Source organism: Columba livia, chromosome 4 (genome assembly GCF_036013475.1).
Source record: "Columba livia isolate bColLiv1 breed racing homer chromosome 4, bColLiv1.pat.W.v2, whole genome shotgun sequence".
Classification (NCBI taxonomy): domain Eukaryota; kingdom Metazoa; phylum Chordata; class Aves; order Columbiformes; family Columbidae; genus Columba; species Columba livia.
In genome coordinates this window covers 64,260,943-64,405,121 of record NC_088605.1, presented here as the reverse complement: position 1 = coordinate 64,405,121, position 144,179 = coordinate 64,260,943, and the positions used below count along the sequence as shown (strand labels likewise).

The window sequence follows — 144,179 nt, the reverse complement described above, 5'->3', positions numbered from 1 at the left end:
CTCATCACGGCCCTGCCTTTTCCTCTTCCTAAACTGTTAGACCAACACAAACAGGAAAACTCCCTATGGGTCTGGCTGCCCACCAGCCCTCTGAGGCTGCAGTCCCACAGCAAAGGCCTGGCCCTGCCTTGGTTTGGCCAGGCTTCAACTACACCTGGACCCATGCAGGCTTTTAGCGTTATGCACAACTTGCTATTCTCCTCTGGGATTATCTGCACCAGCAGCTGCTAAAATCTTTACTTACCTGATTAAGGTGACTTCTGACTGCTTTGTATTGGCAGGGCTGGGGTGAAGCCATGGAAATGAGGCCAGCTATGGAACATGTGTTTGTATGTGTTTTGAAAACAAATACCAGAACAGTCTGAAAAAAAAAAAGGAATATTCTCCTCTGATCTAATCCTGACTTCTCCCCAGAAATTTGTCACAAGCAGTTTTGCGAAGGAGAAGTACAACTACTAATAGTTAAGAAGCATCAGAGACCACTGGTATTTGGTTATTTTTGAGGTACAGGTGACACTACAGAGCCTCTCAAAAAGGGTTAAAAATATTTCACGTATGTTTGCAGTACGTTTGTTCATTCATGCAAAAGAAATAGTCATTATTTGTGTTCTTCTGTATTGCCATTAAGAAAAAAGATATAACAATAGCAAGTCAAGCGATGTAACACATTACCAGTTTCCACCAGGAAGCCCACAGCTGGATTAATTTTCCAGTATGAAACATGAAAGATTACAGATCACCACCAGAAGTTTCTCAAACAGCTTTTTTCCAAAAAGTTCAAATAATTACACTGTGACATGATGTTTCTTTATCAGATGGTAGGCATTTGTAATGACCTTGTGCTTGTTAACGCTTCAAATATATAGCCACATAAGGTTTGTACATATTTTTCCTAAAATACTCCTACAACTTAAACGTGAAGAATGAAAAAGGAGATACCAAGAGAAACAAAAGTGTAGACTATAAAATTGTAACAGGAGTTTGAATGTATATTTCCATCAATTTATATTAAACAGTGAAGCTGTCAAAGGGGAAGACTTCATATCAAAGGTCATGCTTTATTTCAGTTCTTTTTTTCCCCTCATGCTTTCAATAAATCGCTTAGCTGTAGAAAAATAAAAAGTGGCTGTGTTAATGTAACAGCCATATGTTATACTGTTAAAGAGGTTAGCCCAGCTTTCACAGATTCCTGAGTTCAGCTACAGCTTGCTTGCATCTGGTCTTTGTCTAGATTTATTAATAGCATGGCAAGAAATCTAAATTATGCAGGAGTGTCACAGAGATCATGCAGCATACATTCACTCCATAGTGAAGTACAATATTCAGGAGTTTAAACATTTTAATGGGCTTCTTTAAGATAGAACTGGACAACACACCAGAAAATACATTTGAGAACATTCCTTCTTCGAGAGGCTGATGAATTAGATGATCTAACCAGTATTTTCCAGTTATATTTTCCACGATCCATTTCATTTTCTGTTATCTCATTGTTCCAGCTCAGGATCCAGCACTAGTCAGAGATCGTCTCTAAGCAGCCCAGAGGTTTGGAGTGCTGACTCCTGGTGGCTCAAAGAACTATTTGGGAAATGTACAGAATCCATCTCTTTGCTTCCTTCCCCACCACTGCAGCGGCACAGCTCAAGCAGTGCTGAGCTGCAGGCCCTGCACAAGTGTTCCTCCATTTAAGCACGGCCCAGCCCACACACAACTGCTGCTAAGTGAGACACAAAGATTTCCAACCTTCTTTTCCTTTTCTCTCCAGGGCTCACAAGCACTGGAGAGGACATTTCCCTTCCCATCCCTTAGGACATTTTCTGCAGCAACAGACAAATGAGGGCTAGCAGCACAGTCCATGATATGCAATGTGGCTGCAGAGATGCCTCAGCTTCAGTTGCTTGAGGACTCTTTCACTCCCTCCACACATACACACTCCCACCTTAGGAGAGACTCTCTCCTTGGTCCTCCGAAGATCAGCTGCCCTGTTAATGGAAACCACGATTAAAAACATTCTTGGTGAACCACAACAGATGCTTAATCAGGCCAGCAGGCTACACTTAGAAACCCCATGTCATGTCCAAAGCTCTGTTCCACACACGGGACTTAACAGCTATGTCCTTCATAGTCTGCTGAAAAGTAGCCTCAGGCATGATCCTTGTGACTGCACGCTTCCTACCCACACTTTCCTACCTACCTGGTTATAGCTCAGGCTTAAAGCATTAAAACTGCACTTAAAAAAAGGCAAGCTTAGGATACCTGCTGATACTGTAACAATTCACCCAGACCTGATGATCAAGAGACTTGGATCCATTTTGTCTTCATAATGCTCAGCCTGCGCCCAGAGCTGGAAGCACACAGATAAGGAAAAAGCAAGTAATTCTTGCATTTAAGAATGGGCTTGGACTTGTATTTCACACTGGGAAAGACATTTTTCATTCCTCCCAACAAGAGAAGCTCACAGACACTTGTATCAAAAGCTTCATCACAGCTTTGCATTACATCAACTTAGCAGCATCAAGTCACACATACAAAGGCAAAGCCCTCACACCAAAGTGAAGGAGAAAACAAACCTCCTACAAGCAGCCCATTTCCCAGCTTGTATGAAGCAGAGGTGGCTTATAAGTAAGGGTTCCTATTTTCTTCTCATCATTTTTGGTGCCTCAGCCAAGATGCCCAGAAAGTAATTAAACCACAAGTATTAATAAAAAAAAGGAGAGGTGAGAGTTTTCAGATTCAGAAATCTACATCATGAAAGCTCCATCAGAAAAACAGGCAGAGATAGTTAGACATAAAACAGTTTTGGCAGAGAACAGAATTGCCTGGTGAACGGATCCACTGGCCAACAGAAAATCCTTTCAGATCTAGCGGTAGTATTATTATTATCAAAATTACACGTGGGAACTTGTACTGCAGCACCATACCTCTAACATCTTTTCTGTGGCTGGATGAGAACTGTATTAAAAATTTTGCCCCAATGATTTCCACAACCATACATATAAACTCTTCATAAGAAAAAAATAATCTCTTAGCCTCTGCTAGGTAATTTGCTTTTGCGTCATCATGGAACAGCCATGAAAATGCTACTCAGGCAGTGTCCGATATTATATTACTGTTTTTCTCCATGTACACTTTACATAGCGCTTGTACATAGGTAAAAATCAAGATTAAACAATCTGGATTTCACATTACTTCAAGAGCAAAAAAGCCAATATTTTCCAAAGTGTGGGCACAGGAGGGATGCTTTTATGGGAGAAGGAAGTAGCAGAGCTGTAGGACAGCTGTAGGACAGGAATGAGCACAATGTGGGATGGCAGAGCAAGGATCCAAGGCCAAACAGCAGAGACCCTTAAGTACCAAAAAAACACCTGAGTTGGCACACATCATAGTTTTCATCTGCAAAGTACCTACAACAGTTCTGTGCCAATATCCTGTGTTCATCCTGATATATTTACTGTACACATCATTTTCAAATAAGCTTCAGTTGGAAAACACCATGAAAATCATGAAAAGCCAGCCAAACCCTTGTGTCTGATTTTCTCCTCTAATTCCCAATGGCCACCCTGTTTTCATTCCTGATGATTGCTTCACACTCGTCAGAACTGCAACAGGTACAAATGTAATAAATCAACGCTGAGTGTCAGTTGTCAGTCAGAGGATCAGTCTGCAGCAAGGATCAGAGTCTGCCAGAACCAGATGGGAGTTGTTCTGTACTTTGGATACCAGCTGCACACAATATTAGGGCTGATCAACTTACAAGCTGATCAAACTGAAGATTGTGTAGTTCTGGAAGAATTTAGTCTTTTCTGTTTACAGGGGTCCATGTTCTACCACGTGATCTTCCAATAACAAAAGCAAACTGTGGCTGCATAATTTCCTTTACATGCAGGGATCATTAAAATAAGTAACTTTAAAAAAAAAAAAAAAAAAAATCTTAACAAAACAGGGAAAAAAAAATATAAGGTGGTATTCTGTCCCCTCCCCAAAATTCTGTCTTCAAAATTTATTAATGTCACTAATTTAAATGAAAATGCAATCCTGGAAATATTTTTATTATAGAGTTTTGAAGCGAAACATGACAAAAAAGTTGATGCTTCATCATCATGAGAATTCACCTAAAAACAAAGATGTTACCTTGATGCAAAGCTAATGTGGAAAAACCAGCAACGACCTCTTAATCTTACACACCTTGCTCAGAAGAGAGAAGATGGCAAGCTAAAGACATGTCAAAAGATGGGAATAACGACAAAAACATTTCCACAACTGGAGACTCTTATCCTACTCTTTTATTTTATGAGTAGAAGAGAGATGGGTCCCTATTTCAAGTGCCATAACCTCCTAAAGGAGGAAAAAGCCAGAAATCTCAGATAAATCAGGCTTGTAATTCTTTCAGTACGAAGGTTTCAGTGCACAGGCAATGGGCACAATGTCTGGAGCCACAATCAGCAGCAAGAAAGCAGTTTAGAAAAGAAGACATATATATGCAGCATTTGCCAATAATAGGTTATTGTGGCTCTGTCTCACAGGTGATGAGGTATGACACTGTAGGATTTCTGCAAATGAAGTCTATTTTTCAATAATAGTATCGTCTCAAGTTCACGATGAAAAAGAGCAAAGATCTAAATAAAATACATAAATGCATAATTCAATCCACCTCCATTTAGAGTAAATTCCTTACACATATAGCTAATGAAAGCTGTTGTAAGAAGATCATAGAAAAAATATCAGTGACGAGCCACACATGCCATAAGTGCATCAAAGCATAGTCTGTTAGCTTCCTGGGTGCATCTCTAATGTATTTGTTGTAATAGCAAATATTCATCGATTTTGTTACCTGAATCAAAAAGCATATGCTTTGGGCCAGGAAAAAATCTCCAGATGACATCCCAAAAAGTATTTCCAGGCAGATGGCATGAACTTATCCATGAATCTGGCTCTTTGACCCAGCATTACTGCCAGATGCTTGTCCAGTTTCTTATAGTGTCATTTCCAAGAAGTCATCCCTGGACAATACAGGGATGTTCAAACTTGAAAAGTGCTCTCAAGAAGACCAGAAGGAAAATAATTAACTACTTAGAAATATCAAATAAAACTAATAAACTTATTTAAAAAAAAATCATGGTAGCCACGTACAGATTTTCCTGAATGCCCGCACTCAGACACTGCACATTTAACTAGTATAATTAAAATCTGGCATTTTCCACCTCAGCATGGAACAGGCTTATAGTCCCAGTTCCTAGAAACTATTAAATCTAGAGAATTTAGGAATACATTTCGAATTATATAACCCCATTAGCATTATTGGAAAACAGCCTTTAACCACCACTGATGCACTCCACAGCAACAATGACCACCACCAAAAAAAGATCTGGAATTAGATGACAGCACCACATAGGAGCTATTGATTTTCTTCCTCATACCAAACAGCTAAAGACTGACCGATCTTTTGTATTTCTTTGACTTTTTTTTTTTTTCCTTTTCTGTCACTCTCTCTTCTTTCTAAGAGACAACTTTCTCTATTGTGAAGTTTTCCAATGTTGCTTTCCAGGATGACTACCCGCAGTTATGCCCAGATGCTGTTTCAATGGCAAACAAATTAACATAGAGTATGGTACTTCTGTGAAGCATATTAATAGTCATTGTTGGAGCGTTTGTCTGTTCTGGTTCCCTCTGATATTTAACAACATCCTGTCTTTCCCAAGACTTATATGACTAAGAAATAGCAACAATCCTTTCCTGCCATCCTAGAAAAACTCAGAATACTTTTGGGATGCTAGATCCTTGCCCTTAACTAAACATGAAATTTTGTTATGCCTATTTTAAGGGCCCTGACTGAGATAGCAAACAAGATGTGTCTTGCTCCAAAATCCATAGAGCAGTGCCTAAGCCCTCCAGAAAAAGCCTGGCTGCAAACTAAGCGGAGACTGACATGATGCATCTCTGCTGGGAAATCACACCCCTCAGGCCTGCCCTCATCAGACTATCAGCTGCTGAACAGCTTCCAGCCTTATTTGAAAGAACAGCCCAATCCCACCATTGCTTTGTAGCTTAAATAGCTGTGCAGGCAGCAAAATAATCACTCAAATCTATCTCTTCTTGCACAAAGCTGGTATTTTGATTTCATGTTCTTGACTACTTGAAACATCCTCGCTACTAAGCTATGGCAACAGGAAGATGGGCAGAGCATCCAGGGGGCTTGAATCGCTGTCTCGGTCACAGTATAATGCCTTTCCTCGTTTGATATAGCCCCTTGACTTCAGTTGTTTGCTCCTTGTCCAAGTTCATGTCAAAATCTAATGTGTGTGTATATATAGCATTATATCCTCTTAGCAACTTTTTCCTCTTGGCTCTTTCCCATATATATCTTAGGGGAAGCAAGCTTTCTGGCAGCATTTTTCTGAGGCAAGCAGTACCACTGTTATTTGAGTGTCTCAGTGCTTTGTTCATCCTGCAGTCAGTTATACTGTCAGCATCCTTGTGATATCTCCCTTTGCAGGTGAAACAGAACTAAGGCACCAAGGGCACAGAGGGTGAAATTTCTAAGAAGGAATTAGATACCAAAATCCTCTAAGATTTCAATCCATTCTGCTCCTTTGAAGAACATACTTGAATAGATTTACAACAAGATACAGTGCAAAAGTGGGAATTAAACTATGAGTCCAGTTTCCCCCTAGTGATATTAATATAAGACCCTCACATCCCAATTGCCTGGAGAGTACTATAAATAATAAAAATATGGAAAACTTTCAGTCACATTAGAAGATAGGGCTCTCAGAGCAAGCTATGTATAAAATCACATTTTAACACCTGAGGTGTTTTCTTCTCAGAGACCCCAGTGACAGAAAGGTGTCTGAATCAAGAATTATTTTACCTATACTTGAAAAACCCAGACAGCACTCTGCCCCTTTAGCCAAAACATACTGGAAGGGTGTGTTAAAGAGAACATGAGTGTCAATGAATGCAAGTAAATAAACTTTTAACAGCTCTAACTTACCAAGAGACTATTTCAAAATACTCCTACTGAGACTTAACAACTGTCCCCTAAACACTGAATTTACCTCCTGCTGTTACTCATTACTAAACACATTTATCCATCCAGGGTGTTTGGTAGAGCAAATTAAGGATACCTGAGAAGATTTATTCCCAAGCACTAAATTGCATACATACTCAAGAACCACAATCTTAAGTTTTCTATTTGCACTGGACTCCACAGCACTAATTTAACTTATTTCCCTCCAAGACTTTCATCCCTCCCATCTTGTGTTTAAATATTTTTGCCCTGAATTCTGACACTTATTTTATTAAGCAAGCACAAAGGAGCCTACTCATTTAATGGTTCCACGAACAAAACCGCACATAACTTCGCAGACTGAAGCTATTGCAATTTGGGGTGGAGGGGGAAAGTTAAAAAAAGGCAGATGGCAAATAATATAAATTGACAATGTACACTTGCTGAATCAGAGCTTCTCTAGTTTACTGTTCCTGGACTTGTTTCCAAACCCATTTAGAAAGGCCAACATAAGTAACATCACCATTTTCATAAACAGAAGAAATATGAAACACCAAGACAAACAAATAGACAAAATTAAATAGTTACCAGACCTATTGATGACACTTTACAGCAAAGACTGAAGATGCGCAAACAAATAGCTTTTAAGAACAAAGTCAATGGAGCCACAGATTAAAAAGAAGCCCAGATCAAAATAGAGTCAAACTTGAAGTAGGACCACAGGAAGTCTTCATTTTATTCTCTTCCTTTGCTCAAAACTGGCCAATATCTCAAGCGAACAGTCAGTCACATTAATTTCTCCCCAATAGGGTCTACCCAGACCACATTCAAATATCAGGCCTCCTCTAAATTTAGACCTTATTCCAAGCAAATTCAGATCTCCCCTTTTCCCATGGAAAAAAGTTGAAGCTAAGTTACTCAGAGCAAATTATTATAAGCAACATTCTTTAACATCAGAAAGAATACCTATGCTCTGAAATGTCTGTGTTTTCCAACCACTGACATTTTTCACATTTTAAAAATCTGCAGTAATATTTTTTCATGTCAGTATAGTCTGTGAGCTCTTGACTCCAGCTACACAGAACGTGGACAAAAAAGGGCACTCATCTGGCAGGACATCTGAGCCTGGGAATAGAGACAGGGTTAAATGAAGTAGGTCTGCCCAAGGCAAAGCGACTCATGCTTATGTTCTTCTCCCCATGCTGCTGCAGTTCTATAAATCCCACCAGTGAAGTACAAGGAGTTTAACAGAGAATTCAGGAGACCTTTTTTGATTTGATTTTGATGTGTTTGGACAGTTTGTATAAAGGTTGTTCTTGCTCAATTGGTTTGTTTTCTCTGCTTCGAAAGCCTTCTTTGAAAGCATTACTCTAGTCCTTCTGTAGCAATTCTCAGGCTTTTGAATCAGAGAAGGCAATATCAATTGTTCAAACTATTCAAGCCTTACAGGTATCAGGCCTGCATTTACATGAACAACCAATTAGTCATCACTGTTCTATTAAACACACCATTGAGATCAGGAGAGTTATTCTGGACTTACATCAGTATAACTGCATAGATAAAATACAGTGAACACACTCCTCTTCCAGAAAGAGCCATTTTACTGAAATTTCTTTTATAAATATTTATTAAAAAAACTTATCTCTGTAAGCAGCTATGCTGGCTGTCCATTGACAAGTGCTAAAGATTAATTATTAAGTTAAGTTAAATTAAGTTAATTATTAATTAAAGATTAATTATTAAGTTATTAATTATTAAGTTATTAATTAAGAATATTAGATATTTACTTGTACTAAAATATTTTGCTGGTGGGAATTTCAGAAGCCTGATGTCAATTTACCTTACATGTTTATGCTACTATTTGGTCTCTGATATAGTTTATTACCAACGATAAATGTTTGTAGGATAGAGCTTTTTGTATAGTAACAAATTACAGTTCTTCTGGTTGTTTACACTGGAAGGTCAAGACTGAATCCTCTGTTTGGAAAAAGAGACATACTAGTGACGACTGTGTTCCTGAAGTACCTACATTTTTTGGCAGTCCATTCATATCTTGGGAGGTAATTCCCAGCAAACACGGCATTCAGTAATCCCTACACCTCCTCCACCAATACATTGAAAAATATCCTCTTCAACAAAAAAAAAAAAAAAAAAGCCCAAATGAGTCAGTGATGATACATATACAAATACAGCAAAAGACAGAATTGAATCACGGGAAAAAAACAGACATACCAGTAACATCGGCCTAGAGCCAAAAAAACAAATATATCCAAACACTGAGGACCTCAACTTCTTGTCCTATGACTCGTGTCATTGAGTCAATCTCACGCAATCCAAATTAAGCACACAGACTAGCCCAAAACTAATAGTTTTGAAAGAAAAATATCTGTGATGATTATAAATTTTCTATTTTCTACTTTGAATTTACTAATAGACAAAATAACTTGTTTTCTTATGGAAAAAAAAATAGCTTCAATACCAAAGATTTATGTTTAATTTCAGCCTTTACTCACCATGACAAACAAATCAACCACTTCATTCACCAAAAACTGACTTTACATGTCCCCTAGAATTCCTCTTGCCTTTTACTGAATGTCTTTTAATTCAGACACAGGTGACTAGAAATGTACATGGTATTGCACTAGGAGCAGTATTGCATGTCAGGACACATATTTAGGGGGTTAAAATTACTCTGTATTTTTACTGGAAATACCATGCTTCATAAGTTAGAATGCTGTTTACCCTTTCCATAACCTTATTTCATAAATGACTTAGAACTTTCAGAAATAGTCTCTACATCCATTAGATGCAATTTGTATTACTGAGTAGTTACATTTATACAGTCCTGAAATTACATTTGGCCCTTTGAAGGCAACTGCGAGGCTGATGCAGCCCCCAGTGAAAATGAGTTTGACATCCCTGCTCTAAAGAGTCCAGCTGTCAAGACCATCTAGGTCTTTCTACATGGTATTTTTTTCTTCCATTTTAAACCTCTCCAAGTTTTTTAAAAAGTATGCCCCAAAACTGACCGTGGGAACAGCTCTAACAATTAATTTCCCTCCAAATCTGCACTTCCTTTCACAAAGCCCAGTATTTGCCAGTTTATTATCTGTCCTTCCAAATATGCAAGATCTAGAATACTGTCTATAAACCCACAAGAAGCCAGAAAGGCTGCTCAGAATCAGCTTTTGAAGGGAGGTGGGAAAGTATAGCAATGCCTGCTACTGTAAGCAGAGAAATATTCAAATAATTATTTTTTACTTTCTTTAGGGTAGACATAGGGTAGATGATGATATACAGGAACTCTTTCAATTTGTGAGATCTATGAAAAATTCTGGGAACCTAGACCCAACACTTGATCTACCTCAGATTTCTTTCACCACCCTGGGTAAAAAAGGGTACAGCACTCACTTCTCTGCATTTTGCCTCTATCTCTATTTCAACAACAACTTGTTAATGAAGTCTTCACTAGTTGCTATCCTCTCATTAAGCTATGTTAACTTTCTTGCTAGGATCTGAGACAATATTTCCACATATGCATTTTTAACCATACTCTGGTCAATCTCTATTCCATTAGCTCCTCATACTTGTTCTGTTTTATCCTCTTGATACCCTATACTTGCATGGCTAAACAATATTTTGTAACTGATTTCACTTTCCTTCTCAAGATCTGACACAGGCTAGCTCTGGTAATTCCTTCCCTTGCAGGCAGTCATAGGGTTTGAAGAACTTTCTGAGTCTTCTAACACAGCAGGTTTATACCATTCCCATTAATAAATCTAGCCAGCACCCAAGACTTTGCTTTTCTAAACTCATTAATCCCTTTGTTAACTTCTTGTGGAGTCTTGAGTTACTGTTTCTAATACCTTTATTGAAATGTTTATTCACCAATCCCAACAGTGGTGTTCTCCCCTGAAGTACTTGCTATTAACTTTTATGTCTCCAAGCTCTTCAAGCAGTTGAGAAGACTTTAGGAAAAGAAGCCTTTCTTTTACTTGAACTAATTACTCTTGTGTTTCAGTGAATCCTTACACTGAAATCAAACTGAATCACCTCTGAATGACTTAGAACGAAGTTATCTTCCATGATCAGCTCTCCCATGCTGTCCTCTCTACTTAATATAATCAACTGTAACTTTTGACTCAGTGACTATCTGTTGAAAGACTGTTTAAATCTTGGCTTTGAAATTAGCACTGATACGTTTTGTGGAGATGCAGAAACCTGGGGGACAGCAATGTCTCTTGATTAAATGTAACTATGAAACACACTTTTTTCTCTTCAAAATTCTTTCACTGCTGCTTAGTAGGCATCCAGAGGTCAGGCTGGAAATGCTGATGCTTCAAGGCCAGAATACTTTTGATTTCATCTATAGAAGAGCAGGAACTGGGAAGCTATATGAAATGTATGCTTTTCATGTTTAAAGGCTGCAGCATGTTTCTCAAAATATTTAAACAAGCAGGGAAATAAATCTCTGAGATGGAAAGCTAATAAACATTCACATATGCATTTTGCTCATCTCTGAATGTGGTGGTAGTTTAGTTATTCCCTTATTTATGCAGTGGGACAAAGATCAGGAAAGATCATCAGTGAAAATTATTTGGCTGTCTGCTAACTTTCTTTACTCCTGGTTGTTTAACATTTATTTTTAAAGTTAAAACAAGTGGTTCTTTTCTGCTTGGTAGGAAAGTAGGATGACAGATTGTGGGAAGGAAAGTGTGAGCTGTATGGAAAGAGAACAAGAGCATGAAAAGGAGGGTGATTGATCCAACAAACCTGTTAAAAGCAAGCGGAGAGGAGAAAACAAAAAATGCCCTTTCCTAACCCACCTCACCACATCACAGTAGTGAAGTCTTTTGTAGGAACTTAATTCTCAGGAAGTATTACAAGAGCGGTAACTCTCCCACCACAGGAGAAAATAATTAATTTATAAAAATATTTAATATTAATGCAACAGCAAAGATTAACCCAGAAGCAGAAAATTAGCCTTGTTTCCTGAAGCTAAGTATAAGAATACTACAGGAATCAAAGCAAGAGTCTCAGCACATGCCATACCAGAACAAAAAGTAATATACCTGGCACTTTCATCACCAACACTCAAAGAGAAGGCATACAACTCCTGCTGAAAAATAACTACAGCAAATGTTATACATCTCAGATAATCACCACACTGAACTAAAAATAAAAATATGGGGCAACCTTTTGAGAAAAGTATTTATTAAACAGTTTCAGTCTTTGTCTGTTCATCACTGATTTTTATCTTAATTTCTTACCAGAGAAGATTTGAAATGCCAGGTTATGAAGCAATAATTCCTTTTGGGTTTGAAAAGCATCTCTTTATCGCTTTCTATTTTACCCAATCGTCTAAACTCCCTGCTGCCTTCAACTTTGTCAAAGACTGGAGAAATTTAAATCTTTTTACATCTAAAACGCCAGTAAAATGACACAATAGCAGTGAAATTATACCTGTAGCAACCATGGAGTGGTTATAGACAAAGAGGAAGGAGAAGGAATGAAAAATGAAAAGTCCAGGATCCTGAGACACCATGTGAGAAATGAGATGAACATAACTGGTACCAGCTGTGAGGTCAGTCATCCAGTGAAAATTTCAAGAAAATTCTGCGGTAGGCTGGGAGTCAGCCTTCTGGAAACAGAGGAAGAAGTTACCTGGGTGCAGCTAGTGTAAGATACAGGCAAGGCAAGAGGACAGTTTGAGATCTTGCAGTTCTGTTGGAGTAAGAAAGCCAAAATTAAGACGACTGCATGACAGGTCAAGACCACAGCTTCCAAATTACCTTGGACAAGATGTCTTCAGACAAAACATCTGATATGAATAAGCCAAAACAGTCAATGGGTCAATGATGCTTTACCAAAGAGGAGAGGCTAACACTGTTGCCACAGTTGATATGACAGACATATTTATTCTCTCCCTTTGCAGTTTGGTTTCATCATAAACAACACACAGTTTCTTATCAGCCTTTAAAATTTAATAGAGCCAGACATTTATAAGCTTAAAGGTCAGGACAGGAAGCTGTTCTTTTATTTTACTCAACTATTTCTGCAGTGCTATTGAGTTCACCTCACACAAAGACAGGTGCCTGTGACACTTCCATCCTTGCATATGACATTCTCTCCCTACCAAGGCTAATATAATGAAAGAAGAATATGCTTACTTAGCAAATAAATTGCAGTACTTTCTTCCTCTGCAACTAAAAATAAATAGACTTTAAAATGCACTTTTTCCCCACTTGAAGTTCCTGATTTCTTGCCTGCATTTACTGCACAGTGCTTAAAAATGACTGGCACAATTTTTAGATTAGATACTCAGTACCTACATGTGCTAAGCCAAATCCCATCCTGACTTAAACCCCAGGCAATCTTAAATGAAAAAAATACACCTAATCTCTTTAAAATTGCTCCAAGACATACTTTGCTATAAGGTTAGCAGCCCTTGCCCCAAACCCCAAAGTATACTATACCATAACTGTGAAAATGTTTGCCTGGCATGGCCCCAGAAATAAGTGACACCATTTTCTGTTTCTCCCCCACATCAGTCTAAATACTTCCTTCAGAGATTATTTGCTCCCACCCATTGAACACCACTATCTGATACCACATTTTCTATTTTACTGTTCTGTAACTTTCATCTGATCTGAAAAGATATGAGGTGAAACGTTTGCTACTAAAAAGTTTCACTTAGAGTAAAATCATATGTTTCCCCTCGTTGCTCATATTCATGTATGCTGCATTAAAACTGAGTCCCATAAGTCTTCATTATCCGGGCATTTAATCATATGGAAAATGTGGTAATTTAATTAAAACAAGCAACGTAGGTTAGATATCCCAAGGGATACAGACTGAGGAAAAATGATCTAATTAATTGAGTTTCCATTTTGAAAATGTATTAATATTAGACCACAAGACCACAGGAAAAAAAAAAAAATGCTGCTCATTTGCAAAGCAGTAATCCAACGCCGAGACAATTTCAGCTTCGGAAGCCAAAACTTACACTGCTCTGTCTCGTGTCTGCAATGAGTGTTTGTCAGAACATAAGGCAACCAGCAATTCCAACAATCACTTGGTGTACTGTGGTAAAGCCTGGATTTTTTTTTTCTTTCTTCACATGAGACAAGGAACGTACAAAGTGTTATTATTTTAAACATCACTACTAAAGATGGCACTTGTCAGACATTCATGAAAGGCTTTCAGTCTTCGTTACTGTTGAATGCAATAGTTAATTCTTCCCAAAAATTATGTCATGTACCTGGCACTACACCTCAAAATGATTTATTAGCCTGGTATTTGGAGGAAGAGCAGATTCGTACACACAGACAGTTGCCGTTCTCTCAAACCCATGAAACACCCACTAAGCCAACCTTTTGTTTTTACGTATTATTAAATAGTTGCTTTTCCCTGACTGAATAGTCTTTTCCTTTCCCTCCCTCTCACAAATCCCACAAACCACAACCCTAATTCCAAGTCGTTTATTAATATAATTTGTCCAAAACACCCTTCAGGAAAACTTCCACCAAATATCAGCATCCTAGAGGGCCTCAGAGGTGTATATTAAGGACAATTAGGTTTCTTTCCCAGATTTTATATAATAAAAGCAGTTACTACTTGAGCTGTTGACACCTACTTATGGCACTTACGTAGAAATACTTTCTTCCACATTCTGCATTTCTTTTTCAGTAGGCCTGACCCTACATTCTCCCTCTGTGAAACTCCCACAAAACTAGCAAAAGATACAAACCCAGGTAATACGAAATGCGAGTTCAGTAAGTGTTGCATTTCTCTATACATGATACAAAAGACAGTAAAGTATAGGCATACTACTCAGCTGGCTTATGTCTGCATAGTTTCAGTGACATTCCCATAAGTTTATATGCGGTGTTGTAAAATACATCAACATACTATATACAAAAATACTCAGCTTCCCACACATTTTCTATAAACATTAAGCAATATTTCATCCTAGTTTTAAATGTATTTCCAATACTTTGTATCCCTTCCTTTCAAGCATGTTGGCACTTTACAATCTCTTTAGCTTCCACAGAATTTCCAAAGAAGATGACAAGTATCAACTAAAAAAAAGATTTCACAGTAAGTTTTGCATTTTAAAAAAAGCATTATATTACTTTTTTCCCCAGTTCTACTCTCCCCTTCTTTCATAGCTTAAGCTATGGACATCTCAATTTGCTGAGAAAATATATATAATTCAACTCTACCTTTCAGCCGTTGTAAGAAAGACTGACGTGTCGAGCATCAGGAGCTTTGCTGGAGTCCTGGCACAGCCCTCACAAGTAGCTCAAAATGTCTGAACAGCCACAGGTGGAAAGAGTTACAGATGCTCGTCAAGACTGCACACCTGAAGCTTGTCAGGTAGTTGGTTTTAAGGCACTCCTTTAGCATTAACTTAAACTGAATAAAAAAGAAACTGAACATTTCTAGAACTCATTTGCACTTAGTGCTTTCCTTTTAACAATCTGCATATCCTTTATATAAGCTACATAGTGCTGTAGTTTTAGGAACTTTCACAACAACACAATCAAGAGAGAACAGCTAACAGGCAATGAACATATACAAGCAACATCAAACTTACAGATATTTAGCATATCTAACACCGAAAAAAAATTCTAAAAGGCATTTTTTCCCCTCGTTGCTTTTCTTGGGGGGCGGGGGGAAGCTGCTTTTGTTATTTGTTATGCTTTGCTGTGTGAAAAGCTAAACCAAAACAGCACTTCACACTTAATTCTATTGAAGTGAAAGCGCTTTGTAGAATTATGCTACTTGCAGAAAAACCCGTAACTCAAGCCCTCATACACTGCACTCTGAGTTTAGCACCAGGAGCCTATTTGCAGTTATATATGTCTATTTTTTCAGACCATTTCTCATCAGACATATGGCACTAGACAAATGTGTTTTGCCTACCAGTAATCTTTTTCTTTAATTTAAGGTAGGATGAATAACTTTGGCAAGTATTCAGTCTAACAAGATAGCAAATTTCCATCAGCTGTCCACAAGAGTGGAATTCACCTGACCTGGTAGTCACAGCTTAGAAGAGCATTACCTGGTATAAATGACCATCTAACACAGGCTAACACTTATCTACACTGGTGCAGAATTTTGCAAAGTTTCTGAACTATGTAAGTCCTTCTGTACTTCCCTCTTACTTCTTAATTTTATACCTATTACTTCTGGTTTAGGATTTTTTTTTTTCATCTATAGGTCTTCAGAATTTATGTAATGGAAAATGATACCCCAGGCTCCCCGATATACTGCAAAATTCCCAACTAAGTGATCATCACCACAGAGCTGTTACTCTTCACTGACAACTCATAGTCAGTTCAGCTTGATTTGCTTTGAAAGGTATGCTAAGCTTGTTGCATGTTCATCTGGAACAATTTTTAAGCTAACAAGCACAGATAAATTCTCATTTTTTCATCAAGAATACATGTTTTGCCTGAGGCAAACTTCTACTCAGTAGTCAGCCAGGGGAATGCCATAGACCATAAAAGTGCTACATCCTGAAAACTACTTATGCTCAATAGCGTTGAAGAGGCAGCTAAATAGTATTATAAATGACAATACATCATTTAAAGCATCCCATTTTCTAAACGTTACCAAACACTATTAACCTCATTTCTCAACAGGTATATTTTAATCTTCTAAAGAGTAGATATTGCAATTACCGTGTTAAAACTGTACACCCCACCCCCCGTTTCAGAAGAGGATTTTGTAAGGACAGCATCTGTGGAAGAAAACCATCCAGCTTTATCTTTTGAGAAAGACTGCCATTGTCATTAATTGCTCATGCTCCAGTGAGCTTTCTGCATGAAGCTGCAGACAGATGAAAAGGCAGCAGCTAACCAAGTGGATTCATACAACAAAGAGAAAATACAGCAACCCACTATTTAACTGCACTGTAAAACAATAACAGAAGATCATTTGTAAGTAATCTCTCCAACATTTGCATTTTTTATTTACTTTCAGCCATTCTTCTCGGCACTTCAGCAGTCACATCACAAATCTGTGTAACACTAAACTGCAATTACCATACAACTGGGGAAGGAAAAAACAATTCAGAGATGGCCCATGGTGATTTACAGGCCAAGTTCAAAATATTTCACATGAGGATGGCTAATGAAAGTTGAAAGTTTTCAAAAGAAATAAAACCAGATTTTCTTAATGTTTGAGAGGATACATGATATCAGCTGTTCAGAATTCTTCTTTTTAAATTGCTGATTTCTACAGTGAGCAGAATACACTCCCTTACACTATTCAGACTACCTATAGGCTGTCTTTCCAAGCAGTAGGGAAGCAGAAGTTTTTTTCACTCTCCAGTGCTGGCAAAATGAAAGCTGCTGGCAGCATGGCCCTCTTTTCCCAGCTGTCAGGAAAAAAAAAGAAAGATAAAATAAACAAGAAAGGAAAGGGTAACATATGGCGTAATACAGGGGCAGAGACCGATCACAAGGTTATGAAAACATGGAAGTTATGATGCAGCAGCCAATTATATTCAGAAATGCAGGATATTTTTTGAAAATATATATTTTCAGGGGAATAAATTAAGTGTACAGTAAAGAAATTTTTATAGAAAAAAAATGACATGTTGTGACACAAAAATAGCAATTAGAAGTAAATAAACGAATAGGCAGAAGCTCCCTCCCTCCCTTCCTTCTCTATGTTGCACACACATCATGTCTTCTTCGATTCCTTTCCTTTCTGGAAAGAGACATTTGTCCCAGAGGTCGTCTCCTCCAAGGCTAGGGCTGCACTGGCAGGTTCCTGCCCTGGGCTCTGCAGCGTTGGAGGAGCTGCTGCAAACTCTGCTCTGATTCCACCAGCGCGCAGCAGCTGAGGATCTGCCCCACGCCTCCTGTCTCTCCCATCCCTCCCTGTGCCCCTGCAGACCTTTGCTGAGTTCTCCCTCGCATCAACACAGAACACACAGCGTCTATATAGAAGAGGAGGAAATCTGCACCCTAAACACAGAGACACTGTTTATATACTGTTCAATCACTTAAATGACTACTGGCATTGGGCTCTGCTGAGCATTCCTTTCATTCTTCCACATGAATTTTTCAGTAACATGGACTGGGCATATTGCATTTAAAGCCATTTTATCAAATAATCTCATGTATGCCTTCCAGTCCTGAGAGTCTTGTAGTCATTATTATTGAAGCACTTTTAAAATTTCATGTCTGTCATAGGAAATTTTTTTCTTGGAATGGGGTAATTTGTTTTGTTTAGAATCAAGCTGTTTTGCAACAGAATGCATGGATTTAATAAACATTGTAAAGTTACAGGTTGTAATAAAATTACAATATGCTTTCATGTAACTAATGTAGTCTTAAGATGCAATTCAAATGTATTCTTAAGATGCAAATTAATTTTCAATAAGCAAAAAAGCTTTGCCTCAGAACATTAGGCCAAAGTTAAAATTTCCATTGAACAATTTTCAAAACTCTGCATCACTGGAGAGTTTTTGCTGATGTCCAGCAGGTTGCTTAGGATTTGAAGTGATCTATCTTCAGAGTAATAGCGCCAATTCAGGTATTGTGCATCTACCTTTATCTGATTATTACCCATCTCGATAAATTTCCTTTTACTGCAATAAAAAAGTAATCAACCCCTTGCAATATTCTTCATCACTGAAAGCTTTCGTACAAAAGAGCATCCAGGCATGAGTTAAAACTCTGGAAAACATAGACATGATACCATTACAAGGGGAGGGAAGTGAGTTACCTTCAGACCCTCTAAGAATAGTATTTCAAATGTAACTGGTGGAATTAAAAAGGCATAACTGAGAACCAAAATCTTATCTGTAACTCTGAAAATCAGTCCTAAAGGGATCAGCTTAGAATGCTTGATAGGGAAGATGAGCACATATACATGTGCATGTACGCAGTGTACATCACTGCCTTTTCTCTATATTCACTCATGTTTTCCAGTAGTTTTAGACTCCCACCGAGGTTTTCTGTTACCGATTTATGCTGAGAGGTGGATGTAAACAAACTCAGCTATTACTGAGCTCTAACAGAGTAAATTAAAAGTACTTACTCTCACTATTAAATAAACAATAGTTATTCTTTAGTACGGAATAGTCTAAACTCAGCTGTTTACACATAGCAACAACACTGGGGAAAGAACATGAAGCTTAAATACAGCACTAAGTGAATCCCCAATGAAATGTGTTTTCTTCACTGAAACTGAGGAAATCTGAGTGAAATAAAGATAAAATGACAATGACCTGGAAGGTCCATTCTGAATACCAACCAAGTCTTACTGTTGGTTTTACTTTAGACAATAAGCCCACACCATCTTGTTAGGAGCAATTAGGAATCATCCCAAAAGGAGAGATAACAGTACTTGCTAATGTTTGAGAAGGTTTTAGTCCTGCTGTGACATCCTCAGAGAGGTTTTCTCTGCTCTCCTGAGCAGGCAAAAGAGCTCATGTTCTCCAAAAGACATGCAGAACACCAGGTTCAGAGACTGAAGTACTACTAGAGTTCCTTGAACAACTTTTCTGAACAAAGCAGTAGACCATGGAGAGCTTAAAATAAAATCAGAATTAGTAAAATGAGAAGTAATAAAGATAATAAGCTACCACTCTAATTTACTATACTGTATTACCTAAGCTTGCTAAGAAAGAAAAAAATATGACCCAATGGCAGAGAAGAGAAAAATTGTTGTCCAAAATCAGTGCTGACCTACATCTTTAACTGGCCTGTGAACCACAGGGAACTAATGTGGGGTGGGGATCAACATAAAAACTGGCTGCCTCTGGCTACATGCTTTTCCATAAGTTGGCTTCATCTCTTCTAGAACAGTTGAGATATGGCCTGGAAAGCAAAGGCAACCACATTTCACTTTTCAAAGCAGGAGCCATCAAGAGGAACAAATAGCAGCCGAGCATGCGAAAGCTCTAGGTACGAAGTCCCTCATCACCTTTGTTTTAGCTTAATCCACTGCATACCTTTATTATCTGAACAAATACTGTGAGAAATCAACAGTGAAGACTAAATATTTTTCATGTGTTATCATATAAGAATATTTACACAAAACTCTCCCTGTAGAAAGGAACAAACAGGCTTCCGAAATTACTTGGAGACTGGAAATAATACATCATATTCCTGCCCATGAATGTCACAATTTTATAAAGTGATTATGTGGACTGACACATATGCAGCTCTTCATGTGTCCCTGGTATTTACTGAATTAAATTAAAACAGGTGGGTTCCTAGTCTTAGTGTATTCAGTCACAGTCCCCATGATCTGCAGAATTACCTCCAAACACTGATAAACTTTTACAAATAGTTGTACAGTAAAGTCAGATGGCTCAGGTAACTGAAATAAATACCTTTTAAAAAACAAACTTCAGTTGACTAAAAGATTTTGTGGTAAGTCTGCTTTGATTCTCCCAAGTCCAGCAAGGCCAGCCCCCTTGTTCTCAAGTCTAATGGACTATTTACCAACAATCATGTACCAATTCACCAATGACTATCACATTTGATGAGGAAGTAATCTATAAATACAAAAATTTGAGCTTAGTTGAGATTCAATAAATTATTTTTGTGCTGAATAGGTGTTCTGATAGTTAATCAGATAAGAACAGGAAACCTTGCACAAACACAGATTCAAGGAATATTCTCTTTACTTATCCCTTTTTCCTTGCCACAAGTATAGTATCATCATACAAATACCTGGTGATCTGCAGATGTGTATATATATATGTTTTTTTTGTTTTTTTTTTTTTTTGTTTTTTTTTTTTTTAAGAAGCTAATGTTTCCCTGATGGTAGATTCTTTCCCGGTAAGAAAAATCACTAACTGGTAATTTTGTCCCAAATTTACAGCTGGCATTTACTAAGAAAGCCAAGACAGCTTAAGCAGGTAAGAAAGAAAAAATTAGTCTTTTATAATAAACACATCTTGTAAAAGGAAGCACACATATAACTGAGCTAGTCAGTTTGGTGAAGTGCAGTGCCATCAGCAAAACCCACTGTATTTCACACATTTACCTGCTTCATTCCTGTGCTGTCATTAACTATTGTATCTCCCTGTTCAGAAAAGCTAAGAAGGTGTCAGCCTCTCTGAAGTCCTCTGAGTGCAGAGCATAGCACATTTTACTGAACAATTCAAAATGTTTGTGCTTTATGGGCTGTATATCATTTATAAGAGTGAAAATTTTTCATATAGGACCAACAGGAAAAAGTCTCAAAAAATTCAGCTGGCCCTGCAACAGAGTACTATTTTGCAGCTATGAGAGCTAGATTTTTAAAATAATTAAGAACTGTGTTTTTGAGGGTAGACATACAACAGTAAAAGTAATAAAAAAAAAAACACAACAACCCAGGAATTATGGAAACACGGTAGAGAGATCTCTCTTGACTTCTCTATATTTGTCTCTTACTCCTATTACCCTTCATCTGCTGTACCACTCTAATACTGACTTTTTGATGTCAGGGACATGAATTCCTTTATTACAGTTGCACAAGTTCTATATTTTACACTTGCTGTAACAACTCCCTCTGGCAGTTCTTATCAAACTATACAGCTGATAATATCAAATTGCTTTCCTCAGTGCTTTATGCTTCTAATACCGAGACACCACTTTCTACTCCAGAGTCTATCTACTCAGCTGGTACATAATATTGAAACATGTATAATCTCATACCTTCAGTATCATTCATTCCAAATCTGTAGAGCAAGACAAAGAGAAGACAGGTGAGCAATTCCCAAAGGTGACAAAGGAAACATAGACCTCGAAAAAGATTCTCTTAAAACCTACCCAAGTGACTGCAAATTTATGTCCACTATTTGACATGCTTTAAAAGCACTCAAAGATGTTCCTGAAGGCCAGGAGGAAAACACAAGCATTCTGAAAACCCAGACTGTTAGTGCATGGAGAGGGGGAGATTTGCAAAACAGAAGCTTTTGTAAAAAAATCTCACCATGACAGTCATTCAAAGACAAATAGCAAGGGGAGAGCATTACCCAGACACACATCTCAGTTACATATCAGATACTCTATATACTTAATTACTTACAGGACTGAAGGGCCCAAAACAGATAAGCAATTTATGCAACAATGGCAAAAAATATAGAAATTGTTTTTAATGCAAGACACACAATTTTGCATTATCTATTTTAGAGATGTGTTTATTCTAGTTATATTGGAAACCTATCTATTTTATTAAATTAAAAAAAAAAAAAAAGAAAAAAAAAAAAGGAAGGAGACAACGTGGTTCAGCTAGGTCTGCATACAGCAAATATATACAACCTGCACATATAGCATTCTTCCATAAGAACAATTTTCCAGTTAGCTCTTGAATACTGCATTCCTCCTACTGTTCATTATCTCTCCTATAAGGAGTTGTAGAACTTTTGACTCCAGATTTCTGCAAAATAAATTTGTGTGCCTCTCTAGCATATGGTACAAAGCCCAAAACACCTTCATTTTTCAGCAGAGGGGAAAAAAAAATGACTACTGCTTGCAAGTAGTTTAACACTTCATTTTATCTTGCACATCTGAAACAGATCACACTTCTGATTCAGAGAGGAATGAACACATTTGTGCTGATGCTCTTCTATCAGACAAGGCTGCACCTGGAATATGTTTGATGACCTCCAATACTGCCATGATCATTAACAGAAGAATGAAAAAGGTCAGTATTAAATAATAACATACATATGTGCACAGCCACAGATATCATTTTAATAATGATGCAATCAATGTGTATATATATGCAAATTAATGAAGATATTTTGCATGAAATCAAACATTTTGGGGCTGAAGGATGGGTTTATGGCTACTGGGATTTTCTTTTTATGTTATTTATTGGTCACTAAATTTTACACTTCCTTTCATCTGATTATTCCAAAGGAGAGAGACAGCAAAATTCCCCCTACAGGAAATCAAATAGGTCTCCTGATAATGAGTTATTATTTTATGTATGCTACATGTAGAGTTTCACATTTACTGTTTGTGGGTCTTGCATCTTTTCATCCTGTCTCACTTTCTGAAATTGATCTCTTTACAAAAAAATTTGCACATTAAAAATCATTACAAGTGTCAAGTTAAAAACAAATAAAAAAACTAACTGTAAAAATGTTTGTTTGCCTATATCATTCAAAATCACACCCTATAAGGTTTCATTCTACCAAGTCCGCCCAACACCGACTCTGAAGAAAACAGCACTAAAAAATTTCCTAATACTCAGTGCTTACACTGTTCTGAATGAAGAGTCATTATATCTTTTCTGTTCATAGATGTCACAATTGTCCATATTAGGATACTCTAATGAAGCCTATCATTAGCATGCTGAGCCACTTCAGTAGCTTAGCACTTCTTTTTGTTTTCATTTTGTTATTTGGCATGTAATTTGCATTTCTATAAACCTCTAGGAGCTGAGCCTGCTGGGCTAGCAAGTCTCTGCTCAGCTCCCGGGGCAAACTCTGGTGGATACTGCAGTTCAGACTGTCACCTTTCAGATTAGACACTCCAAACATTTAAATTATTCACATACATGAAAAGTAATACAAGGAAAAAAAGCATATCTTTGAATTTTAGTAGTAATGATAACAGCTTTTCAATACTAGTTTAGTAGTCTGTGGGGGAATATGATGCTCACTGACTAAAGTCCTTCATTATGAATTCCTTAAAAGTGTTCACCTTTCTGTTGATTCATACCAAATGAGCCTCACAGGAGTGCTTTTATATATTTTATGTGACCATTTCAGTGGTGACAGACTAGTGCTATAGAGGGAAAAATGACAAAATCTCTTATTTTACATTAGTTATAATATTCCAAAAGCTGTTAAAAAGTGTTTGCTTTGTGGTAACAAAAGCATGGCTGATCATGATTTTTTGTTCTGCTTTGGGATTTCTGCATGTGACATGCGCCGCCTTCAGTCCCTCACACGTACCCATGCCCTACACCTCAGCATACAGAAGCACCTCTGGACAAAGCAAAGCGATGGACACTACCCTTCCATTCAGGCCAGACAAATTCAGACCATTTCTGGAACTCACCTAAAGGAGTGACACCTGAATCTTATGGGCTGTTTGGCTTAATTTGTCCTCTCCTGGCTAAAAACAGCATTGTGTTCTAGTATTTGCTTTATTTTATGCTTAGGCATCTTGTGTGTCTCACATCTTCAGTACTTCTTTCTTCAGTCATATATACATATAAAAAAACCAACCACCTTTAAGCCATTTATTTTTAAAAGTACGTTCTTCCCACAGAAGAACACAGAATCACAACTCAAATCTTTTTTTGCCATTTTGAAGTAGACAACTGTCCTTTAAATAGAATTAGGCAAAGAATAGCTGGCAGATGAAAGACTGCTATCAGATATTTCATACAAAAGTTTCTAAAAGATTTATCAGAATTGCTTGACTTGCTCGTAATTTGTCAAGCAAGCAGAGTATGTAAGCTAGAACAGAAAAAAACCCACACCTTTTCTAAGTAGCTCTAGATGCTTTTGTGAGGACAGTACAATACAAAATACAAAATTAAAAATACAAAACATAGTATAATGAGAACCAGCACTACCACTCTTACTAGTCCAGTGGTGGTAGCAACCAAAAATAGCGTAGACAAATGATGAAATTGTCAACTAACCAGTTCAGAACGTATCTAAAAAAGACAATGTTTAATGCATGGTTTACTGCAGAACCCTTTCTAAACTTTAACCTCCTCAGCTGCTGTCATCGATTCAGCGTGACTGTGGAAATGTAGCAGGTTTTAAGAAACATCAAGACCAAACAATGGCACTGATATTTTTAGAGATGCAACCACTTTTCTTCTGAAATCATTTGAATGACAGCTTTGAGTTCATGTCAATTTATACAACTATAAATGCATCTAAGATTTAGTCCTATTAATCTAAGTAGAAAGAATGTCCAAACATATCCCTTGAACTGCCAGCTGGGCTTGTTTAACTTGTATTTTCTTAAAAGATGCTGAACAAACTGAAATGACACTTGAAGGAGAGTGTGCTCTTGATTCTAGATTTAAAATCCAAGAAGAGCAAGCTAAGAATATGTTAAAGCAAACATGTTTATGAACTAGTTGAAAATGTAAGCTAAAGATGTGCCTATGAGACTGCATATGAAATCCTGCACATGTTGCCTATTTAAGGATTAGCATAGATGATGGATAGAAGATGGCATACGTGGAAATTAAAGCAAATTTGATTTAAAACAGATGTCTAGAAGGCTTCTCCCTACCCCTTTATTTCAAAAAAATGTATAATGAGACCAACCAGCACATCACTCAGGTAAAAACAATGGGGCCATTCAAAACAAACAGCAACAAGAGATGGAACTGAGTATGAAAAGTTAATAGATTTTACTGGGAGACATCTCTGTTTTCCAACTGATGACACATAAATATGTATAAACACACACACTTATATACACAGAGAAAACCTTGTGCATTATTGTGAAAGCTGTTCAGAACAAAAAAAAAAAAAAGCAAAATTGTAAGTACTAGAGGGCTAGAGTAGAAAAAGAATAGCAAAATTTTAAGTACTAAAAGGCTAGAGTACCAAGTATCACAAATAAAACACAACTTGGAAAGCATCATCTTCAGCTCTTTCCATATGTTCTAAAATCCATTTTGAAATTTTCAAGTTATTTGGAATCACATTTTCTCAATGCTAGGACAAGTGATCAGGACAGACTCAGAAAGTGCTCAGTTGTGAAGTGTAATTCAGTCCTTGGCCAAAATAATTTGGTTTTAATTGATTCTGTTAAAGTAATTAAGACATCTTACTCTCAAATGGCTTATATGCTTCATCTCTGAAAACTCTATTTATCCAAAACTGCTTTTTGCTTCTCTGTTGGAAAGGTAACATATTGAAAAGTTAGAGGACAAGTATGTGTCCCTATGCAGAAAAACAAATCATATCCACTAAATTCTTGCAAGTACACATGGAAAATTGCAGAACTATGTGACAACGTGAATTTTATTATGTACCTTTGACCAGCATTTTGTTTGCCCACTAATTCAGCTATTGGGATTACTTTTAATTTTCCAGCTCCTGAAGTAACACTGAACTGTAACCATTTGGTTCTTATATCAGCTTCTGAAATTATTCTTCAGTCTCCTCTCGCTTCTGGAGTTTCCATTAGGATAGCACCTGTCTATGATCCAGAGAGAAACAGTTGTTCTAGCCAGCACTGATTTCTTGTCAAGGTTGTTATGTTTTATGGCTCATTATTATTTATATGACTGTCGCTCCAAAAGCCAGATAAGTGTATCATTCTACTGGATGCTATATTGGTATATTTTAAAAAAGTTTATAAATCAGAAGTAATTATAGGTAAATATTTCTGTAAGTATTGCAGGGGTCAGCCACCTCCACCAATTATCTATTCACACCCACATTAATGACGTGAGCCTCATGTTTTGCTGTGAACTGGATCCTCACGGGATGCTATTAGAAAGCTGCTTCTGAGGAGGGAGCTGCAGACACTGCAACACCATCCGCGCTATTCTGTAACACAGTGTGCGTTGATTCAAATAGAGACAGAACATTTCTGCAGAACTGCATCTGAAGGGGAGAAGAAGTTTTCTCTTTCTGGAGTAGCTGGGATAGGAGTAGTCTAGTTCAACTACCTTCAACTATCTTGGAGTACTGATTACCAGACATGTAAATGATTAACATGAGCAGTGAAGACCCTCAGTCGTCAATGGTCCATGAGAACGAGGTGCTGCCGGGCTGCTGAAGGCCAAGAGAGTCACAGAAGTCAACCTCAGGCAGTTTTCATTCTACTTCCTAGTTTAGTTACAAATCACAGTATTGACATTGTTATGAGGAAAAAAGCAGTCATACGGTGTAATGTGAAAAACAGACAAACAAACAAACAGACAATTATACTTGATGCACAGGAAAAATTTCATACTTTAAAAAATTTGTGTGAACTCAAATCTTTATTTTAAGTCAACTTAAAAACCAAACCATAGCACAGGGAGCTCTGAATGTTCCTGGATGGTAGCTTTTCAGTAACAAAAGTATATTTACAAATGGCTACAACAGTAAGAGCATGCAACACAATCCAAACACCATTTTATTATAAACTAATTTTTCACAAAAAGGTCAGTTTAGGAGGCTTAAACCCTGAGGAGTATCCTCACAATTGCAAGTAATTGCCATGCCAAAATTCTAAGCATAATCTTAAACCTACAGAATGAAGTACAGGAGGAAAAAAAAACCTCCAAACACCATTAATAATCTAATTTGGAATCAGAATACGGATCAGAAGTGCAGCTGAAATGTTATTTGGCCACCTCTAGACAAAAAGTGATTAACAAGGAGAGGAGGTGGGAGGAAAGTGACACAGAAAAGCAACCAGAAGCCTAACAGTGCTGCACGACTTAAACCTTCCCAAAGCCTCCTAGAACCCATGGAACATTCATGCCCAAATCTCCAAATATGTACTAAAATCTCAGAGTCCAGCATGACTCTAATTGATATGTATCACATTTACAGCACCCAAAGTGCTTGGCAAAAACAAAAGCAGATTTACTATCTAAATTAAATATGAGCACGGTTACATTGAAGTAAAGCAAGGGCAAAGAAAGGACAGGAAAAGCTGGCAATTAAAGCAGTGCAAGGAAAGTTTCCTATTCCGGCAAATACAGACAAGACAGGCTCACAACTCTTTTGATCTTTAAACCACTATTTAAAAGGAAATGCTGAATTACAAGTGTATTAAGTGTCTGAGTCTCTAATTTTACATGGAACTAGTCCATAAGAAAAGATATGCATCAAAGTAGCGCAGAAGTTCTCAGGGGAGAACTACAGAGTGAAATGTAACTGTGCAATGTTTCCATTTATTGAATTTACACGTTAAAAACCTATTTGTTCTAACTAAGAACTGATTTGTACTAGAGCTGTTATACATGCCAAAAATGCACTATATATATATACACATATATATATATATATATATATATATATATATATACACACACCCCTTTACAATAGGGATAAAATGGGGTTTACCAGAGAGAGCAACAAGCAGAAAAAACCATCTGGCTTTCCAATTCCATGCTTAGCCTGCAAGACTGGTTTGGCAAAACCAAGGGTTCTTTTCACAAATAAATTAGGCTTTATCTAGAAGTCATTAAATGCAGTTCTACAATGCAAATTATCCAGAGTTACTGCTACCAGTGGAACAAGAAATGCATTTTGAGACAGCTCAAAGCATTGTGTGTATTTCATTGACTTATTTCTGTACTGGCAGAAGCAGACACTTTGACTATTCCAATGTTTAATGCTGCCAAAAGGACAGATCATAGCTTGCCATAAGACTGGCCCAAAAAAGCAGAAAGCACTGTCTAACTGAGGACTCCATCTCACCATCGCTTGAGATAAATCATTATATCTCTTGCAAGGAAGGAGAGAGGAGAGGAGAAGCGGAGAGGAAAAGCGGAGAGGAAAAGCGGAGAGGAAAAGCGGAGAGGAAAAGCGGAGAGGAAAAGCGGAGAGGAAAAGCGGAGAGGAAAAGCGGAGAGGAAAAGCGGAGAGGAAAAGCGGAGAGGAAAAGCGGAGAGGAAAAGCGGAGAGGAAAAGCGGAGAGGAAAAGCGGAGAGGAAAAGCGGAGAGGAAAAGCGGAGAGGAAAAGCGGAGAGGAAAAGCGGAGAGGAAAAGCGGAGAGGAAAAGCGGAGAGGAAAAGCGGAGAGGAAAAGCGGAGAGGAAAAGCGGAGAGGAAAAGCGGAGAGGAAAAGCGGAGAGGAAAAGCGGAGAGGAAAAGCGGAGAGGAAAAGCGGAGAGGAAAAGCGGAGAGGAAAAGCGGAGAGGAAAAGCGGAGAGGAAAAGCGGAGAGGAAAAGCGGAGAGGAAAAGCGGAGAGGAAAAGCGGAGAGGAAAAGCGGAGAGGAAAAGCGGAGAGGAAAAGCGGAGAGGAAAAGCGGAGAGGAAAAGCGGAGAGGAAAAGCGGAGAGGAAAAGCGGAGAGGAAAAGCGGAGAGGAAAAGCGGAGAGGAAAAGCGGAGAGGAAAAGCGGAGAGGAAAAGCGGAGAGGAAAAGCGGAGAGGAAAAGCGGAGAGGAAAAGCGGAGAGGAAAAGCGGAGAGGAAAAGCGGAGAGGAAAAGCGGAGAGGAAAAGCGGAGAGAAGCAGGCGTCATGACATTGCAATACTCCTGCTTAGGTAGTCAAAGGTTGGATGGATCCCTGATTTCTGTAGAATCTTATCACTTAGCATGAAGGACAGAATCTGAGATACTTTTGTGACATCTGAAATTGCAGTTTCTCTCCTGGGGGGCTTGGAGACAATTCAAACTACACTTGGCAAGGCTGCAAACTGACCATTTACTCTACAATAGAGTTGCTGGAAACGTCCACGAATTAATGGATAAGCCCCTCTGCAAGTTCACTGCAACTTGAAGTGTTTCAGTCAAACTTGTGCTCATTACTGCAGGCTAGAGATTTCAGTTCAGGTTTAAACAGATTTTAAGTTCCAACCAAGCAGAAGTCTAAGCAATTACACTGAACTGCTCTGGAGTTTAGCCAACATGGCACAGAAGGTTACACTGCAAGACGCCCCCATTACCGTGTGACATTAGCCAAGGTGCCATCTGCCGCTCCAAGTACAAGTGAAGGCTCTGTCAGAGCCAAAGGCTGCCAGCACATCTCACACCTCATTTACCTGACAACCATCAGATGGAACAGAACAGCTACAAAACCAGCAGTAAGCACGTACTACAGCAGGCACACAATTTAACCACTTGGCAAAGATCTTCAAAACTAGTAGAAATAGAGGGAATACCATGCAAGCTCTGAACTAGAACCTTATCATCATTCAGTAGTTAGAAAGAGCAGAGAACCTGAACACAGACACCATTTGCCCTATTTTTGTAACAGAGAGACATAAACAAAATGTCAAACAATAAGAGAGGAAACTGGATATTTGTGTCTCAGCTGCCAGAAGAAAGCAAGAAAGCTTAACTTTCAGCTCCATCTTACAGAGGAAGTCCCCTGAAGGATAAAAGAACCACTGAACAAAGTGAGATGCTGAACCTAGCCAGCCCCGTTTTGTCACTCTCATCCTTGCAGCTCACAGAAAAGCAGGAACTTGGTGCCAGCCCTTGGCACGGTGACCGGGATCAAGCGCAAAGGAGTCAGGCAGGCTAAGGACAAAAGCAGGAGCCTTGAAAGGCAGCAGCCAGCTCTGCAGAAATAAAGCAGCTGGCAGGAGAGGGTGATGGGGAAGAAGCTTGTGTCTGTCTGCTGAGCTGAATGGCAACAGCCTCATCATACACTGCAAAAGATAAGGAGAGGGATAGTTGTACACAAAGAAAACACTCCTATTACTGCTTTTGACAGCCCTATTAATTCAAAGAAGCACTCCCAACAAGACATCTATTCAACTTTCACTCCATGTGTTCCATCTAATGGGAGCCATATTATGTTTCAAACTGAGGGTAATTACCTCTTGAAATTTTTGTGTACAAGGCGAGTAAAGGCTTTAATTTTCCGCAGGTGTCTTGGACGCATTCCTTACAAATGCTTTGACCTAAAACGAAGGGCACATTCCTGTTTTACAGGGCTGTTCTCAAATTAGGACAGTTTATATTCGCAGGCCAAGTTGAAGCCATTTATCCCATCCATTGAATAGAGACACGTATAGCATACTCTATCATCACCACAACATAAACAATAACTGCTCCAGGAAATGAATTAAAACCAAAAGTCTTCTCTTGCTAGTTACTAGAATTCTGTAAATATCAACAGCTCAGAATTTCACAGCACAAGAACAGGAGGCTGCTTCCTCATCTCATAATATGAGGCATTCTTGCACAATTTCCTGAAAGTTTCAGCTCATCATGAATTACTGAAAGGTTTTTTAAAACAAGTATGTTGCATTCTTGCACATTTCTCATTTTACTAATTACATACTGAAAAGCCCATTTGTATGAAAAATATACTTTTTTTTATGCTTTATTGAAAGACAGCGATGTTTTTATGTTTCAGCCCACCTGAAGCTACATTATTTCAAACATATGTAGCATCATCAATCAGATTGGCATCAACTTAGCCAGCAACACTACAAACTGCATCAGCTCCTTAATGTACTAACTTTCACATGAATCAGGACAGCAAAACCTTAACATCCTTCTTCTTTTGTTTGTTTTTGTTGGTTTGGGGTTTTGTAAACAATAATAGAGTAAGTCCTAAAAATGATACAAAACTCACAAAAATACTGTCCTTACGAAAATACTTTATTGCATGTTTTGCTATCTTAAAGTCCTATTTTCAGAGTATAAATTACTAATCAGAATTTAAGTTTCAATATGACATACAGCCAAGTTTTATGTGGCAGAAGACTACTAGAATATTTCTTACGTATTTTGTATGATGACTAATTTTTATTAGTTTTTGAAATGAGAGCTGCTGCTAAGCCATTCAAGAAGCTAATTGATATATTCTCAGTTCTTGAATTAGGTAAAAAAAAAAAAAAAATCACCCAAAGAACCACAAAAAACCACAAATGAAAGCATGGTTTGGAAGCACAACACAAGTTCCCTATCACCAACACTGTTTCTGGGTACAGAGTGAACAAAGCCCAGTCCCCGCAATGCTAAGCTATACTTTCCCTAGGTAGCAACTCCCTGTTTCAACACAACTGCTAGGAAGTCAGGTTTTAAATAGCCTTTCTTCAGATGCCTCTAGAAAAACAGAGCAGATAAACTACTTGAGGAGCATCATGAGTTGTACAGAAACGCCCTCAGTTGGCAGGACAAACACCAATAAGAATAAAAGAAACCAAACTTTAGCACAATTCATTAGAAATTAGGAGCTACTCCACAGACCTGTTTGGTCCTACTAATTCAGTGTTTTGCACAGTGATTTTCCCCTTGATTATAAATGTCAAGGAGTGCATCATCTCAAAGTGATGCAGATACTGCTATATATCAAGTAATAGACACAGATATAAGAAAAAAGCTGTACAAAATGGAGACACTCATGAAGGTATGTCAATTTCAAGAATATGACACTTCTCTCAGTAACATATAGCTCCTAACAAAATATTTATATTCTTCATGGATAATAGTAAAGTACAGGAAAGATGCTGTAAACCCATAGGTTCAGACTATGCACCTCGAACTCTCAGAAAAAAGTTTCCATGTGAATTAACTGTACGTGCTGCCACTCAAGCTGCCGGGGTCCAAGCTGTGGAGGGCAGAGAATCGTAAAGGATTATCCAGCGAAGGAAGCAAGTCCAGAGCTACAGCTATGGGAAAAGAGATGTACCATGCAGCAAAACAGATTCCAATATGTCTCTTTCCTCATTACATGAGGAATGAACAAACCTTTCCAGTCTTTTCCTTTTCCATTCACAAGTGGCCTGTTACTCAAGACATTTCAAAAAGGCTTCTGGTGCAAACCACAGCTGCTTTTCCACAAGCAAGCTGATCATCTTCAAGCAATTCACTATGCTGAAATCAAATTTCAATTACTTCTGTTGGAGCTACTCATTACACTACAAACACATGCCCAGAACAGGGCAGGAAGACGAGGGATCTCAACTGTTTTCTTCCATATGCAATTCTCGCTTTTATTGAAATATTTCCACTTGCACTATACTTCGACTCAAAAATATTCAAAAAGCTTCAGCTTTGACAATCCTCCATGTTCTGATGAAGAAAAAAAAACACACACACACACAATTTTATTGTTCCCTGCAATTTTCTGAAGTAATGGATTCTTTTACTGAAGGATATAACATAAGGAACATCTCCTTCAGCAAGTCATAGCTTTATTACAGATTAGGAAAATATCCAGAAGGACTTGGAGCCAGTTTGTTCACTCTCCACAGGTGCATTTTGCAGGTTTGCCTGAATTTGGCTTATGATTTAACCAAGGAGAATCCCCTCTAAAACATACTCAGGCACTTCTTCCTAGAGTGTTAAATACTTTCCTGCAAAACCAACTTTCCAGCTTAGTTGCTCTAAATGTTGGACTTCCATTTTCCTCACTCTTGTACAAGTGATTGAATTGATTTTGCTCAAGCCTTCCAAAAAAAAAAAAAAAAAAGTATAGAACAACTCATCTGCAAAGCTGAATGTTTCACAAGCCATCTGCAAATAGGGCTTTATAAGTGGAACCATTTTGTTACCTTAGCCATGTAGCAAGAGCCACGATATAACATTCAGAAGGAAGAATTACAGCTGTAAAAAATGTTCACAATGAAGTAATAAACTATACAATGTGCCCCTTTTGAATTTCTTTACAAATACAAAACTTTTCATAAAAGGTTAGCTAAGATTCACACATCTTTAGAAGGAATATGGGCCAGTTTATGAAACCGACATAATACCCCATGAAACGCTGCTTTTTCTTTTTTTCTTTCCCCACTGAACCTGAACTCAGAATAAAAATCATGGGGTGCAGACCCATGTGGATTGAAAGCAAAATTGTTGCACATGAAGCCTTGAGAACAAAACACACCATGTTTTGCACAGCTCGTTAGGATGACATTATTAGAACTGGGACCACTTAGGAAAATACATCTAGAAGCCAAGAACATTCTTAAACAGGGGATGGGAATATATGCAGTTTGCCTGCAAGCCTTAAACAAGCTTAATTAAAAGTTTCAGAAATGTTAAATAATGTTAATTTGTTGCTCTGGCAAACCGCCCGCTACAGCTCTGCAGACTCTATAAATGAGAGTCTGCAGCAACATTACTGAAACCCCTTCCTGAGCTTGTTAGACTATTCAAGCCTCCTGTGGTTGTGGATTTCTGACTTTTAAAAAACCCATAAAGTAAAGTTGTAGACAGAGGCAGTGCTATCTCAGGTTTGAAAGGAAGTAAGGCCCAGAGACTTCTTCCTGACAGTGTTTCTGATACAAGGCTTTTCAAGAAACAAAGCATCCTGCCTCTCTACAGCAGGATCAAATCCAGATGGCATTTATAAAAAGTACAAAAAATCCTACATGATATGGATGTCTATTCAAGAATTATTTTCAATTTAATACATACAACAGGACAAGAGGGCATACATGAATATTATAAGAAAAAATCTGATTTGAAGCAGATGTCAGGAAGCCCTGTTGTATGTAAAAAAAAAAAAAAAAAAAAAATGAATACTTGCAAAAGCCTAAGAAGCAGATTTCTGTAAGTACAAACACTAGACCCATTCACAAACAATTCAATAGCATATTGGTGTGCAGTCTGGCCAAACAGTCAAAGACTGACACATACTTTAGCTATATTTGGTGCAGCAGTACAGTGTGTTTAAGGGTACACTAAACTGGATCTCATACCTATGACCAGCTATGGATAATGACCATTTCAAGTATTTCCTTTATTAGCAGCTGTGGATAGATTTCTAGTTCTAGGATCATATTTGCTACTTGCATTCACTTAACTACAGGTGTGAATGCAGTTTAAGTTAGAGGGTACCCTAGACCACTGATTTACTACAATTGCTATACATCCATCTGTTGCCTTTCTCTTCCACTTTATCTTCTTAACTATACACACACCTGTAAGCTGCTAAAGTACATTGGAATAAGCTCTAGAAACCTAAAAGAAGGTCCTCTATTGGGCATATGGAGGGAAAGAATAAAAAAAAGTTTAAAAATAAAAAAGGTATGTTATTGCAAATTCAAAAAAAAAAAAAAAAAAAAGAAAAATAACACAAAATCTGGACCATTAAAAAGAGCTTTAACACCTAAACCTCAGCCCTCTTTACAGGAAGAATGAATTGAATTTTTTTTTCTAAATCTAGAGACAAGTACTTAGATCAGATTTATCCTATTTCAGATGAAAGAGATAAGCAAAGATTTAGAAATTTAAGAGAACTAATAAGGAAAAAGGCATACAGTGAATTCTTGTCAAATCTACATCCAGTAGACCCATACACATCAACAACATTTATAGTCACAAATTGCAACTGTAAGAATTTTTATTTTCCATGCTCTGGCTCAGATGTTTTTTAAACTGTATTGGTAGCACACTCTTCCATAAGGCACAGTTCCTTAGCAAACCTATAGAAGAACCAAGGGCCATAGTTCTCATTTAATGGCCTCAGTAAGATTTCTCCTGGGGATGAATTTGGCCCAATCAATGACCTCAAAGCAACACTGCAAACAATTGAACTGAGTGGCAACAGTTTTTCACAGCATTGCCACATGTAATGTCAGCTTCAAAGTTTCTGGGAAAGTTTCTTTTTGCACACAAAGCAAAAAATTAACAAGGAATTCTCAGGCCCTCCATAAAATTAATCTTTCATATGTTTATAATTGAAAGAATTTCCAACAATCAAGCTATAACCGAAAGTCACCCGGAACAACTTACTTCTCATCTTTTTTTCATTAATATTCTCCTTTCACACCAGAAACAATTATCTGAGTTCTCAGAATCTCAAAGACTTTATGATTCTGAGATTATGAGAAATGAATTAGGATTTTAGAGCCTGTAAAGATTAGCAATTGAATACTTGAACCTTCTTGCAATTAGCACAGCAGATCACTGACATTTAACCAGGTTCACCTGCAGCAGTTCATTTATAGTTTGAAGGAAAACTGGAATGAGACCATAATGCGCTACATGTTACTTGTTCACCCCAGAAAATGGAAAATACTAGGCATGTCACAGAGGCAGACATCCAAAAAGGCCTTTTAAAAAGAAAGTCAAAGTAATCTTGACAACACACTTAATTTCTCTGTGAAACACAAATTCTTAAACTACAGATCAGCAAAGAAATATTTGGCATTTGCTGGATTTGGATCTCTGCACTTTAACGTGCCTATATATCTTTCAAATTGAGACACAAAATTGCATAGCATTTTATACATCAATACTGTACTTGTACTTTGACTGAGACATCCCCGTCTTTCAGATCTGTCCCACTCCATTCCACTTGTCCTAAGAAAGCACAGAATAACTAATATTTGGGAAGAACAAACCATCTTGCAGTCATGCAGGTCCAAGTTATTCACATTTCTTTGGACAGTGATCTCTCTAGGAATTGCATCTTAAGTAAGAGCATAAGGAAAGCCTCTGGCACTTCATAACTGCTTAACATAAAAACCCCATACACTACCTATGTGTAGTACATACTACAGCAATGCATTTCACATCAGAAAGCTGAACCATCACTGTAAACAGTTAAAAGCAATCTGCACAACCAAAATAAATGTTTTTGTCAGAATAGTATCAGGCTTAGTGCCATACATCATGCTTAGTACATGGGAAAGGAAAGCCACCACCATCATAGTGGATTTTCCAGGTGCCATTTGAGTGAGCGTGACTGTCCTGTCACTTGTCTACACTCCTGCAGGCAAATATGTAGGTCAGGGCACTGAATACCTTGACTAGTAAAGACCACAGGAGAAGGTCAACACAATTTGCAAGCAAAAGCACATTGCATTTATTTATTTGTTGCCTTTTAGCAGATTTTGCTGGTTATGTTGAATCTATTAATATAGACAAGCACTGGTATGGAGCATTTTCTGTGCAAGAAAAAAGCTAAAGACTCTTCTATAAGGAAAGCATACAGCTTTGGGGTGAAAAGAGTAAATGACAATAAAAATCCTAAGTGCATGGAAATAGTAAATGATAATTCATTGTGCACTGTCTCTTCTGATACAAGAACTGGGAGTAAGAACAAAAGAAGTCAGATTCAAAACAGACAAAAGGAGGGGGCAGTGGTTTGGTTTGGGGTCTGGGGTTTGTTTTGGTTTGGTTTTGTGGGTGTTTTATTTTCATTCAAGATGTATTAGACACTTGCATTTCTTGCTAAAGGATGTTAGAAATTTACAGGGACCCTTGGAGACACCATATATGTTAATGGATTGCATGTGTATTTTAGGTTATTAAATACACCAACACTGCAACTGGCAAAGGAAGACCCCTGTCCTGAACTGACTTCCAAAATTATACAGCTCAATTACTATACTGTTTCCCAAAATACTCAAGCTTTCTAGCTTTAAACTTATCCAGAAAATAACACTACGACATGTCTGCTTTAAAATGTTAAGTTTGGTACTATCCATACTGTATCAGATATAAACTACTCAAATTTTCTTGGTACTATTTTTCCTCAGTATCAGCTGGGGAGAGAGGCGGGGAAGTCAATCATTAAAGAAACCAGAATTTTCTGACTTCCTGCCACTCTGATCTACACTAAAAATTTTGGTTAATACTGTAATATTCAATGTTTCCAGACTCAGAAAAAGTTCAAGAAGGTTTATGACTGTTAACAGTTAGTTGCCAGTGTTGCTTGCAGAAGCCTACAATGTAGCAGGTAAAACACACAAAACACCCAGAATTTCATAGTCAAGTGTATTCCACAGCAGGTGTCAAACCATCCACTGCATACTGTATGACTGTCATAACTCCCTGACAGGCATATACTTGTCACCTTTTGAAAGCAGGTGGACTTTAACAGAAGCATAAAATAGAGAGAACAGAAAACTGAGTATGTCATAGAGACTTTCATGACCAACATCTTATGTAATGATTTAAGATAAGGTTTCTGTTCAACATTTCAGAGTCTCTGCAGCTACCGCAGGAAGGGCTCCCAACCGGGTTTCACAGAACATCCACTGTTACTGGCACCGCTCAGTACCAGGACAGTCAAGGCAGTGATAAATAAGGTGGGGAACCTCGCTCCTTAACTGACAACATTACAAATGCAGTATTTCATTCTGGCAACGTTAGTATTTTCCACTGCTCTTACTGCTTTATTCATGGTTTCTGTAACAACCCTACACTTCTCCATATGCCAACCCAACAAGCAGGGGACCTGGGCTTGCTGCAGAAGCAAAGTGGGTGGAGCTCATCACTCCACCAGCTGGCCAGCTCCAGCAAGAGAGGAGCCTGTGCCTGTGCCGCTCCAATTTAAACAGTTCTGAGTCCCTCAGCTTGTAGGTCTCTATTTACAGTCACTTCCCAGGGTAGAACACAGGGTCCTGGACCCCAACAATCTATAGAGTGCATTTTTTACAGGCCACCACAACCTCCAGCTAGATTTCTTGTCCATGGTTTTCTCTATCAGATACCAGGAAGGTGGTGAGTCAGCCAGAGGGACGTGCTCAGGAAACCTAAATGGTTGCATGAGCTTGAAAACCACTACCAGAGTCTCTAATGTAGATGTTGCCTCTAACTATGTAGTTGTAGAATGTGTGTGAGGGGATTTTGCTCAGTGGTGGTTTGTTGGGTTTAGTTTTGTTTTTCTTCCCCTTCCTCAAAACACCACCACTCCTTAATGCCACTTAAACTAAACCAAAGCCATGCTTTAGGGATCTTAAGTAAAACTTAGTTCTTTATTCAGTCATATGATCTTGTGGTTCTTATCTAATATCAGATTTTGTTTCAGGCACATATAGAGGTAAAATAAAAATAACATTACCTGAGATTTCCTCACCTATTATTCTGTTTTTCCACTACCTGTACTCTCCACTGTGTTTGCAGTTTGAAGCATAATTTAAGTGTAACTTTGGTCAAGCAACAAAATTAGGTTTTGGTCTATTTTAGGCCATAATCTCTATGTTCTGGCTTTTGCTCAGGTTACAAACTAAATCCTGTGGGTAAGCTAAAGAAGGCCTATCCTGAGTTATAAGTTATGTGGTAAGAATCCTGTAACTCCATGTGAGACCCATCGGAAATATGCCTGATCTGTTAACCTAATGTGCTTAAAACCATCCTTTGGTCTGTCTTCAATTACCTGTATGTCAAGATCAGTGCTTTCTTGTCAATGACTCACCATTGTATTTCTCACTCTCTAATACCATGTGGTTTTAGTTTCATCCTATATTTGTCTTCATGTACATTTTTTTTCCTTTTTCTATACACACCTCTTTCTCCTTCACACTTTGCCTTCAGAAGCAAAACCATTTCTCAACAATACTGTGGTGCTATTGAATGAAGGGTTAGATTTCAGTGCGATGACATGAACGGGAGTTCTATGTGTGCCAGGGTTTTTCCAGATAAAAATGTAAACAAAATAAATAGAAAAATGCATCTTGTATGACAACAAGGAAACTTGGCCAAGATTTGAAGACAGTAACCAGAGTACATTCAAGTAAGGAAGAGGCAAAGCTGAGTAACTGTAATATACAGAATCACTGAATGTAGTAAAACAGAGAATATTAATAGCTTCAACAAGAGTGATGTGTCACTTCCAGCTACTGGACTTCTGATCTACACAAATAGTATGAAGAACATCCCTACAGGTAAAGGCATCTGCATGTAGTCTGAGATTTCAAGATCGAAAAGAAACTCTTTCTCTTTGCTTCATAAAGAAGCAAAGAAATATAGCACTGAGCTCCGTATGGAAACCATTTTTTTTTCAGCAAAACTGAAAAAAATTAGTTATCTTAAATCCAGCTCACAACATGCACAGAACTTACTAAGAATAAGTAACAACTTGTTATTACACACTGGTTAGAACTCACAGGCGTTCTTCGGAAGTGGATACCATCAATCCATTTTAACATCCAGACTGGGGTAGACAGAGGCATCACTTTCTGGTACGGATCTAGGATCATCTGATCTCCTTCAGAACAACAGCTTACACATCTTCATCTTTTGTTAGATAGGGAAGCTGACAAAGAACTCATTTTTCCACTTTAAGAAATGGCAATATGGAAACACGGTGAAGTAACTGAGTAGCTCCAGACTTTAAGTAGTTTCTGAGGGAGCCTCACACCCAATGACCAGGAGCAACCAGGAACACCACGGAGCTAGAGTCACCATGGGATGCAGCTACTGCATTCCCAGATCAGCTGTCTCAGTGCTGACCACTAATTCAGAATCTCCCCTTTATAGAAATGTTTCAAAATCTCCATGAACACCACATCCAGAATTTTGTTCACCTCTGACGCTAGGTTCAAGTTCACTAAAGCCCAACCCATGCCTGCTCTTCAGACACATCCAGGCTTCTACAAGAGTATCAATCACCCTGACACCAAACTGAAAACTGTCATGATTGTACTCCTTGGAAAATTTAGATTTATGACTTGGAGTCCTTGAGACAATATACGTCCCTGGCCTCCTGTGCTTTCATGACTTGTAAGCCACCCTCACCATGAAGACTGTAGCTAGCTAATTTACATCCTCAATACAAAATCAGATTATTTGTAAATTAAGTTATGTTATGTTGTGTATATGAAATGTTATGCTAGTCACACCTTTCTTTCCTTACTTCCTAGCTATTTTTCTCATACACATGATTCCACATGCATAAGAAGGACTCAAAACCCTACCCAGGTTTCAGTGTCCCAAGTAAATTGCTAAAGTCTACTTTCTCATGAACAATTCTGAAATGCTAGGTTGTCAAATCCAGTATGGTAAACATAGTTATCGGCACAAAGTTTCATTCAAGCTAGAATAATATGGCAGAGCCTGGACTTACGTTTCTGACATGTAAATAAAATATAGTTCAAGTTTGTTTGGTTGTTTTTTTCCCTTTTAAAGTCTTCTCCCAGGAATTTACTGTGCCCTTGAACACTTAAAGAGAACTGTAAGTAATGAAATATTACGTAGTTCCTACATGAGTAAAAATAAGGTAGATGTCACAGCAAAATGTAAACACATACAAAAAAAATATATTTAGTTAAACAACCCTTTCCTTATAAACACAGTAATAAACACATAGGCACTCTCATACACTTAGAGAAAAAATTGCTACTGGGGTCAGTTAATTATGAGTTTGAAAATAACTGTGTATTTCCAAATGTCAATCAAAAGTTTAAAACTGCAGCCAATGACATTATTTGCCTCTTAATGCAACAGACAACATGTCTGCGGTTTCTGTACAACCGGCAGGGCATCCTGGCATCCTAGTGAGAGATTCCTACGGAAGGAGAGGAGTTGAAGGAACACAGCTGTTGTCACAGGGGAAAAGTCACTGACTGAGATTTCAGTGCTCTTTTGTTTCATGCTGTACTTCTGAATGGAAATCACACACACTTAAAGCAGACCAAAGCATTCACTCTCAAACCACTATCACTGTCACTTCCAAAAGCCACATGTCTTGGGAAATCCAGAGGGCTAAAATAATATTAGATTGCACCTTTGTTCTAATCAAAAGCATCAGTAGTAGCTGAAGCCATAGCAGCTTATGAATGAGAAGTCTGAATTCGATGCCAAAAGCAGTTATTAGAGATGAAAAAACTGTTTACTTGAATTTGAAAATATAGTGTGATGAAATTTTTGTCTCTGTATAATGTGCTATAGTTGACTACTCCCACATAATGCTCAAGCCTGTTGGTGAATGAAAATAATAAGTAAACTGCAAAATAGATCAAAATTCTTATTGAGATAATACTTATATTTGGAATCCTAACAATCTAAAATATTTGAGGAATAGAGGGGAAACACACACAAAAAGGATAAGTCAGGGAAAATCATTATCTTAGTCTTATTACTGTTCATTTGAAACAAAATCTGTATGTAAGCTTTTCCATGGCTCAGTTTTTCCTGCAAAATGGAAAAGTAATTCCCTTTCACTCAAAATGAGATCTACTTTTGTATTGCGTTTGTATGTGTGATGGAATAATCAGTGTTTCAAGAGGAGACGCAGCAAGAAATAACCTATGAAGTATATCTCTATGTATGACTCTGAGAAAAGGTACTTCGATAATTTTGTGGTGAATGAGGCATGGACTCTTGATAAGGTGTGATGAGAGACATTTATTACAAACTCAGGCTTGCATTTATACTTGCTATGATGCTTGCTCAAGCATTCGCTGATTTGCTAAGTTACTCATTACATAAGCGAAATATTTTGCGTTCCCACCAAAGTTACTACCATAAAAGGATTTATTGGTCTATCACAACTTACTCCTCTGTCTTTGATGTATCAATCCTTTATCAATCCATCTGTCTTTGATATATCAAGTAGCATACAGTCCTTGCTCCTTCTATTTTTCCACCAACGCTTGTTCTCACGCTGTCAACTCCTGTCGTTTCTCACAGGCCCGATGTCAGAATACTGCCACATCTTTTGGTCTCACTTCCATGCAAACTTCACATTACATAATACAGGCTTTTCAAAGGTGGAGTTCTCCATCTATTTCTTCCATCAGGGAAGACCTATATATTAGTACTTCAAACAGAGGTGGCAGCCATTAATCTTGTTAGCAATCAAATTTGTCACAAATGTACTTTGCCCCCAGTTTCTGCACTAAAGGGCAACAATGTATCTTCCCAGAAACAACAATCTTCATGACCTTGAAAGGTATATGGTACGAAAGATACATAATGTAAAAATATTTACAACTGCTGAACAAGAGGCCTTCTAAACTTCAAAACCAAGAGAGCAGTTTTTAGCATGCTCAAGTTCCAAGTAGCCCCTACAGTATTTGCTCTTCTGAGTTTTGAGTTGCAGGCATTTCAGGGCTGAACTCAGGTCAGAGACCTGCAACAGAAGACCTAATCATGCTACATAGTCATTGCACTGAGCAGTGTAAATCTATTTGAAAAGGCATACGTGATTAATTAAAATGCTTTACACATTCTTCAAAAAACTGTAACAGTAAAAAACATATGTTTAGAAGCAATAGTTTTAAGACTGTAAGGAAGCTTTCCAGCAGATATAGATGCTTTGAAAGACCAATTTTTTGCTCTTTCACAAGCTTCCAAGAATTTACTCCCTTTGTATTGATAAGCTTTCATCTGTTGGGGCCATGACGGATTTGTCCCCATGGAAAGCCTAAACTCACCACCTTCATCTCTAACAGAACTTGGGAAAGCACAAAGCCTTGACTGAATTTCATGTACGGAAATTATTACAAACACAAACCACAACAAAGTTTCAATGGATCATCTAAAGACAGATTTTCACACTTTTGTGTGAAATGAGGAGAAGGTTATGCAATCTAAGATTGGATATCAGGAAAAAATCCTTCACAGAAAGAGTTGTCAGGCACTGAAACAGGCTGCCCATGGAAGTGGAGGAGTCACCATCCCTGAAGGTACTTAAAAGGCATTTAGATTAAGTTCTTAGGGATATGGTTTAGTGCTAGAGTTAGGTTACGGTTGAACTCAATGCTCTTGAGGGTCTCTTCCAACTGAAATGATTCTACGTCACAAGTAACAAATAAAATATGGCATAGCATGCACTAGCTTCATAAGACACTGATGGTGCTCAAGCCAAATTTCAGAGCATCTTCTGAGCTTAGTAAGTTTGGAGCCTGAGCAGAAACAGTCACAATATTTCAGCCAATTACAAAAACTAGTTTTATGGAATTTAACCACTGTCACCAAGGTAAAGTCAATTGTAGCAGCTTTATGGTGTAAAAGGCTTTCCAAATTATGTACAACAATTTCTCACATAAATGCCAGACTTCTCCACCTTTACATCTAAATTGTTTTGTGTTTTTTCAGTTTGGTTGGTTGGTCTTTCAGGTCAATGACCCTAAAATAGTACAGATACCTTATTTTGCAGCATAATATAAAAGACTGTGTTATGATTTAATAAAAACAGTATTAAGAATTAGCCTAGCCAGATTTTATAATGGATTTCACATCACAATACTAGTATCCTCAAGATCACAGTATTTCAGCTCCAGGCAACATTGAAATCTGCAACAGATTCATCTCTGAATCATATTCCTCCTTGCTCTAACACCCAAATCCTGAACACTATATAGAATTCTTCTTAAACACCGCAAAAAATTATCCAACTCAAGACAACTGGTTCCAAAACAAGCTCCGGTTGCTCACTGCATAAAAATCATAAGGCTTGCTGGCAAAGTTACTGGACAGGAAGGCAGAAAGATCAGACTGCCTTCTTAGAGTGGCCCTTAATGGGCAACAAAGTTTCATGAAGCTCACCACCTAGGTGTTGTGCTAATAGTGGTGCTTCCTCCCCTTCAGAGAGGTTGTGAAATCCATAGTTGACACAGTCTGAAGAAGTTAACTATTTTTTACAATCATGAGTTCTTCTGAAGCAGCATCCTCACCAGGGTAGCAAGCATCAGGTTTAACGTATCAGCAGCCATCTGATCCAACCAAGATAATGTTCATAGCGCCATTTGCTACAAATTTCTGTCATAGTACAGAGTTGGAGCACAGTCATCCATGATGGAGCAGAAATCCAGAAGAACTCTCTGAATGGTGAATCTCTACAATACATAAGAAAATTTTTAAAAGTGAATATCCACTGTAACCAACAAACAGAAACCATGGACTAGCTTTGTAGTAGGAGGCTTTAAGTGTACACAGAATACTTATGAAGAACAGTCTAAGATTTTACAGCCAACATTGAAACCTGCAGCAAATGTCCTCTTCCTCCATTTCAGGCTGGGACTATTTACATTATTTTTATTCTGCAATGCAGCAGGCTAGGAATGTCATGAATTCCAATGCCTACTCAGCTACTCAATCAATTCCTATAACATAGATGGTGCCAGATTTTTCTTGGAAGTACCAAAGCAAAAGGTTGAGTGGCAACATACACAACCTGCAGAAGGAAAGAGTTCCTCGCAATAAGGATGACCAAACACTGGAGTAAGCTGCCTAGAAAGGCTGTGGGTACTCCATCCTTCAAAACTTTCAAAACTCAATTGAACAAGGCCCTGAACTGATTGGTTTCACTTTGAGCAGGGCGGTTGGAGTACAGGACTTCCAGGCATTCCTTAGAAACCTAAATTACTCAATGGCTGTTATATATAAGCACTTAATACAACTCATTCGACAGGTAGAGACTTCAAAAGTCATATTAACACTGCCATATTAATTGACAGGTTCCAACCTCAGTGTAAGTGAAGCACTAGTATTTTGAACTTCTTATAATTATTTAAACAAAGCAGCTATCATTGATCAGTGCATTAAGAGTGAAACTGTTTGAGCTGTAGAAACCACAGAAAATGTTCCAGTATGTACCCATTACTGAACTTCAGTACATACCACACCTCCTAGCTTAGCCGTTAAATGTGAATCTATTTTAAATTTAACTCAATACAAGAAATTGTCAGAACACGCCTTCCTAACATAGCAAAACGAAATAGAAAAGCCAAAACCCAGGCTGCTCTTCTGTTACCTTCTCAAATGGAATAGCATCCTTTTGTGAAATGCGAGTAAAACAATGTATGAGGGATATACATTCCATTGTTTTCCTAACAGCACACAGAAAGTGAAACAATTTACATTAAATAAAGTTTCCTTTCCAAGAACACCGCAACAGCTATCCTGGGCTTCACTAATTTCACTGTCCCTTTACAAGTAACATTAGCATGCTTTTGGGACAGAGGCTGTGGCACACATACCAAAGAAAAAACAAAGCTGATGCAGGAAGGATGGATGCAACAAGTGGGGCCTGACGAACTGTGCAATCTGCTCTCTGGAACATAATTTTGTAGCCACTGCAATCTAGCACTGCTTTGAGGAGACATGAACCTAAGCTATAAAAGTTTTAACATGATGTCTTTAAAAGAGACAAATCAAACCTTTACTCTTGAGAAAAGGCCTTTCTGCCAAGCTTGGATGTCGCTTCCCCAAGTTCAAGGGTTAAAATGAATGATTTTAAAATCCCATGTAATCCTACACTGTACCTAGAGATTTTTCCTGAGACATTTCAAGATTTGAAAAGGCATTGAAAGTCGACATGATAAAGATCACAAAAAAAAAATGTTTAACACTAATTTTCTTCCTTGTTCCTCATCACCATTGATTTCCTTTAGTAAAAGGACTATACAGTGATTTAAAGAAACTTTACGGATAACAGACTGCCTTCTCTGAGTGCAAGAGGAGTAATAGGAATACTCCATCCCACAGAACAGAGAACAAGGCAGTTTGGCTACAGTATGTCCCTGCCTCACTCCAGCTAACACATAACATAATCGGGTCTGTTGAATTTCCTACACTTTCAAGTCAAAGACAGAAAATAGTAAACTCCTATTTTTCTTCAAGAAGCAAAAGAATTATATTAACTTGTATTTTGAGTTTTCTTACTGTGCCCGTGAACAAAAAAAATCTCAAAATGGTAGCAAGGAAGAGAGTGAGCTACCCCTCAGCCTACACCAAGGGCTGGGGAAGGACTGGGGTTCCCTGGGCTCCACATTTTTGGTCCCCTACCCTGAGAGCTCCCAGCCTGGCTGCTCAGACGCCTCAGCTCCAACAGCTCTGGCTGCTCCTCCCTGCTTGCTTCCAGGTCCCATTAGCTAGTCATGCCTCCTTTTATCACAAGGGAGTTCTGCAAATGCTGGGCTGTGGCTCTGCCTGTGTGTGAGGCTTTCCAGCTGCTCATCACAAAGGCCATAGCCAGGGCAGCTATAACGGCTGAAATGCAATTTAGAGTATTCTCAATCTGCCAGATATCAAGCTCCTAGTGACCAGTGAGGGCGATCACCCTGTCACTTATTTTAAGAGTCTGTCTTTCATTTCATTCATTACTGACAAAAGGGAAAGCTCAAAGACAGAAATAAGACTTTGCAGAAGAGTGTTAACCAATGTTGATTTGGAAAAAAAAAAAAAAAAAAAAAAGGTTCTCCTTTTGCATTGTCTACACTGACCACACTGAATTGCACACCTGAAATAAAAATCAGGGATGAAACTCCACATTTGAGACTTTGGCTGCTAACACAGGATATTACACCAGGTGCTTGTAACTCGGTACTAGAATACAAGGCAAGGAGAAAATTTCTGAAAAGGCTCGTTACTGTAAACAGCAAAGGCTTGCTACATGGGCATTACTGCAAAGGCTTGGCAAGTACTGTGTTCAAGGCAGGTCTCTGAAAGAGAGCAGCAAGCCAGCTCCTTCAGGAAGGGTGTAGAGGTTCCTGGGTAAAGACTGTTCCAAAACTCCTTGGAAAACTGCACCCAAGTCCTGCTGCCCGTAAGCAGGGGGAGGCTCAGTCCCGAGGCTCAGTCCCAGACGGCTGGTTGGTAGGGGGCTCCGAACTGCCGCAGATGGGTAACGGGATTCAAAGGCATGTAGGTGAACTGGAAATGACACTGGGGTCCTTTTCAATGCTGGGAAGAACCTGGGGAGAGGTGTCAAGGGGAATTATTTTTTTTGCCATAAATAACGGGGAAGGAAGCTCCTTTAGACACTGCTACTTAAACTCCTCAGCTGTCAGCCTGCCCAGGGTGCAGCAAACAACAGTGTCTGAGTACAGTATGGCCAGGAGGCAGCGATCAGACCAAAACAAACTAAAACACACATTCACTTTGCAGATTTTTTTCTTTTCCCTTCAACCTAAACAGAACATGAACAGGAATTTTCCTTGAAATCAAATGAAAACTCAACTGGAATTTAGTCACAAGTAGATCTGAAACAGGAGGCATACCTTGACCAGAGATCATGTCTCACAGGAGTGGATCAGTCAGAACAACTTCCTCAGAGCTGCTCACACCTTCACACCGGTTTGAAGTATGAATCCTCTATGTTTTCACAGTATAATCACAAGGAATGGTTGACCATTGCAATAACCGAAACAACAAAAGACATGCATTCATTTAAAAATAAATAGTTTCACTTTCCAGGGGGGAAATGGAGAAAATACTTTAGTAGGAACAGTAAGGTTAATTATAACTCTCATAAAGGTAGTTGGAACTGTCAAAGGCTTTAGTGCAATCCACACAGAGTCTTTAGCTGCTCACGCCTGACTGCCAGATGTATGGCAGCAAGAAAGTGGAAGAGATCATAAAAGTAATTCTACCACAACTTCTAAAACCAAAGCACTAAAAGTTATTTTCTTTCTAAGAAATTAGAAGGAAAAATGCAGGCTGGCTGCTGCAGAAGCAAGAAAACACAGTATTATCTTTACTCATTTTTATAGTGCATCCAGTTGTGGTAGTAGCAAATTAACGTTGTTTTCCAAAAGGCATTCGCAACTGTAGTATCTCTTGGGACAGGAAAAGTTTTGTATACGCCTATAACATGCTAGCTACTACTTCAGTTGAGAAAACAAAGATCTGGTTGAAATTAGCTTATGTTTCTCTGTGGCCACAATGGCCTCTGAACATAGAAATATTTGAATATTTCCAAACTCTGTTGCCAAATGTTGAAAAGTCTGCTTGATTGTTCTCAAAATAATAATGAACTACATTAGCAGCATTTGAAATGTGAAATATGTATTAGAGTTGAGCGTTTTGAGAATTTACAACTTTTTAGTTGATGTTAAAAATCAACTTTGAGAGACAAGACTACCTAGAGACAAGACAAAACATAGTACAAAGATACCACTTGATATTGAACAGTATTTAACAAATGTATCAGCCCTTCTTTCTCATCTGCCAGAACAGTTTCAGAAACACAAAATATTTCATGATGTCATCTCTGAGTGCACAGATTCTGCACTGCACAGGATCATTATCACTATACCTTCATTCACATTAATTAAAATTACGCTTCAACTACTAAAAGTTACTCCAACACATTAGAGAAGGATTGAAAAGTATAAGCTTTAAAATAATTGAATATGTTGTACTGGAGAGGAACTGAGTATTCCTTCTATTCCTTTCACAGTGTGTACAGAAGTATCTTTAATACAAACATTTTAATCTTGTTTACTATAAAATGCCTTCACTGAAAAAGAAGCCACCAAAACAAATCAACAAAATTGACACAAAATACAACTTATAAACACAGTATGATAAAGCAGAAAATAAGCATGTTTTTTTCACTGTAGATATTAAACCTGAAGAATCTAAATAATTTTTTTTTACCCAAACTACACCTTCACCCAATCACCTGATTTCATCTTCCTCTCCCCAGCCTTCTTTTTTTTTTTTTTTAGGAAATAAACTGTTATGGAAGGACTAAAATTCATCAAAAGACTGCAGTTTGGTTTTATGAGGAAAGGTTCATCAGCACTTCCTCTTCCATGAGATAACAACTTAGGAGTTTTGAATTAGAAAATACATGACAGTTCTCTCTTCTAACACCAATTCTCTCAATTTTCCTTCTTTTGTGTTTGGTTTGTTCTGTTGTTTATTGGTTTGGTTTGGGGTTTTTTGTTGTTTTGGGGTTTTTGTTTGTTGGTTTGTTTGGGGGGGGGTTGTTTGTTTGGGACTTGGTGGAGTTTTTGCTTTGTTTTTTGTTTTGTTTGCTGTTTTTTTGTTTGTTTTTGTGTTTGGGGGCTTTTGTTTGGTTGGCTGTTGTTGTGGAAATATTCCTTTCCTTGTCCAAGCATATTCTGGATAGATTACAGAGCCTGAAAAGAGTCTGGCTCAGTTTCAAACTACAGGTAGCCTCACAAGTGCATGTTCAGCTGTGAAAAACGATGCATTGAAGTGTTGCAGTTGATTAATGAGCTTTAGCTATGATTAAATTGATGTTTGTAATATTTTCATTGCATACTCTAAGGAAGTTAAAATGTACAATTAAAAGTGCACTACATCATGTAAGGTTCCTTTAATGCAGATCTTAAAATAAAAAACTGCTGCTTATTTTTCTGATGCGTATCTTTATGATTATTTAACAGAGATGATCAGAAGTTTGAAAGAGAGACATGGACAACACCCCTGATGTTCATATGTGTATTCTTTAACCAGATGTTGTGGTAGAAATGGCAGCTACAGAATAGAGTGTGAACTAAAATCAACACAATCAAATGTCATGATAGCAAGGTAAGACTGTGTGCAACCAATAATAAGCACATTGGTGCTAAAGGGGTTAGTGTATAAACAGCCAACACAGCTCTATTGCCAAGTACCAGTTTCACAAGTTCTGCCAAATTTGAGCCAAGAGCTCCAAGGCAAGAGCAGAGACCTGACTAATGCGCCTAAATCTCCACCATTTTTCATAGAAACTAGGATATGACGAAGTAGAAAAGGAGAAGGAGAATGGCACATGCAATCTTCCCTTGTCCCACGGGAAGCTGAGGCACGAGCATCGTAACTCTAGGTCACATAGTGACTGCCACAGCACTAGATTCAGCCAAACATGTACACACAAGAGAAAAAGTCATAAGGATTTTATTTTCAGCCTAATATAATTTCAGTCTAATCTAATTCAGTATTCTTGAATGCTTCTTTTTCTTGTATACTTGATGCCTGAATCCTCCCTGTTTATCTTTTATACCACAGCCACCATCTCCAGGCAGTACAGGAAGTGATGGTTACCAGCATCAGCTGTTCTCTCTCTGTCTATAGTGTCACAGCAAGGACTGAAACCAGCGCCTTAAGTCCCTCTTCATTATAAAACACACTGAAACTAATTTAGTTTATATGATGCAGGTCACTGCAAAGTAGACAGACTTAATGAAGTTGTATTTGAGCAAATGATCTACAGATTAGGAGAATAATCATGCTACCAATGCATGTGTGAAACATATTTTCAGTACAGTTAAGTGATTTCATGTTCTACATTTCTTTGATTAGCATTTATTCATGATTTTTTTTGGTACTGTTTCAAAGACTGTTATTCTTGCGCCCCACCACTTAGATGTCGTTCAAGATTATTAACTGTTGTGACGAAATCATAGAATCATAGAATAGTTTGGGTTGGAAGAGACCTTCAGAGGTCATCTAGTCCAACCCCTGCCATAAGCAGGGACATCTTCAACTAGATCAGGTTGCTCGGAGCCCTGTCCAGCCTGGCCTTCAATGCCTCCAGGGACAGGGCATCTACTGCCTCTCTGGGCAACCTGGGCCAGCGTTTCACCACCCTCATCGTAAAAAAATTCTTCCTTCTATCCAGTCGGAATCTCCCCTCCTTTAGTTTTAAACCATTACCCCTTGTCGTATTGCAACTGCTAAAAAGTTTGTCCCCATCTTGCCTATAGGTCCTTTTAAGTACTGAAAGGCTGCAATAGGTCTACCCAGAGCTTTCTCTAGTCTGAAAAATACCCATCAGCTTTATGTTATCAGTCAAGTGATCTATACTATGAGTTACCAACATACTGAGAGTAAACTCAATGAGATGTAATCATTCTTCTCTGCTAACTATATTCATTAATCTTCATTCATATCTTTGCACTTTCACAGGGAGGGATGTGTGAGGAAATACAACTCAGGATATAGTCAAGAAAGTAGACTACTGAAGCAACCTACAGAGTATGTATTGTTATGTTTTACACAGTCATTTGACTTCAAAAATAACCTGAAATTAAAGCCTGGAAATAAGCAAAAAGAGTTACAGCTACTACATGTATGCTTCACTTAGTATGACCCTATGTAAGTCATATCTGCATTCAGTTTTAACATCACCTACTTGCATCTGCATTAAATCTCAACTTTAAAAAAAATGCACAGGGAAAGTCTTCAAAAAGCAGATGTTCTAAATTCTGGTTGATGAGAATCTCAAGAGATTCAGGTTGGGACAACATCTTTGAGTTTGCACTTCTTTCCACATGGAATGTGCTCACTTTCCTCTACCTTATTTCTCATAAGGATCCCTAGCTCCCTCCTATTTTGAACTGCTATTTGAGGGCCCAAGACTGCCTCTCTATTACCTCTCAGTAAACTCAGACACTTTGTCAATTGATCTTACACCTTCATCCATTTAGTATTTCCAAGTTCAGACACATCGAACATCCCAAACAGGTAGCATTCAGTATTCACCTAGAAGTTTGTTCTAATGCAGATGTCTAATGAATTCCGTATCAAAATCCCCTATTAAAACTGTAATGCACAGACTAGTTCCTTGCAAAATATCATCCAAATAAACCAAAAATAAAATATAAAACAACAACCCACACCACACACAACCTCATTTCATTTGTGCTTAGGAATGAACCTGCCTTGAAAGGCAGATTGATTCAATGACTTAATAACTGCCTTTTGTAATTTTTATGACTGATCTCCCAAATGTCTGGTTTATGTTCCAAGGGGTGGAGTAGAAAACAAGCCTGTAGTGTATTGTATCATGTATATATGAGGGTAAACACTGAAGTGGATTAAATGAATTCGTAAGACCTGAATCATAGTCAGTTTAGGAAGTCTTTCTTTCTTACAAGCAGGCTGTTTATTTAGAATACTTTTTCATGCAAAGACATGACATGGTTTCTAAGGAAGTTTACAACTGAGGGCAACTGAGAAAACACAATAAATCTGTTTGCTACTCGTCAATGTTTCTGAACAGTGGGAGGAGACAGTTATGTCGTATGGGAAACATACAATAGTACACAGAGGGGGAGATGTCACACCGCCTGAAACGCGTATCAGCCTGATCTTCTCTAGTCTGACTACATGGCTGCTAAGTAACAAAGTTACAGAAATTGGGAGACACACCTCAAAGCCACAGAACCTAAAATGGGGGGTTCCTCATCTAGATCTCCTACTCTTTATAGCTGTAAGAGAGCAAAGTCACCAACTATTATATAATTAGCTATGTTAGATGCATGGTTAATGGAACTCAAATGAGGCAGAATAGACCTTTCTGTAACATCCCAACATGCCCCATTGCTAAGGGACTCAGATTTCCTCAACTCATTCTGAAATTCTAACATTTTTAACTCCTCAGTGTCAGTAGATATCAGAGGTATCCCCTCTCACCATCCACTGTCAAAAGAGATTATGCTCTGGGATTCTGAAATATAGATCTGCCAGAGGCAATCCATACATTCAGCATCTCCAGGTTTACCCTACTGCAGCTAATATCTAGAAATGGGGCTGCTCAGTGAGGCACTCCTGCCCTTTCCTTCTGTTTCAGTTTCTTCCCTAGGTAATTCCTGGCCACCACCAGCAAAGCCTTGATGCTTCATCAATTCCTAAATTCTGCCTCGATATTTAAAAGACCCATTCATTTGTCCTGTTTGAACAGAGATCATTTTTCCTTCTATTAGCCCAATCTTTTATCCAGAATACACTCAGCAACACATCTTCAACCAGCTGAACGAGCTTCATGCCTACAGGATACAAGACTTCACACAGCTGTTTTGGAGAATGAAGGCAAGCAACAGAAGAGGAAAAGTGAATTATTCCACTTAGGTGAACAAGGGGAATTTACATCCACAAAACTATTCAGCTAAGCTGACATTTCAGTATAATGAAAACTTAAAAGCTCAGATATTAGTTTTGGGCTGGTCTGTTTGCATGGTCAAAAATAATGCAGCGCTCCAAAGAGTTTACAGTTTAATAAAGCAAGTAAAGTGTTCATGGCTAGCAACACAAACAATTTGACATATTCAGACTTAGATGCCCAGACCCTGAAATTACACTTCTCAGGAGAACTTGAAATGTTGTGCATATATTATTGAACTGTTATAAAGGCAGGGAAAGCATTGTGGAAGTACTTACTAATTTACAGAATGGTCACAGGAAGAAAATCACACTCTAGTGTACAATTACTGATGATAAAAGCCCTTGATCACATCAGTGAACACATTAAGAGCCACAGTACCTTACCCTACTCAAGAAATCTCTCATTATCTTTCTCAAATAGGAATGATTTTAATTGAATTGCAGCTTATGATTGATTTAAAATAAGAGACCTAGTAAAGGTTAAGCATGTTATAATAGGATCATGCATTAATTCTACAGCAGCTTAATTTGCTGCTTAGCTTTCTGCTCATTTTGTTTTAATAGAAGCAACTGGATTGAGCAGAACCTTCTAATGAGGGAGACAGCAGCATCAGCTCTCTCCCGAGCCAGCGCAGTACCACAGCTAAAGCTGCTCAGGCTGAGGCTGAGGATCCTCCAAGCCTGTCTCAGACGTTACTGTCACAGCTATACTTTATTACATCTGCCAGGTCAATAATAAAATGTCTCAGAGTTAAGCTTTGGTTTTTTTTGAGAAGGTGTTCTGTTGTTTTGGAGGTATTTTTCTAAATCTTCATAAATCCTCAAAAACCCTTAAATAGGGTTAAATGGGAAATCAAGCAGTTACTAAAGATAAATCTTATCTTATTTGTATAATCCTGGTTTAGGTTAAGAAACAAAAAAGGCTGCTGGTGGATTTTGTTTCCCAGAGCATCTGTCACAACAGACCTATGGGATCTTACGCTTTGCTAACCAAACTAATTCCAGGCAAAGTTACATTTATGAGACTTTTTGCCTTGCTTTACTTTTTTTTTTTTTTTTAGTTAGTTCTGGTTCTGGACTTTATTGATTTTTGGTTTTTTTAACTATACATTTAAGTAGTGGATGGAAGAGCATTTAGTTGAATTAGGTCACCTGGTCTGAGCAAAAGCAGCCAGCCAAAAAGAAACAATTCCTACACAAACCCCATGTATAGCAATGCAAACACTAGACTTGCACCTTTTGGGCTACATTTCATGACATTCTGGCTACTGTAACATCTTACATACAAATAAAAAACACCATTTTACTAAAACTCCTTTGTTCTTGGCCTATGACTACATACTTGAGTCACGTGTTGACCAATACCTTCAGCTACTTCTATTTCATGCTACTTTGAGGTCTGATCTTTTATGGAAACTGCTGTTAATTATATGGTAGACCAATGCAATTAGAGCAGTTCAACTGGAATTTCACCAGAAATTCACAGAAGGAAACAGGCTGTTTACAGTTAATGAGGTACTTTATACAAAAATAACAAAACCTGAGAGATAACCTCCTGTATTTTTAAAAGTATCTTCTAAAGCATAACTTTGGTTTATTAATTTATTTTTTCCTTACATACCACACAATGTTATGTGGTTGAACATAGTGAATACAGACTTGAATAAATTAGTTCAAGTCAAGTACCGTGGGCTCCTTTTTTCTACTCATTTCCTTAAGCAATCTGAAGGCCTCAAGAGTTACTGCAGCCCAAGCCAAGAGCAAAACCAAAGGAAACAAGGCTCTGTAATGAACTTAAATGTACAACCTCGGCACCACCTAGTGCTTGCTGTAACAAGGAGTCTAAGTACCATAACAAGAATTGCCCCCAGTCACCTTAGTTCTGTTTAACATGTACCATGTAGACTGGCAGCACAGCTTTCCAAAACATCTCTCTGAGCACAGAAGATTAAAACTTCTTGTTTTATTAGATGGTAATAAATGTTTTCCCCTACTCCAAAAAAACAGAAATAAAACTGTTAAGTAACTGAAGGAAACAAATGAGCTAGTGTTTGTTTAAACTAATTTCCTTAGATCTTCTGATAGAAAACAAACTTTTTTTGCAAGTAACGAAAACAGGAGACATCATCTTGGACAGGCTTGTGATGCATATCAAATTGCAACAGGAACTCAAAGAATAGATTTCCAAATTTAACAAAGTACCATGTATTTTGGTGACCTGTCAATTTCCTCAAAAAGAAATGAATGTGCAGCCTCTCTCTGGAAGAAGATTCATAGACAACGTGACCCTAGAACTTGAGTCTGGTATGAGAATAACATTTTTACATTTCCATCTCAGAAAAGATCCTCATGCGCAGAGTCCCAAGATCAGGGATTTTTTTCTGACGGAAATATATTTAAAATCTAGAAAATATTAAGAACTATAATCTTGAACCATACTATAACTAATAACATGCAGAAGTGATTCTTAGTTTTATTTTTCCAGGAAAACTATATTTTAAAATATAAGATGCTTTCAGCTTTGAGTCACTGTATGCAAATTCACTGCTTCTAGCATACACCTCTGAGGCATTTCTGTTACTTTGGGATTTCTAATTATCTATTTTTCAATTTACTACTCATGAAGAATGTGGAACAAACTATCAAGGGAAGCAATGGAGGCATCCCTGAATGTGCTTCACATCAAGCCTGGATTCCATTTGGCTAGATATAAGTTCCTAAACACAAAATATAAATACCAAGTGAAGGTTAATTGTTTTGGAAGAACAGGACTCACAGAACGTCAACCTTTGCCTTGAACTTTATTCATTTGATTTCATATAACACAGTACCCGGTCTTCAGGTGAAAACAACACTCTGCTACTATTCCTCTGCATGGTTTTCCAAGTTATCAAACAGAAGGAATATTAAGGTATTTTGATATCTCTCAACTTGTTTTAGTCATCAGTGTAAGGGATCTGAGGCACAGTAATGTAGTTAACCTACAAACCAGAATACAAGGCAAGCAGAGTATGGATGTAGTGTTTAACTCTGATTAGAAAAACTGAATTCAGCTGTAGTTTTGCCCCAAATGAGAATTTAAACTCCAGAATTCAGAAATTCTGCTTCATTTCTCAAACTTGTTCCATCTCAATTTTTCATGCTTTGTTTCATTTTCCCAAAATAAAAATGGTATAGAAAAATTTGAGGGTGTTTTCAGCTTTTAAGCCTGACTGCTGCTAAACATATCCAAATGTTAACAGATATAAAACTGCAAGTGTCAAAAATGGAAGGGACAATAGTCAGATCTCTGCCAGGGGAGGTTTAGGTTGGACATTAGGAAAACACTCTTATCTAGAGGGGTTGTCATATGCAGGAACAGGAGCTGGACTCGATGATCCTTGTGGGTCCCTTCCAACTCAAGACATTCTATGATTTATACCATAATAGCCACATTCTTTCAAACTGTAAGATATGACAGCTGGTGATACCAATACAGTGTTTGCTTTCTTCATGATCCAGTCTCCTGGAAAGGTTGCTTAAGGGAAAAAGAAAATTGTGTGTTCCCTTGAAGTCGAAGAAGACAGCAATGAAATATCAGGCTTAAGAGCCAATAGAAGAACACAGCCTAGTCCATAAAAATCTAGTGAAAATGTTCAATTGATTTATAATGACTACTTTGAAAAAAACTCTGAATTTGCAATTCAAAACAGAAACATTGCTGTGGCACAAGGAACAAGCAGCAGCAACAGGGCTGCAAGACGATGAGTGGTCATTGTTTATTTTATGCAGTTCAATCTCTCTGCCCCACATTGTGACTGAAAAACTGATTTTTTTAAATTAGTCAGTCTTTATGAATAAAGAACACTTCTAAAATACTTGCCTTTTATCTTTATAAGATTTACCTAAATGACTTGTAAATGTGAGCCACAATTTTGTAATGCCACTATGTTCTTCACAACTCTTTTGTTCTGCTTCATTCATTTTTAGATAATTATAATAACAACAAAGTGACCTAGTAACATTTCCAGCTGAAAGTCTGGAAAGAAGGAGGAATCTTCTCAAATTACTTTAGAGAGGGGTCATAGTAAAAGGAAACACACATTCCTTATAAAAGCATGCCATGTATTTTCCCACTGTATTTAAAGAGAGCACCAACCAACACAGACCCACATAAAACAATTTAATTTGATACAAGTTCAGACAAGTTTAGTGCATCTACAGGAAAAGATCTCTGCAGTCTGAGATGACAGAACTGATAGAGCAGAGTTAACCTAGCCACATTTATTTGATGACAGACCTTGCTAATTAGGATCATATTAGGCCACCAGTTGGCCAACACGTCAGTTACAACTCTCATCTCGGTTTATTAACACCATATTTTAATACTAAATCAAGTTAACTTTCAGTGAGAGCCAAACATCTGTGTGTACATTCCTTCTGAGGAGCACTCTCTCCCCGTGCTGGCAGCAATTCTTCTCTCTAACCTTTTCGACAGACAATTCTCAGAGAATGTGAGAGCTGCAAGACCCCTTAGCATCAGTCCCAACCCAGGAAAGAAGGTTAAGGCCACGAGTGGTATCAATAACCTTATCTGCTAGAATTGCAGACACCCACTTTCACATTTTAAAAAGGGCCTGAGAAGGAGAGGCTTCTGTCCAGGTGGCTGCAAACCTTACATCAACGGCTGGCTCACAGATAGTAGCAAGTCTCAGGCAATTTCTGAAAGTTATTAATTTCTTAATACTCTATAAACAGAACCTAATTTGAGGCTTTCTAAATGCAAAATCCCTGATTCATGTCTACTCAACTGTTTCTTAAATTAAAAGTCTGCAAAACATTTCATAGTGGAACAGGCAAAAATAAAACAATGCATTAAACTGGAGTATCCAATTCCATTGCCCCACCAACTAAATTATATTCCAATACTATTTAGATGGATTAGATGAGTACAGTATGAGAAACATGTACAAATAAGAGATCTTTAATCATACTGAAAGGCCTGCAAAAGAGAAGGGAGAAGAGAAAAAGAGAGCCCAGGCCTGCAGATACTCATGTTGTGCTTAACAGCACTCAACCCTGAACAGCCCACTGGATTACATGCTGCATGCAGAGAGGACCGTGCAGAGAACCAGCTGTGCGTTCTCTGCCAGACACCAGATGTTTAAGAGCCAGGGGGCTCCAGAGGCAGTTCCAGCGCTTGTGCCACCCCCTGCCACACAGACATTGAGCAAAGGAGCTGCTTGTAGGTTCTATATGAGCTCCAGAACTAGGGTGATTTATCTCTTGGGATATCCAACTGAAATTACAAACTGTGGCGTACCATCAACAAAACTTGTGTAAAATTCAATAGGGAAACTCAAAAGCTACTAAGGCATTTAAACACAATTCCTATTAAGTTAGGACTCAAAGAAGGAGTCATATGTACCTAGTACTGCTGGAAATCTGAATCACTGCTAATACTCAAGCTTCTAAAATATATATACATCTCACACACCAGAAGGGAGTTCTGTCAGTGTCTGAGTACATTTCATCCTCCATTTGACACAGAACAGCAAAGTTACTTTTTTCATTAAGGAACACAAAAAATTACCCATCCTTCTGATTCATCACAGCCCAGTGCACTGCACGCAACTGCTGCTTTGTTTTCATAATTGGATAATCTTTACTCCATTTTGTGATAGGATGGTTTTAATGCAAATGTTTTCATTGTGTGTCAGGTTAGTGACTGGACTAATCTATAACATTATCACAGTCGCACAAAATAGGGTAAACAGAAACAAAACTTAGCACAGGACACCTGATGCCTTTGCTATTCAAATCAGTAAAATCTACACAAGTGAACTTCAATTTGCTGGATTCAATCCAAAATTCCACAGGCAAGCTAACTTCCCGTTGATTTCAGTCATGAAGAGCTACAGCTTAAGGTAGGCCTGCTCTTCTTGATTAGTCAGACAGATTTAAAAGAGTTTAATTACCTTAGATTAATCAAACACTGGGGTCTGGCTGAAGGCTAATAAATCCTAATTTAAAAAGATTATCTCCAAATATCTATTAAAGCCTAATCTAAGTTATCTTTTGGCAAAAGAAGCTAATTTGTCAGTAAAAGCAGTTTTAAATAATGGGATCAGAAACAATTTGTCAGCAACATATTTTTTTAAGAAAAATCTTCGTACAAAGTTAAATCTTCATTATCAAGTGGTCTAAGGATAAAATAAAACCCACCAGGCACGTAGTCTAATATGATTTAAACAACACTTGAAGATTCCAAACAAATTACTCAATTCAAAAAGGTTTCCAAACTCTCAAGCCTGCCACCAGCTTCAGTGAGACTAGATTAACAAACATTTACATATCTTTTATAAAACCTTAGTCAAAATATTTAAGAATTCAGAGTTGGTGAAAAACCTCAAGGTAAAATATATATATACACATATATTGTAAATTCCAGATATATATAAACCCATATTTATAGTCATATGTATATTCCAGCCATAGTGTTAGAAAACCATTAGAGTTTAGCTTAGCACAAAATAACTGTGTGCTTGTTCCCTGACATTTTCAGTGCTATCAATGGAACTGCAGAGCTTTCTTCCATCTAGAAAAGGATGAGCCTCCTCTACTCCCTTGAAAACGAAAACATCTGTTTTCTCAAGACATCTGCTAAAGAAGGAAGGAGAGCAGGATGTAAACTGCTTAGTCAAATAGTTTAAAGATAATGAAGAAATAATTAATTACAAGGAAAAAAAAAAAAAAAGTATGAGATTAAGATCTGCATGTAATTAGCTGTACTCAAAATACCAAAGTGTTATGCTCAGAAAAAGATAATTACGAAGTTCTTTAGAGCTCCTGATGATTCTCACTAACACAATGATAAAGGGTGCTGCAATCTGCTCCAAATGTTTACTAGGCGGGGATCTGTGGAGCTGGGCTCCCTGCTTCTAGCCAGGCATATGCTGGAACAGTATGTCTTCATGCTGTGCCCACATCCCATTAGACTTGGCAGAGCAATAACCTATGGATTATGAGGTCTGCGCTCAAAGACAGTTTTACCAGCACAGCTTGACTTGCTCCAAATACAACAGCATGAAAATATGTTATATTTTGGGGCACTTGTGGAAATTTCGTTGATGAAGAATATGTTGGATCTGATCCTTCACAAGCTAGTAATTTATTGTAGGGCTATGGAAGTCAAAGAAACATGCAGTTTACATTTATTTAACAAGGAAGAGGAGAGATTACATACAGTTACTGTTCTTCCAGCACAGGGTGTTTGACACACAGACCAAGACTGAAAAATAAAAAGACACATTAAGAATACAAACATCTTTTTCTGACAGATTTAATGGTAATCTAATTGCTTTTATTAGTTCACTTCATACTGCTATCCATGATGGATCAAAAAATTTCTTTTAACCCACTGGTTTTAAAAATTGCCACTTCTTCACACCTTCATATCTTCTAACCTTATAAATAAAAGCTCTTTGCTGTCTTACTAGCTTCCAGCAGGAGTGCAAAAGTGACCTGAAACACTCCTGCTAGGAATGGGAAACTACAGAATGGTGCCGTCTTTTTGGTGCTGGAGACAAATGCCGGTTCCAGAGCATCTCCAGTGGCTGATGGCAGAAATGAGCCATTTCACAGCCCTGTCATGCAGGTGCAGTCAGGACAAGGCAGGACTGGACTGGCAGCTTCCACCATTCTTAAACTGCCCAACTGGACACTCCAGAACACACCTCTACCCCAAAGCCAGACACCTCCTTCTAAAGGCAAAGTTATTTCTTTCTTTCCAGCAGCGATTATTTTTTTCTTTTTCTTTTTTTTTTTTTTTTTTTTTTTTTTTTTTGCAAAAAAAGGCAGCAGAGACTACTATTTTCCACTTCACATGACAAACCTTGCCAAGACCAATGCTATGCACAGCAGTTGGTGATCTGGGAGGGCAAGAGGGAACTCAATCACCTCTTCTTACTCCTACTCTTTTTTTTATGTTTTTTATTTTTAACTACTGCAACATATTCTGGTACCCTGAAGGAAGGTACACTCTCTATTCATCTACTTTGGCAGGCCAAAAGAAATCAGCTTGCAGGTAGCACTAGGCTTACAGTCTGCCAGTTGGACCACTCAGATACAGGCTATTCTCCTACTGTACATTTAGAGGATATTGCCAGGTGAGATCATAAAATTCCTCAGTTTCCCTTCGATGTTTGTTTTTCATTAAAGATAGTCGGATTTTTTTTTCCAATGGAAAAAGGTGATTTGTAGAAACAAATTTCTATAGGAACTTACACAGTCAAAAATCTTTCAATGAAAACCAGATACAGAAGACTAGTTAGCCCACCCACAGGCAAGGTCCCAAGGGGGCAGTCCTCCTGGCAGACATCCTGAGCTCAGATCTGCAAAGAAAAAATAAGTTGGAAACATGAAAATTTCCACAATATGGATGTTCAAGTTCCCACACTGATTCCATGTTAATTGGCTGGTTTAAACAACCAAGTACCTAAGATGTAGGCTCATCCTCTCAGGAAATTAATCAAAACCAATAGTCAACAGCAGTCCTCATTACTTATCAGGATATATTTGGCCATTAGCTAAACTGAATGCAGGAGGAAATATTCTAACATCACAATAAAAAAGAAGGGAGTAGTAGAGAAGTGCTTATTCTTCAAGAAAAGGATGGGAGAAAAGCTTGTATCTACTTTTAACAGGGACTGGAGAAGCTGCACATGGTTTACATGGTTCTCTTTTGAGCTCAAGCCTGTTGGGAAAAAAGACTCAACAATGTGAAATTTAAAGTTCACAGAACCAGCTTACCTATCACAATACACAAAATTAAAATTGATGGAACTGCCACTTAATGCTGGCATCAACCCTCGAGGCATTGATTATTTTTCCTGCAAGTTTTACACAGCCACTTCCAATGCAATTGTTAAAAGAATCTCCCTTCAGCTAGCAGTGAACACAAACATAACCTAGACACAAAGGTCAAAGATTATTACTCTATACAAACAACAACAGCAGGCCATAACCATCCCCTCTTTTTAAATTAAAAGCTGAGATTTTAATATAATCAGAACTTCATGTGATAGAACTTAGAATTTTTTCATGCTCAAAGACACGGGACAAGAATGCTTCCAAACCAAAGATAATTAAGCAAGCCCACAGCTGCTAATTCAAAGTAGTTTTTGAAAACAGTTATTTTATACATTTTCCCCCTGAATGTCTGTTCCATGAAAGACTAAAACTGAGAAAACTGCTCTCTATGTCTCTTTCTTCATTGGCAGCTAACATATGTATGACATCCATGTGTACATACATGCTTATCTTTCCAGTGACAGCTGCAAAAGTGTTCGTCTTGGCTAGACAAGTCCCCTGTATGGACTCGAGCAGTGCTCTTCTGCGTAAATAGATGAGATTGAAAACTAAAGCCATGCTCATTTTAGGCAGAAATTCACCAGGTACTATGAATAGCCATGTTGAGTGTATTAATTTCAGCTACCCCGGGATTTCCAGCTGAAAGCACCTTCAACGGGGATCCAGCCAAGAGAAAGACGAGAAGGTTGCTCCTCCATAGGAAGCTGGGTAGGATGCCTCAGGAAGGCAATCCCTTGAGCAGTACACAGTCAGGGGGATTGCTAAGTTTTGATTCAAATGTTGTTGACTTTTTTGTTCTAATTGGGATTGCTTTGTTTTCCTTTTGTTTAGTCAAACTGTCCCCCTTATGACAATAAATCTTTGTTTGCCCAATCTGGAAAGTAAAGACCTGGATGCAGATGGATTTTAAAATTTCCATCCCTCCTGCAGTATAGCCACAGACATTTTAAAAAAGCGTGCCCTCTGAAAAATATCACTACCTTCAAACCCACATAGAACCACAGACCTACTTAGACCTACATAGGATAGAAAATTGATAGTTTTCTTAAACAGCAACAATAGCAGACAAATGAGTACAATTCTTTCATTTTGACACAATTTCACATTAACAGAACAAAATATTTTTGTAGTACAAATGTCACAGTACTCTGAAGTAACTTGAAAACCAGTTTGGACTTGATAGGTTTTAAGTGTAAGCAGCTATTTAGGAGAAAGTCACCAAATTTAAAAACTCCACCATTTAAAGAAAAAAAGAAGCAAAACCTCCGATGTTTTCTTCTGAGATATCTAGTTATATTAACAGTTCGATTTTTCTGTAATAATCTGGTGACCCAAAAAATATGCATTCCACAAAATGTTAGATGGTTCACAACTGTCTTGCATATCTCCAACACCTCTACATTTCAGGTATAAAACATGAGTGGAACTGGAAGTGAATATAAATCTTCTGCACTGCATATTGAGCAACAGCCAAAAATTTTTTGTCATCACAGTAATAGCTAAAGTGATTTTTTTTTTAATAAAGAAATAGTTCTTTCCTCTCTTAGACAGTCGGTTCTTAAACAGCAAGCCTGTTACGTTTAGATCCTTCTAAACTTCCACACCCATCAGTAAATATTTTTAATTGCACAACTTCTGTTATGAGCTGACAGGGATAAGGTTCCAGAACAGGAACTTAATGAACTCATTACAAAGCTGGAATAAAACTTTCTGACTATATGTGAATACAAGGACAAAGAGAAAGAGTGAGGATGGCCAAGAAAAAGGGTTGACTAGCATCCGATGGAAGCAAGTGTCTTGGCTAAAGCCAGAGCAATAAACAGCCATACTGCTAGTTCCACATTGCAGAACTTCTTGTTCCCCATGCTTGTGCTCAACCCTGCCAGAAGCATTTTGCTTCTCTAGCCTCCAAAAACGCTCCAAAGCAATGTAGTCTGCACAGTCATAGCACCTCAGGATAATACCCCTAATTGCTGCCTCTGATTTGGCATCAAAATAAGACCCTAATTTCTCTATATATACACACAAACCCCAAACTATTTGTTTCAAATGCTGCTACATGCTAAAGAAAATAAGTTACACAAAGAAAAACCCATTATGTCAGCACTGTCACTTTCTGAAGCCATGTGACAGCGTGTTGCTGTCTTCTTCAAAGTAGGGATATATTTTTTCCGCCATCATGTGAGTGTTATTTGATGAAAGAAATGCTTTACTAGCTAACAGATAATGAAGCGTTTTCAGCAGTGTTTCTCATCTACAGCCAAATGGAGAATAAGCAAAAGCAAATTGCTTCTTCAGTTAACAAAAAAAAAAAAAATCATCATCATTTATTTTCATGTGTTCCACTTCTGTTATCATCCCTGGTATTTTTCATTCTCATTATTATGTGAGCAGATAAAACATCGTAACTTTGTAGCTTATCTGCCATTATTCAAAAATCATTCCAGCAAAAGAGTATTACTTTCATTTAAAAATATTCCAAGAACCACCCTCATTTTGGGGCTCTCTTTGACCCTGTATCACAACAGTTTTTGAGTAATAACATCAATAACATCAATGGCTTTGGTGAAATTACTTGGCAGTTCTAGTACTGATGCTCTTGATGAAAGTCAACATGAAGTTTGGTACTAAACACAAGATGGAAAGACTGAGAAAACAAGATGGGGCTTGAAGAAAATACTCCATTTTCTACCACTTCAAAGCTGAAGTATATTCACCAGGTGCAGGGAGAAGAGTTTCCTTTTCAGAGGCCTGTGCCACACAAACTCAATCCAGAAGAAAAGGACATTGATCTTCAGTAAGGGGCCATCAGCTTTAGTGTCAGAGAAATTATGACTTATAGGCTTGTAAGTCTGACTTCCACGCTATATTTATGAAAACTGTAATAAAGAATGAAAATTATGAATAAATGTGATACATTGCAGAATATGCAAGATAAAATCTAGAGGTTTTTTCAAGGATACATGAGTAAGTGCAAGGGTCACACAATAGATACAACTTTCTGTTTCCAGGTTATGTTAGAGGCGGGGGGGAGCAAGTGGGACCTTCACTGTGCAATTTGGTATCAGTGAAGGGAAAAACAGGGAAAAACAGCAAGACTCTGAGGTTTGCAGATTACAGATAAGCATATTAACAAAATAAATATTTTCCAGAACTAAAGCTGACTGAGAACAGTGACAGGAAAAATTCATAATCCTGATTTACATGGCTAGAAAGTACAAAATTATCTACATGAAGAAAAAAAAAAAAACCCTAAACTTTATGCCCGTAATAATGTGTTCTAAATTAGCCATTTCTAATCAAGAATTAGAACCTGGAATCACTTTGGTTACTTCACATAGTACAAAAAGCAGAGAAAACTGCAGCCATGTCAACCAGAGATAGGGAAGTTTAACCATCAGTACACAGAAAGCTCTTGCTGGATCATGACACAAGTCTGTAAAACTGGCATAAAGAAAGCTATAGGGTGAAATAATTAACTTTCGCCTCATAAAATGAGAACTAGGGGGCACTTTATGCAATTATCACATTTAAAACAAACAAAAGAAAGCACTTTTCAGACAACACCTAATTGAACTGCAGAACTCACTGCCACGGGATGGTGGAAAAGCCAAATATACAACAGACCCGAAAGAGAAGTCAAGATATTCACAGAGAACTGGTCTGTTGATAGTTATGAAATACAAAGAACCAGATGGTTCTGAACACAGAAAATTGTTGAATTTGGGCAGCTGGGGACAGAATATTTTGTTTTCCTTAAGTGCACAGTAATGAGAGTCTGGGACAGCACAGTAGATGGGTGAACTCTTAGTCTGACCCACCATGGCCAGTCCCACACATAGAACCACCATCATTGAATTAGACAACCAAGCCAAGAGAACTGCCGTCTGTTTCTACCACTGTCATAGATAGTGGGCACGATCTTGGCCATATGTCTGTGTTTCCATGTATACACCTGCTGAAGTTCTCTAGAAATTAGCAGCTTGCTTTGGAGTTTGCTGATGAAAAGGGCTGTAGGGGTAAAATAGAACAGGGTAGAAACACAGCCTTCATCTGCACACTATTTCTCTTTATAGTGAATAGTTTGAGTCATTCTGACTTTTCCAGAATGCAGATTTTGATCCTAGGCTAGTAACGGTTACGTGAGGGCATCACTGTATATGGGACTAGATGTAACATGCAGGAAAGTTGTGGAACAATTGATAGGCACATGAAAGCAGGACTGACTCTTAGGTTTCTTACTCGATTTATTTCAGAAGAACTGTACTAGCTCAGCACTAAAGCTGCTAGACAAGAGAAAAAACAATTTATAACAGAATACAGACATCCAAGAAGAGGTTAGTCACAGTACTTCGACTGGAAATGCTTAAAAACCACCACAATCCTAAACTCTAACCATAAATCTTAACTCTTAACACTTCTATGGGATTCTGCTTCAAACAATTATATTTGGGCAAGTATCTCCTCTTGATGAAATAACATATAAGGAAAAAATTAAAAAAGTACACTATATCAAGTCAATCTCTTCCAGGAATTAGATTTCCTGTATTTTTTCCTAATACTCAAACACAACTAAAACAAAAGTTTGAAGGTTATTCTTGGTTATTCTCATCCAGTTTGTTTCTTTTTTTTTAAATCAGTGGTTTTTTTTAAGAAAAAAAAAAAAAAAAAAAAATAACAAACCAGAAAATTACATGGAAAAGTGTCAGCCGACTGTACAAAGTTCATTCTGAAAACCTTTGTATCATAATGATTGGTCACTTGATGCTACAAATGCAACTGTATACAAACCAGTGTCACAGCATAACTTATCAATACTATTTTAACATAATCAAAACATCTACTGGCTAAAGCTCACAGTTCAAAAGCATGAACCATGAAGAAGTAAGTCAAATGTAAGGAAGCAAGGAAATCAGACTTGTGTCAGCAAACAGAGGGTAGGCGATTGCTTCTACTACAAGACAGGGTCTCTCAGGACAGCACTTTTTTTTCTGCCACTAAGAGAAATTTCACCCTAGTTTCATCAATATTGCTATTTAAAATGGTATTCTGAAAACCATTCTACAATATTGGAATTACTATATAGTCTTAAATTAGTTCCTGCTGCAAAAAATTGTTTGTTCTTATACAGTATTCCACGACATTCTTTTCCACTACTGTTTACATTCATCTTTAAATACTGGTGCCCTACCCTGTTGCTCATTGTTTACTTTCCCCCTCCTCCCCCATGGAATTTTGTTTGGCCAAGAGCATCTTATTTTTCATCAAGTCCTTGTGGGAGGTAGGAAGTGCAGAGCCCCGGCAATTAATGATAAACAGGCACTATTTGCGGATTAGTCTGAGTATCCCAGTGACAGAAGAAAACAGAGCTCATGTTAAACATTTGTAAAATATGGAAATATCTTCCCATTTTCTCCATGTTCCCTCTGTTACGAAATTTCTTTCAGTACACAAGAAATTTGAAGTACTGTGCCTTGTCTCTGCCCTCACACAAAACACTTTTTTGTTGTAAACATATGAGAAATATATGTTAAGGCCCCTTGTTCTTCTTCAGCATAAAAGAGCTGATACTTGTTTAACCTTATGAGCACAATGGAGATGAAAAAAACCTTCCACATTCTATTTTTGAAAATGTGTGCATTGGGACAATCTTTAACATGCTGCCTATGTTATATGACACAAACTTTCAAAAACGCCAGCATTACTTAAGAACAGGTAATAATAAAAAATAAAATTCTATGTAGTTGCATAATTAGGCTCCAATCTTTAATTAAAGGCAAAGATATTGCAGAATGATGTATATGTTCAGGATTTTGGTACTAGTGTAAACAGAGACTAATGAAGTTGAAAAAAAGAAAATCTAGGCAATTGAACTTGACCTCTGTAAAGGCAAAACATAAAAGGCAGAGGAGAGAATAAACTTGGTCAAATTGTGACATGCGCAGACCATTTAAGTAACACAGAGGTGATGCTAGACGTTTTTCTTGAGATACACAATTGAAACAAAGCAGAAACAAGTGCTGACTTTTCACCTAGTCCCTAAATCAGAGAGATTCTGAGGGAATTCAGAGGTGCTCACAGCCTACAGTGAAATCTAGACCCCAATTAAAAAACTAACTAAATAAATAAATAAATAAACACATAAACAAACACATTTCAGAAACATAAAACGTAAGATTATTACTATCTTAGTTCAAACAGTCACTGGCTCAGAAGCTCAGAGTAGCCAATTCCTCTACCACTGTGGCTGCTCCTTTGTAGGGATGCAAAGGTTTTCATTTGACACCCTCTCTCACTATACATCAGAGAGCTATGTTGTTTTGGAAAGCACTAAATTACACCTTGTTTTGGAAAGCACAAAATTACAATGTTTTGGTAGTGGCTTTGAGCAACTGTTTTGGCAGCAGTGGGCAAGGGACATGATCTATAGGTATTGTCACTGAGTATACCCCAGTGACTTTTCTGGGCTTAGGACAGGCTCACTGTCACCCAGCCATGTGCAATAAGTAATCTCTGCAATAAGCAATCGCACTATCATTTATACAAGGTAATTCAATGCAAAGTTTCATTTTGAAACAATGTTTTTCTTCACTTTAACTCACACTATACTGCCAAAGCTCCATGGTTAATACACTGCCTGGTATAATTCTCATTGCAGATCAAGACAAGCTTGCATCTTCATGCTTTGGGCTGAAAAAAACCCTTCTTTTCATGTTAGTAAGCATGTGGTGCTTTTTGTAGCTACATCAGCCACAGAAATACAGTGGTATAAAGGTAGATATTGTGCCTGTAGAAACAAGTAATAATCTAAGTTTAATCTGTTTCTCATTTATCACAGGATAACTTATTTGAATATAGGGTAAACAGGAAAATTAGACAAGAGAGAATTTTTTTTTTTTAAATCTACTGAGGTTGTGCCAGCTGTAACAAGAAATGACATAAATGAAATAAAACAAATAGGATCTAACTCTTCTCCACACCTGTGCAACAGTCAATGGAAAGGTTATTAAATCAGAGCAGCAGCATTTTACACTCTTTTGGATGACATAACAGTGAAAGGCAAGGAGGAGCAAGGCCCATAGAGGAAACGAGGTTTGCCCAAGGTCACACATCAAGTCAATAGCAGAAGCTGGTTCAGTTGCCTGCTCCTGACCCTTCACAGACTGACAGACCATGGTCCCTTGTGGCCTCTCCATTCTAGGATGTTCCATCTGAAGCTTTTCCCCTGCACACAAGGTGAAAAATAAAGCAGTCTGCTGTAAGAACCAGATGGAGGTATTTTTGTGATCATTAGTCCAGTACCTGGAGCCCTGTTTACATTGTAACTTTCCACTCTTCAATCAAAGGAAACAAAACCAGCATTTTTGCACTTAGCAAATACCTAATAACTTCCTGGGACATACACTATACAGCATATGAACTGCAAAAAACTTTTGATCATTATTCTTGAGAGCTACAAAACACAATGTAGTGTAAAGTTTATGCTCATGAGACTTGTTTCCTTACACAACAGCTACAAGAATTCAGCATCCATTTGCTAGGAAAATCATGAAAGGTGGAAAGTGCATAAGCATCTGATTTCTATAACTTTTATTACATGCACAGTGTCTATATGTCATTAACTAAAGGGTATAGTGTAAAGAGAAAACTAATTTTCTAAGTGTCCAACCATGAAAAGGTGTTATACTTACAATTCAAATATTTCAGTTAATCTATAATAAAAGATCGAGTTAACAGTCAGAACTCCCACTCTACAGGTTAGATCCAAACCTTCATAATTTGGTTATTTGTGTTCTTAAACTGCTTAAAGAAACAGGCATAAACTTGTATGCAGTGGGTGTTCTCAGTTCATTCTTACCTCTCCTGTGCCATCTACTGCTTACAAGTTGTTACTGACATTGTAACACTTGGTTCAAGATTCTCCTGACCATTGCATCCCTTCCGTGCTCTTTTAAAGCTGAACAAGAAAAGATAAGCTTTCAAGTTCAAACTTCAGTGAGGTAAGGACTAAAAATGAAGAAAAACATAACACATAAATATTTATTTTAAAAAAATCCTTTACACTCCAGTGTGGGAATGTAGCCTATACTTGTGGAAACCCTGCATTAAAAAAAAATACACCGTCTTCTACTGGTCATGTGCAATTGTAATGCAAGTAGCACACAAATTCCTGTCAAAGCAGCTGGGTATATGGAAGACAACACAGGAGGAGTCAAACAGAATAATCTTTTCATACAGAGCTCGTCATTTCTGCCCACTTTGCAGTTTGGTCCATACATAATATCTTTTAAGAAGAGCCACTAGTAGCAGGGGTTGCAATAGCTACTGCATACTTTTTTTTTCCCCAACTTAAAGCTTTTTGTCCTGCTGTGGACTCCACTTATAATTTGTTGAACTGAACATATGTACTGTCTCTACAGTATACAGCTCGATAGCATTCCCTTCCATCAAGTTAAAAGTTGCTTAAGACTTTGCACTGCAGAAACCAATTGTTGATTTTGTGGTTGAAAGTGCTGACCCCGAAAAATGGACCTACAGCTGTGTCCTGCATGTGAGACTTCCTGGCAAATATAGCTACTCGTTCTGGAAGGTCCAGTATTGTTCAAGTATGCCACAAAACAGTTTGTCTTCATGGTGATGACAGAGGAGCAGAAGGTCTTTCAAAACCTCTAGAAGTGCAGAGGAAATTCTTGGTAAGTTAACTGCTTCTTGACTAACACTGAGAAACCTTTTAAAGTTCATAAGCTATTTGTGAATTCCGGAAGAGAAAAGGAAGAATTCATCAGTTGGGAACAGAAACACAGATAACGTGCTGCCAAATTCTCACTGTGTCCCTGTGGAAGGAGCAGAGCAACTGTCTGAATTCTCACTTCAGGGGAACTGTTTTGCCCCAGCTGGACCAATTGTGACTGAAGGACCCCATGCCTGCGATCTCTGCAGTCCCTAAACTTTGAGAGAAAGGTGGTGGGGTCAATTTCCAAACTACAGTCCCCCGAGGCACTTAATTTATATCAAGCCAAGCCAAACCAACACATTTTTATTGTTTCAACATAAACATATCATTCCGATTCAAGTCCTGGTCTAAAACAAAATATTCATTTTTCAACTGGAATTTCAAGAAAAAAAATACACAAAACTTTTTAATGGAAAATTTTTAGCTTTCAGAATTTTTTTTTTTAACAAAGCAAGCCTGTTTAATCCCCATAATTTGGTATATTCATGAAAGAATGCTCATAGTTTAAGGGCACATATAAAAGATCAATCAGGAAAATAAAATGGCATACAGGATCAGAGAAAAATTCCCGCTGCACAGAGCAACACATGACAAGAATGGAGTATTTGTAAGAGAAGTAACAGAGGCATAAAACATCAAGAATATCTACCCTCAAAAGGTGAGTATGGCAATGACTAGCAATCATCATTACTTCAAATTGCCCCATTCTGTCAGATGGGGCTCAAAAACACAGGAGCAATTTAGCCTGTGTGTGAAATCAGGCAGCAATACAGCAGCACAGAGGTGGTATGAGACCAGAATAAAGACACTATAGCAGATGTTAACATTATATGACTGCATGTCTTCTTTCCAGGGGGAATGGGTTTGATTTGGGGAAGGTAAAGAAGGTATTTCTTTCAAAGTACAGTCCTACTGTAGCCATTATTGTGACTTCACATCGCTGCCTTCCATTATTACATAGTCAACACAGCTTTACTATTCTTGGCTGTGAAGTCTGTCCAGCCCTGAAGTGCGATATCATCTCAATAACATAAGAAATTATATAAACTGATCTTGACACTAACAGCACATTTTCCAAATGTCTTGTCTCATGCTGATCTACAAGCAAATCATGAAATGAAAGGCAGCCCAAGAGTAGAACTGCACCCAACTAGCAAAGTTTCTGAAGTACAATTTGAACTATGTTGTCATCTTCACTAGAGAAAACATCTTTTCACAATGGAAATGTTAGAAATACTACTTCTGCAACTGGAAACTTAACAAAATCTGATATGACAGTATTTCTTCAGTCTTCCAAAATGTGGAGGCTTTTACTTGGGTGGTGGGGTTTTTTTTCTTCCCATTTCAGCCAACAGTACTTTTCCCTCTATTGTGCAGGCCTGGACACCCACACACAGCTCAAGATCCTTTCCTTCTGCCAAACCCCCACAGAAACATGACAATTTTCCCAAGAGAAAGTGAGCTGTGTCACTTGGGTCAATGTCTACAAGAACTCTTAGTGATAAAACTGGTAGATAATTGGCTTGAGGACTGGGATCATGTTCCCTGTATACATATGTTCCCCTGAGCATCTCAGTCTGTCAGAGAGGTCTAAAAATATAAAAATAAAGTTGGTGACCAGATCAAAGGAAGAGCCAGAACAAATGCAGAAGGATCCATACGTATACTGAACATACCCAGGCACAAATAGCTTTTAAATCTGCTGTGCATTAGAAGACATGGAGACATAGCATTGCAGACATTGGCACAGAGCTCAAGGGCTCTGGCCATGGAGCAGCTGTGAGAAGGAAATCTGAAAGCTGAAGTTTTCCTGCTCTTGTGTGCCAGCGGTCACACTGAGCAAGGCAGAAGCAGCAAAACTGGTCTCAAGCCAGGACTCCTTAGGAATCCTCTCTCAAGTGAACAGTCACCTCGTTACTCCCTTCTTGTCCAAGGTAATAAGAGATGACAAAAGAGAGAACAGGTAAGGACAAGCTCCAGCAGGCATTACTAGGGTACAAGAGTCTTTAGTGCTCAGATACATTCATGAATATGGATGTGGACGAGATTCCCGAAGAGCAACGCATGAGTCCTCCATGAAAAGTCTCAATCACAATACTGTTTTTCATGAAACATTGCTAACAAACTCCACAGCAAAAACAAGGAAACCACAATTAAAAACTAACCAGCCTAGAATAACAGAACGGGCCAACAAGAAATCAGCAATGCCAACGTACTCACCACATCATTTTTTAAATGTGGCCTGGCAAATCAAGAAAAGCTGAATTTCAAATGTTTTTAGCAGCTCTCTGAAAGTATACCGAAGGCATTTAACAATGCGCATTCTGGAAATCCAAAAACAATAACAAACAAGGAGAACAAATATGAAACTGTAATTCTTTCTTGGCATTATTTAGGAAGCTTGGCTTCATCACAAAAAAAACATCACCTGAGCACCTGTTGCACCCCCCTGTAAATAACCAAACCATGCAAGTAGCCCATCTAGGCTGAACGTATCTGTTTAGCTTGAATTTGTAGGGTTTTTTACATTAAATTCAAAGGGGAATCCAGTGGTAAAAAGATCATCTCCAGGGAGATAACTGCAAAGCAGGAGTTTCTCAAATTATATGGATTCAATTAAATCAAAATGTCACTTGCTGAGATTTCTCAGTTATCTAGGCAAACTCCAAGGCTGTCTCTCCTTTGTTTTTCTTAAATTACCACTTTCTAGCCAAAAACAACTAGTAATATGATCCTGGTTTAAGCTGATTTCCACTTCTGAGATCCTTTTTGTTTTCCCTCAAGTGAACAGTATTTCTCCTATAAGCTAGCTATGATTAACAAAGTTATTTTAGAAAATACTATATGATTTATTTACAACACAGACTAAAAACAAAATTTCCACATGAGGAGTTTTTCCTTGATGCAAATACTTCATGAAAGCAGCCATTAACATGATCCACAAGACCATGTTGCCGGGACTGGACTACAATTAGGCCTTAAAATGAGGTTTGGCTATTAAGCTACAGACCTCAAATCCTGGAATTTGTACCAAAAGCTAACTTTCATCTGAGATCATTGACTTATATCTCTAGTGTTGGACAGAAGGTTCAGTTTTTTATAATTCATTGATCATCTAGCACATGATGTTCAGAAGTTTGGGCAGAAACAGGAAAAGAAGGAGTTGTTCCGCACTGTTTCCCTGTAGTGCAATGAAGATCTACTAACAGGGAGAGGCTCCACTGCCTCAGGTTCTGTGTGAGCAGCCAAAAATAGAAAAATAATTGCTTTGAGGGTCTTAGAGAAAATGTTTTAGACAAGTGGCAACACGCAGGAACATACATGAAATAGTACAAGAGAGTAGTATCAGCACAGTCAATGTATCTGACAAAAGGAAGATGATGATGCACAACATATCCAACATGTAGCAAGCAAGCACTGTCCTGTGATAGCAAAGAGCTGCCACAGTTCCAGGAAAAGCAGGGATTTGAGCTTCTTTCTTCCTTCAGTAATTCACTTCTTATGTTGTCCTTTTGCCTCCTCCTGAATTATTTTCAAAGGAACAAAGTTTCCAGTGATTTCAAGACAAGTATTACATATAAATATTTTTGCATATCTAACTCTTCAGACCAAAACTAAGTCTTCCGTTTGCGCAATTCCACAGCAGTAACAGTCCGCTGCCATTTGTAACGGTTATACTGAGTGTAAGAGCAACCCTCAGCACAGTGTATATAGACAAAACAGTAAAAGGCAGGATGAAATATCTTTTGCAAGAATTAACCATTCAATAATTTTGTGCTCAAGATTATTTAAATATATTCTACACACTAGTATTACAATATATACAGCTTTAAGTGTTATATATTCCATTTATGAGGTTATGGACAATTTGCTCGTCAAAGAAAAACTGATGCATCTTACATGCCCATTTTACAGACTTCCAAATGGTCAGATTAAATTTATGTAAATTTGAAATAGCCATGATGTCAGTTTTCTCTCACCATGTGAGGGTGTATGGGAAAAGCATTTACATACCAAATATTGGTAACCATCCAGACCCACATGTATGTACGTACGCATACATACACAGCAGCAATTTTTTAATAGTCATGCTTATGTTCATATGCAAAATGTTTAAGAAGTCCATTGCTTGTATAGTAAAAATTAACTCCCAGTAACATCACTGTTAAATTCTCCTGTTCCAGAATTCAGGCTTCCCAGTGTGGCAAGTTAGCAACTCTACTTCTTGGGCAGGTTACTGACAATGAAACAGACTTCCTTCCTCTAATGAGGTGAGCCTGGTCAGGCCTTGAATAAGACTACTAATTAACAGTATCAGAGGGCTATTCCCTTAAGCAACATTTTAAATACATGAAAAATGCATTGTAAGTCAAAGAAGTGAAGCCTAATTCCATTTTACTAAATAAAAGTGAAACTGCTTCAACCTGAAAAACTGAACCAAGAGCTTAGGATAATAGCTAGAGACTTTTTAGGTGATGGTCAAATATAAGCTTGTTCACAGCAAATAAAGAAAGTCTTCAACGGCAAGCACTACGGAAAGGAAAGAGGAAAGAAATGCATTTCCTCCCTTGTAGCTGCCAACCACTTCTCCATAAACCACCCAAATCAGTAGGCTGTCCTAGGAGCACGCAAGTCCTAAAAGCTTGATATCCATCAGCTGCTGAGTTCTGTGTGAGCAGAAAACCAGCCCAACAGAACTGGAAAAGGAGGCATCCACTGGTGCTAATGAAAAATAAATAAATCCTATTCCCAATCTCATAGCACACTGGGGTGCAGAGTTGATGGGGAAGCAGTCATACACTAAGTCATACCACACTAACAGAGCAGCAGGAGTCCATTTTACCGTATTTCAGTTGCTCATCTTTAGTCAAATGAGATAAAGCAACACTTCACTCAACAACTCGAAACAAGATCTTCCAAGTTTCCATATCAGTAAGGTGCTTAAAAGTTACCAGTCAATCACCAGTGAAAGGCACAATCAAGGAAAGCACTTGACCCACAAACTGGATACAAAGATGCCTCAGAGGTGTCATAGTTGAAGATGTCCCTGCCCATTGCAGGGGGGTTGGACTAGATGGCCTTTGAAGGTCCCTTCCAACCCAAGCTATTCTATGATTCTGTGTCCCACATTTAAGTGGGTTTCAGTGCCCACATTCATTCCGAAGCCCTGTCTGTGCAAGTATCTAACTACACTGTAGCTATAGCTTCAACAACTGTTCACATAAACACAATTTTTGAGAGAAATTTCTGAAAATTTCAATGTGACCAAGAGATTTCTCTTTCATTCTTCATAAAAAGGATTTCCCTCCCTGGTCTGTTTCTCTATATTTCATCCTGTTAATTCAAAATGAAATAAAATTGCAACCTGCGCTTCCTTGGTGAGTCCTTATTTCCACCTCCTTTTAAAAATAACTTTAAGATCTAAGCGCACACACACAGATATAAAGGACTTTTGCTGAGGATATGAAGGTTGACATAGAGTTATTTGTACAACATCAGCATAATACCACACATTAGTACTGCTGTTAAAAAAAATTTCACTGACAGAAGTGTGTGACATATTATGACAACATCTGGCATTTTCCTGAAAATAATGGAGTTCATTTTCTTATCCCCTAAGTGGACTTGATGAAATGTAGCAGTTCCTGCAGTATCAGTAACACACACACACACACACTCAAAATCATAGCATCTCCAGTTTCTTCACTATTGAGTATTTTCAAAACTATTGCCAGCTTGAAACTAAATGGCCACATTCTGATGTGGCTTACACTAGAAGCATCCTAACTAAAATCAATGGGATTCTACTGGGTGCAAGTCAAAGCAGAATTCAGCCCAAAGGTTCTGACAGGAAAAAATTGTGTTAGGCTTCCAAGCCTCACAGAAGCTTATTTTTCATGGCTTGCTCCCCTGCCCCTGTGGATGTCTAACGTATGATTTGGCTGAAAGAAATCTAAAAAACTCGGATCCTTTTTTGTTCAACTGAAACCACACAAGTTTGGAGAATCTCACATAAACAGACACATGAGAGCCTTTAGTAAAACTGCAGACAACAGTTCTAATTTTTTATTACATTGGAAAAATAAGCTCAGCTTGTTTTCCTAACTGTTCCCTCTTCTCTTATAAACTCAGCCACCCAAGGTCTCTACAAATAGAGGAGAGGTTAATAGTTTAATGCATGGAGATATATTTTTCCCGTAGGGATGCTAAAAGAGAGTACACAGGACATTCACCTGACAACAGAATTTTTATCTCTGTGGCAAAAATCTCTGAAGTCACTAATTCCCTGTATATTCCTCAGATTGCTTCCCCCCAGAGTTTTGACAAGAGAAGTTAACCTTGATAGTTGGTTAATTACAATTTCCCTGGGTGACTTCAAAATGCACTCTTTCTTTTTGTGCCACTGAACTCAGCACTGGTGAGGCCCCACCTTGAATCCTGTGTCCAGTTTTGGGCCACTCATCAAAATAAGGACATTGAAATACTGGAGAAAGTGCAGAGGAGGCAACGAAGCTGGTGAGGGGCCTGGAAAACAAGTCTGATGAGGAGCAGCTGAAGGAAGTGGGGCTGCTCAGTATGGAGAAAAGGAGGCTGAGGGGAGACGTAATTGCTGTCTACAACTACCTGAAAGGAGGTTGTAGCATGGAGGGGGTTGGTCTCTTCTCCCAAGCACAAGTGATAGGACAAGAGGAAATGGCCTCAAGATCTGCCAGGGGAGGTTTAGATTGGATATCAAGGAAAATTATTCCTGGAAAAGGTTGTCAGACATTGGAACAGGCTGCCCAGGGAAATGGTGGAGTCACCATCCCCAGAGGTGTTTAAATGGCATTTAGATGAGGTTTTTAGGGACATGGTTTAGTGCTAGAGTTAGGTTAAGTTAGGTTACAGTTGGACTAGATGATCCTGCAAGTCTCTTCCAACTGAAATGCTTCTATGATTCTATGATTTTATTGCCATTATAAAAGCCTGGATCTTTCTTCTACTGGGATGTTTGTTACCTAAATGAAGCAGAGGAAGCACTGTCATTTGGCTTGTTGTTATTGTAACATGGTTAACATGATGATGTATCCAAGAAATGAGTACTCAGAAAACCAAAACAAGGCTTACTGAATTTATTACAAAGGAAAACTGCATGTATTTTAGCATAAGTTAAAGGACTTAGGGTCAAGACTTTAAACTCAGTAAGTGTTAATCCATTTACTTTCAGTCCAGTTGCAAACAGAGCTTCATCCTCACCTGCTGCTTGGAAAAAAAAATCTCTTATTAACTCCAGTGGAAACATTACTTGGCTTAGGGGAAGTAGGATCAAGTCACTCCATTTTAATGAATAGAAAACTCTTCAAAATGTCTCCTTGAACGGAAAAAAATGCTTGAACATAATAACTGCAACAGAAAGCCTGAAACTATTGCTCACTGTAACTTCAAGCTGCGTTCTGTGATGTGTAAAGTCCAACTTAAAACATAGTAATTGCATGGAGCTTATCTGGAGAGGTGCACACTATACCTGGTAGGAGCTCCGCAGGCACTGCCATGGGTGCCATAAGCAACCAGCCATTCACAGTAACACATGACCCAAACTGCAGACATTGTGTGTGACAGGATTAGAACCCAAAAAAATCCAAAAATCAGTTATCTCAGCCTCCCGAGAGGCAAAAAAGGTCCCAATGCCCTCCTGCCATGTTAGAATTCAATAACAGAAGCACCATGTGCAAGGCATGTAAAATCATCCTATTCTGCTCAGTCTTTGAGTCTTCTTAATTCATTTAGCCCGCTGCATTTTATACTCTTTTAGCTTCATTCAGTAAGGTAAGGAAACAAAGAAACTGTGAGAAAACAACTATGCAACACAACAAGCCAGGTTATTTTATTTGTTTAAAGCTCTCAGCATGCCTGTTTTACACTATGCACATTTCTGCTGTTTGAATAAAAGAATCAGAGCAAATCAGCATTAGGATTTCATACTGCACCGAACAAGAAAAGTAGGCATGAAGGAGAGTTACAGTCAGACCTTAAAGCCTCTCCTCTCCCCCAAATTCCCAATCACCATCCCACCTCCAGCCAGCTGAGTCAGAATCTGTTTAGGGTGAAGGATAACAACAAGCCTACACAGTATAAAGTACATGCAATAACTTCCTGAACTAAAATTTTTCAAAGAACATATCATTTCCTGGTGCCTGAAGAGAGATTACGGTCCCTTGGAACAAGCTGCCCTTCTAATTTCCTACAGGAGAACTGGTGAGTTGCCACACAGAGCTCATATGACAGCCCTAATCTTGCCATAATGTAAGCAATGCCTTTCAACACATGAGGATGGGGACCTACATTTTACTGTAGTCAGAGTTGTCCCATCATAAACTGCACGTTCAGGTACAATACCTAAACCTGCCTCAACACCCACAGGGATCACATTCTGTTATGTGGTATTACCCAGTTTCCACAAGCATGTCTCTTATAGAAACCCTCCTATACTTCAGAGACATTCACTCTCCCACAGATACTTTGGGCAATCATCAACTGATTGCCCAATACATTACATCAGGCCTTGTGATATCTCTCTGATTTTCTGCTACTAGCCTGTAACAAGAGTCCATGTTAGACTTGTGAGACCTTCAAGTGCCACTAAGCCATACAGCTGCTTCTTCCTCCCAGCCACCCACAGCCACTCGTGCATTATAACATAATTTAGTCTAATACTTCTTATGCTACTCCAGAGATTGTGGCCCCAAACAGTCCCTTCAGTTTTGACTTCCATGACACTCACATTCCAGACAGACAAGTGTAATAAGGGCACCCGTCCTACAGCAAAACAGTCCAGCAGGCCAGGCCTCACCGGAATAGAAGAAGAACAGAAATTCAGAAAATTCAGGAAAAGTTTTAATACATCATTTCATCTTTTCTCTGTTTCTCTCCCATCCTCCATTTCAGGTAGACAACTCTGTGGGCAGGGACCTTCTCAATAGTTGTTCACTGTAGAGTTCACAGCTCTAGCTGGGACGCTTCCCAATCCCACCAACAGCAGCTTTATTTTCCATCTGTGAGACAAGACAGGGGAGGAGATGGCATTTCCGCAGAGTCATCGGCAGGGACTGGATCCTTCTTTCAGTAGGTTGCTCTTCTGGAAGGTACTCAAATGCCAAGTCCTTAGGTCAGGGTACAGACCTTCTGGCTGTTCTGTTAGGTAGGAGTCCCAGGCTAAGTGGCTTGCAGCTCCTTCTCTCCTTCCCCCACTTTTATATTCCTTAGAGACTGTGTTCCTCAACTTCTCCCTGCAGTTTGCTAAATTTTCCAAGAACTTTTATACCCTTTTGATGTTTCTCTACTATTTTAGCCCTATCTTAATACATCTTGGTTTTGGCTACATGAGCTTCTTCACCATTCCCTGCTGATCTCCTTTTGAACATGGCCAAATAGCACCATGCAGAAGAGGAAGCACACACGTGTGCAGCAGAAGGGAGATCTTCCTTGTAAGACATTCAGTGCTTTAGGTGGGAGATTTCTGACCTCTGCCATGCAGCTAGGCATTTTCCTTGAAACAAAGTTATTTGAAGCATAAATCTCATCAGATAAAGTGTAATTCCCAAAATTTATGTTTTAAAATTGAATAAATCAAAGGGGGAAAAAAATAGTGAGTGGTTCTGAGCACTTGACTGTACCTTCTATCAACATATAGCTCAGTTTTTCCAATTTTTCAGCCAACATGCTGACTACTCATTCTTCTCATCCATTCCACACAATTGAACTAAAATATTTCATTATTTATCAAGATTTTTATATCCAAGAAAATCTCGTTCACAGACTGACTACATGAAAAGAAAAATAACACACTGGTCCAAGTCACCTCAAAACAGCCTTTAAATCACCTAGCTGTTCTTTGTCTGGCATCTTTTCCTTCCATTGTTGAAGTATCTGAGCATCTTCTAACAGTTCTCTACACAACACAGCAAGTACCTGCTGTGTCCAAGCCCTTCCCTTATACAAAACAATCTGCTTTGTTCCTAACCTGTTGTCTTATAGCAAGGACCTAGTCCAAGAAGTGGATCAGTTGAAGAACTCCACAGGTCTTGGCCCTGGCCCTGAGAAATGCTCCACCATTTCCTACATTAAAAGCATTTGCCCTTGTAGGATACAGTTTCATTAAACTAGAGGAGGGGAGATGATAAACAGTTGTCAGCACAACAGGGGTGCACATCTTGAAACTAAGGGCAAGATTGCCTCCTTCCTCACTCTTTCCAAGACCACTCCACCTACCAGCTCCAACAGTATGTGAAACAGAAAATATTTGTGGTGTTGGTCATCATTAATTAATTCTGGATTAAATCACAGACTCACCTTATTACTATAACAATGCATCCCTCTAAACAGCAAAAAGATTACAGAATTCCATACCACTGTCCATAGCAGTTAATAAAAAATTTCACATAGACTTTAGTGTTATGCGATGTAGATGTAACCAATACATTGTGACAAAAACAAAACTGCAAAGTTAGGATTGTTTTTTCAGAATGATGAATGGAAGACTGGGACAAAAATCTGTAGCATTTGCCCCCGGATTTTCACAGTAGATTGTCTAAGATACATACCCCCTTGTAAGTGATAAAGATTAAATTATTTTGAATTCTTTCAAAAGTTCTGAAAGTTCAAACCAAACCCAGCTTTGCTCAACTTCTAAAAGTTTTCTTCTTGTTACAGTAGGTTTCAGAGACCACACATTGGAAGGAAGAGAGTTTACACAGAAGAGAGCTATCAAAGATGACAGGACACAGCAGTGGAAACCGTGTTCTGCTCCTTGGGAGGTGCCGCTGGATGATCCGCGGTCCCCCAGTTTGACACCAAATAGTTTGGGATTCCCAAACTCAAAGGCCCACAAGGTAGGCAAATACTTTGGCTCCCAACAGCCTTCTATGGAAGAGTATTGCCACAGAGATCCTGGAGCTTTTGAAGGACAGTTTGCAGAGGACAGAAAACATCTATCCTACATTTTATTTAATAAAGAGGATTTACTAAAATCTAGTCTGGCACCAGCTCACATCCCTCCTTGAAATATTAGCCTGAAATAACAGCATCTTACCAAATGCTTTCCTTTTAAGGAAAGGGCTGTTGAAGTACAGTCAGTCACTACACATGACAGGCTAACCAAACTAGATTTTTTTCTTTTTAAGTGGAGCTTTGAGTATAAGAATTATTACACGATGCACTATGCATTGCCAATGTCAAGTTGGCTTCAGTAAGTATCTTTTTCCACAGAATGAAAGCAGGATCTCAGTTTAAGCAGTTCCTAATTTATCAATTCTATTAGTGGTATGGGTGCCTAATGGGGATTTTGACAGTAAACCAGTCTCATTAATAGCTCATGATTTATTATATTATTCACCACTTCCTTATATCTTTATTTCAGAAAAACATATATATTAGAGTCCAGTTTTATTTTCCTAGGCTCTTCACCAGCATTACTAGACTATATGTAACCATCTTCAGTGACAACTGTAAATGATATAAGCAGAGGAAAAGTCTGATGAGGCACCTATAAAGTAAAATAACATTTGAGTGACATAAGATGGACAAAAATTAAATAATACTGAGAATAGGATAGACAAGAAAATCTAACTTTCTCAGCAAGGATTAAACCATTTACACAGGATGCTTCTTAGTATGGCCAAACTCCAAGTCTGTATCAAGGATTACGAGTTACCACCGCGGGAGGAATTGCAATACTCAAAAGTATCTAGAATCTGTATATAAACAACTCAACGAGACTTTACTGACATGCCAAAAAGTGTTTGAGATATCTAACAAGAACAGTGAAAAGGAGAATGCAGGATAAACATGTGCATGACACTGATAAGAAATTAAAACACATTAACTGTACATCTTCATCTGTATTATAGCCATGTCCATCCACATGGAACTGTGATAGATTTAGGGAAACGCACAAAAAGCTATAGCATTAGATTCTGACCAATCCTCCCAAAACAGGGCCCTAAGTGGGAAACAGCACAAAAAACCCTACTTGATTCCTGAAGTGGTTCACTTCAAACATCACTGTTCACAATTTTGTGTGCATTCTTCTCCCCTTCCAGATCAGCCAGCTCCACTTCCAGCATCTCAGTTCCATACTCCACACAACATATTGTCATAATGGCTGTTTCTACACAATTAAGATCTTGATTTTGCATTGCAGCTACTTGTTCCAGCAAAGCCTATGAAACTTTTAGTATTTTTTTTTCCTTATTTTTCCTTTCTTCACAATCAGTTTTCCCTTTCCTTCCATCCTCTTAATCTCCGAAGTCTGTTTCTTCCATCTGTTCCAACAAATCTGCCAGATCTCACCTTTAATTTCCTTTTCATAATTACTTTCCTTATGCCTTTGTGGTTCTATATTACTCACCCCTGCTCACACAAACCTTTAATCAGTCAAAATCTTCCCACCTAAAGTCTTCCCATCATCTTAAATTTAAAGCAAGGGGATCATCACATCATCTTTGAAGGCACAGTTTTTTACTGTAGCTCAGCTCAGATTTTATTTACAAGTTTTTTTGGTGTGTCAAGATACTTTGAGACAAAAGAGAACTGCAGCAGCTCTGTTAGCAAAAACACCACTCTGGGCTCAGTCCTCCATGGCCTGGAGTGCAGGCAGCCTGCCTGCCTGTGCAGAGTGCATTCCAGTTCCCTGAGACTGGTGGGAATTTGTAATAGCAAAAGCAGAGCTGGTCTCATATATCACTGTGTCATCTATCCACAAGATACAATGGAGGACTGACATTCTCCCCACCCCACCCCTCTTATTTTTTTTTAATTTTCCAAAGGAAGTGACTGATTTCTAGAAAATACTTTGGAGCTTTTAATTCCCTAGGACTTCATGAGTGAGGCACTCTGCCTGCCCAGTTACATATTTCACAATTAGAATCTATGATTTTAAGTTAAAATATTTCAGTTTTGAGCCTTCCTTTTTGAACGTAATGCTGGTAACAGACCTAGAATTAAAAGCCCAGAGACTGAAGTCTTCCTTTTACCCACACACAGCAAATAGCGCTCTCAGCTCCCCACTGCAGTAGCATGTTTCAACTCACATTCCACCCAGACAGTGAAATCAGTGCAGTCTTTCTCCTTTAAAAGGCACTGAATGGGCCAGTGCTACAGGAGCCAGCGTTACTTGACAACACTGGAATTAATTTAACAATATTTAAAATAAACAAAGAGGTGACTTAAGAGCAAGACTCCAATTTCCTCTTTGCCAGTCTGAATAGCACAAAGACCTGTGATGACAGGTAGTTTTGGTGATGTTACTAATGTCTGGGTACATGCTTCTCCTTGTAAATTGGTGCCGCAGGAATGTTTGGTGAACTACGCAGGTGGTGTCTTCATTAAACTGACACGTGTAATATCTGCATGATTCTCAATGCAAAAAAAGCACCATGACAGGTGGCAGAGTATTCTTGGCACACGTGCTATGGAATGTCTACTAGAAGACAAGGCAACACTGTCCAAGTTTGAAGACATTCAATCACCAGCTTGGATCTCCTCCATTCAAACTGAATGCACTAGTAAAATCCTGTCTTTTTCTTTCCTCCAAAAGATAGCAAAATGCATTGTATCACTTTATAAGAGTTCCAAAAAGTCAAATAGTCTGTACATCCTGTCCCTCTCAGCTTCATACTTAGAAAAATAGACTAGGTACAGCTTAACTGTAGTTGCTCTGTTGAGTATTATTTCACCTGCTCTGAAATGGTAGCTGGAAGTGCCAGACCATGAAGCTGCTTCACTTCAATGCTTTTTGCCTTTCTATTCTTAATATTTTTTTAAATAATTTCTTGCAGCAGTCACAACAACTGTAATTGTAATCACTATCATGTCTCCGTCAGATTAAAAGTACATATGTGCGTTTGATTAATTAATATTGTATTTGTTATCTGCACATAATAGGCAAAATTCAGAAATTCTACAGCTGTTTTTGCATACTACATGCAGGACACATCCAAAACCAGAGCTCTTCTGCCCAGACTTCTGTTTACATTTGCTCTTTTTCAAGGTCTTTCAGTGCATGACTTATTTTCTATGATTTTGGTGCACAGAGAGGAAAAAAGTAAAAAATGTTCACTGTAACAAGACCTGCAAGGTCAGGGATAAGGGTCTGATTCTTTGATACCAGCAACTTTTGCACTTGATTATCGCATGCTTTCCTGAGATAGACAAAACAACTAAAGATAACCCCTTAGAAATTAGTAGAAACTGGGGAAAAAAATATTCTATTATTGCTTAGGTAGTTAACTGGAAATGTATTCCTATATAAGCTTAACACATACTCCATGATTTCTGTTTTTTAAAATATTAGTAATTTAAAACTACATCTTTTAGTGTACTTTCTCAATTGTTCTAATATTTCAAAAACAGATGACTTGGACTAAATTGTCAAAAACACTCAGATGCAAGAATCACTCTTCCACAGCTAAAAATGGAAAAAATAAATATCACAAAAATAACCTTCTTGTGCAAGTATCAACTCAGAACAGAGATTTTTTCTTTGTGTAAAAGTTTAATTCCTATACAGAGCAAAATTGCCAAAGTAATTGATAATTTGAAAAAAAAAAAATGCTGCAAGCAAGACAGGCAGGTAGTCTTTGCAAATCTTAAGTGACCCATTTAAGAAACACTTACTAAGAAAAAGACCACCATTTCAGACCAGGATTAGACCAAGACCTCAATAAGAAAGGAAATAACTCTTCTTCGGACTTGTTTTGAAATCTTTTCCCAGAGCTGCACCAGCAGTAAAGCAGTTGGCTGTATCACTTTCTACTACGGGGAACAGTTCTAGATGACAGGCAGATGGGCTGATAGGGTTATTCTTGCCTGGTTACAAAGCTAAGGATTTTGCGTTGTGAAAACCACCCTTTGCAGCAGAGCTGTTCAGAATCAAGTCAGCATTCCTCCTATCATAGCAGCAAAAGCACATCTTAGAAAAATAAAGTAAATCAACTTTCACTCCTTGAATTTTGATCAATTTATAGAAAGTCTGGAGTTGCAGGAATAAATCAGAACCAACATTAGCTTGTGATCAGAGAAACCACATGGGGAGATATAGTACCAATGAACAAGCTCTTGGGAGAAAAATATGCCACAGTCACTTAAGGAACCAATCGCTAGACCTCTGGTCAGGAGGTTCTTGATGCTCACTAGAAATTTCACTATCTGCTAGTCTGCATGAATGTTTACATCAGCAGGCAGGCACAGGCAGAATTGAAGAAGTATAATTCAGAACACAGAACAGAAGCCACCTTAGCTAAGCATCAACACCCTAAACTGCAAAAGCCTGCATCCCTACATTGTGTTGGTTTTTTTTTCTTGGGGGGGGAGAGGAGGGTGGAATTCATCAGTTCAGTAGCCTTCAAACCTAAAAGCTAAGCAATTTAGTATCATAACATGGTTGGGGAAGGCAAATGGGAGAGATAGACAGGTGTCTCTGTTAGGACAACTGGCCCAGAGCACAGCAACCCTTAGGGCTAAATTCTCCCTTTCCAACAAAGACAAATCTCTATTCCTTTTACCACCAGCTGAGCAGTCCTTCTGCCCTACCAGCATGGATTAAGGGAAGCCACCTGTGTTGTCAGTCCCTCCACTCAGAAGCCACCTTCCAGGTAACTACACTTCCCCACTCTGAGCATCCTACCCCTTCCCAATACAGCTTGCTTGTTCCACAGGGTAGTCTCATCACTAAGGCTTGAAACCAAAGTGACAAAGTATTAGAACCCCAAATTATATCACATTTTGCATACACTTCCTTGACTCCTTTCATTTGGGATTTTACCCAGCACAGGCACAGTGATAGCATGAGTACCTTGACAAATGAAGAAACTGAAACTGGTGATTTTAGGTGCATCAGCTGGCTTTGAAATAGTTAACAGTGAATTAGCCTTGAGGAGCTTTAGAAGGTCTGATCTGAATTGCATTTTCCTGGACATAATTGCTTCTAAAGAGAGGTAACATTAAACAACTGTTCTGCTTGGCAAGCTCTCAGGATGCTTCCCAGGACTGTAACACTATAACCTCCTCCTATTCTCATTGCACACAAAGTTATATGGGAACATAGTGAATGAGGCAGGCAAAGCTGCTATGCTAATGTGGAGATAAATATTTCACTCCAGATTTGTATTCGTATCTACATATACACACCATTATATTTTTCATTATCCCCAGAAAAACACTCAAGAACTCCTCTGCCGTCGTTACATCCTGTGCAGGACTATGGCCTAGGAAGTAGACTATAGTCTGACATGCCCTTTAAGCTGTGGTCTCTGCATGTGACCTCTCCAGATGTGACTGCCCCATGTTAATTATGTAATGCAGAATGATACATTGGGTGGCCGGCTCAGACAAACATGACCTATTGCTGTTCCTGGTCATACCATGTCAGATCCAAGTCTACTCAAGGCTCTCAAGCATTCTATTCCTTCATGTTTCAGAGCTAATCTCAAGTCCACATCTGAGGCAGGCTTAAATGCCAGCTGTTTGGATGCTAGACAGCCGTGAGCTGGAGTACAGGCATGAAGCTATTTCTGGAACAAAGTGTAAACAAACAACTAGGTCTCTGGGGTGTTTTGCCTCACCGGCTTTTTTCAGTTGAAGGGCTGAAAAAAGGGGTAGGAGCTGAATAAAAACATCCTTGCCCCAAATTAAAAATAAAACTGCATAAGCAGACTGTTGCAAATGGTATTTGTGCATTTAAACAAAATGCAAGAGTATGGAAAGCTGGGGGGAAATATTAAAACACTGGAAGATACAACACGAAGTTTATTCTTTTAAGAGGAATTACCCAGACAGCAAATATTTACATAGTAAGGCCACAACTACTTTTGAAGTGAGCCTCATTAAGTATAACAGAAAATTTTTCCACACAGGGGAAATCCACCGTGATTTCATTTGAGCCTTATCATCAATGAAGATAAATACCTATGAGTGATACCGGTTATTTAGCTCAATGTAAGTCATAACTCTTGTTCCGTATTTCCCCCTCACTGGATCTTCCTTGGCTACCATAAGCTTTCTATGAATATTAAAATTTTGCACTTAAATAACATCTTAAATACCTGGAAAACAGTAAAGACAAGGGTTTTTCCTCTAAATTTTTTCACCCAAGATTTTCTTAATACGAAGGATTCTTAAACACTTCCTTCCTTAGTTTAACTTGCAAACATCATTCATGCACTTCTTTTCTGTGTTCCTATAGGCAGAAATCACATGTTCACCAGCAACATTTTCTGGTCTTGGCGCACATGCTTAGAAAAAAACATTAAAGCATTTCCTATGTAGTCTTCTCAGTTGAGGGTCAAATAGACGGGTACAGAGCATGTCCTCGTTCTAAGGTTGGGACAGAGGAATTATATGAAGGAGGATCTGAGTAAAGAAATTAGGTTGGAGGTAAGTTGTCCTTCAGGGTAATACCATTTTCTTCAAAATTATGCTGACTCAGATCTTCTCCCAGGAACTGAAATAAGAGTTAAAGCAATGAGCTTTCCCTTTATGCACTATGGATGCTCTCAGACACATACAGTTTCCAAGCGTGAGGAGGATAAATTTTTTTCCCTCTCTTTATATTTTAAAAATACACAACACATAGTACTTTGTAAGCATGGACAACATCCAGGATTCTTTGCTTTGGGAAACAGCTACTAATAAGCTTTGTATTATACCAAGCTCTTTAGATCTATTTATTCCCAAAGTACACCTCTCTTTAGCAGACTCTTTTAGCAAACTGCAAGGGCCCAAATTAACTGGTATTGGTATAAGTGGATTGTAAATAAATGATATATGATAAAAGGCAACTGTAGCATACTTAGATGCTCCAGTCACCTATTTGACAATAACATAAAGACTAGTGAAATAAAGTGTTTCAAACCTGACATGTGAATTAAAAAAAATAAAAATGGAAGACTCAAGAGTTTCTAAAAGAGCTAAAAATTAAGATACATGAACAGTATGATTGTAGACAAAATTCAGTCTAAAGAGACAAGTGAACGTGTATGAAAAAAATGAAACTAAATGAGGACTCACATGACTAATTATTAAAGCCGTTTATGCATCACTGAATTCTTCAGTGAAAACACCTGATCAAAGCAAACTAGCTGTCAGAGAAATTAAAATAGACAATTAATACACAAGCTAACATGGGGCCACGTATTGTTCCTTTTAGCTTTGATCTGTTTTACACTCAAATGTTGGGGGGTGTGACTGAGAGGAGTGAATGGAAAGAAATACATTTGGGAAGATGTAAATACAGTCTGGAGAAAGACTACTGAATTTATAGAAAGAAGACCATACAAACAGTACTTCATAAGTGAATTAACTGAAGCAGCAGTGGATGAAAAAATAGTATGCTATCATCTAATTAGAAACTATATAACACAGAAAAGGGCCAGGTTTGCCATTCTGAGTTCCCAAATAACTTCAGTTTGCAATCAGACCTTGAAACTGTTTCAGTGAGTTCTGGGGAATATTTTTATGAAAAATAATTAGAATTCATCCATTTTACTAGAAAGCCTACAGAAAAAGAACTCTGAAGAAATATTTACAGCAAAAGTGAAGTTTTTCGTCATTGTTCCCACAAACATTTCTGCTTCAAAAGTGTTACTTTGCTCTGTGTCTCCATATATCACTTGCACTGTAATTTCAGTTTCAGTTTTATGAACTGTTCTTCATCACTTGTCTTATAAAAATTTATTTTGTGTTTAGAATTAGGAGTGTACAACAGCATTTTTTCAGTTACTATGCATTAAAAAAAATTTTCTAGGCAGCAACTGTGTACACAAAGTATCAATATGGAAATAACACATTGTTTGAAGTCACACAAATAAAAGTCCTCATTAGTAGAGAAGATTAACAAATTCAAACTAAAGCTTTATTTTTACATTCCCTGGAGAATGTGAACTGATTATCATTAACATGCAAGCTGCGTATATATATGTGTCTACTTCCCAAAATCAAGTACTAGAGAGTGGTGGAAAAAAAGGAAATCACATAAGGGCCTACCCATCTTAGGTCACAATGATTAATGAAGTGGAAATGTTAATACAGCTCAGAACTGGCCATATCACATGGAAGTTTGAGAAAATAAACATCAAGTTGTTTCCAATTGTTGTACCCATTAATAATCTTAGACCTCGCTTGGAACACAAGAGGCATAAGGAAAGTATCTTGACAGCGATGGTATCAATTAGACTGCAACACTGAAAGTTCCACACACCAACCACAGTCTATCTAGGAAAATCATTAAGACCTAAATTGCAGTAGGGACAAAGTAATTTTTAAATGGACATTTCATTTTCACAAGATTTCTTACCAACACCGCTGTAGATCAAATGAAATCAAGAGTTTCTCAGCCCTTCATGCCATAGAAGATTTTTTTATCATCTATAGAACCTTTGTTTCTCATTCTTTGTATCTCAAGATTCCTCAACACTCTTAATAGTACTAATTATTATTAATGCTGTATAGTTCAGTTACCCTTATTAGAAAATACGGTAGCAAAAGTAAATTAATATTATATTGATTAAATTTTTAATTATCAAAATGTATTCAAGATATTTTTGAGGGTAAACTAAGATTGCAACAACAATTACTCCACTAAGAGACATATAGTGCACAATATGCCCCTATAAGGAAAGGCAAAATTGTCTCTCATAAATAATCTGGAATATGATAAGCAGAACTCAACAATCCACTGACCTGTATTGGAGATAAAGTATTATTATTGTTATTTGGTGTACCTTAGTGGAAACAAAGGTAAATGGCTACATGAAACTCAGGAGAATAATGAAAGAGGAACTAAGAAAAGGAGCTAGAACAACCATTGAGTGTTAGAGGATATAAATAGGAGTCAAGCTGTGAAGTAAGTAGCAGCTTGTACTCCTGTAATCCTTGTTGTAAAGCACTTCCAAAGCTTCAGGGAAAGGGGAAACCTCGGGGAAGCAAGTTTTGAGGCTCTGCATAGGAGCCTATCCCCTCTCCACTGCCTAGAGGTCAATCTCCTAACCTAGTAAAGCACCATGATTAAAAGAGAATATATAAATGCTATGACCCGCCATCCTTTTTCCCTGTCCCTTCAGTCTCCGTTTCTTAGCTACAAGCATGAACAGACTAAAACACAGATTTGATTGATTACTTCACCAGTCTTTCCCATGCAGCCATCTCATTATAGTGCTTTAAGCTTGTCAAAGGAAAGCCTAATGCATTGCAACTGCCACATTCTTTGTTGTCAGCGAGGTAAAAGTTTAGCTACACGGGTCTTGCACTTCCTAATTGTGGTATTGTTGCTGTTAGACACAGATCCAAGGAACAGCCAAAATACCCTGTCAGCAGAAAACTTGGCACTGCCATATTGATTTTTAGGCCTCATTGTGTAAGACATACAGTTCTAGGTTTCATCAAACAAAATGTTATATGGTTGTTTTAATTGTTAGCATTTTATTTTTCAAAGCTATTTCTGAACAGCCAGCTGGAAAGCACTGTGGACCTCTTTGCGTATGTGTGTCAGAGCTGAAGGGAGGATAGGGGAGGAGATCTAAGAACATGATCAGCAAAGTTGGATCAATTCAGGATGTTAAGGGGACCTCCATCTCCACATGTGTTTCACCAAGTATATTTGCTTGATTCTGGAGTAATTTTTGTCAATGAGTGTAAGACTGCCTGAAAGACAGAGAAAACAATTTTGTGGTTCTTGTTGTCACTGGCAATTATAGAAGGTTAAAGCACTTGATTACTTCATTCTGAATTTGCTATCATAAGAAGTTATTTTTGTATGGCTACCTTGGAAGTGTACCTTAGAAGAACGCATTTTACTCACAGTTTAGAGATTTCATAAAATCACATAACTTGCTACCTACTTAAAGAAAAGCACATGAAAACTTACATCAAGCAGTCTTCATAAGCTTGCTGTGAATGAGGTTTGAAACAATGTCGTAAACCTGATCATTACTCTTTTGGTTAATCACATATTCTTCAGTAGTTACTCTATGTTCACAAGAATATTTTTTTTAGTAAGAACTTTAGGAACTCTCACCTGATACTTTGCACAGAGTAAGAGTAGACTTGTACTGATGAGCCTGTCACCCTAACAACTAGAGACCCTATCACTCCCCTCATAGTGGGAAGATCATGTATCTGCACAGCCAGTTAGACGTCCACATGTACATGGTCACAACCACTTCAAGGCAAAGTCTTCTTAAAGTACAGAGGAGCAAAAATGTCTGCATACAGCTCTGAAAAATATTCAAATTGTCCAAAACTACTTAAGCGAAAAGAAATGTTTGTAAGAAAAACAACTGTTAACTTACTGAAGTGAGGAGTGCCAAAGCTTTGCTCAAAGTTATGAAAGGATAAGTCAGGGCAGGGAGGGGAGGGTGCTTTTTTATTTGGTTGGTTAGGTTTGGTGTTTTTGAGTTTTTTGATGGTTTTTGGGTTGGTGTTGTTTTAGTTTGTGGTTTTTTGGTTTTGGTTGGTTTTTTTTTTTTTTTTTAATGTGCTCAAGTCAGCAGCGTAGAAGAAAAACATTATTTGAGCAGCCCATTAGTCTTTTCCTTGTACAAGACAAGACATTAATATGCCTCATTCAGGTTCTGATCTCAGTTGAGTTCCTGATTAACTCATTTTTACTATCAGATTTCAACAAGCACATGAGATTCTTCTAAAGAAACACAATGAACAGTGAGAACACTCCAAATAACTCTGCAAGTTCATGCATTTTTCATCCCATTATGTAGCCACAGTGATGGCATAGCCACAAGAGTCTGAGGAAAAACACAAAACAAGATTCGCGTGAAGAGGTAATCTCTTTGATTAGACCAAACAATAGCATTGCAAAAGCAACAAGGAAGGTGGACAAGCTTTGTTGTTCTGAGATTTCCTGCAATTTTATCTGTTGACATAACATAAGATCCTACCTTTCCCTTCACACCTTAACATACAGGTTGCACTTGATACACTGTATTTATTAGCTCCTTGCTATCCCAGTCAGAGACATCTCTTCTCTGCAAACAGACTGTATTACCACATCAGAATCACAGAATCATTTCAGTTGGAGGAGACCCTCAGGATGATCAAGTCCAAACATAACCTAACTCTAGCACTAAACCGTGCCTCTAAGAACCTCATCTAAACACCTTTTAAACACCTCCAGGGATAGTGACTTCGCCACTTCCCCGGGCAGCCTGTTCCAATGCCTGACAACCCTTTCAATGAATCATTTTTTCCTAATATCCAATCTAAACCTCCCTTGGCATAACTTGAGGCCATTTCCTCTTGTCCTGTCACTTGCTACTTGGGAGTAGAGACCAACGTCCTCCATGCTACAACCTCCTTTCGGGTAGTCGTAGACAGGGATAAGGTCTCCCCTCAGTCTCCTTTTCTCCAGGCTGAGCAGCCCCAGTTCCCTCAGCCACTGCTCATCACACTTGCACTCCAGACCCCTCAACAGCTTTGTTGCCTCCTCTGAACTCTCTCTGGTACCTCAGTGTCTTTCTTATGATGAGGGACCCAAAACTGACCACAAGATTCAAGGTGGGGTCTCACCAGTGCTGAGTACAGTGGCAACAATCACTTCTCTAGTCCTGCTGGCCACACTATTCCTGATACAAGCCAGGATGCTGTTGGCCTTTTTGGCCACCTGGGCACACTGCTGGCTCATGCTCAACTGCTGTCAACCAACACCCCCGGGTCCTTTTCCCCCAGGCACTTTCCAGCCACTCTTTCCCAAGCCTGTAGCACTGCCTGGGGTTGTTGTGACTCAAGTGCAGGACCTGGCACTTGGCCTTGTTGAACCTCATATAATTGGCCTCAGCCCAACGATCCAGCTGGTCCAGATCCCTCTGTATGGCCTTCCTACTCTCCAGCAGATCAACACTCCCACCCAACTTGGTGTCATTCGCAAACTTGCTACAGGTGCACTCAATCCCCTCATCCAGATTATTGATAAAGAGATTAAACAGAACTGGCCCCAGTACTGATCCCTTGGGAACAACACTCATGACCAGCTGCCATCTGGATTTGGTTCTGTTCATCATTTTGTTGCCCCTGTTTCTAGATGGACATGTTCACAATAACTTCATTTTTCTACATCTTTTAATTTATCTTCAAGAGAGAGTCAAGTTGGAAAAGCTGCCATCAGTAGAATGAATCACATATTAAGTATAGCAGATGTTAAGTGAAGAAAGCTACTTCCTGTTTTAGCTGTATAATAGCCTGTAGCCATACTGACTTCAGGAACATTAGATGAACAAGCCAGGTCCCTTTGGAATTGTTCTCTGATCCTGCAATACATCAAAAGGCACAGTGTAATTACTCTAATAATTAAAATTCATGAAAAATGCAGCCAATTAATGATTACTCTGAGATGCACATGAAATTTTAAATTAGTAAAGCCATGTATTTATTCTGTACCAACCACAAAAGGCCTTCATGTTCAGCATTATTAATGGAGTCTGATCCAGAAGCAAAAAGCTGCCCAGAACATATGCAAAAAAATGCAGAAATGAAGAGGTTTCACATACTTTGTAGGAATTTTAAACTTTACATGAGTGAGTTCAGAGAAAAGATATCAGGCAAATAAATTATTCTGAACTATCTAGTAATAAGAACACATACTTTCTTTCACTCTACATTCAAAAAGTGAATGAACTATGAGGAATCAGACCAAGTTACTCTAAACTACCAAAGATCATCTTCATAAGGCAATAAGCTTCTTTTTAAGGCCAGGAATACTAAAGGTATAGTTCTAATTCAAGCTAGTAAACATAAATCAGCACCAAGTAAGTTCCCAGTAAACCGTTCTATGTTTTCTTCTCTAAATCAGCCAATATGCTTTCTTTTCACTACGATTTTACTCTATAGTAGTGAAACCACAAGTAATCTTATGTTAGCAACCACGAGTTAAGAACAGCCTTTTCTGCTAGGTCTGGAGAATGAAGTAGGCAAATACATGTATTTACAACTAGAATTATTTTGCACGAGGTACTCAAAAACATGAGAGGGCTTTTTTCAATAGGGTACTATATTTAGTGGCCTTCATAGGTCAAATCCTCTAAGACTAGGTAAATCGGTTCTGTTTCTGAAACACACTGAACTGATATTCAGGAAATCTTCTATCAGGACAAAGAGCACTAATATAAGAGTTATAATTTCAGAACACAAATGGATCATCTCATGTTCTGTTAGAAGATTAACAAGGCAACAAGCAATCAAAGTCAGTCAGAAAAATTGCTGAACCTGTTAAGCCTATGTATTGTACAGCTGGTTTTCACATACTGAAACTTGCACATTATTTGGCTACTTTGTTTTCATTTGTCGAATTACTACGCGTTTTCCTCTAACAAAATCTGACCTAGGTATAGGACAGCACATTGTTCTGAGTTCCTCACAGATTTCACCGTTTATCCACACCTTCTGCAGTGAGTGACACATCAAATGACACAATACAATGTGTAATACTGGTAACACAGGACTTAGAAATTCTGCTATTTTACCTCCTCCCTCCACCTAGAAACCATAATATAACACCAAGAAAGGAAATGCTACCCAAAAACAAACAGAAGAAATATACACTTACATTGGTCAATAAAACAGGTTATTCTAGGTCAGCATTAGGAGTGAAACACACTGACATTGAGTGTTCACATTACTCTATATTCTCTCTGAATATGAGAATCATGGCTATAGGACTTAACGTGATCAGAGATAACTCAAAAAAAATCCTCCAGCAACTCCTCTACAGACAGGGAAAAAGCCTCCTGCTCAAATGATTCACATCTTCAATAGTGCTACACTGCTCTGCAAATCCAACGCAGAGAAAACCCCCTTAACAGATCCCTCAGAAAAAAATAAAAATAAAAATAAAAAAAAAATAGATGGAGAGATGGTCCTCTTCTTTATAAAGGTTTCTCATTCTCCAACTGACAAGTTTCATAGGAATGTAGACACTGGGAAGAAAATTTTTTACCTAAATGAAAGTATTAGGAGGCAATGTTCTAATGTCACAGCGCATTGGTCAATCTGTCATGAAAATCAGCTCAGCGCAGACCTTTTTTTCTTAAATCACATGGCTCTCAAATTCCTAACAGAGACCTAACTTGAGTCTATCCTTTCTTTTCCTACTTTGCTTTTTAACCCTCTACACCCATGCGGTGGATTGACACTATTTTCCAGCTAATGCAGACCTTGGGCAGTGACAGATCTCCAGGCAGCCTGCAGCTTGTGCTAACAAGAAGCATGAGTTTCAAATCAAATCATCAAAAGAACAATTTTCTCAGAACATTATCCTGTAAGGGGTCTCTAAAGAAGCTCTCCCTCTGGGCTTCAATTACATAAACTAAAGCAAAATTCCTACAGTTCAGCTTGTGATAGGAGAAACACCACTATTTTTGACAAGCCTTTTAGATGAAACATACAAGTGAACCTCACATGACTCTAGATCTGGTCTTTCCATTGGCCAAGAGCACTGTCCCATCACATCCGATTTCCACAGTCCTACCTAGAAAGATTTAGAGGGCATCCGTGGTTTGACTGGGGCTTAACCCTTGAGTCTGACTCAGTAACCAAGAATTTCTCTTCTCCATTTCCATTTCCTGCTGGATTTTGGCAAGCCAGCATGAAGTCTCTATAGAACAAAGCCCACATATATCATGTGCTTCTATCCTGACCACTTAAATTATCCCTTTCCTTCAGGGGTTCTCCTGCCCACCCTTCCGTTGAATAACTGTATGGTTTAGGTAGGGAGGGTTGTCTGCTTTTAAAAAAAACTAAAAAGCAACTCTAGGCAAGGAGCAATTTTATATGGCTGCAATCATGAGTCAGCTGAGAAGGGTTACAGAAAATTCTGGTGTTCACAAACAGCATCGACTCATTCTTAATGGTATAACTGCTCAACGGCTCACTGCTCAGAGAAAAGCAACTATAGGCTTACTGAATCAGTTCAGAGAAAAGAAAAACCATTCTGCACCATAATCTACTTCCTGAGCCTTGAGAGGTGCCAAACAGAAGCGTTGCTCAGTTCCAGTTTTATGTTTTTGCTGATCTTCCACAAAAAATTCATTCAAATCTGGAATTAAAATCATTAGTATCTCTTCTGTGAAAATGTTTTAGCATAAAATGTTTCACACCCCAGGAACAAAGACTGAGGAGATTCTGTTAGAAAACAATTGGTTTCCATCTTACATTTTCACTAGTTACCAGCTCACACATTTAGGTAGTGAAGAGGCCTGGAGCCTTTGCAGTATCTGGATATGGAAAACAAGCCCCTAAGAGAAGAGGGAGTTGGAGTGCTGTCTACCAGCAGCTACTACTTAAGTGCCAGCAATGACACACAACTGCCAACGTTCTATTCCTCACTATGCCCAAAGAGCAGGTGGAAGAGCTTGGACTACTGCTTTTCCTTCAGCCCAGTTTTCTGCTGAAATGGAGTGGCACCTCCCCAGCTGATGTAAAATTGCAGATCTCAAATGTATGGGATTTTTCACGTTAGCCCGTTCCTAACCTTATGTAGGGTTCACCAAGGCTTTCAGTTTAAGGCCAGAAGTACAAGTAGCTCTGCTCCTAATAAAATGTGTTTTGCTGACACAATGCTAGGGACCTTGAGAACTCAAAATGCTAAAATAACTAATAAATATTGAGTGTTTTCTAGACATGCAGGGAGTTTCCCAAAGTTTTTGATTCTGGTTCCTGCTGGGAGATACTGAGACCTAACACATAAGGCAGAATAAGATATATCTGGGAATCACCATTCAAGCATCTTCCAATTTAAGAAACTACTGTGAACAAGCAAAAATTACTTCTTTACAGCTTTATCACTGCTTCATTTAACTTCTACATTCTACTTATAGCAAAGGCTGTCAATGCCATAAGCACGGTAAACATGGTTTATATCAATGAAAATAACATCAAGCTCCGTGTGTCCACAGAACTAGTCACCAGTGAGAAGGACGCGCCCAGACATATATAGATACTTAAAAACACTATTATGAAATCGTCAGCAACCCTTAATGAACATTCATTCTATCTATTTGTTCAACTCAGGAGACACAGCCTTCTTTCTGTGAGCTCACCTTTGACTATGATCACAGAGCTAGAAGTACTTCAAATTCAGAGTCAACGTGTGCAGGTTGTTATCTTCCACTTGCAAAGACGTCATAAGCATATTTATTATTCAAAGCCTGCCCCTTTGAAGCTTCCCACTTGTAAAGCCAGGGGTGCAGCAAGGGTTGTGTGGTTCTGACAGAAAGACCACTTTGAGGTCAATACTTGAGACCTGTGGTTTTGCCATATCTTCCCTTCTCACAAAGTATTGCATGTTGTACTCCCCAAACACATTCAGTAAGACATTCAAAATGGTTTTCATGGCTTTCAAAAGTATCTCAGACTGATGCCATGGCCTGGGTTTTCGAGTTACCACTATAGCATATGCTCCTGCGTTAAGTTCTTTTTTCCTTCCCCATTTTAAACACAGCATCACTGCAAGACACAATATGTTCACCTAAATGCTTTACACTGAGTAGTGTAGAAAAAGCGTCAGTGTTCTCACAGAAGACCTCACTGTTGTCATATCTAAGTATTGCATGCAGATGACAGAAAATATTAATTTCATTTCATAAACTGCTGTAAACTAAGTGGGTGCACGATATTTACTGAATAACTGAAAGCGTCCCTATGAGTGGGTCATTACTCCAATTCCAGAAAATACATTAGATCACTACTGGTCATATTAACAGACCTGCAAATTCCACCTAAGGGCCACATTTTTACATGGGCTAACAAAGGTCAAACTTAACCTTCAATTATCTATGTCAACATCTTCCTTATTCTTCTGCCCTTCCAATGATGACATCTACCTGGGCCACCACTTCACTCAAAAACTGGGTATTCCCATCTATCTTGCAACCTTCCCAAACATCTTATCTGCACTTTTTGAAGTCTCTTTTTCTGAGTATGAGGACCAGAGCTTACTTTGAGTTCTTCCTCTTCAGTGCTCTTAAGAGGACATTGTTTTCTGTTTTACAAGAGGTAAAAGGGATCGCAGAGAGAAGAATTAAGTTGTGCAAGGTTTTTCATGCAGATCCACATTAAAGCTTGGGAAGAAAACATCTGACCTGCCAGTCTCCCTCCAATTTAATGATAAGGAAAATCATCATGAATTAATAGCAAGCTGAAGACTTAAGCATGATTTATTTCATCTGCTGACTTAGGGCATGATCCTTCTCCAACAGAAATTAATGGCAAACTCCCATTGAGTTCAGTGAGAGCAAGATTAAATCTCTGGTTTCCTTCCTCCCACCAGCTTCCCTAGAGAAGACAACCAATCATGAAAGTTTAATGACTGTCTTTCACTTAGAAAAAAATGGTGGAAAAAATGCACACAACTGCCATTGTGTATTTCTTTCCCCATACCTTGGCCAGGCTTCCAATTTTATTTGGAAATCTCAACTGGAAAAACACACACAAAACAACCCCAAGATACAATAGAAGCCTGACCATCCCACAAAGCTTGTCTTGGACTTAATTTTACAAAGCAGACACTTTTGCATTTATGATATTTTAAAAAAATCACATTAAGTGAAAACTGCTTCCCTCCCCTGTTTCCTCCCCTTTCCGCCTCCCTGTTTTTTCAGACTACTCTCTGCACATACTATGGGGACTGTCAATGTGGAACATCCCTCTGACCTTGGCAATTGACAGCTGTGATCAATCAATTCATAAAATCCTATGTGTCAGCTAGAAACCAGTTGTGTTTCTTAAGCAAGTCAATCTGCTCAACAGTTTAAATCATGAATCCATTCAAAACACTAGAAAAATAAACTCATTTGGGTGAAATCTTACTTTATGCCAGATTTTCTTTTTTGAATGGTTAACAGACTAGAAATTCTTCACCCTTATTAAGTGAAGCTGCTTGCAAACTCTTCAGTGCACACTAATAGGGGGCAAGTCCTCACTTACAGGTAAAGTTTATCACAGGTATCTCTAGTCATTACACCCACATTAGTAACATGCATACAATATGTAGTTTCCAACTCTTTTCAGACAATCTGACCTAAATATGAAGTTAATGACTCATGATGTGAGATTCTGATTTAATTGTTGACATTATAAGCAACAATCACATTTCTTCGAATCACTCTTGACATCAGTCCATACTCCACCATCTTTTACAGAGTATAAACTGAAACAATGAACTGAGACACCAAGATAGCAGCTCTACTCAGCATATCAGTTCTCTAGGTATAATGTATGCAGTGTACTCATTATTGAGATTACATATGTACACTCTGCTCACAAGTAGTCCTATTCTAGTCAGAGCTGAGTCTTGCACTTGGGTCACAACAACACCAGGCAACACTACAGGCTCAGGGAAGAGTGGCTGGAAAGCTTCCTGGTGGAGAAGGACCTGGGGGTGTTGGTTGACAGCAGCTGAGCATGAGGCAGCAGTGTGTCCACGTGGCCAAAAAGGCCAAATGCATCCTGGCTTGTATTAGGAATAGTGTGGCCAGCAGGACTAGAGAAGCAATTGTCGCCCTGTACTCAGCACTGGTGAGGCCCCACCTCAAACACCTTCTTCACCAAAAGGATTGTTAAGCAATGGAACAAGGGGCTCAGGGAAGTGGTCCAGTTAATATCCCTGGAGATATTTAAAAGACATGTAGATGTGGCATTTTGGGTCATGGTTTAGAGGTGAACTTGGCAGTGCTAGGTGAATGGTTGGACTTGATGATCTTAAGGGCCTTTTTCAATCTAAATGGTTCTATGATTCTAACCAAGTTGCAGATTTTCCTGATGGTTGTCATGTCTTTGAGTTAGGATATGAGACTTTATTTCTGGCTTCAACAAGAAAGCTGTGAGAAAACAAAACGTGACTTGCTTAGAGCTTAAGCTTTCTCGCCTGTTCAATAAAACTAACAGCCAATACGGCCTTTTCATAACTGGATGCTGGAACCAGTTTCAAGCATCACAGTCAAAAGTTGAGGTGAGGGCAAGCCAATTGATTTGTAAAGAACTGCAGCTATGGTGCCCATGGATGGTGTCATATCAACTCAGCGTTGAAGATCACAGCTGAGCTCAACTCCAGACACAATTACACGAACTTCATAGGCTTCATAGTCTGACTCTAGTCTTATGTGCCTAAGTCTCTGAAAATGTGCCTAAATTAAAGCCCAAGCCTCAGACTCGACTCGAGCTCTAGTAGGTCATAGATGAGCCATGGGCTCTAACGGAGTTCCTTGGTGCTAGGTTGTTTTGCTAGAATGAAAAGTTAATTTGAAGACATGGTAAAAAAGCTTGCTTTTAGGGACCTAGAATGAAGAGGCTTTGTGTGCAGGGCAGAAACACCAGACTTTTTAAATACCTGTGAGACCACTTCCAGATTGCAGGGCAGATACACTCTGTGGCAGAGCATGTGGACCACAGAAAAGCTCCCTTCAAGTGTAATTACCAACTTCACTTCCACACAAACCTAGGCAAAGGGAAAACTTCCCTGCTCTACCTTTCTGAATAAAAGTTATTTGTATTCTAAAATAAAAAGTACCCTTATCATATACATATTTATACATAGTTTTGAATTTATACTACAGTTTTTTGTTCAGAAAAAGTGTCAGATGTTTTCCAAAACCTAACATATTACAAATTATTTTGCCTGTTTACATTTCTGTGCAATTTTTATTGAACTCACATTGCTGCATTTATCTGTATTTCTAGCACCCTTACAATACCACATATATTACAACTGTTCTAAAATTAGCGAATAGAAAACACACACAATTTTCACACACGATGTCACACTACAGCTGGTCTCAGAGACCCCTGGAAAGAGGATTTTGCATCAGTCACTAGAAAAAACTAGCCAAATAGCTGAATTAAGTGCCTTGTGCATATAACATACTCATTGACTTTTTCAAAAAACCTGGGGAACCATAAAATCTGTCTCAACCTCAGTAATAGCAATTTTTGAGTATCAGTATTACCTGCACTGTTTATGAAGTTGTATAACCTTTTTTCTGACTTTAAGTCATAATTTCCATTCTGTTAGAACCATGGGTTAATATCTATCAATCAGAACACAAACACACAAACAGTCACAGTTTTACTAAACTGCAGCATGACTCTACGTACAGTTCTACATTGCCCAGCAATAGCACCCTCTTAAAAGTTGAAAAGTTATTGATAATCATCACCATGCATATGATGTCCCTCCCCTTAGTATCACTGATCTCTCACTATTGTGTTACAAGTTATATCACAGAGGACATACTTATTCAGGTTGAAACTAAATTGTATCTCCACGATGGCAGGACAGGGATAGAGATTTAGACTTGGAATTCCTATTATACTTACCAAAATACATTTTAAAAATTAAAAAAGAAAAAAAAAAGAGGCAACCAAACATACACAAAAAACAAACAAGAAAATACAAACCAAAACCAAAACAAACATGCGTTTTTGCAGAGGAAACAGAAGACCAACACCACAAGGCTGTGACATAAAGTCACAGACAATTGACATTACCCAACACTTGGCTTCAGGAAAGCTCCAAAGCAAAAACAAATGTCCTGTGGAAGAGGAATGTACACAAAAACTTTGACAGTTTCCCATCATTGATGAAAATATTCTTTAACCAAGGGTATCACGATCATTTTCAGAAAATGACTGAGTGGGTATTTTGGAGAGTAATGCTGCTGCTCTTTCTGTTCATCCCAGATGTGTTGTCAGACTTCAGCAAGAAGAGGCAGCAGCCAGTCTGAAGATCTCTCCAGTCTATTAACTGCTTCATTATTTTACTATGACTGCAACATTCTGCCCTCACTTATCAGCAGATGCATGCAACATTATTTAACATTATGATTTGTACACAGTCCTTTTAAAGATTGATGGATTTATCTGCACTGAGAGATTACATAGAAATGCTTACCCTATCCATGTAATAGCAACACATACTGGAGAAAAACAAAAATAGACACTTAAAGAGAGTGACATCCTCCTAACGTAGATTTGCCTACTGAAACAAAAAAAAAAAAAAGCAGCAACGTGACCAAAAATACTACCTGCAAGTGTCTGGCTACCATTATTTGCTTCCTTTTGTGTGTGAAACTGCTCTCACAGGATTAGCCTCTCAAGGTAAAATTCAAGCCTGAGATCTGGATAAGACTGCCTTCTAGTTAGTTGATATCTCCAGCATCACAATCTTGTGCACATTTGCTCAGTACTTTAAATAGGCATCTGATCCCTTGCAGATTTCAGTGCAAATGTGCATGACAAATGAAAACACTGAAAGTTACACAACTATTCTGGAAATTCATCATTATCCAACACTATCTTATGCTCAAAAGCTGTACTGGAAATGGAGAAATATCAACCAACAGGAGAATCAGCACTGACCTCCATTACCAAAACATAACTACTAACAGCAGCATTCAAAGCTTTAGGATTATATTCAACCTCCTGTTGAATCAAAGCACTTTCCCGAAGGTAAAAAGGCTGTACAATGACAATTAGAGTAAAACACAGCCAAAAATGAGATTTTCAGTTCTGCTTTGCAACATTATCTTCAAAGCAGCACAAGACCTCTCATTCAGAGAAAGAAAAGTAACTGCAGTAAGAATGAAGAGCCACACTGAGAAATCTACAAGTCTTAACAGAAATTAATAACTTTATACTTGCTGCCAATTTATCCAAGTCAAACGCACTGCCTGCACTCACAGAAGCTGTGTTGTTTAGTCAACACATTCAGAATTTTGGAGGTACTTATTGTCTATACCTAGTTTGTCTTTAATTAGGTTTTCACTCAATGAGGCACTGCATTTTTCCCAAGTTAAAAGAGCATTCACATTTCCAATGATACTTAAAAACAATTGAATCTCATCACCTTTGGAAATTCTATAATCATATTAGCTTTAAAATCAAAACAATAAAACCATACAGCTTTTATATTAGATATCTTACATATATCTACATAATCCATGACTAATTACTCACATTACTTATTGGTGATGTCACTAAACACTGTAAAATATAGCACATGCAATATCTGTACTTACACTGATGTGTGTGTAATACTCACTGAAAGCAACTACCTTGTCTATAAACTCTCAGGCAACTAGTTTATTCCCCCATAAAAACTTGGACTGTGGATTTAATTCAGAAACATTTCTGTATCCAATTGTGACTCTAAAGACTTTCAAAAATTCACGCAATTTGATTCAACTGAAAGAGGGCTAGACTTCCACAGACTTGGGATGTCGACACATACACAAGCTACTATGTAAGCTGCTCAGTAAAAACTGATCATACGCACATCTATACCCCACGGGAAATGCAGTTTTTTAAAGGAGTAAACCTCGCACAGGAGGAGAGGTACAGTACCTTTTACACAGCTGACAGAACAGAACAGCTCATGCAGCAGCAAACCAGGAAATAGCTTGTTCACGGAGCTGCTCCCTGAATGTGAACATTTCTCCAGCTGGTAAGATTCAAGGTAATACTACAAGCACAGGTAACATTTTTTTGAAGCAAAGATGCTTAAGCTCCACAAGAAAATCCATGGATCTGCATACTCACAAAGACCATAAGTTCATGCACAAGACACGCATTGAAACACATTCTAGAATGCGTATCTATCTGACATTGTCCTGTGCTGTAATTAACTGTTCACTGAAGCCTATAGCCTGAAGTCTTTTGGAAGTGAACATTTAAGATTTAATGCACCAAATCCACACCATCAGCATCATGTTCTGTTAAATAAAGCTGAGAGAAGAGAGCTGCTCTCGTGTGAGGCCGAGTATATCCAGTTACTGGTTACGTTCACTACATGGCAGAATAACCCCCTGCCACAAACAGGTCCCACGAAGCTAGATTCACAAAATATCCCAGCAAAGTTTCACAGCACAGAACCTCAAAAGGCAAAGAAAATAGAACAGAAATAAAATATTTTGGAAGTATACATCATAAACATGGGTTAGAAAAGAGAAGCCACCATTTCATCACAGCCCAGCAAACATGGGAAAGAAACAGTTTAAGAGCCAAATGAGGAAGACCAAATGTGTACGAACAGGATAACTTGGAGAAGTATGTAGCAGATTGGTTAAAATCATAAATACATTTTGTAAGAAAAGCAGTAAGAGCTCATGAAGCATGCTGTATGAAGAAGGACAGTAGTGACACTCTATAGTAAATTTGCCTAAAGCAACCTACACTTGTCCCTGGTGAATATACCAAGCAACTGGTTTGGCAACCACAGCAGCATGCTCTCCTGCTCTCCTCACAAACAGTCAAGCCTAGAATTCTACTGAACATTTCAATTTTCTCTAGTGACTTTTCACACTTCATATGACATTTCATAACCAACTCTGAGCGTTCTTTCTACAATTGCAAGAAACAGGCCATAATACACTCGGCTTTACTTGGGTGATGCATGTAAAGTCTAAAAACTGTAAAAGCAGAGAGAATAACGTCTCAATGCAAACCACACTTCATCCTTCTAACGCACTCACTTCTTGATGTGACATTTCTCTGCTTTCAGCATGGATGACTTGAACAGTGATCCAAGGTCTATTGCTAGCAGTTCTATGTAACTAATAACCCACATAATACAGGAGTGCCCAGTCATATTTATATTAATCCAGAAATCACTTTCCATTATTCAGGTCATGCTTTACACTGCCTGTGGGCAGCTGGAAGATAGTTAATCCAGTAAAAATTCTTTCAAGATAAAACAAAACCTACACAAACAGGGCTGCCCCCTAAAAAGAGATTTACCATCTCATGAGAACTACAGTCTCTCAAACAGACAAATCCAGGATTTCCAAAACAACTTCACTAAATCTACTGCCAAACTCAAACAAGGCTCATTTCAGAGAAATCAAAACAGACAGACTTGACTGACAGTCCCCAAGGACAAATGCAGTTGTGAAGTTAAAATAAAATCTTTATAAGTCCACACAAGTTCAGCATCTAAACATCAGCTAGACCACCATGTAAAGTTAATTAGAAATTCTAGGGAAAAAAAACACCACACTTCTATGTGTTAATGCAAGATGTTTGCTTATCTTACCTAAACAGAGGTTACTAATAGTGCATAAACTATGGGTCATGTCTAAAACAGACGGAAAATCTGACAGAATGTATTATTCATGTCATCTTGTGACAAGTGTATTATAAATACCATGGACTGGCAGGGAGGATGACAAAGCATGTACTCCTAGCTGTCTAGACCAAGTTTGAAACTAACCATTCCCATACACCGCAAGATGAAATTTCCCAAGAGCGTTAGAAAAATAGAGTTAAATTAAACAAATAGATAATAAAAACAAATATGCTCATTCCAAATAGACACAATTTCCAAATTTTGTGTTACTATGTTCCCAGCCTAGAAGAACAGAAGAATACTACAAATCTCCATCCCAGCTACAGATGAAAAAGTAGTAGTGGCTGAGGCTTCCCTTCATTCTCTCTAGCGTCTTCAAGGCTTCTAGATGAAGACACCACAGAATAAGTACCTAAGAATCACCCTGAAGTTCCTGTCCAACTCATAATCCAACACTTAACGAAAAGCCTGGAAAATAAAGTGATCCAGCCACCACATTTCAAGAGAGGTTGAAGCCTGAGGGTTGCATTTGCAAAAGACCAAAGTCTCTTCTACCTCAGAAGCTCTTTTATTACTAAATTTAGATTAGAGTTCCAGCCTCATCAATTTGCTTTCACAATCTAAAAAAAAGAAAAAAACTATCACAGGTTTGGTTTATTGGTTCTTTTTCATAGGATCATCAACACAAAGGTCTAAAAAAAAAAAAAAAACCACAAATGAAAGTATTAGAAACCATCTATTAACCATCTAATACTCTCATCTTTTTACTCTTCATTTTCTGTCAACTAGGGAGTTCATCATTGCAATTAATCATTGTAACCTGATAGTCAGAAGACACCTGACTCCTCTGGCTAAGAATATGCTTCCTTCAAGCACTGCTGAGAGGTGAAACTGACATTCTGCAGCATTGCATGTGAAGAAGATGAATGAATGCCTGCCAAGCTCTGTCTAACACTCTGATGCACCATCACAGCAGCAGAAATGCAGCACTGTACAGAACATTCAAGGATTTCCCCTGTTTCGGGTGTTGGCACCAAAGCTTGGGCATAGCCTTGCTATTGAGCGCTGCAGTCGAAGCTCTGAAGACAGACTGCAGTGAGCCACTGTAAGTCACATACAAGATCATTAAGAATTATATTATTACTGCTACTCGTCACCATGTGATAACAAGGGCATCACTATTCAAAAGTTCTACCAAAAAAAAAGAAAAATAAATAAATCACAGCAAGTCCAAGAGAAGATACCCAACTTTTCCTCACAATAATCTGAAGAACGCACAAGTCAAGGGTGTTCTTAGAAGCTGGTGCCTAACTGAGCTCTTTGTAGCACCACAGAAAGCTTCTCAAAGAAACCAATAGGCAAGGGAAAAGTGGCTGCCAGCCATCAGGACTTACAATTTCTATTGGAAATCATACAGCACACAGTTGGTTTGTGTTTTAGACAATGAATTACAACCTTCATAGAATGAGCCTAGGAAATAAGTTCTAATGCTAAAATTGTTTGTGGGCTGTGTATAATGAAGATCAGATCTGTTTAAAAGAGGAGGAAAAAAATCAAGGTTACAGGCTTGAGGTGGAAGGGTGTTACAAGGAAAATGAAATCTTTTGTGTTTTCTTTTAAATAGAAGTTGAAAAGTCTTCTTTTCCAGCAGATTTCCCTTTAGTCCACAAAATAAAATTTCCTAATATCTCAGCAGCACACAGAAAATATATCAGCATTTTAATGGTGCTGAAGTGCTTGACTTGAGACTCTTTAGTCACTGGACTCTAATTTAAAATCAACTGAACTGTCTAATCTAAGCCCCAAACCAGCTAAACCAGCTTTACAGGCTCACTTACACTGCACTGTTTTCAGTCCACACATCCAAGTGCTGCCCAACCAGCCCAGCAGGCCATAGAGACTGAAATCCTCAACCATATTGAGAAGACAGCTAAAATTACTCGAGCTCCAGGAATGCTGACATGCTATAATCATCAATAAAACCCAGTCTTTGAACAGGTTTTAATTTTTTACCCGAGTATTTGCAGACTTTTCCCTAATTGGATAAAATTATAATACAGTGTTTTGGGTCTTTGTTGGCAAGCGCAGGTGTTTATTAACAAAAGCAGAAATGCTATCAGCCATTACCTTTGATGGCTAAGACAACATTCTGGATCACTGAAATACACTTACTTCCTTCACAGCTGCTTATGTTAGGTCAAAAAGTTTTCATCAGCAAACACTACAAAGCTACATAATCATCCTTTCATTGTCAGATCACAAGACAGTTGCTGCATGGCTCTCTGAAAACACTCTCTACAGCTAGAGCTTTATTTTCTGCCATATAAAGCAATCTACTGCACTGCCCTTACACTTGGCCTTCTGCCTTGTTGCCCCTGAGCACATTGTAACATTTTCTTCATAACACCAAAAGGATTTCATCAAGAGTTATAAGCTTGAAATGTATGTATACAAAATGGCAGTCATCTAGCTTATTTTGTTGCTGATTAATTTGCCTTAGTGTATATAAAATAAATATTATCCACATGATTCTTTCAATTTCTTGTGTATACACGTCTACCATAAATGACCACTCATAGCTCTTTCTTGCTATGCACTGAAGTCCTCCTTCCCTGCTGTTCTCCCACTCACGAAGTGATCTTGATTTCCATTTCCTTCTGAAGCAGTTCAGAAGGAACTCTCCCCCTTGGCCTCTCCCACTTCCAACCAATAAAAGATTTCTCCCACACTTAAAAGTGTTACCATCCCTTAAACAGTACATCATGACCAAACTTCAAATGCAAAAAGAATTCAAAGTCAAGAGTGTTAATAGGATACAAATAGCCAATAACGTGATAGCATTTATTATCATTTTATAGAACAAATTAGCTATATATGCATTGAACAAACAACTTATTTAAACTGTTATAACTTTGCTTTTGTTCCAGGTTTCAGCTGTTGCAGTTCTGATTCTTGTCCTTGGTTCTTTAAACAGTCACATGATCTTTATCAGAGATAATTTTGTTAGCTACAAAATAGAATTGTGTTAATAGTTTGAAAGCTTGATAGCAAAAGCATTTCCTGTTATCCAAGACATGACTTAACCATTAACACACAAGTAAAAATACCCAAATCATTTGGACGTTATGCCATGAAAGGAATAGATTTGCTCTTGGCTCCTCAACCAAGTACTAATAACTTTCTTGGCAAATAAACAGTGATCAATTTGTGAAAAATAATTGTTTCCAAAATCGGGTGACACTAAATATTTTCTCTCACTGCCAGTGGGCACTGACATTTTGAATCTTAAGTCAAATGCTCCAGCAGACCTAAAAAGTGTATTTTCCCTACAAAAGTACACTCCAAATGCCTGCCATTAGATTATATGCTTGTTCACTATCTAGCTGGCTTTCATCCAGTCCCACCTCATCTTGTTTTCTTCTAGTGTTTATAAAACAGAGAATTTGTTTGTAGTTCACATTTCCTAGAAACTGACATTCAAGTAAATATACAACAAGGTGTTTCACAGGAATACTACGATCCCTTTCAGGATTTGAATTATTCCTGTGCTAACTGGACACATGTGGTCAGCAAACTGGGAACCTCCTTAAGGGCTGAGATGCTGAATAACTGTGAAGCAGCACAACTGGTGCTGCCCTTGGCTAGCCATGGGTGCACTTCCAAAGGGAATTGTAGGAATAGTTACAGGCAAATTGGTAACCCATCATAAATATTACTGTATTATGAGCCAGCAGCCTATAAATCCCTTCTTAGTGGCACATCCCTATGGGAAAGGGCATGTAAGCTTCCATATGGTGGTGATATATCATGTGACTTTTTAAAAGGCATACTATAACTCGGACTTATTTACTGTTCTCTCCGTATCTGTAAACAAAGAAAAGATTAAAAGGTTACATTCCTTCCTACTCCTTGCTACGTTATTTAAACCAAACTGAAACTTCAGCCACATAAATATCTGTCATCTGTACTTAATACTTGGTGTTTTCTCTTTTTTCTCCTTCAGAAAATTAAATACCCAGATGTGTCTGACTAAATAAAAGCAGGAGCTGAATCATCTTATTTTTCTGCAAAAGTAGCAGAAATAATAATAGCTAGGAGTAAGGGGAGAATCTTAAAAAATAAGACAACTACAAAAAAGTTAAGCATGCTGAACACTGACCATTCCAAAATGGGTTTCCTCTATCTGCCAGCACACATAACAGAGCACTAAATAAATTGAGATACCATTTACTTTTCATTTAATTCATAAAAGGATTCAAAGGACATCAGCCAATTTGTACAAATTGTATCTAGGGAAAAAAATGTATATAAAAAGTTGTTTGAACATGTGCTAAGGAGCAAAATCAAATTACTGAAATTTTGTCTTTTTTCCCCAGTTCTCTAATACAGTTGCAAAGGTACAAAAGGAAAATGGCAGATTCCATTGATAAGCAAACCAATACTGGGACATATTCAATTCCCTCCCCCTTTCTTGCATTTGTCCTTCAATCTATTAATCCTCTTAATTTTACACAGTGAAGAAAACGTAGCAGTCAACTAGAACAACAGGGCACAAGAATCAGTAGGAAAACTCAGCTTGGAATGTACCTCGGGACAGCTCTAGTCCAACCTCCTGTTCAAAGCAGGGTCAGCTCTCAAGTCAGCCCAGGTAGATCCAGCCAAATCCTGGACACCTCCAAGGAAGAATACTGCACAGCCTCTCTGGGCAGTCTGTTCTGCTGCCTGACTGTCCTCAGGGTGAAAAAGTTGTTCCTTATATCTAGTCTGAACCTCTCATTTCAATTTGCACCCCTATAAACAGTCTGGCTCTGTCTCCTCAATAACCTCCTCATATGCACGAGGAGGTTGCCCCAAAGCTGTCTATCTTCCACACTAAAGAAGGTAGCTCCCTCAGCAAAGTGTTTCTACCACCTGGTCATCTCAGTGGTCCCATGTTGGGCTCCCATTTATTAATGGCTTTCTCATATTGCTAAAACTTGACAGAGTATTCTAGATGTAGTCTAATAAGTGGCCGATATGGTTTTGACCCTCATTCTCCGCTACCAGGGCACTAAGCCCATTCTGCACTCAGACCTGCCTCCTCCTGCCAGCAGTCCTGTGCTTCCAGGCTGCCTCATTTACCCTCCATGAGGTCTCAGCCCCCAGCTGCACCCACTCCTGCACAGTTTGGGGGCCTGATGCGCTCTTCTCTGAAGGGTCTCTATAAAGACCTCATCAAGCTTTTTTTCCTCATCCCTGACACCGCACAGTTTGCTCACCCACTCCTGCAGCTCCTTAATTTGTCAATGCAGCTCCTCACCCAGCACACACTATGGAGGACTACGGTGGGTCTGTGGATTCCCTGATGGAGGGTATGGGAACAGAGATTGGCCCTGAAGATATTAAGGTCTACCCATGAGAAAGAAAGGAGTAAAAGAGTAACATTGACGACAGCAAAAAGAGTAACACTGATGATAGCGAAAATAGCCAATTATATGTTACAATTGCAGCCTGTAACCAATAGCAAAAGGACACTTGAGCTGGTAAAGACTATATAAAAAAGCATTTCTGGCAATAAATGGAGACTGCTGTTTATACATAAAAGGAACTTGGTCTATGTCGCTTGTGCACCTCAATCGCGACAACACGCCTCCTGCCCCTCCTGTGCTCCAACACCAAGACAAGGCACCCAGCACCCCTGCTGCCCCAGACCTGGAGAGGCACCTCCTCCCTTGGAAGCCTGACCTAAGTAGAAGCTGCTGTCATGCCACGGGCCATTGCTTAGGTTAGTGGTCACACACAGAGCACAAGCTGCTGCTGCTGCTGCGAGCTGCGCTCAGGGCTCTGCAGAGCAGCATCCCCCTGCAACCTCAGAGGAGGTAACTGCTGCACGAGCTGCACACACCAGAGGCAGACGGCCTCTGAGCAGTGCCCTGGGGAGCGGACAGCAGCAAGCCAACCTGCCATCCAACACTGGTTGCTTCAGAGTGCTTCAGTGCTTCACCTGTCCAGGGCAGGGAGCTGAGGTCAGCCCAAGTGCCATGGCACAGGGGCAGGTGTGTGTAGCTCAGCCTCAAAAGGAGCTTCCAAGAGCAAAGGAGCAGGGAGCCACACCTGAGCTGTCTTCCAGCTCTGTATTCTCAACAGCTTGTGTCAGAGAACTGGCCTTCAGCACAGAGAGCTGAAATCTTGCAGAGGAAGGAGGAGAAGAACGTTTCAGGACATTTTTTTACCTCTCCTGTGGAAAATACGGCAGGAGAATAGGAAAGAGAGCCTGACATCCAGGTGAGAAGAGTCACAGCATGTTGCAGCCAGCCTCTTGAACTGGTAAACCGAGTCCTTCACTACATAATACCTGAAGACACAATCAGAGAGACTGACTGTCCTGAATGCACATACACTAAAATCTAGCTTGACATCCTAAGCTGGGCAGAAGCCCTGCTTTAGCATAAATATCACTAATCCTTCTACTGCAAGAGCATTGCCTGCTGACAACATTGAGTCTACACATACAGATGAGGTATTTTGTCCTTAGTAACTGTAAAGTTTTAGCTGATTTTTTTCAGACTTTAATAACACTGTGAATATTTAACAGTAACAGTATTGCACAATTCCAAATTTCAACTTCAAAGGTCAGTCATTTAAACAATTTGTTTGATTTTGTTTTCCATCTGTGGAGCTACAAGGCAATAGACTTTAGCCAATGAATTTGTTTTTCTCTCACTCAAGGTGGTTTGAGACGAGACTGGACGTTTTAAGTCTTGGATTATGTGACAGTGCAAGGAACAATAATTTAGAAGAGGCTGTAGAAGAAATTTTTGACAACAAGGAAGAATGGAAAGTCCAAGGACCCTGACTCTCAAGTCATAGCAATTCATGAAGGACAGGAAGGACCATAGAATCAGAGTAGTTTGGGTTGGAAGGGACCTTCAAAGGTCATCTAGTCCAACCCCCTAGCAATGAGCAGGGACATCTTCAACTAGATCAGGTTGCTCAGAGCCCCATCCAGCCTGGCCTTGAATGTCTCCAGGGAGGGGACATCTACCACCTCTCTGGGCATCCTGTGCCAGGGTTTCACCACTCTCGTCATAAAACATTTCTTCCTCATGTCTAGCCTGGATCTACCCTCCTTTAGTTAACAACCATTACCCCTTGTCCTGTCATAAGACACCCTTCTAAAATGATGCATGACTATCTGTTGCTTTATTCTCCCAGAGGTTACCATCCCCAGCACAGAAGTGGCCAAACAGGTGGTACATCTACTCCTCAGCTGATGCAGCTCAGGCTGTCATACTAATGCAGTTGCCATCAACTCCAGTTTACATTACTATGTGAGACTGAACTACAGCAGCAGAGATCTCCGATTCATTATGATTGTTGGAGTTAGCTGCAGCAGTTGAAGATATGGCCTCTCCTCCCCCACATCTCCTCAGCCAATGCAGCTCACAGGGATCATGAATCAGAGTACAAGGGGGAATAGATTAGGCAAAATAAGAAAGACAGGAAATAGAGAAGAAGAAGAAAGCGAATAAAGTGCAGGCAGGAAAGGAAAGAGCATTAGTAGACAGAAGGGAGGGTTATTAGCATGCCAAGAGGGAAAGAAAAAAAAGGGTACAGGAATTTGTTAGGGTATTTCTCAAAAGCCTAAATTTAGAGGGAGTAAGGAGCCAGGGGCTCCTCACATCTATTAATACCTCAGAGTTATTGGTTAACTTCAGGCTTCATCTCAACAAAGAGCCAGTAACAAGCTGTGTGAATAAATTCCAGTTATGGAATTATATAGAATATGGTCAGTAAACTAAGTGAAAAAGCTTCCGTCTGGGATTTGGATATACTGAGCTCCAGGAAGAAGCAGGGCTACACCCTGAAGAGCTAACAATGTCAGTATGGAAAAGGTTATTACCTCTCTATATGGGCAATTAAGAAGTGTCCAAGTGATGCTCAACAGCAACTGGCACCACCAAAGCAATGACTTGGTAGGAAGAAGGGCAAAAATACTTTTTAATTGAGTTAATGAATGACAAATTAGCAGGTAGGAAGCGCAGGGTGGGGGAGGGGTGGAATCTTGCGATTGAGATTATTGGAAGGGTGTACAGGAACCAAACACAGAAAAGGAATTCATAGGTTTCAGGCTCTATTCAGTGAATGTAACCTGAAGACATAAAGACTTAGTGAAAAGCAGAGACCTTGGTTATACATGCTGCCAGGCATTTGCCAACTTGTCAGTTCAGTCATGTAAAGGAAAGCATCAGATCTTAATTAAGTGCTGCTTAGAGAGTACGTAGGTTTTTTTCTTTCTCTTCTGTTCATCTGTATCTACAAGTTTGCATATGTGCCATCTGTTCAGGATTTGTAAATAAATAGTTAATTACTTTTAGCTTGACTTTTGTTAGGAGTTAGTCCAGGGAGGGTTGAACCCTAAGGCATTGCTTTCTGTGGGTATGGCCATGCTGAAAAGCTGCATCTTATGTATTTGTGAGGTGACTACCAAGCCCTACATGCTCCCATACACACACATGGTTCTGTGTCTCTGCGTGCGACGGACTCTTCTTGAGAGCTGGCAAAAGGAAAATGTGTTTCTGGGTGACCACTGGTGGCCAGGAGAGCTCTCAGGCATGTGGCAATACAATGACTCTATTTCAAGGGTCTCATGGGACATGAAACAGCAATAAAATTAAAACAACGTGGTGAAGAAGGAAGAGAGATGCCATGTGCTGCATCTGAATGTAAGAACTCTTTGTGTCATTGACAGTGCCAAAAGTTGGCCTCAAGCTGAAGTAGTCCAAGGAAATAGAATTAACCTTTCTGCATTACAGCAGACAAAATGAAAGGCCAGAAATGATAAAACTGAAGGCAGCTAAAAATGCAGATAATAGAGAAGCCAAACAGGCTTCACAAGAAGCAGAGCACAGGAGGTGAATGGGACTGTCAACCACCATCAGTTGGCTGAAATGAAAGGACACAACCAGCAGAATAGGAGCAGCTTTCCAGCTCACACAGCCTGTAATTCACGCAGCAAAGACAGATCTTTCTGACAGTTCGTGCTGCATCCACGAACTAGCGAAAGACTATTAGGTATCTGTTTTATTCTTCTAGCTGAAAGGAAGAAACCCTATTCATTTTCAACAGTGTAGACTAGGCAGTATATCAAATTACACCCTGGTTAAAAATATTTCACTAAGAAAATTGTTAATTATTCCAGCAATGACCCAACAACAACATCAGAGCTTCAAAGAGCAGAACAGTTTAAGTCTTCTACAGAAACATTTGCTACATGGCATACCTCTGCTAAGAGGAGGGTTGAAGTCTTACGTGGTGGGAGATGACACCGTTACTGTTCTCATTATATTAGTTCAGGCCAGGGTATCCCAAATCCTCAGGAAACACTTGATTTAAATGTGGGGATGATGACATGTTCAGCACTAATCTCTCAGGAGGCCAATGAGCGAAACTTCAGCATCAGCAAATAGGCGAGGAAGGGAGTAGTGAAATAATCCCCAGGTGAGGTTCTCATCCCTTAAGCTCTCCACGGAAAACATCTGTAGTAGTACCCTGGTGTACTGCAACTCTGAGTCCAGCAAGAATGTAAAGTCATTGTTCCACATGTTGCACTGTGCCACAGCCAGCAGAGTCGGCATCAGGCAGGAAACTGGCTGCTGTGAGTGGAGAGGACATGACAACAAGGAACACATGGTATTGAGCTGCTTTGGAAGTGGAAACCTCTGTACTGATGGTATGAACAGTTTGCAGTTGGGAAGGTAGAGAGGGCCTACAGGAGTAGGTAAAGAAGCAATGAAATTTCCATTAAAAAGATAAGGAAAAGCCAGACAGAAGTCAAAGAGAGTAACAGAAACCAAGTAATGGGGAAATGGAGGTAGCATGGAAAATGGAAAAATAATTAAAAATAACTCTTAAAAAAAAAGATAGCTCTTGTCACCTTGAGTGCTTTGGGTGACGTAGTCTGGGTTCTGCATGTTCAGTACTAGAGGGGAACAAGTAAGCCTTAGACATCTGGGGTGGGAAGGAAGAGACAGGACTCTGCTCAAGAAGCCATGTTTGCCTGTAGTCCAGGGAGGCACAGGGATCGTTCACTTAACTGCTCAGGTCCAGGCTGCACTCATTTCTGCTGCTGCTGTGCCCTCTGCAGTCTGTAGAAATTACACTCAAACAGGCATCACCCAAGGAAGTGAAAAGAGGCAGCATGAACCAGCACGATTCCCAGCTTAGCTGGTTTAGTTGGACCTAGATAAGGTCTTGGAAGCATATTCACATTTTTCCAGCAATGGTAGTGTGCTCGTGCAACAGCCACATTGGCTCTGCTCAGGAAGGGCAGACCTGCTTGCCCCATACTGCACACAGGTGACCCCTAAAGTCATCGTCAGATGTCACTGTCCTTAAGCTAATCTGCCAGCCCCACACTTTTTTGCCTCTGAGGCTTTTATAAAGTCAATCCACAAACTGGATAAATCACTACCAAGAATCAGCTGTTTTAAGAACTGAATGCTCACCTACCAGCTCATGCATACATCTTCGGAGTATGAATGTTGGCAGGAAGTAGCTATTCTCTCTGTTCTGTTAGTTGCTGAATGGTATAATACAGTCTTGTTTCCCTTCCAACAAGTGTCCTTTGTTCTGACAGTGAATTTATATAGACCAAGTGGTGACACTTTTGAACAGGTTAGCCTTAACATTTGGGTAGTTCAGGGGTATGTCTGGAAAAATACAATTCCTGCTCAGTAAGCATTAGCCCTTTTCCAATTCTTTCCTTCCTAAAATTTACAGTCACTTCTATCCACCTTTCATCCGCTCAAGAAAAAAAAAAAAATTCAGAAAAGAGCCATTTCTTATGTCCTTCACTTCGACAAAACCAGGCTTTCACATTCAAAGAGATTCATACCCTACTACCAAGATAATAGGTGAGATGTGAGTCCAAAAGTCCCCCTACTGTGTGCTTCGCAGTCATGGGTGGTCCGGGCTGTAACTGGTGCAGGGCTGTAACTCGCCATGGTGCAGCAAGAATTTAGAGATTTATTTTATGCAATTGGCATTCTATTTATACTTTTTGGTCCACTGTATCTCAGAGTACATTACAGAGTATTTAATCACAATATACTGTGCCTATAGCACAGTTCCACCACGGTCATTTAGCACATAAAAGGGGAAGGAGATGGGAGAAAAGGGAAAAGAGGTGGTTTGATTTTGTAAAATTTAATTCTCACCTGATTAAGAAACTGTTAAGTATTCTGATCATTGTCTTCCTCCTATTTCTAACCCCTGTCAAGTCTCACTCATTGCACCTCTTCTCAGCATCTCAGTTCATTTTGGCTTGACCTTCCAAAAGATAACTCCTACTTTCTAATACCCAAGTTCTTTACCCATGACATAAATTCTCATCCCTTCTCTAGTAATCTCACTTCCTTTTAGCTGCCTAAATGCTTCATAACTGCCCTCTTATAATTTTATACTGTTCCAGTGGCCACTTATCTTCTCGGCTAATTGGCTGTATTGCTGCACCTCCTCCTGAGTGTTCAGCCCCTATACCCTTGGCCATCAAATGCAAATACTTCTTTCTACCTTTTATGTTGTGCACAACTCTGCATATTAGACTTCTCTTTTATACTGTCTCAATCTTTTCCCATTCTACTCCAGTAACACCAGTCTTCAGTTCTCTACAAGTTTCCTTCTCCCATTTTTCTCTTCTTTGCTCTGTGGCTAACCCTGTCTAGCTAGCAACAACACAGCCCCAGTACACAAAGACCTATTCTCTCTTCATGCAAACTTTAACTCTTTCTGGAAAACACCAAGCTAAAGGATTAAAAAATATCCATAGAAGCTTTCTGTGCAATTTGTCTTTCTATTTTGGTCTGTAACCTGAACTGCAACTCTCCAGAACAGGTAAAGCTTTCCTCTCCGTGCCTCGTAACAAGCCAAGCATGTTGTCAGTACTTGACAAATAAGTGCTGCCTCTATAGAGTACTTTTTCCTACCCAACAGCTGGTCACTGAGAACTGCGTAGCCCCAGGAATGCAGCTCAGCAGCTAACCAGCAAGGTCCAGAAAAAGCAAATAAGCATTTTGAGGAAAGCTCATATCTCTGTCAGCTGCTTCTGGAACCAGAAGCAAAGACAAAAACAAAGGAAAAGAAACATGTTAAAATAACTGCAGCCAGCCTAAAATCCTCATTCTTTCTGCTCCTTATCTTGGCAAGTTAGTATGATACCTTGACCTCCCCTCCAATTAGCTTGGTCCCTCTTCCGACCCATGGGTGTAGGCTCAAGGGTGAAGGAATATTCAACCTACAAACCTGTAGTGGTGGTTTATTTAATGCATTGCCACCAGGGCACTTCAACTTTTTTCCTTTTTTCCTATAGGAATATTTTTTCTTTTAATAGTACCAAACATAACAGCAAATGAATGGCTGATCAGGCACATAAAAACTTTAAAACGCCAAAATTCAGAAAAGAAAGAAACAAGTATAAGTCTCACAAAAGATCTGAGATCATCAAGGAACAAAGCTAATCACTTGGTACACACTTTTACATGGGCAGAAAAAAGTTCGTGCTATATTCATAGATACATCACTATTCTCTTATATGGGACAGATTTGTCCTTGTAACACAGAAGAATGGCGTGCTGTGTTTCTTGTTCTAAGTAGCCTCCTAACAACATTAAAAAAATAAACCTTATTCTGAACTTTGAAGACTGAGAAGTTCTATTCTGATCTTAGACTGGGGCTTGCACAGGAGCAGAGTGCTCCTCCACATGCTTTGTAACCATTACCAGTTTTTCAAAGGGCTGGCTGCCTCCTACCCAGAGAGGAGCACATTGATGTTTCATGTACAGTATTTAAAATATTTTATGAAGCCAAAACTATACAGAAAACTGTGTTTTCAGCATTTTGTGTTGTTCCCCCAGTGAGAAGACTCTACATCTCTGGGGCTATTCAACCTGTCTGCTGTTTGGGCACAGAGTAGGCGGCTCCAGCACATGCAATTAATGTCAAGGAGAACTCTAGCAGAAATGCTGCTGTCTTCTTGCTTTCTTTTCTGCTTGACTTGCATGTTACTTAGGGTGCACATCAATTCACACAAGGAGAACCTTCTTACTCAGTCAACTCTCCATTACAATCATCATCACCTTTATTGTATTTTCATCACCTCCAAAGAAAAAAAATGTGTATTTCTGAGTAGAAAAAAATTATCTAAATTCAGCAGCACCCTGATCTGGCTATTATTGCATAACAGTCAATAACAAGATAACTTTATGGACTTAAAAAACATCACCAACTGGAAGCATCCCAAATAAACATAAGTTAAGACCACTCACAGATCCCTATGGTTTAGAGAGTAAAGGGCAGTCAAAGCATCGAATCCACTTTTTCATCTTGCTTATCCCAAAGAGAAAATCCAATATATATGTAACTTCTGTTCATTTATTTTTTCTAACAAACAAGGAACTGATGCACTGACTGTAAGCTGGAAGAAAGGAGCATACAGTGTTTCAAATGCAATGAAGCTTGAGAAGTTTAGTTTGGTGGAAATTGGTCCACACAACCGTATGTGGCTGAATTTTCTAAAAAGTAACAAACAGCCAGTGAAATGAGTTTGTATGCACATATATTTGGCTCAGCAGGCTGTGGTTTAGCCCCATAGGTAAGCTCAGGTTTGACATGGGTTAAAATAAAATAGTCCTTGGTGACCTGCCATGGTAACTGAACTCTTACTCTTGGAGGACTGGTTAAGAGGGTCCAGATCCAGCTCTTCCACAGTCACTGCAACTGGAACAGAGCTCGTCTGTCAGTGCCCAGCTCCATCAATCCTACATGTCTGATCTGAGTTTTGTTAAGAAAATAAAGTAAGGGAGCCCTGAGACGTACAGACATAACATAAATAAAAAAATACATTCACATTTCCAACTGTCCACACATTCTGGAGAAAGTTGCACCTATGTTATATTACTCAGCATGTGGTTTCAATTGTAACAACAATGCACATTTGTTCAACTGCATGTGAGCTGCTAACTACACTACCAGCGTGTTTAAATCTGGCATGGCCTGTGACTGCCTTTCAGGGGTCAAGTGTCTGGCGCTTGCCTGCAATGTTATGGTCGGTATAATCTTATAGATTACCCAAGCAACAGACCCAGACTCTTTAATGTCATGAAGGTGTATGTACATATGGTATGTATACACTGTATATTTTTCATAAGGTAGGAGGTCCAAGAAAGAGGGTACTGGGGGAAAAAAAAAAAGGGAAGCAAGAAAAAAAAAAATAGTATCTATCTAGTCTTTCCGGCACTTTTCATCCATTTTGCATTAGATTTACTAAATTAAATAAATAAATAAATATTTTACCCTACTCTCCTAAAACTGAAGCATTTTTCACTCATTTTTACAAAACACTGCTCATGGAAGTTGCCTTGCCCTGCAGAATTGTTTGCACTGGCTTGTACTCGTACTGACCATCACTGGGAGATTTTACCAGAAAACTTTGTGATAGCAAACATTCCTGAAAAAAACATTAACATTGGTGGTTTCTGATTTTTTAACCTCATGGATTTAGGATATTGTATTTCCTATAGGACAGGATATTATATTTAGGATATTATATTTCCTATATTTAGGAAATTTTCACTAATAGCTGCTGCATCTTTATAATGGGGAGACAAAGAGCAGAAGTCAGTAGGCCTCACTTTAAAGGTATAGCCAATGTATAGCTTCGGTGTAGAACTTCGCAAGAGAGGAGGACTGCAACACCAGCCTGCTAGGGAGAGAATGTAACCCGCATGTTCCAGGTGTGCTCTACTCGTATCTTATGCCATTACAGGCCCTTCTGAAACTAGATAATGCTTTCTCATGAATTTTCTTCATATACTACATTATAAACATCCATTTTACTTACATATAATTTTTTGCAAATTGAGTTTTGAAAGAAATCTTGCTGCTATGCATTTGTCTTCAGAAATCTCTTGACCTCACATTTTAGAACAGAGATGTGAAATTAAACAATGGGATGAGCAACATGTGTAACAGTATAATTAAAAACAGCACTATAATGCCTGCTCAGAAAAGGACCTAATTAAAGCTCTGCCATCTGCCTCAACTGTGACATTTCCTAACATATAAATGCTCAAAGTTGTAATCTTTATAATGTAAAAAACATAATTTTACAGGGGCAGGGGGAAGGAAGAAGCGGTTCTTTACAGAGTTACACAGTGTGAACCAGGAGTTCAGGACAATTTTTAACCCTTTCAGTCCTGAAAACAACCTCTGAGTGTATCCTGTGATAGACACATTACAAAAAGTTGGCGTGGAAGAAGTTCCTAACAGTGAAAGAAGCCATTAAAAGTTTCATAGAAAGAAGTAAAAAAACAAAACCCAAACCTATTAAAACACTTTTATGCCCATCTCTACTGTAAAATATTCCATGCTGTTCTTCCTACCCCGCAGGCTTTTGGGCATCATATGGCAGCCACAGTGGAACCACATTTTACAACCACATCCCTCACTGTCCCGGTGCCAGTTAAGGAGCTGCATAGAGATGGGCTCACAAATGATGATCAAGGGGATCTGTTTATATTTAGATTTAGGCCAAACATTTCCTGTGAAAGCCCCAGAACACGAGGATAGGTTTAAAAGCTCTTATACTTGTAACATTTCTGTTCTCTTGAGATGTGAGAGTATAAACTTGGATCTTGATGAAGTATTAACCATACCAAAATGAGATTTTTTTTTTATTTTTAAAAAACACACCAGTTTTAGATTTCTCTTAGATTTACTCCATTTACCTTCTCCACCTCAACCTGCCTTCTATCAAGATCCCTTTCAGTCTCAGAAATCTTACAGATATTCTGGAGGGCAAGGGGAAAGAATAAAGAAAGAAGATGAAAATTCATTATGAATGCAAATCCTGGTTGAGATTCCATATTACAGATAAACCCTTTGTATGGGCAGTCAGTACATGCATATGGTGGCTGTTATCTTCTCAGATAACTGATGATACTGATGATAACAGGACACTCAGATTACTCTTGCACTGGGTGAAGTGGCTGGTAGCAGGGTTAATATCTAGCCAGGGTGAAAACTTAACTGGCTATTAGAGGAATCTAACTCTGTTATTCCTGTTGCTTCAGAAGATTAGAAGAGTTTATATAAATTAACAGGTCTTGGCATGGCCAGCAATATCGTCGTTTAGCCAAACAGACAGAGTTTTAAGCAGCCCAGAGCCCCACACTTGCTCTTTTTTCCTTCTAGGTGCCTCATTATGCACCACAGCCAGGCACTGCCATCGCTGAGTTTAAACAGGAGCTGTAGCACACTCAGCATTTCTGAAAGCTGGGCTCGGGTTTAAGTGCCCAAAAACAGTACCAAGGAGCTGCAGTTTGGGCCAGCATGTTTTCTAATCTTGACTTAAATATTCATACAGACAAACAAAAGGGAAACCATGCAAAAACCTTCTTATGGAGAATTGTGTTATTGCATTTGAAGTTTGAAGGGAAATAGATGACACAAGCACCCCAGATGTGTTTCTGCATTGCACATTTTTCAAGTGGCAAAGCCATTTTAAGACACTTCCACCTCCAGGTATGCCAGGGCACTGAAGGGAGATGATCACTTCCTTCATTGTGACAATTCAGATGGGTTTATGACAGGCTAAGATGCTTTCAGTTTTATTCTTCTGTCTTTTAAACCACGTTATTTCAAAGATGAGGATGTGAGTGGGGAATTGTAACAGCTTAAGCCAACACAAGACAGTACTGCTTTCCCAGTGGGTAGTCCACTCAAGCAACTCCTACCATATTTCCACATGCTCACTATGGCTCTTGTATTTTCATAGCAACAGGTACTCCACAAAAATAATAATAATAATAGCAATAACAATCTGAAACAACAAGCACTTTTCAGTCACCCAGTGGCTCATGCCGTAGCCACAATCAGTAGTCCTAATGCATTGTATGGGCTGCAGGGAGGATGGGGACAGCTAGGGCCTCAGAGATCGCGAAAGTACTCCTTTGGACAGTGGAACATTTTTAGTTCGGCTTAAACTGATCATAAATCTTTAGAAGACTGAAGTCCAGTTGGCAAAACTGAGAGGCCACATACTACTAACAAGGCAGAGAAATGAGTGAACAGAGGCAGACTGTGAAAGCAGCTCTACTCTCAGTGAATTTTGAATGTGGAGTCCCAGCCTCGCTGAGGAAGCCCCTTTTCTGAGGACGTGCCGTGACAAAGAATAAAGACTGATGCTTGCTAATCTCAGAGGCTCAGACTGTTTGGGCCATCCAGCCAAGAGAGCTTAGACAGCACTTTGAAGAGCAGCCATGAAGAGTCAGCAAGAGTCACAACATCTGGAAATGGCATAAATTGCATCTTCATGTCTTGCAGTCATCACAATCCAGCCAACGTGCAAAGAGATTTAAGAGAGGCAGAGAAAGAGATACAGAAGGGAAGGTAACAGAACAGAGACGATAGATCAAAATTATATCAGGTTAACACAAGTAGGTTTGCTTGGGTCTAATGTTTGGCAGGGTTGATTCAGAGCCTGTAAAACTGGCATATGTTTCCCTACTGTGAGGGTTTCACATCCTCTCCTTTAACAAAACAAGCATCCGTGAAAACCAAATATTGTGATTTGCCTGTTTACTTACTGCGTTAGTCTGTGAGCAGCTTTTTCATGTGCACATCAACACCACTAACAAAAAACGTTTTATATCTTCTGTAGCAAAAACTGACAAGAAGCAACAGGGGCAGTGTGATGTGGCCAGGTTTACAGTGTCTCCAACAGAGGAGAGAGGGGGGAATGTCAAGTGAACCTTGCATCTTTTTCCCATCCAGTTCCAGCCCTGAAAATGTGAAGGACAGATTTATCCTCTCCCACAGCCTCCACAAAAAATCAGCACTACACTCAGCCATGTCCATCCTAATGCAAAGTCAAGACAACCTTAAAGAACAAACAAAAGGATTTCACAACCCATATTCATCTCCAAACTAGAAGAGCTTATACTTGTTTGCCTGTACAATATGTTATCTAAGCATATTCTGATAGAACTGGTCAATGAAGCTTGAACTAGGGTTTTTTATTCAACATGTTGAGTAATAGTTTCACATTTCATTGTCCAGGCAGTTGGAGTTTTGTGTGTGTTTGTTTTCCGTCTTTTCACTTCTTGAGTAGTAAATTAGGAGTGATCATTCTCGACAGAGAGAAAGCACATGAAAATTAAATCCATCTGCTTCTAACAAAGAATAAGAGAATGGATCCAACAGAATATTTCATTTGTTAAATACCACTTAAACCCAGCACTAGTACCCTTCCAGTGAAGCTGTGGTTTGGAGCAGTGGCTCAGAGCAAACCAACTGTGTCCCTGCTCTGCAATCCCCATGCCCTGGCTGGCCAGCCAGATGACCGATTTCCCTGGGTCAGGTGCAGCCGACCAGTTGCAGTTTGAATGTGTCACATGGACCTTTCAGTTCCCCTCTCAGTGAAGAACCAGACACATGACAAATCTACTGATTCAAGCCAAATTACATTTCTCCAAATGAGCAATTTACTATGACCTAGCTTTTTCACTGTAGCACTGCTGTAGATAAAAATGATACTGCATACGCTCATTTAAAACCATACCAACATTAACAACTCCTGTATATAGTGTGCATCTCATCTTTTAGTCTGGATTTTTCTAACATGAATTCTCTGTCAATAAAAAGACTCTTTTCTGGCTGCTCAATACCTGAGGCTGTTTGTTCAATAGCCTCAGCATTCCTCATTTATGTTAGTGGTGCAATGTCTGTCTTTCACAAGTAATAAACACATTCCTTCTCACTTTTAGGGTCTCTGCTATTGATCCGCAACTATTTTAAAAGTGTCACTGCTAATTTATAAATGACAGAGCTGGTACACTATCTGCCTGCTTGGTACCTCCATTTCCCTTTAGCAAGTTAAGAATTATACTGCCTCAAGAGGATTTGCAAAACAGCCATTTTATGTTTACAGTGACCCTCATGGCAACATTCAAAAATAGACTTCCTTGTCTTTGTCATGTGAGACTCTAATTCAGATCAAGCACTACTGATAATTTAATGAGGTGTCTTAGCTACTTCTACTCTGACTCTGGACCAGAACTATTCCCTTAACTCTTCTCTGCTGTGACATCCTGAGGCTTTATTCCATAACGATAATCTGAGTTAGCCCAGACATCTAAGGTTAATGGACTTGAGAAGCACAGAAAACATCTAAAAGATACATTTTTGATTAACGATAATTTCAAGAATTATTGACTTTTCTGCTTGAAAAACTACAACACAACCATTTCTTCTTATCTTCTGGGGAAAAAAAGCGTAATTTCATATCCTTTTAAGCTTACAGCCTATCAGATGAGACAGTAAGTAATTACAGAGTATTTGAGCGTACTTGATCTGAATGGAGACAACGACAACCTGTGAGAGCAAAAATATATTTGATTTGAATAAAACTTATCACATGTAATAAAACTTCACTTTGTTCATTCTCTCTGAAATAGCTGATTATGACCTATCTGTTTAAATACTGAATTAAGAATTCACCTTGAATAAAAGCTGAAACGACTCCACTAAGAGCCAAATCCAGAATGAACATCCTATGATATTTCTATTAATACAGTGCTCTTCTGTACTAAATACCATGCTATTGTAACATGCACAGATTTCTCCTATAATTAGGTAAGATTCTTAATTCTGTATTTCATTTTTGCCAGAAATGCTTTTACAGTATTTGATTTTTCACTGTGTTCATTTTCGTAGAAACAGTATCCTTATTACCAGTAGGAACAGGAGATTTTTGATAAGGTTTGTGTCAAACAGATTTGTAGTGATTTAGAACTTACTTGTTGCTTTATAGTTTGCCAGGTGCATACTAGAGGGTTGACATTTGGCAGAGTTGCAATTCCTAAATTTTGCATTTATGACATTTTTACGCACCTGCACATGGAGCTACCTCTTCTGCAAACTTACCATCTAACAAGTCTGAAAATAGGCACATATCTGTGACGCACAAGAACACAGCAGTGAGTCCTACCCGACGATGCATTTTTTCCTACCATAGAAAACTCACACCAGTCTTTTGGGGCAAAATAGCAATATAGATTACTTACTGCTCAAAAATAACATAGTAGCACACACGCAGTCTTTAGTGCATTACACAATATCAAGTAAGAGACAAGCAGAGTGGCCTTTAAAATATATGGAAAATATAATGCTGACAAAATTGTTACTAGCAAAATCTTTTTCTGCCTTAGCAGAAGTTATGGGTGGTCTTCACAAGGAAAAAAAAAAATAAGAGAGTGTTGGCTGCAGCTAGCTCACTGGCAAATGCAAAACCAAATATCTGGCACCAGGTGTGAAAGTCGTGAGGCACCCCCAACCTCATGGTCATTAGAATTTTGCAAGATTTCCAACTCAAGTAAGACTTCCCAGCTCACACCTCCTTCATCAGCCCTCATTACACTGGCTGAAATTATCTTGGCAATGGGGATAATTATTCATCAGTTACTGTAAGTGTTACAGACATATCTGAATCAAAAGCAGTGGGCAGGACGGATACGCGGCTTCGAGAACTCCCACCGTGTCTGTTGAAAACTCTCGTCCGGGAGGGCTGGAAGTTGTGCCTGCAGCCAAGAAAGGCCCAGTAACAAAAAAAACTCCTTCATGTTTATCTTGAACTAGGATGCCCACTACAGTCATGTGATTTACCACTAGCGTGAATCATCTTCTAGATACTCAGATTCATTTAAATGCCTCATTTAAAGTCCTCAGTTGCTTAAGAAATTATCTAAACCACAGATCTGTAAGTAACCCCTCGTCAGTCCCCAACCAAAAGATAGAAGGTTGATCTCCAGCTCACATGTCAGTAACAATTTATTTGCTTGTCCAGCCACGTTTTTTTTGTTTCTTCTTGCATCAAGTGTTGCTTCAGCCCACCATCCAGGTCCCTGTCCTTCATAGAGCTCACACATTGTCAGGAAATGTTTACTTTGCCGTATGCCATCACAATCCTGGGATGAAGTATCAAATGACAGGCTTTCATCTGGATATAATTTATTCATTATATCACTACTTTATATTAAAGAAAACGCACCAGTGTGAAAGCATGAATGGAAAACACATTTTAGCTATTGAATAACCTGGAAATTATTAACGTTAAAAGCTCTTGAGTCAGACAGAGCAGCATCATATTATGAGTATAATATGTTAATGTTTCGGTCATGCAATCTCTGCAGGTCTTTTGAAACACCTGTGGAAATAAGTTTTGCACTATTACAATGCTAACAAATACACTGGTCCTAGTCAGTTTAATTGCTCAAATTATCCATATGACTGAGTTTTATGAACTAATAAAACACATCCTGATAGAGATATAATAAACACTTTGTATGAAGTACTACATTGAGTCTATTTTCAACAACTTCTTCCTATTTTCTCTTTCTCCTCTGCTTTCTTGTTCCTTGGGTTATATTCAGTACAGCTGCTACTGAGAAGACCCCTGATGCTGCTTGTGGTGGGATGGAAAATATGAGAGCTCATCATTTAGCATACAATGGACAGTCTATCTTTAAAAAGCAAAGACACTGAAGAATAGACTTAACTCTTTCCAAAGAAACCATGTCAACAGCTCCAGCTCCCTCTTTCAGCACAGAGGAAGAGTCACCATTTCTTGCTATCTCTCTTTTCCTTCCTTAGGCCAGATCCGTATTCTGAAATGTCATCACACCTCACCTGCACCTACTGCCTCTTCATTTTTACTGCCTCTTCTGAGTGTTTTGTCATTGATAAGAGAGTCTGGCAAACCATTTTCCTTACCTAGCATTAACATCCCTGCTTTTACATTAATAATTGTGTCATAAAAAGTGAAAGACTGTAAAGTTTTATGACATCTAAAGATAGGCCTGAGTGGCAAAACCTGCACACTAAGTGAAAATTCTCCCAACCTGAGAGGTGTAGGGTTTCAAGTTTTACATGTCTTTTTCCGCTCTTCTAAATGATTACATGTTCTGCTACTTTCTTGTGAGGAAATTGACATGAATACACTAAGGAATTTTCATTTTTAGTTTCTGATCACAGAAGGAAGTACAGCCAGTAGAGGTAAGAAGTTTAAGATGTGATAGTTTAAACATTTGGTTCAGGAACATAGAAGATGATGGAAAGAAAATAGGTAATTGCATTAATTAATTCATGTACATTTTTTTTTCATTTTAACAACAGTAATTTTGAAAGCTGATGGTCCACATCAGTAAGGGATAACTGATTATCAATGGAAGTGCATGAACTAAAATCATGCAGTATTTCTGAAGCTGAAGTATTTACAACCGAACAAGTTATTGAGTAGACCTAAATGATGAAAATAGATAAGTCATTCAAAACAAAATGCAAACCCTCACCTAATTTGATCACGAGCCAAGAAAGGATTTATGACCCTTACACTATTCAAAAAATACTTCCCTTCACACTCTTAAAATCAAATTTACAGCTATATGAATGTTTGTTAACATAGAAAAGAAGGGCATATATATAATATAATATACTGTCAAATATCTTTATTCAGTTTTTTTCTAAATACAATCACACAGCTTGCTTATCCTTCTGATTCTGTGTATTTTAACAGTTCTACATTATTAAAGTCATTCAGAAACTGGCCACTCCCTACTGTGGTGCTCTAAAATAGCCAAACTCACCGGCTGATTAGTCCATAACAATTCAATCCAAGGCAAAAATCCAGCATCCCAGAAGCAGCTCTCTTTTCAACCTTCTTGGGCTGGTACAGGACATGGAGGACTCCAGCCCTCTAGCCCACCCCCCTGGCAGACATTTCCCCATCCAGAGCAGAGAGGAATCATTCCTCTATGTGAGTTCCCAGTTAAAAAATTAGCTTCGAAATGATAATGACATTGATTGCACATTACTTTCACAATAGGTCTCACCTGGCTTGGAGTTGGAGCAGCTGGCTCTTCTTGCTCCACACAGGTGGGCGCCCTTCAGCAGAGAAATGCAGCCGACAGCTGGAGGTGGCCCTGTTTTAAAGCACTGCAGCTAGATCCCCTGGACATGTCCTGTCTGAACCCTTTAAAAAAGCAAACAGAAATTGGCAGCTTTTGATGCTGACAGTGGACAGCAATGCAAAATAAAATAATCGCTCAACAAGCAATCCAGGGTACCTTCCCCAGTTTTACACTAGCAAACATAGTATAAGATACCAAGAAAAAGCAAGAAAACTAAGGGAAAAAACATAACAGATCAACAGTCTTGGTTGTGTAAGTTGGTCATTAATATATGAGAAGCTGGCAAGCCTGAATTACAGGAAGAATATCTCTTGCTTAATAGCATAGTTTGACAGCTGATGGAAAAGTAAAGGATATTTTCCTAAACCGCTAAGTCTGCAGCTAAGATTAAGCAGCAATTACAAGAAAGGGGATGTTCTTCAGCCAAATAAATAAAAATGATGGAATTTCACAGTAGTTGTCCTATAAATCTGCTTCCTAAATTCTCTTTATAGGCTTTGGACTTGACAAAGAAGCAACAGCTTCTATGGCAGAAATTTTAAAATTCTTTTACAAGTATGATCTGTATCACAATAATTCTAATGAGTTGTACTTTATTAATGAAAAGTGATTTCTGAGATTTTCCCCAGAGTTTGACAGGATGTTTAAGTAGCGTAAATGGCATCTTATGGGCCCTTTGAACTCTTTTGAGGAGACTCAGGCAATACCCACCAGCATCCAGTACCTTTGCATTCACATACAAAAATAAAAACTATTCTGGAATTGATTTCACAGCACACATAAAGAGGCCTCTGCAGCATCCAGAAACATAATGAATTCATGGAAGTTTTGCGCTTATTTACAGGCTGAAGACAGCGATGCCATAGTCTCAGCAGGAACATATATTCAAAAAAATTACAGCAAGGAAGTGAAAATTGAAACAATAACTTCTTAAAAACTGAAACAACGACTTCCTAAACAAACAGTTCAGAGAACCTTGGAACTGAACCTAATGCCAATGAGAAAGTGACAAGCATCTTTGAAGCCAGACAACTTTCACCTGCTTTAATACGATTTTAAAATAATAACTCCTTGTTCAAGTCATACTTGCGGTGACATTAGATCTCTTGAGCTCTGAACCATTTTCCATTCCCATAAAATCATCTTATGCTTCCTTCTTTGTTTACCTGATAGAAACCTGTAAGGAACTATGAACAGCAAATAAGGTTAATAAACATTAATACGATTATTATAAATAACTGGAACAAGATGTATGCATATATATATGTGGTATATATGTGTATATACAGATACAGATAGATATGAAGATACTACTTTTTGAGTGGGTTTTTTTTTTCCTAATGAGGAAACCAGGCTGTCCATGTAGCAGACTCAGGAGTAATGTTTATTGAAGAATGTGATCCCAGTTCGAAAAAACTCACCTCCTCCTTCACCACACTATACTATCTAATTAACCATTACATTCTTTAAAGCATCTTAAAGCCATAAGGAAATTCAGCCACTTTGGCAAGAGATATAAATGTAAACACATTATCAATTTAACAGAAATTCCTTGCATCGAGCTCCAGTGTGGTGTTATTTTTCCTTCCTTTTATACATATGTTAAAATAATATTGTAAAAGGATTCCCGTACTCTGTCTTCAAATCTTTCAGAGGATGATTCACTCTATTCATTTTCACTAGGCACAGTGCTGCTTAACTTTAACTGAACATACCTTTTATACATTTAATGTGGATTCAGACCAATATGCAGCGACTGAATGAGTCTTTGCTAACAATGCCAACAGACTGAAACAAAATACACATGTATGAAAGAAAGCATGGGTGAGAGGGAAGTGCTTGGCAGAAGGAAAGAAGCTTTTGGTGATTTGGTGGTATGTGAAAGAAACTGGGCAGCCTCCCATCAAATTACATCTTTCCATCTGCCTTGTTCCTGCTCATCAGCGTACTGGGCCCATACTCTCCTCTCCTGGGTAAATAATTTGGAGAGCAGAAGGAAAAATGCAGTGGCTCAGTCAGTATGATTCAGGGGTTGGGAAGCAAGAAGTTGGCTTGCAAAACTGTGACTCCATCTATAGAGAGTATGCTTATATACACAGAAAGGATCTGCCTCACTACTGAACAAATCCTCTCTGCCCAAACAGGGCAGGATTTAAGCAGGACATGCAACAAACTACCAATTGGTGAGAGTTAATCCTTTCACAGTAGCATTCAGTCCTTGCCAGTCTTACCTAAATGTCTGATTTCTTATCACTTTCATATTCTTAAGAGGCTCACAGGCAACGCAATTTGCAGTGAAGATCACAGAGCTTTGCATCGCTTTGGTGTGCCCATCAGTCATTTTCCTCCTCTAAAGCTGTTTTAAAGCTGTCAACAGGCCTGTACAGTAACTGAAGCATACGGAGATGAAGTGGGTGCACAAAGAATGGCTGAGTTTCAATTTGAAATGCAGATGCCTCTGTGCTGGGGTCTGTTTTCTAATCTACGCTAGTTCTATATGATAAGGACCCAGCAAATCTGTGCCTCATGTAACTCATCACACTGCAAGATTACATGTGAGACTCCCACAGCAACTGAAGGAGGTGCAGTGACAAGCTTGGTGAAGGTACAGATGAGTTATTCAGTGCAGGAAAAGCACACCAAACCAGCTGCCAGTTCCTATTTTTATGGCACTTTGAAACACATCAACTTCCTGTTCCATGAAAGTCATCCAACTGATGGTTGATACCACCTCATCCTAGTATCACTACAGCTGTATCAGGAAGATATTTCCTTGCAAACAAGAATTACTTCGGGGGGAAAAAAGGGACAAATAAAACCCCAGACTAGTAGAGAGCTGGCAATGACAGCATTGCTCATATCTCTGCATGACAAACATCTCTCCCCATGCACACACTTTCATTGGCCCATAACCAGCCCAGCCCAGGTTTGGGCTGTGCAGTACAAGAAATGGGGAATCAACAGCAGGTCCTCAGCTGGAGAGCTTCTTGCCAGTGAGGCTCCGTCTGACCTTTCAGGCTAAAGATCAAATTCAATGTGTTGCTCAATCCTTTCTAGAAAGCTTTGCTTCATAATCAGTGTTCTCAATAAGAATCTCACATCCAGAAAAACTCAGGGAGAGAGAGAAGCTTCTCTGCTGTAAGTAAAATGTTGTCTTTTTTTTCTAATAGTGAGACTACAGGCACTATGATACACTATAAAACAACTAGACTATGTATTTGCATAGTTATTTCCCACGTCACATCCTAAAGAACCAAGAGACTGGCTTATGTCAGAAAGATCAAAGTATTTCCCGTTATTTCTTTGGATGTACAAAGAAAGTTAAACTGGAAACAAAGTGAAAAGGAGAACTTTTACTTCTTATAGGTGTTAAGTCAGAGAAGTCATGCATGGAATTGTCTCAAAATGGTCACTGATTCATTCTCACAGCTCTCCTGAGTGTCTTCACACCTTTATTTGTGATCCAGATATTTATGTAACACTCTGGAATTCATCAGAGACCAGTCTGAAATATTGTCACAAGGCAGCCAAACTACCTCAAGATGCCTTACTAGAATTCAAACATACATGCTGCACAGGAACAACTTCTTAGCAGACTTTACAGAAGGGACCAGATAAAGCTGCCAAAGGAAATGGAATTTAAAGCCAAAAATATGTGAAAATAACCCCCAGAATTGTGCACTTTATCTCTACTGGGGAAACATTTTCTTTTCCTTTTCTTCCTAATTTAATTTACATTTATTTCCATTGTACTTTGGAAAGCAATTTTGCACCAAATTATTTCTATCACATTTTAGACAGACTTATTTTTACTTCATTAAATCATGTAGCAAGAGCTCTAACTTGAACCAAGGGACTCCAGCAATTCCTTCTCCTAGTACAAGCAGCCAATGTGTCACCTCTTATAGAACACTCCAGCATCTCTTGCTTTGTAGTTTTCTGTCATTGCTATGATCACTGATCCAGTTGCACCATATAGACTATTCCAGTACCAATGGACTTTTAGTATTCTTTACCTGCAAGAACTTACTTATACCATATTTCAAACAGATTTTCTATGAGCAGCTCTTGGTAGAACACAATCGCCTCAATAGTTAGGGAAATCCAATACAAAGCAATAGGAATGCCACTGAAAACAAGGTGTTCTTTTTTAAGGCTGAGATGAAAGCACGCAGAAAGATTCTTATATTCCTCAGAATGTGTGTACACCTTGATTACTCTTCCCTATTTTAATTTATTTGAACCTGAAAAAAGAAGGGAAAGTCAGTCTAATTCTATAAGACACAGTGCTCCGATTGTGTTCAGATATCTCTGTCCCCAAATTTAATTATCTGTACAGGGCAAATTTGGAGATGGGTATTATAGCTGTAGTTACTGGTTTTGCTGCTACTCAATACACATTTAGGAAATGCCGAATGTCATTCCACCTTCTCTTGTCTTCTTATTAAGCCTACCCTTGGAAACACTACTGTCCTTCTAATGGCAACCCCAAAGAAGAGAACAGCACCCACTTTCTTTCTCCTGTCTTGCTATATTGTTTTCTCTCTGTTGTAGAAAGAGTCCATTGTATCTGCCAGTTCAACAAAGAAAAAGTCTAGCCTTCCTCTTTACCTTCTTCGAATTTGCATCAATATCCAAACCCTCCTGAATTCACCTGTAATTTTTTTCCCACCGTCCTCACAAAAAAAGCCACCATTCACTGATTTCTTACCCACCATATGGTGGTCTTCACATTACTTCTTACCAGTAAATGAGATTATTAGGTTCTTAGGTTCAGTTGGTGACTGCTTCTCTGAAACCAACAGAGACCAGCTCCGAAGTTTATCTGAGAAAATAAAAAAATACTAGAATGACAAAAAAATTCACCATACACACATTGTCATATCATAGTAATTCTTGTAGTCATGTCCAGATGACTAACAATTCACAACAAGACTGTCAAAACTATCTAAATATTTGTTATCTGTCTTCTGTTAGTGGTGAGGCCTCTTACCTGGAGTGGTAAATGCTTTTATGCCTTTAGAATGTGGGGTTCTAAAGTTACCCACCTTTTACTAGTAACACTTGCAAGCAAGCTAAGAATTAAAGTCACACTTTATTTCAGTGGGGCTGTACTAACTGATGAGAGGACTTCATAAAATCCCTCAGTACTTCAGACAGTCATCTCTGCTCATCACTGGCACTTGGAAACTCTGTCCTTGAAGAGCTTCCAGTGCCCATGACAGAGCAGTCAAGCCCTGGCTCACTGGTGAACAGTCCTAGCTCACAACCTCTAATCAGCAATCAAAGACATAATCAAAATTTGCAATGGAAACCACTGCACCAACCAGACAGCCAAAAATCTGTGCTAGCATTAAAAAAAAATTAAAAAAAACAAACACAGAATGGTTATCCCTGGCTCAGAAAATTGACCACAGCTGTTGCTAAAAACTAGGCCAGTTCCACAGGAAACCCACAGAACTGGCAACTTTAGAACAGTAACAAGCTTCCCCAACAACTTTTCATCATGGTCCCTCGGGCAGTGCGCAGCCAAAGCGGATGCACCAGCCATTCTCCAGCAAACCTCGTCGGAGTTCTCTGTGCTGGCCTCTTCCACTGTCTCTCACTCACAGGTCACTCCAGCATGCAGTGGTCAAAAAGGGAGCCATTGAAACTTTCCAGTGTGATTTTCAAGAAAAACATATTTCAGCATACTTCAGGTACGTGGCCCATGAACAAATGTACAGCAGTTTATACGCAAATATTCACCATTTTCCCAGAAACTTGGGGCCAAATTCTGAAGTAATTGAAACCTTATGCAACTGTTGACTCTAGTGAGAACAAACAGGTGTTATGTCAGTTATCACAGACTATGTCAGTGAAATAGCCCCAATTTGGGGTTGCACTATGACAACTTTGTATAGCTGACATAAAAGGTTTTATAATCAACATAACCAGGCACAAGAGGCTCGTCAGTGTTACAGGGAGGAGCAGTATACAATCAAAGGAAAAGTAAAAAGGGCCAAGATTTCCTCCAGTCCAGAAAATCCCAATGACTCTTATCTCCAAGGAGTATTTAACAACTTGCACAAGTCAGAGCAGGCATAAAACTGCTCTAATATAGGCCAAGTAAAGGGCGCAGTGCATGGCTGTGATAAAAGTTGCCTAATAAAAATACTGTTATTCAAGATGTTCTTTTCTTTTAGGAGGATTTGCACATTCTTTGCAAAAATAAGAGAAGACATTGTTTCATGCTCACAAAAGCAGGTGAAACTACCTGCACTTTACAAAATTACGGTGTGCCTTCCTTCATCACTGAACAGGATTTCTGTCTAAATTCTACTCACCAATTCCTACATCCCACTCTGTTTTCTAAAAGAAAATATCACCTGTAGAAGCTATTGAACTGTGCTTGGCCTGCCAATTACTGTAAAGGAGCTAGAATTCCTATTTTTTTTATATGCATATACGGCCTTTTATCCTTTCAGTTGTCAAAAAAGCCGAATCTATGCTTCCTTCTCCTGACTACAAAAGAAGCATGAAGGAGATAAGGATTTTCTAAGACACAAATGACATTGCCTCTCAGTCAGTTATATAGTGTTCTATGGGCTCTAAAAATCTGTCCAGGAATCACAACTGATTATATTTAAAGTCAACTAGTTGCTTTGATTAAAGATGATGGAACATAACAAATAAACCTATTGGACAGTAATATGTAGCAAATTGAATTTACATTACTTGTATGAGTTTAGGGGTGATTTCTACACCCTTTAGCTTTCTCACAAGAATCTTCAAAAGGCAGAGGCAGTGGGAATTCAGCTTGATGGCCGATTTCCTGAGCATATATAAAGATAAGTCTTCAATATTGTTTGCCTATTTATCAGTTTGCTGAAGACATTTTTAGAGCATTTCACTTACCCATAATTCAGAGAGAAAAGCTCCCTACAGCTAAAACCACATCAAGCTTCTTGAAAATATTTAATAGAATCATAGAATCATTTTGGCTGTAAGAGACCCTCAAGATCATTAAGTCCAACCATTAACACTGGCACTAAACCATGTCCCTAAGAACCTCATCTACACATGATTTAGGGAAATTTCACATAGACAGCACCAAATTCCGATATCAACTGGCTATGTTGCCTGTGAAGACCAGAGTAGCTTCAAAAATCAAGAGGTGTCATGGTAGTACCTGCCTTGGCATTTAACAAACGCGTAGCTAGCCATGTCACACTGGCAGGTATGTGGATATTTGACAAACAATTTAGCACTGGTAGCTGCTCCAGATGCTTTTAGTCAGGCTAGCAGCACAGAAGTATATATGCATATGACATAATCAGTCTGGGACAATATTTAAAAAACAATCATTACTTGTTCTTAAAACCAGATGCTATAATATATAGCTGTATTTGGAGCCTGTGGATGCTGGCACGTGAACTAGATGGACTTCCTGCACACAGACAAGCGCTGGAAACGTTGCCTCATTAGGAGAAACTCTTCCCATATGCTCTGGGACTGTTTGGAATTCCAGTGCTTGAGAGATTTCCTCATTGTTAGGCATCACCTAATTTGAAACGCAGTCATGCCAGACATCTTTCCATTATCACTTCAGGAAAGTTTGCTAGCTCCTTCTGGGATTAATGGACAATAAAAGGGATAGTTGCATCATACCTCCCAAAGCCAAAAGTATTAATTCATGAGCACACACCTCTGATGTTCCGTGCTTGAGGTAACTGTACAAACAATCTTTCCTGGATGGATGGACATTGGAACAAATGATAAATAGAAGACTTGCAATATCAATATTCTGTGTATTTACAAATAACAATTACTAACTTTTATTAAAAACATATATTTTTTATAAGCTTCTGTTATTCTTTAAATATTTTACCTTGACATATAAATAAATAAATAACAACAATATTTCAGGTGTAATTACATTAAGCATCCTAAAGAATTAAAATAGTGTCCAATTTAGCCCACTGAGGATGGGGGAAATATTAGAAAAAAAAAAAAAAAGTAGATTTATTTAATTCATATGTGCATTGGGTAAGTGTATTTTAAGAATATGAATCTTCCCTTGGATCTATTCAAAAATAGAAACAAAATTCATCCTTCAAGCAATTCTGGTTAGCTTAAAGGAGTTACACCAGCATTCATATTGGTCCTGTTTTTTTACTAGAATTGCTTGACTTTACAATTAATATTGTTATGCAACCATCCATAGAACTTCTTCCAGGTGGTTTAAAATAAACTGGGCTCAAATACAGCATATTAGATGTAACAATGAAGTCTATTCTCTTGTGATTTCATTCATTGAATTACTGCAAGAAGTTTATGGTAAAAAGGAAGTGCAAGGAAAACGGTTAAGGCAAATTAAAACACTTATCCGTTACCCTTCTCGTACTGCCGTGTAAGCTGCATATAACTGGAACCAAAATTACAAGTCAAAACAATGCTCACCAAAATTTTGTTTTACACACTAAATATTTCCACATTACTACCAACTTGACCCAACAAAAATATCAGACTGCTGTCAGCAAACTTGCATTTTTCAACAGCTCGGCATCTGATCCATCTCTCACAATGTCTGAAACACAATCAACAGATTGAAAATAGCTTCATGTATACATGTATCAAAGACACAGACATCCACAATAATGTTGGTTACATAAGAAACAGATAGACATTTTCTTTAAATTACTATGCAAGAATAAAAAGCTCACTTCTTAAAGAGGTTTAGAAACAGATCCAAATGCAGTCAAACAAAACAAGAGTCTTTCTATTACTTTCAGTAGTCTTTAGATCAGCCCCTCATTTATTTATATGCATTTTTTATGAAGAGCCCCAGGGCGCAAATTGACTCATTAGATTAAATACAGATCAACAAAAAATATCTTTGTGACTCTCATCTCCTCCATGTTAAGGAAGCATTATCTTGAGCAAAGTAATTAGTTGGTGAGTATAACTATTGATTTATAAAGAATAATGCTGAGTTTTTAACATTTTTCTGCATGTCCTGACAAGCTCCATGGAGATACTTTACATGAGACATTATTCAAAAGCTATAAGTCTGCTAAATTAAACATGGGGCTCTGAGGTCTTTGAAAGTTAAGTTTGGAGAAATCAAAGACTTTCACCTATACAACTTAGTGAAAATGAGCAGCTACAAAGCACACTGCCCTTCACTGTTTTGAGTTCTTCAGCCCATTACTAAATTTAAAGCCAGCACTTGGGTTTATAGCTTCTTTCCATAGATTTCACATTTCTCATCTTATTTTCAATGCTGGTTAGAACTGGAACCTTTTTCTGCCCCATTTTCAAATGAAGGCTAAGAATAGATTTCCTCCTAGCATGTTATTAATATTCCCGCTTTGGTCTACGATAGTCATTGTTTTTCTATGTCACTTTGAAGTTAAGTTCTGTTCATTATTTTTTGACGTTTGCTTTGTTGTTCATCTTTCACCTCAAAGAAACTCCAGATATTTAAAAGCTCTTTGAGATAATGATATTTAGGTGAATCATTTGTTCACCTTACTGTTCTTTTTGGTCTTTAATACACACTGAGAACTCTGTGGTTAGATTTGTTCAGAGCACAGTTCAGGGAAACAGTCCACTCTTCTTATTTCTGGAAATAGTTCAGCCACTGATTTCATAGCCAATTACAGAAACACATTTCCTAGCAAGTATCTCTGCCACGGCATTTGCAAACAGTTAATATTTTATTCTGATTCTTCTTTGAAGTTTTCTCTGACTAAACTATTAAATTTACTAAGAAAGATACATTACAATAGTTGTAAAGGATGTCAGCTGAAGGCATCTTCATTGTGGCCTTTCTGTTTTTCAAAGACGTGGTATCCTCTGGCCATTTAAAATAATTATAATATACTGTTTCTTTTGCTTCCTTTTGTGGGGAAAAATAATTTTTAAAAAAATAATTAAAAAAAAAAGGAAAAAAACTCTCTAGCATATCAGTTCAAGGCTCAGGCAGCACTTATATCCCACTCAAAACCACAGGTCAGTGTAATTGTTAAACTTGAAGAGCTGCACAAAGGGAACTGGTTTCTGCCACTTTGGAAAAAGCCAGTCCATTGTGTATCTGGACTTTCTCCTCAAATGTGGTCTTCAAGTCACTGGTGGCCCCAAATTACCTCTGTCTGACAACACATGGACGCAACTACAAAAGTATTTTTTTTAAAAAAAGGAGATTGACTGACTGAAGGCAAGAGTATTTCCTGGCACTTGGAACATGATTATATGATAGATGGGCTGCAAGTTTACCTTTACGGCACTGTTCTTTCATATTATATTTATCATACCTTTGTTGCCTATCACCGTTGTGACAAGTATCTGTGAATACTAATAGTACTGTTTCAGAAAACAGTGTTTCTCTAGTCCCTGTCCCAGCAGAGGTATTTCTCTTTTGCTGTATCCATTTCTTAAAGACAAAAATATTTGTCCCAATGTTGCTCCTTCTAGAAAGAGGAACAAGACAAATTTTTCCCTGCTCAGATTTTGTATGGATAAGGAGGAAATTACAAATTCTGTCATATGAACATTCAACTCCCTGTATTGAACTATTTTCTGAATGATTACTTTTCCTACTGAATGAATCCAAATTAAAAACATTGTAAATTGCCTAGGAAGAAAAGGAATCAGGAACAAAGTCTTGAGCTTGTCTCTAAAAACCTAGTAAGAGCCTTTTGTAGGGGAATTTTAAAATAAAAGGCATTTTAACCTGTCTTTCAGTCATCTCCAGGGAACTTCATGTTACTGTCAGAATCTTGTCACTGTCGTTGAACTACTCAGTTAAATGAGATAGCTCAGGCTTCTGTGATATCCTTTTACCCTCTTCTGGTAGATGAAGCCTGATATCACAAATCACAGAATCACAGAATGTTAGGGATTGGAAGGGACCTCAAAAGATCGTCTAGTCCAATCCCCCTGTCAGAGCAAGAACACCCAGATGAGGTTACACAGGAAGGTGTTCAGGCAGGTTTTGAATGTGTCCAGAGTAGGAGACTCCACAGCTCCCCTGGGCAGCCTGTTCCAGTGTCTGTCCCCCTCACTGAGAATAAGTTTCTTCTCAAATGTAAGTGGAACCTCTTGTGTTCCAGTTTGAACCCATTACCCCTTGTCTTACCATTGGTTGTCACCGAGAAGAGCCTGGCTCCATCCTTGCGACACTTACCCTTTATATATTTATAAACATGAATGAGGTCGCCCCTCAGTCTCCTCTTCTCCAAGCTAAAGAGACCCAGCTCCCTCAGCCTTTCCTCATAAGGGAGATGCTCCACTCCCTTGATCACCTTTGTTGCCCTGCGCTGGACTCTCTCCAGCAGTTCCCTGTCCTTCTGGAACTGAGGGGCCCAGAACTGGACACAATATTCCAGGTGTGGTCTCACCAGGGCAGAGTAGAGGGGAAGGAGGACCTCTCTCGATCTACTAACCACCCCCCTTCTAATACACCCCAGGATGCCATTGGCCTTCCTGACCACAAGGGCACAGTGCTGGCTCATGGTCATCCTGTTGTCCACCAGGACCCCCGGGTCCCTTTCCCCTACGCTGCTCTCTAATAGGTCATTCCTCAACTTATACTGGAACCTGGGGTTGTTCCTGCCCAGATGCAGGACTCTACACTTGCCCTTGTTAAATTTCATTAGGTTATTCCCCGCCCAACTCTCCAGCCTGTCCAGGTCCCGCTGGATGGCAGCACAGCCTTCTGGCGTGTCAGCCGCTCCTCCCAGCTTGGTGTCATCAGCAAACTTGCTGATAGTGCACTCTATTCCCTCATCCAAGTCATTGATGAATATATTAAATAATACTGGTCCCAGTACTGACCCTTGAGGAACTCCACTAGATACAGGCCTCAAATCTTAGAACAGAGGCAAGTGTTGTTCTTAATTTTCTTAGTACAGTAGTCTAAATTGGGAAAAAAAAAAAAAGTCACCCAGTAATATAAGAAGTGTTGCTAATTAAAAGCTACTACTAATACTTCTGTTACATCAGATGAAAATCAATGTATTAGTTTTCTAGTGACAAGAGAAACATCTAATTGTGTCACATAAGCTTATCCTAAAGTAATCAGACACAGTTCTGTTTAGGTGTGTAATATATACTGACATCAGAAAAGGACACGCTACAACATTAAGGGCTGGAATGTCAATTGTTTAAAAAGCAAGCATTTAGAGTAATGAAAAATGTTTCCCATTATTAGACTGTGTTATAAATTCTTATTGAGCAACATTAACAGCAGTGGTACAAGAGCTGTGTGTAATATAACATATGCTGTGTGTCATGCATTTGCCTCTGCTTATGTTAAGAATGTGTGTGTTATTTATGAACAGTGAAGTTGTAAGTTTAAAGAGCCATTTTGGGGAACAAAGTTAGATTAGGCACACTCAATACAGGCCACATTGCTTTTCATCAAGTCCCGTAAGTTAGAATTACAGTACAGTGACTCGTGTCACACACAGCCACATTTCAGCACTGTTTACTGCACTCTTGGCCTCTCCATGTCAAAGGTGAGCAACATGGTACCAAATTTACATGGTCTTTCAACCAGCTTTCATTCTCAAATTTCAAAACATATGGGCCTAATTTTGAAGCCAATGTCAACCTTTAAATCAAGCGACAAGAAAAATTAATCATTTTAAACAAGGTCTTTAACCATCACAATGGGAGAGGCCATCAAACAACCCAGGTCAAGTTGCTGGAATACAGTTTAGATACATGGTGGTAAATAAAACCTTAGGGATTTTACTGGTGATTAAACATGCTCTCTCTGGTTAGGCATATGCCTTATTTAATTCCACTTACTTTCTTCACCTATCCCTACACACACACACACTAACCTCAATGAACGATCAGAAATAGTGTCTCACAAATATCTGACTCCAATACTACCTACATAAAAGCATTCAGGTCTGCACTAGGTTTACAGTTCTAAAGGCTTGTAGGATACATGTACTCAAAATGCTCAGAGGCATAATCCAGTAGGGATCAAAAAGCAAAAATGTAAAATCCAACAAAGCAGGAATCTGCTCCAACAGATTCTTCAGGGCAAACATCCTAGGTGTTTAAACCTCCCACCCTAGAGCTATTTACTATAGACAGAATATGTTACAATATCAGACGAAATACATTAGGACACATGAACTAAAGTCTTTATACTGCACACATCTATACTTGGGACATGCAAAACAAAAGACATACTACTTTTGCTTTGCAGTGGTTAAATCAGGTAGTACCACTTCAGAGTCTTCATGTGGTTCACAATGTCAGAAGAAGAACAGTAAGTTCACTAGATGTTGCACCATAACACGCTCTGACCAATAGAGCAGAAATTGGTGACATAGCAATAACTTAAATTACCCCCAACAAGACCTGATGGTGGTCAATGCAAGGAGAAAATGAGCAATTCATGACGATGTATCAAGAACCAACTTAATTTGCCCTGTTGCCAAGCATGAAGCTTGTTTCCTCTTTTAAGTCTGATTAAGAGTCCAATTTAAGTTTAGACCCTCATTTTAAAAGCTTTTCATTTTGACCCTTCATTGTCAACTCAGCTAAAAGCAGCACACAAACAACAGGGCTATAAAGAACAGGAGGTTTCTCTAGCTGCTGTATCTATGTTTCTAAATTAAGACTTATTTAAGAGATGTTGAATATTTGGAGGAGAATCAACATAAAAAGAACGGTGCAATGTGCCTATCAAGATGTAATGGACTGCAAGATTAAAATTCAATAGGTATAGGTAGCTTAATAGATTGACACTTCCTCTCCGGAATAAAAGTAACCCAGCAATAAAGGCAAGTCGTCTGCTTTCCAGGCTGCCTCCCCAGGATGTTTACACTTCCATTTTCCATCCGACAATTGTTCCAGTGCCTATGCAACGGGGAATATGTGAAAGAAACATTTTTTTTTAAATAAAAATAATCTCAAAATAAATAGTATGAGCTGCTTTGTCCAGAATGATCAAAGGAATATGGGAAAGTACTAGGGGATTTTATGCAACCAATGGAATTGATTAAGAAGTGCTGCTACAACCAAGCAGACAGACGTCACAACAGCTAACCCTCTTTTTCAGGAATAGCTGAGACATTCCCCTGTTGTGATGATGAGCGTCAACAAAATTAATAGCCAATGGCTATCATGCATAACAATGAATAACTGACTCACTGCACAGGTGTGAGCAAGTCAAACTTTCTGCCTTATTTTCTGCACTGCCAGATTTGTGTTACTGTCATCTGCCTTGTGCTGAAGGAATTACTTATTTTGTGTATGTGTAATGCTTAGGACCAGATTATTGTTTTAACTCCACAGGACCCCAGAAATCACATGAAGTTAAGGCCCAAACAACCAGGGGCAAATGGTTGGAAACCTCTGCTCGTTATGGGCAGACTAGTTCTCTACTACCAGAAAGTGTCAGAGCTTAACTCAAGGTAATGGCACTGAGAACTTATACCAGCTGAGATCTGCCAAGGAGTAGAGAGATTAAAATGGCAGAACCAGCTTTGTTTTCAGAAACAGAGAAGCAGCGAGGAGGAGACTGAAGTCTGTGTCACTTTTGGGTGAGCTCCAGTTCATACTTGTGCTGTGCCATGAATGAGGCTAGAGCTGAACAGATCAACAGGTATTTCAGCTTCAAGAGGAGCATGAATAGACTCAGAATTATCAAACACGAGTCTAGTATTTTTTATGAGAGACAAAGGCAGTTTGACAAATTTATTCTGGGCTCAAGAATAAATATAGAACTGGGAAATAGAAGAATACACCTTAAATACATGTTCTGAACATGTATAATGAAATCCACTGAGCAAAATAAAATGACATGACACTACTGCCACTAATAAGAGTCACTGCCTTGCTTAAAATCCTAGTAGTGGCAGAAAAACGGGAAAGTGTTAAACACGGTACTTCACAAGGCCCCATCTCAGTAAAGTCTACACAAATTAAAAAGCCTAGAAAAAATTGTTAAACAGGTATGATAGGAGAAAAACATAATCCGAAAGTAAAATAACTAACCTGTTCAAGAAATGATAAGCAAAATTTGATAACATTGTTGCCAAAACATGTCATCAAATATGATAAATAGGAATTCTAAACATTTCTATTTCACTTTACTGAATTTATTGTGAAGTAGCTTGGGGTTTTTTTGGACACAGAATGTGAAACTTTTACTAATGACATGAAGCTAGCAGCCATTGCTATATTTTTAGTTTGAACTATTTAGGATCAAGGTGAAAAACTATCAAAATCAATTCTATTTATCAACATTTTTAAGAGCATATGTTCAAAATTCAATAAAATAGGCAAAAAATAAAGTTGTACTGGCACCTTTTGTACTATCTCGTTTCTTCTGCTTAAAATACAAAGGCTAGGTTAAGTCTCTTCCCTACTTCAGCTCTATCAGTTGCTCAAGAGCCAACCATCTCCATATGGAAGGGAACAGAAGGACGGTTTAATAGACTGTCATTATCAAGAACAAGCAGGGAAGAAAAACTTTAGCAAACAAGTGACTCCATATATATATAGTTAGGATATTAATTCTTTAAAATGCCAGGAGGAAACAGGACAAAATAAACAGGAGAGCTATGTATGGTTTGACCATGTTAAATTGGGCTTTCTCCTCAAA

At 38.6% G+C, this 144,179-nt stretch overlaps 1 long non-coding RNA gene across 3 annotated transcripts; it reads right to left on the bottom strand.

Annotated features, from left to right (window-relative positions):
- Nucleotides 1-41,442: 41,442 nt before the first annotated feature.
- Nucleotides 41,443-139,975, bottom strand: LOC110361272 (uncharacterized). Of its 3 annotated transcripts, none has more exons than XR_010472414.1 (5): nt 128,486-139,975; nt 61,147-61,253; nt 60,107-60,151; nt 59,418-59,523; nt 41,443-44,096 (listed from the first exon to the last, which is right to left on the bottom strand). It is a non-coding gene; the product is annotated as an uncharacterized LOC110361272 (long non-coding RNA). The 3 variants fall into 3 exon arrangements; XR_010472415.1 differs by having other exon boundaries at nt 59,418-59,520; XR_002417756.2 differs by lacking the exon at nt 128,486-139,975 and adding an exon at nt 128,240-128,408.
- Between the last annotated feature and the right edge of the window lie 4,204 nt (nt 139,976-144,179).